The sequence below is a fragment of the Mauremys mutica genome, chromosome 2 (assembly GCF_020497125.1).
Source record: "Mauremys mutica isolate MM-2020 ecotype Southern chromosome 2, ASM2049712v1, whole genome shotgun sequence".
NCBI lineage: Eukaryota > Metazoa > Chordata > Testudines > Geoemydidae > Mauremys > Mauremys mutica.
In genome coordinates this window covers 58,729,901-58,856,023 of record NC_059073.1, presented here as the reverse complement: position 1 = coordinate 58,856,023, position 126,123 = coordinate 58,729,901, and the positions used below count along the sequence as shown (strand labels likewise).

The window sequence follows — 126,123 nt, the reverse complement described above, 5'->3', positions numbered from 1 at the left end:
GGCATCTGCCAGGGCAATCCAGGGAAAAAAGGCACGAAATGCTTGTCTGCCGTTGCTTTTCCAGAGGAAGGAGTGACTGACGACATTTACCCAGAACCACCCGCGACAATGATTTTTGCCCCATCAGGCACTGGGATCTCAACCCGGAAGTTCCAAGGGGCGGGGGAGGCTGCGGGAACTATGGGATAGCTAGGGAATAGCTACCCACAGTGCAACGCTCCAGAATCCGACGCTAGCCTCGGACCGCGGACGCACACCACCGATTTAATGTGTTTAGTGTGGCCGCGCGCACTCGATTTTATACAATCTGTTTTGCTAAACCGGTTTATGTAAATTCGGAATAATCCCATAGTGTAGACGTACCCTCACACATGTATCTTTGTAATGTAGACAATCCAAATTACCTTAGATAAGTGAAATTTTAAAAAAACTATTTACTTTTCACTATTTGTAATGTTAGCTTACCTTAAACATAACACATTTTCTAGACAATTTTCCTTTTTTGGTTTTTGAGCACCAGCACACAGCTGCTATGTTTAGAATCAACAGTTCTGGGAAATATTTAAACACTTTCCAATTATATTTTTAAAAGTTCATAAAAACATTTATGTTTTGTAAATTCCTTTTTCAAACATCCTAAATGTTGGGACCAAACTTTCTCCCTTTTATATTTTTCTGATGCTGTTATACCGTTTTAGAATGTTCGAAACAAAACACAGTACAAGAACTTTCCATTCACTGCATTCTGCAAAGACAGACTCTGAAAAAGAAACTCTTGACCCAGGTGATTGTCAGCTTGTGAAATCTCTGTTCTGTACTGAATTAGGAAATAGTTTTGGCTATGCTATGTCTAACACAATACTTTACTTAAAGTCCCTCAACTATTGCCACTACACAACGGTATGATGAAAGAGCTAACAGACACTGCAAGTGTTGTGGTGGTCTCTCTTTTTAATGTAAACTATGTCTTCATTTAGAAAGTTGTAATAGGTTTACAATCTTGGCTATATAAATCAAGACAATACAATAATCATTAGAAAAAAACGATACAATCATTGGATCTTTCTACTTAACAGGGTGTTACCATGTTACAAAATGAGCATCTTTATAGTACCCCTCATATGTTGTTCCTAGTGTTATTAAATTGAGTGAATTCTCTGATTACACATACTTAAACCAGGCATCTCTATCAAATGTTAATATTAAAAAAATTGGATAGGTTTGCTTGGGTGTGGTCAAGGGCGGCTCCAGGCCCCAGCACGCGAAGCGCATGCTTGGGGCGGCAAGCCGCGGGGGGTGCTCTGACGGCGCCGCGAGGGCGGCAGGCAGGCTGCCTCCCGCAGGCGTACCTGCAGAGGGTCCGCTTGTCCGCGGCTTCAGAGGACCAGCGGACCCTCCACAGGCAAACCGCCGGAGGCAGCCTGCCTGCCGTGCTTGGGGCGGCAAAATCCCTAGAGCCGCCCCTGGGGTTGTGTGGGTGGGGGAGAAGGGTGGAGGGCTTACAGATTAATGTACTTTGAGTAATTAATAAATGGTAACCAAATATCTAAGTGTCTGTTTGTCCTCTGTTTTGCTGGGTATGTAACGGATGTGTTAGTTTCCCATAACAACCACCTCCATATTTTTTTTTAGCTATTCCTCTACATTGGACTATTTTGTCTTTTTCCAATAGGAGGCTATCACTAGCTTTTAATCACTCTATTCACTAGGCCAATTCTCAGCAAGGTTAGACGACACTAGGTAAAATCACCAGCCACAGCACAGGGGGTTGGACTTGGTGACTTCTTGAGGTCCCTTCCAGACCTACATTTTTATTATTCAGAAGCCAGATTACACTGGTGCTCCCACTGTGTAGCTGCACAGGCAATATCCACAGTGGGAAATTTCAAGGGTTAAAAACAAAAACAAAAAACCTTAGGGCTGTCAAGCAATTTAAAAAAATTGTGATTAATCGCACTGTTAAACAATAGAATACCATTTATTTTAAATATTTTTGGATGTTTACTACATTTTCAAATATATTAATTTCAATTACAACAATACAAAGTGTACAGTGCTCACATTTATTTTTACTACAAATATTTGCACTGTAAAAACAAAATTTTCAATTCACCTCATACAAGTACTGTAGCGCAATCTCTTTATCATGAAAGTTGAACTTACAAATGTAGAATTATGTAAAAAACAAAACTGCATTCAAAAATAAAACAATGTAAAACTTTAGAGTCTACAAGTCCACTCAGTCCTACTTCTTGGTCAGCCAATCTCTCAAACAAGGTTGGTTACAATTTGCAGGAGATAATGCTGCCTGCTTCTTGTTTACAATGTCACCTGAAAGTGAGAATAGGCATTCACATGGCACTGTTGTAGCTGGCATTGCAAGATATTTACATGCCAGATGTGCTAAAGATTCATATCTCCCTTCATGCTTCAACCACCATTCCAGAGGACATGCTTCCATGCTGATGATGGGTTCTGCTTGATAACAATCCAAAGCAGTGCGGACTGATGCATGTTCATTTTCATCATCTGAGTCAGATGCCACCAGCAGAAGGTTGATTTTCTTTTTTGTAGTTTCTGCATCAGTGTGTTGCTCTTTTAAGACTTTTAAAAGCATGCTCCATACCTAATCCCTCTCAGATTTTGGACGGCACTTCAAATTCTTAAACCTTGGGTTGGGTGCTGTAGCTATTTTTAGAAATTTCACATCGGTACCTTCTTTACATTTTGTCGTATCTGCTGTGAAAGTGTTCTTAAAACAAACGTGCTAGGTCATCATCCAAGACTGCTATAACATGAATGTAGAATGCGGGTAAAACAGAACAGGAGACGTACAGTTCTCTCCCCGCCCCGCCCAAGGAGTACAGTCACTAATTTAATTGATGCATTTTTTTTTTAAATGAGCATCATCAGCATGGAAGCACGTCCTCCGGAATGGTGGCCGAAGCTTGAAGAGGCATACGAATGTTTAGCATATCTGGCATGTAAATACTTTGCAACGCCAGCTACAAACGTGCCATGTGAACGCCTGTTCTCACTTTAAGGTGACATTGTAAATAAGAAGCAGGCAGCAGTATCTCCCATCAATGTAAACAAACTTGTTTGTCTTAGCAATTGTCTGAACAAGAAGTAGGACTGAGTGGACTTGTAGGCTCTAAAGTTTTACAGTGTTTTGTTTTGGAGTGCAGTTATGTAACCAAAAAAAAATCTGCATTTGTAAGTTACACTTTCACGGTAAAGAGATTGCACTACAGTACTTGTAGGAGGTGAATTGAAAAATACTATTTCTTTTATCATTTTTACAGTGCATATATTTGTAATAAAAAATAATAATATAAAGTGAGCACTGTGCACTTTGTATTCTATGTTGTAATTGAAATCAATATTGAAAATGTAGAGAAACATCTAAAAATATTTTTAAATTTTCAATTGGTATTCTATTGGTTATAAGTGCAATTAATTTTTTGAGTTAATTGCGTGAGTTAACTGCGATTAATTGACAGCCCTAAAAAAACCCCAAACTATTGTTGACACAACCAAACTATAGATCTTGTTTGCACTTTTCAGATTCTTGCACATCATCTATGAAGAGCAACGGTAAAAGGAAAAAAAAACCTGATCAGCAAGACAACCACATATGTGATTTGGCATGGCCTAGAATCTGTTTTTGGTTGCTGAAAGTGACTATTCAGCTCCTACGAAACATGAAGTCTTCGCTTTTCAGAACTGGGTGACTTCAAATCTCAGTCTTCTACTGGAAAGAAAAATTGCAATAGAGAAAGCAAATCACTGTGGGAACTGAGGGTCAGAACTGGGAAATGATTAGATGGGGATGCCATTAGGCCATGTCTGGAATGGCTGGGAGAAACCTGTTAGATCATTTTTACCACAAAATCCCAAATCAAATTTAAAAGCACAGGAAGGCCAACAGGTTTTCCTTGGGCAGAGTAGATAGGGCTGAGAGACCCAAGGCAAATTGCTGGAGAAAGATCCAAGGTTGTAATAACCTTGCTCTTGATGAGGAGTATACCTAAGGAGAAATTAAATGAGGCTGAACACTTCCTGGGCAACTTTTGTAGTGCGACACAAGAGATTATATGTATATATCGAGAGAGAGAGCGCGCGCACACTGATCACTTTGAATTAAAGAATTAACTTTTTATATCATTCAATAGAACAAGTCATTTCACTTGTTCATAGTGATAAATAGCATTAAATTTTGCAAAATCCCCAAATGTATTAACCATTAGTCCAGACTTGCAAATACCTGTTCTCCCATTTGTAATAACTTCTGAGAGAAGTAAAATATCATTGATTCTTTACTTATCAATGATCATGATAAAGCATGGATAGTAGATTGTGTGCCTGAGCTAGTACATTTTCATGACAGCTTTGCAAGGCGGCAGTAGCCCAATTGCCTAGCATTTAAAAATAAATAAATAAAAATACACAAATAAATAAAATTGAAAAGTGTCTAACTTCATATAGAATCACTTGCTACTTAATCATTTTATTTGGAATTTTTTAGCTGAATACATCCATTCTTTGAATTAAAACGTAAGATCTAGAGGGCTGTGGTTTAAAAGCAATTTAAATACTATTTACCTGAGACCAGAATGAGTCCACAGACTCCACTATTCTTTGAGAACAGGTATTTTACAACTCCTTGAGAATTTTTTAAATCATCACTTGAAAACAAGTAGTAGATTGCTATAACTGCCAACAGCAAGAAAGTACAAAATGCCATCTCTATCAGGCTTTCCAAGTACTGATGACATAACAGCATACCACTTTGATAGTATCTGGAGGAGGACACTATCAAAAGTTTCCTAGGTGTTCTGTATATTACAGGGAATAATTTAACACCCACCACACAATAGAATCTTATGCAGGCATCTTAGTGAGAGCAAAGTTTTGTTCATATTGACAGAACACCAAGATAATTTTTGTAAGTGGTTTAAATACACTCTGGGAACATGCATTTAATACAATTGCATGGTTACGTACCCACTAACCCTTAAATCTTGGTGAGATGTCAACTTACACTCCTTATCTCCAACCCCTTCACACTTGTCATTATCCCTCCATTGCTTAGTTTGAAAAAAATTGTTCACAAAAGTACATAGAAAATACATTGAAAATTGTAGTATCACTTGAAATTAGCATGTTTGATGATGCAAATACTCATTTTTATAAGCCTATTACAAGTATTCATATATTATAAATAGGGTTCATTCAGTTGCTGAATCACCCTTTTATTAATACTGTTAGAGGATTTACAGTTAATCCAATATTGTAGAAACATGTGCTACCCATTTCCTGAATTATAATGTCAGATTACAAGGAAATAACATTCTACAACATCCTGTAATATAGGATGACAAAGTTCCAGTGTCACTAAGATTGTCAGTCTGTGTGAACTTTAATATTTTTATACATTTTTGTATTTAATTATACTGTTTTAATAGTACTGTTTTTATAAATATTTGCACATCTTTAAGATTGGTAAAATGTAAAACAAAAAATGTGCTCTTGTTCTGATTACAAATCTGCCTCCAGTAACCAAAAGACAATTTCCATGTGATAGTTGGCTATATAAAGTTGTATTTTAATAATCTGATTTTTTCTTTATTAAATATTAAGGAAACCTAGAGTTTGTGTATATAGCACAGTGACATTATGAGCTTCATCATGGCTGACCAAAGAAAATGTTAAGAACATGTGCTTTATTAATTTTAAATACCATTGTCACACTGGTTCTTGACTGAGTGCCCACCCCACGGCAGACTGGCAAAAACAGGGCAGACACCACAAACTGGTAGTGTGTTCTATAATTGCATTTTACCAAGCCACTAACAAATGTGAACTCCTGGATCACTGTAACAATTTTACAATGGAGTCACAGACAGTCCCCTTAGATTCTCCAGTCTACTTTGCCATCCAGTCAAAATGGACTTAGTGATTGTGATAAATGAAAGGGGGGGAGGGGAAGATCCCTTTTATGAACACCCAGCCAGCTATAAAGTCCCTCTTAGTGGCTGCTTGCTTTACCTGTAAAGGGTTAAAGAGTCCCCAGGTAAAGAAAAGGGAGTGGGCACCTGACCAAAAGAGCCAATGGGAAGGCTAGAACTTTTTAAAATGGGAAAAAAGCTTTCCCTTGGTCTCTCCGGGCTGCAGGGACAGAGCAGCAATTCTATAAGCAGCTTTAAGCCAGGTATGATCATAAATCATCAGATCATACCTAGAACTCCTTATCTGAAACTCCAAATTTGTAAGTAAATCAGAATGTTTAGCTAGACGCGATCAGATTTATCTGCACTCAGAGTGACAAAGTGAGGATTCAGCCTTGACATGGTGGCAGAGCGGTGGGATAGTTTTGAACCAGAAGCACGAAGCTCAGGATTTTAAAAGGACATATTTTTCCTTTTGGCTGCTTGAAAACCAAGGAGGTTTTTTTTCCTATTTCTTTTCAGTGCTGCCTGGGGCGGGGAGAACAGGCCTGCAAAGGGACTGGCCTGCAAAGCCAGGGAATCCAACAAGCCGTTTCTTTTCTTTTCTATATTCATGGCAATGAAATAGTTAGGCTAGAGTAGGGCAGCCCTGTGCATGAGGTTGAGGTCAGGCCTGAAACCTTAGAAAAACCAGTCTTCCCAAAGCGGCACGCCACGGAGAAGGCAGACCCAGATCAAGCCCAGACATCCAGCTCCATGATGGAAATAAAGGGAGGGGATGGGGGAACAGGGTCTTCCCAAGAGGGAAGGGTCAGCTCTCCCCCTGTCAAGGCTGAATCCCCACTCTGTCACTCCAAGTGCAGAAGGTGGGGGCCCGCAAGGATTCTAAATTAATACTGGCTACTCCAGACTTGTATTACACTCCCAAGATTACAGTTTTTCTCTGACCGTGGCTTGGTAAACGCTGCCACCTCCCAAATGCAAAAAAACCCTGTGAACCCAGGAAGGAGCACTTGGAATTCCTCCCTGTGAAAGTTGGACATTTCCGTTTGCTGCGGGAGGCAAACAGGTCGCCTTGGGAAAACCGGCACCTTCGGAAGATGGGGTGGATGACATCTGGTCGGAGTGACCATTCATGGGAATGGAAGGACCTGCTCAGATGGTGTTCTGGACCCCAGGTAGAAAGGACACCACCAGGTGAATGGAGTGGGTCATGCAGAATTCCCACAGTCGAATGGCCTCCTGATGGGGGGGGGGGGAGAAGAGGAACGGGCCCCCCCTCGTTTGCTGATGTAGAACATGGCCATGGTGTTGTCTATCAGGACCACCACACAACGATGCTTCCATCTGCTCCTGGAAGGCTTGACAGGCAAGGTGCACCGCCATCAGCTCCCAGACGTTGATATGAAGGGAGAGCGCAGATGAGGGTCATAGGCCCTGTGTCTGAATGTCCCTGAGATGAGCATCCTATCCCAGGGCTGACGCATCCGTGACAAGGAGGGCTGCCAGATTGTTCTGGCGGTGGTTTGGATGGTCCAAATAAGGGGTAGGGACACCTTTGATGGAGCTTCTGCAGACAGAATATCCACCACTAGGTCCTCCACCTCTACCATCTCCTCCGCTTATAGGTTCATGTTTCACGTCACCCTGCGCAGGAGGTCCTGGTGGGCACGGAGGTCTACCCAAGATTGCAGTGCCTGCCACCACCTCGTTGGGGGAAGAGGAGGCCGCAGGGGGAAGATGGTCATCCAGGGCCTCTTGCGGGGTTGGGCCAGGGTGTCCTGTGCCATCTATCTCAGGGCCTGGACCAGGAACTGGTATTGGGAGAGGGAAGCTGCCACGGTCTCCAAGTCTCCCGACCGACTGGTGTGTGACTGCAATGGAACTGATACCATTCGGGAGGAACGGGTACAGTCACTACTGGACCTTGTCTTTGAAAAAGACTATGTATGGTGGTTCCGAAGTGAGAGCTCGGATCTCTGAAATTAGTCTGGCTGTGATGGTCACCAGGAAGGCTACTTTCCAAGAGAGGTGGAAGTAGCAAGCAGGTTGGTTCAAACAGGTTTGAACAGGGGTCCCATAAGCTTTGACTGGACCAGGTTTAGGTCCCATGGAGGGGTGGGATTCCTGACCCTTTGTAGGTCCTTGAGAAACCTGACTACCACGTCTGTGAATAGACAGAACAGTTATCGATCTTGGGCTGGTACCACATGACAGAACAAGGAGTAATAGTCTCAAGTTGCAGTGGGGGAAGTTTAGGTTGGATATTAGAAAAAACTCTCTCACTAGGAGGGTGGTGAAGCACTGGAATGGGTTACCTAGGGAGGTGGTGGAATCTCCTTCCTTAGAGGTTTTTAAGGTCAGGCTTGAAAAAGCCCTGTTTGGGATGATTTAGTTGGGGATTGGTCCTGCTTTGAGCAGGGGGTTGGACTAGATGACCTCCTGAGGTCCCTTCCAACCCGGATATTCTATGATCATCCGCATCCAATCATTGAGCCCAGAGTCTGCTGTCCCTTGCAGTGCAGCACTTCCACATTGATTACACAATCTCTGCAATGAATTTACAATAGCCTTCTTAAACAAGACCGGTGGACTGCACTCAGCTTCCTTTTGTGTACTTTCACCCTCTGCCACATTTGAGGTGTATAATAGTGCTGGAAGGACAACAGGGCTGTACAATCTCATTTTTAGCATGTAGATACTCATTCTTCCAGATGTTTAACAAAAAGGAAAATGATCCACTCTTCCAGATTTAATAGGAAAATGATCCACTAGCTTTAACAATTTTTGCCTTCACTAACAAAGGGAGCAACTTTCACAATGTTTATTTTCAAAATACAATGTTTTAAAAAATGATCTTGCACTACAAGTTTATTTTAAAAAAGGAATACAACATAAAAAGCTCCAAAGATGTTTAATCTACCATGGAAAATTAAACTAAGAATGCCCAATAATCTGATGAATATCCTTTAGAATACAGAATAGAGGAGCATAACGGTAAGAAAAATAAAATGAAGAAAAATATGTAAGAGCACAGAATATACAGTACTGCTATTAAAAAAATCAAAATTAAAATATAGCAGTAGCCAAACATTTTTAAATTAGTGACAATGAATTATTTATTTTGAGAGTTTAAAGCACATAATACCTTCAATCTCTTCCAATTTTATAAAGATATCCAAAATTCCGTTCCCTTAAAATTCCCATTGTAGGAACTGTGGAAACATTGGGCTGCCAAATGATTACACATCAACAACTAAGTGTACATACATACAAACCAAAGTCAATCTCTCTTCTCCTCCCATTGCTCAGTTTAATTAACTTTTGATCCTTACAAAAATGAGTTGTAGGAAAAGGGAGTTCAGCTGCCATTTGGTTTCTATTTTAGAACTGACCGTAAAGGTCACTTTAATGTGCACTCATCTCAAATTTTAACTATGTTGTGCTAGATTTTAAGAAAAGAAAGTTGGTAAACACCAAAAATATCTAAAATAATATTTGTTGTCACCAATCACAAATATTTAAAAGACCTTACTTTTCACAGAATTAGTTTTTGGATACCAAGAGTTTTCCCTTTTCCTCTGAAGTGGAAGATGAGTTTTTATGCCTTTATGAAGTAGGAACCACACAAAATTATGAACAAATTTACTGATGTAATGAAATAGGTCTCCAGAACAATCCAAAAATGTACTCTGAAGTAAAATCTCTCCTCACAAAGTAAACAAAAATGAGTCTATAATATTCCTTCTCCCCATTCAGTATTTAAAGTGCTTGCCAAAAGGAACCAAAACCATGACATAAGTGTATATAAATATCTACGCAAACTAAAAAATAGCCCCAAAGCAGCAGCATAATCTAGTGGATATTCTCCCCTTCCATGTTAAAGTACTCAAATGTAAAGAAAGTATTTCCTTAGGCCTTTGCAATATATACTTGAGGAGGAAAAAGTTAAGCACATCAGTGTTACAGAAACATCTCGATTTCCATTGCATCATTTTGCAATCACTCTGACAGCTCTGTGTCAGACATCTAAAGAAAGTACGGGAAATGCTTCTGTACTTCATCATGTAGGGGTCACATTTATTTCCATTCAAGGGCACTGATCTATTTTAAAAATAAGTATTTATTGTGTTATGGTATAAACACACTAAACACAAAACAAATGTATAACAATCTGAATATTGATGTAAAAGCAAAGCAAGGTAGTTTGGAGCAAATTCTGTTGCCACTTCATATGAGGAACTCCCACTGACAGAGTTCAACGCACAGGGTAAAATTCACCCCTGGGGAAGGCCAACACCACTTACATCCACTGTAAACCCGATTTTGAGACAGGCCAGCACTATCAGAGTAACTTCACTATTTTCAGGACTTATGTGGCACACAGGCTTTGTGCTGGTCCTCTCCACTGGGTGAATTTCATCTACCAAATAGCAACAGAACGTAGAATCCAAGACAGTTAACTTGTTATGCTTCCTCTTCTAATATACCTTGCTTTTTTGGTTTTAAATAAGAATATCCATGTTACTTTAACACGGTTTTCATGTTTTCTTTTGTTTTAAAAACAGCAGCATAAATGAGGCCAGCTATTTGATTATTTACTTATTCATCTCTATGTTAATCCATACAATGGTGCTGAGAGGTGAATCAAGGTATAATGCTAAACACTACAGCATGTATCTTTGATAAGATACAGTACATTATAAAGCTTCTTCAAACCATTATATTGTATTATCACAATCCACAGTATGAAAACAATTACATCAATCTTTGACATGATGCACTATAACAATTCTTTCAGAGGCATTAAGCTGTGTCATAGTACTGTTTCTTTACTGTGGATTAGCAAGTGAATATTTGACATGATTTATGTGAACCAGCTGTATGAAGAGAAATACATGGAATTCTGAAAGATATATCAATCAAGTCAATCAGTAATACAGAGCAGGTATGCTAATAAGAACTAGATTAAATATTCATAAAAAGTTACTGCTCATGCATAGTAACAGTTTGCAGATATTAACTGGATTGTTATGATTAACTTACATCTGCAAATTCATGCTAAATACAAGTTAGTTATAATTAGGAGCACAGCTGTTTCAATTCTCAAAGTGATTTTTGGCTCAACAAAAACTGACAGATTTCCCCCCCCCCCTTTTAAAAAAAAAGTTCATTGTGAAAGGATATATACACCAAGTTTATATTCACAACTACTTTTTACTGTTGAGTTTTAAAGGCCAAAAAGGGTTTCTAATATAACAGAAAAGATAGTATAATAGCCCTACTTTACTGATAATATCCATAATTCAATGGCTGTACAAAGCTGATCTATTTGAGTTCTACCCACCCTGAGTTCAGCATTTACACTTTTTTAAATTTATGTTTTAAACATTAGATAACATCAGAAGTATGTACAAGGCTATACAATTTGTCAATTATACAGCAGTAAAAAAATATTTCAATATTTTCAGCCAATTTTTGTTCTTTTAAGTTTAGCTGTTTCTAGTTCTTATTTTAAAAATAAAGTAAATAGTTATTTGATTTAGACATTTGTTTATTGACTACTTTTTTTTTTTAAAAGGAGTCAACAATAAGGCAACAGTAAAAACAGCATTGTTATAGAAATGTTGCATATGTGTAAAGGTAGTAAGTATATAAAAGACATCAGTGCTTCCTAAAAAGACAGCCTACTTGTAGTATCATAAAATTACACAGTGGTGAGAACAATTACCTATTTTTCAACAATTATTTCTCTGTAGAAAAAAGTTAATCTAGCTGTAATTAAATTTTTGTGAAGAAAAGCTGGAAAAAAATTATGCCTGTAGGACAAGCAAGTTAAGAAAATATACTTTTGTCTAAACTTAAATAAAAAGGTCCACACTTTTGTGTCAAAACATTAAGCCTCTGTCAAAAATGTATTTCTTTCTTTATAGTACAGGATTAAAAGACAAGATGATGCTTACAAGGTAAAGAAATAATTTACAAGAAAATATCTTCTGACAAAGCTTTTCAATCAAAATATTGTTTTGTAACATTCAAACATGACATACAACACAACAAAAATAGCAAACAAACGTTATATGGATTGTTTTCAAACACATAAATAAATGAAATTGTGTAGGCAGTAGGGCTCATGCTGATGGCTAGCAGGAATTAACAGTGTGCAATCTACATGGAAAAAAGTTCTAATGTACAAATTACAGGCCCAATTGTGGACTGCAGCAAATTTAATTATATCGCTGCCATCTTCTTATATCTCCAAAATAAGTCTTGATTAAGCCACTCATACCCAATTATTACTCATATCTTTGTATTAGAGATAAGAGTAACTACCATACAAAAAAGGTATTTTTATTTCACCATAGGGATAATGTACCTATCTCCCAATGTCACTTGAAAACCTTCCATGTCAAAACAATTTGACAGCAGATAAACAATTTAATAAATATGTAATGATCTTATTACAGTCCTTTAGCTAAGCATGTTAATTATGCTGCTAGTTTTGTGATCACAGTGCACAGAATCCAAATATAAAAGAATGGGATGGTTTCAAAGTAATGTTGGATCCCTTGCTTATAATCCCAATATATCTGAAACATTCCATAAACCCTGCCAGCCAATCAATTTTTTTTGCAGCAGGATCAAAACTTCCTGGTATAACATCCATTGCCGGCAGTGGATGCCATAAAACCGCCAACGAGTTCAACTGTTATTGCACAATACATGAAGACCTGGAATTCTGCCAAAAGCTTAAAAATAAAAATAAATGGAATTTTTCTGACATTTCCAGACACCTGCATTAATACTGTATGACTAAAGCATGTCAGTTGCATGGACTGAACCAGCGATCAACATGCGCCCAGAATGCACACTAGTAAAAATGCAGTCAAAGGAAGTAGTCTTCATTGTCTATAGGTCACTTCCAGTCAAAGGTTAAAGTTCAAAGACTGAATGATCAAAGTGCTCATTTTCTCAGTAGGACAATCTTCTGCTAGGAGGATCACAAAATGGTGGCATCAACAGGTGTCATCTTTAAAACAAAAAAAGATTTATGGAAAACAAATATACATTCAAATCCCAATTTTCTGAGAGGTACAGATGCAGAAGCAACTCCTAGCATATACGTTACCACGTAGGTGAAAGTACAACAAATGTCTGAACACTGCTGTTTTAAGGAAATTGAATACAGATTACAAAGCAAGATAAAAAACTATGAAACTTTGCCCAGTGCTGCACAGTAAATTTAGGAAAAACGTGTTTATCAAAATTATGATTTATTAATGTGGTATATACTAATCTCATTACTAAAGAGTTATTTTTCATATTAAATATTTTGTATTCAGTATTTAAAGATCCACTGTAAACCTGAAATTAAAAATCTGTTTTCTCTCAGCATTTTGCCCCTTCACTTTACACACTATGCATCTTAGTTTTCATGCTTTGAGCTTTTGATGACTAATAAATACAGACTTTTCAAACAGAAGAAAAAATACCAGGGAGGCCACATTTTGTGCAAACCACACTGTCACCTACAACTGAGTTCAAACTACACAAGATTTTTCACCATTTATTTGAAAGAGGTTATTTGACAAGCTGGATTACTCAAGAAGTGGCTTCCTGACCAATATTGGCAAGATATATTACAAAATTACATGCAGTAGTGTGAGAAGGTGGTAAGCATCAACTTCAATAGAAGGGGAGAAGATTGCTATTCTCTGCCACAGATAAGAGTGTCTCAGGAACAACCACAAAAACTGTAGTCGGTATAATAGAAGGCAAACTGTAATAAGTTGACATTGTAAACCTAAAGTATTTCATAGAATTTTTTTTCGTCAATTCAATGTATGTAATTGCTCCCACACAGTTCCCTAGTAAAACACAATATTAATGGAAATACACTAACTTTCAGATTTGTTTTGTTTCCCAATATTCCAAGTCATTTGAAGATTTTCAATATGTCCACAAAAATGGTCTCAGTTATAGACAGTTGAATAAATTAAGCTTAAGGATGGATCTGTCTCTCAGAGGATGTGTCCACATGTCAATAAAACAGTTGTGGCTGGCCCATGTCACCTGACTTGGGCTCACAGGGCTCAGCAAGATGGGATGGTCCCAGAGCCCAAACTCCAGCTTGAGCCCACATGCCTACATTGCAGTTTTATAGTCCTGCAAGCCCAAGTGAACTGACATGGACCAGTCATAGATGTTTTACTGCAGTGTAGACATACCCTAAAGGACACTGGGGGAAAAACCTCATTCATACTCCAAAGCAAATTTGTCAGGCTCCCCCCCACCTCCAGTCCCAATGCTACAGCAGATACTTACACCTGAAAAACTTCTGCCTTTTAAAATCTCTTCCAAATCTCATTTTACAGTGGAGTTATTCACGTTTTTTAGATAACTGTGTAATGAATTGTTTTACTCAAGTATACATGTCAATTAATGTTAGAGAAATTAATGTTATAAATGTAGTATTATAATAAGAATATATAAAGGAATTTTGGCTTTTTGAATGTGTTTCTATTGATGCAGCATTTCAGAACTCAGCTGAAACTGCTTCAAGGTTGTGTAAACCATGACACTTGGTTTTTGTGTCTTATTTGTGAAACCTTTGGTCTATGCAAATAGCAAGATGAAGCAGAGTGACAAGAGGGCTACAGGTGTGGTCCCTGCAACAAGACAAGCTAACAAGTAAAATCTCAAGGCCATAAAAAAAAGATCAGTAAGAAGAATAACCACTATTGTAAGGTAAGAACTGGATAGAGCCAGAGGGGGTGAGAGCAGAGATTAGATAGAAGTAGACAGATAAAAGTAAGTTTTAGCAGGATAAGCAAAAATGTATTAGTTCAGGTTAGTTATTGTGATTTATGCATGAGAATATTTTAATTATATAGGTACACAGATGTGGTAACTTGGTAAACTGAGTCTGCACAATGTTATCAAACAAGGGATACAAGATACGTGATTAACAACAAAAGAGTGGAGAAAACAGGAGGAAAACATACCAGAGACCTGAAAAGAGTCTTACTGTCCTCAGGAGAGATAATTTGGCCATTTACTTTTCTTGCATGTACATCTAGTTCAGAGGTGAGAACAGTATTGTCTTAAAATGTACATAATAAAGGCTACATGAAACTGTTTAAGGCTAAATTAAAAAAATGAGTGTTGACCTTATCAATATTTCTGTACTCTAAATTTTAAAAAAAGTGTATATTTTAAATTAAATATACTCTCCCACTCCATCCTGACTGCAAGATACTCTGTCTTTGATAACAGTACATGAAAAAGACGACTTCATGGCAACAGAAGGAGGGTGAAGAACTAAAACTCTTCATTTACAAATCGAATAAGGTGCATTAGAGGTAAAGAGCGAGTATCTGAACCATCTACAGATAGTCCTGGAGGGGTGTCAGGAAAAGCAGCAGCAATCAGCAACACTGGTTGGGGACAAACACCATACTGCTTCCACAGGAATCTATCTCCTGCCTAGGTAGGGGAGGCTCAGGAACACACATCAAACACCTTAAGTGACACTGTTTATTTGGAATCTGAGACAAAATCCCCAAAGAGTCACAATCAGATGGGGTGAGGGCAGATCTGAGAACAACCATATGCCTATGTCACTATAAAGGCTCCTACTTGCGTGGCTATGATTGGAATATCAACTACACCTCTACCTCGATATAACGCTGTCCTTGGGAGACAAAAAAATCTTACCGCATTACAGGTGAAACTGTGTTATATTGAATTTGCTTTGATCCACCAGGGTGCGCAGCCCCCCCCCCCCCGGAGCACTGCTTTACCGCGTTATATCCAAATTCGTGATATATGGGGTCGCGTTATATCGAGGTAGCCATGTACTTCTTGGAGAAGGGGAAAATGCTTGTTCCTCTGCAACAGGGAGATGGGAAAATGGGACTGACTGCTTCCTCTTGCTTTGAAAAGGGCAGATCACAACAACTTCCTAAGCGCATATAAGGCTGAGGACAGCTCTTCTGCAGAAGCAGGAAGATCAGCTCTCAAGCTAAGCTTCCCAACTTCCCACAATCCAGCACATCTTCAATCAAAGGAATTAGATTTTAAACAATCTCTTTCTAACTCCCCCTGCTGGTGCCATTGTCATATAGCAGCAGCAGCGGATTTTAACTACAGTACATTTAATTAAGAGAGGATAGTAAGGGCAATATAGGATACTCCTGAGGGAATTCTGGACCAAAACATTAAACAGTCTGTGCCCCCTCCCCCCCCAAAAAATCTGTACATGATATTCTAAAATTCTGCAAAAATCTGCATATTTTATTCATCAATAAATAAATGTGCAGGCTCCAGCATAGCAGTGGGGAGCAAAGGCCACTGGCTGCACAGAGATGGGAGATCATCCTGCAGCCCCTCACCTCCCACCGAGGGACACAGACTCAGCGGTGAGGCTGTACCTGAACAGAAACATCCCAGGGCCCTGCCCCTCCATGCCTGGTGCACCAAGATAGTAAATGAGGTACAGAGTCTCACACTTGCCCAGGTGTGGGGCAAGCAGGCTCAGCCTGGCAGGATCCAAGTGTGGAGGGACTTAGTGTAGGGCAACCTGAGTCTGGGCAACTCAGTCGGGGGGCGGAGGGGGGATCTGGATGTACAGGGGTGGGTTCTGAGTGCAGGGGGAATGGGAGTCTGCAGGGGGTCCAAATGAAGGTCGTTGGGACTCAGCAGGGTGTGGGGGTTGGGGCTCGGCAAGAGGGTCTGTGTGTGAGGAGGCTCAGCAGGGATGTCTGGGTGCCGGGGGAGTGGATATCCGTCCAGGTGCAGCTGGTTGGGGCTCAGGGGGGAGGGGATGCAGGGGTCTCAACATGGTGGTGGGGCTTGTTGGGGTGACAGTTCAAGTGGGGGGGGCTCAGTAGGGGTGGTCTGGGTGCAGGGGAGGGGCTTGGCAGAGGTCTGGATGCAAGGGGTGGTGGAGATTGGTGGGGGTTGAGTCTAGTGTGGGGGGCTCTGAGTGCAGGGGGGGCTTGGCAGGGGGGTTTGGGTGTGAGGGGGGTCCAGACACACAGGGATTTGGTGGACAAGGGAGCAGCTCCCTGTACAGTGACCCTTCCTCCTGTGGCTGAAAATGAGGGCAGAAAGCGGGGGAGGAGGGTAACTTCCTGCAACCAGGGAAGTTTCAGAGGGTAGGTCTGACCCAGCCCCAGCCGCTCCTTGCAGGGGGAAGAGGAAGTCCCATCTTCCCCTGCCCCCAGCCCAGCCAGGACTAGCAGCTGAGCCTGGCGCAGGGTAGGAGCCACCAGCCGGGACATCCCCACTCCCCTCCTGTGGTGATTTAACTCTCTGATAGCTGCTCTGGGTGCCTGAAATGACGCACCCACACTGCTGGTGAGGGGTGCGTGACCGCTCTTGTGGCTTCCCTTTGCTTCCCCATCTTTTTCTGCAAAGAAATCTGCAGGGGACATGAATTCTGCACATGCCCAGTGGCACAGACTTCCCCCAGGAGTAATACCTTCTCTTGAAACGTGAATACCTCAAAGCACACTACAGTACATTTAGTAGTCAGTAACAGGTTTCACATTGCCAGATAGTTCGCAGCAAGTTAGTGTGATGTAGATTCACACCCTGGCTTGCTATGCATTAACTCACCAGATAGACAAGCTCTGAGACAAATTTAAAATTTAATAGTCCAGTATTGCTCCAGAACTGACACTTATTTTTAAAGAAGTGAGCAAAGGGGAGAACATCACATCTTTGATAATTAGCAACTAGGAAAGGAAGTGAAAATTGATTTAGGTGTTATATATATGAAAACTTTCCAATTTCAGCAGCATGAGTCATTTTTTAAACAGACTTGTCCTTTCCTGACTGTAACCTTCCCAAGTTTGAGTTGATCTCACTCTAGTTTTATCTGTTACCCAGTTTTGTTCTGCAATTAGTCTATTTTTCTGCCTTTCAATCAGAAAAGAATGGCTGGAGAATTTTCCGCTGTGTAAAGAGCCATTTGATAACTAGTTGAATGGAAATAGAAGTTCAGCCACTATATAAATGCTAGTCATCAACTTTCAGAATCATATAACCATGTTTATTTTTATATCTAGATTTTCACTCTCAGTTCCAGTTTTTCACTCATAGCAAAACTGGAGTAGCACCTAGAGATTGCTACCATGCAGAGACTTCAGCCCTAAATCCTAAAGAAGTCTCATCTTCTCTGACATAGATTAAGATTAAAATTAGATCAGATCTCATCACAAAATGAAAGCTATTAAAGGAAAACTCTTAGCTAGTCTTCTTGGAAGATGACTACCAAGAGGAAATAAGATAATAATTGTTAAGAAAAAAATATTGTGTCAATCCCATCAAATCATCTTGCTCTGTTAAATGCTATATTTTCTTTCATATCGTATCCTAACATCTTTCTTTACTTTCATCCCTCCATTACTTCTTGGGTTGGCCTCTTATCTTTTTAATTCAGTCTTCATCTGTTCCTTACCCATATAGTTATCAGAACGGCTCTTTACATGACCAAGCCATATGAGCCTGCACTCCATTTTTTGTTTATGGGCATTACCCTTGAGCATGTCTCTTAACACACACATTCCTCACATGCTCTTTCTTGGCTACACCACTCATCACTCTCAACCTTGACATTTCCGTGGAACAAAAAATGTACTCATGTTTCTTTGTTGCCCAACACTCAGGGCCATACATTAAAACTGAAAGTTTTATAAACTTTCCCTTTCAATCTTACTGGTTTCATCCTGTAACATATTATATCACTTATCGCTTTCCATTTGAGCCAGGCATTTATTATCTTAGCTCTAATTTTGTCCTTCATTTCCCCAGATTCTGGAACCCACACACTTGAAACTTTGCATTTTTGGTATTGTCTGCCCGCCTAGTTTCAGGGATAATTCTTCAGTGCTCACATCCTTCAGAAAAAAAGTATTATATATTTCTCCAGAATTAATCAGAGGGAAAAAACTGACTATAATTAAGGAACTGAGGACCAGGAAAAAAAAAATCAACACAACACATGTTACAAGAGAAGAAAGGGGACGTGATTATTGAAATGTTCCTGAAACATCACATTAGTCTTGTGGATGACAGGATTTGCTATCCTTTAACTCTTGGCTCAAATTTTGAAATTGAAAATAAGGTAATATACATGCAAATGATAAACAGATTAAAGTTACCTAAATATATATCGACAGTTGATACTGTTAAGTTCTCATTGAAACAGAGTAATACCCTACATCAAATTCTATTAGAAAAGAGTATTTAACCTGAAGAATCTTGGGAACTCTTTAAGAGCTGCTTAGCTCACATTAATTCTGAAAGTCAGGGGAAAAACAGCTCCGGGATGCCTTTTTTTTTTTTTTTTTTTTTGAGTTGTAGCAAGTAATGACAATCATCCAAGATATTTATTCTTCAATTAAAATATCCTATATATACACTTATTTCAGAGAACATAGTATTAAATGTACTTTACCAACACGACCTATTGTATTTAATAGATCAGTGTTTTCATATTAAAATAATTACAGCATTCTGGACAGACTTATGTGTAGTGCTGGGGAGGAGCCGGTGGTCGTGGTACACGTAGGTACCAATGACATAGGGAAGGGTAGGAGAGACGTCCTGGAGGCCAAATTTAGGCTGCTAGGGAAGAGACTGAAATCCAGGACCTCTACGGTGGCATTCTCAGAAATGCTCCCAGTTCCACGCGCAGGGCCAGGTAGGCAGGCAGAGCTTCAGAGTCTCAATGCGTGGATGAGGTGATGGTGTAGAGAGGAGGAGTTTAGATTCACTAGGAACTGGGGAAACTTTTGGGATGGGGGAGCCTATACAGGAGAGATGGGCTCCACCTAAACCAAAGTGGAACCAGACTGCTGGCACTAAACATTAAAAAGGTTGTAGAGCAGTTTTTAAACTAGGAGATGGGGGAAAGCCAACTGCTGCAGAGGAGCATGTGGATTGGACAGACTTCTCTTAGAGGAGAGTCTATTGATAGAGATTCTCTAGGTTATAGTCAGGAACAGACGATGGAACAGGATAATGTAAGGGCCAGATCAGATAAACATTCACATAAAAAAGAATCTGACACATCAGAAAAGGGCAGACAAATAAACAGTGACAAGTTTTTAAAAAGTGCTTATACACAAATGCTAGAAGTCTAAATAATAAGATGGGTGAACTAGAGAGCCTTGTGATAAAGGAAGATATTGATATAATAGGCATCACAGAAACCTGGTGGACAGAGGACAATCAATGGGACACAATCATTCTGGGGTACCAAATATATCGGAAGGACAGAACAGGTTGTGCAAGGGGGGAGTGCCACTATATGTGAAAGAAAATGTAGAATCAAATGAAGTAAAAATCTTAAGTGAATCCACATGTTCCACAGAATATCTATGGATAGAAATTTCATGCTCTAATAAGAATATAATATTAGAGATCTATTATTGACCACTTGACCAGGACAGTGATAGTGATGATGAAATGCTAAGGGAAATTAGAGAGGCTATCAAAATTAAGAACTCAATAATAGTGGGGGATTTCAATAATCCCCATATTGACTGGGAACATGTCACCTCAGGACGAAATGCAGACACAATTTCTTGATACTTTAAATGACTGCTTCTTGGAGCAGCTGGTATGGGAACCCACAAGGGGAGCGGCAACTCTAGATTTAGTCCTGAGTGGAGCGCAGGAGCTGGTCCAAGAGGTAATAATAATGATCACTTGGAAATAGTGACCATAATATAACATTTAACATCCCTGTGGTGGGAAGAACATCTCAACAGCCCAACACTGTGGCATTTAATTTCAAAAAGGGGAATTATGGAAAAATGAGGGGGTTAGTTAAACAGAAATTAAAAGGTACAGTGACTAAAGTGAAATCCCTGCAAGCTGCATGGGTGCTTTTTAAAGACACCATAATAGAGGCCCAACTTAAATGTATACCCCAAATTAAGAAACAAGTTAAAAAACTAAACAAGAGCCACCGTGGCTTAACAGCCATGTAAAAGCAGCAGTAAGAGATAAAAAGACTTCCTTTAAAAAGTGGAAGACAAATCCTAGTGAGGTAAATAGAAAGGAGCATAAACATTGCCAAATTAAATGTAAAAATGTAATAAGAAAAGCCAAAGAGGCGTTTGAAGAACGGCTAGCCAAAAACTCAAAAGGTAGTAACAAAATGTTTTTTTAAGTACATCAGAAGCCTGCTAAACAACCAGTGGGGCCCCTTGATGATGGAGATAGAAAAGGAGCGCTTAAAGACAATAACATCATTGCGGAGAAACTAAACAAATTCTTTGCTTCAGTCTTCACGGCTGAGGATGTTAGGGAGATTCCCAAATCTGAGCCGGCTTTTGTAGGTGACAAATCTGAGCAACTGTCACAGACTGAAGTGTCACTAGAGGAGGTTTTGGAATTAATTAATAAACTTAACAGTAACAAGTCACCGGGACCAGATGGCATTCACTCAAGAGTTCTGAAAGAACTCAAATGTGAAGTTGTGGAACTATTAACTAGGGTTTGTAACCTGTCCTTTAAATCGGCTTCTGTACCCAACGACTGGAAGACAGCTAATGTAATGCCAATATTTAAAAAGGGCTCTAGGGGTGATCCCAGCAATTACAGACCGGTAAGTCTAACATCGGTACTGGGCAAATTAGACGAAACAATAGTAATGAATACAATTGTCAGACACATAGAAGAACATAAATTGTTGGGCAAAAGTCAACATGGTTTCTCTAAAGGGAAATTGTGTCTTACTAAACTATTAGAGTTCTTTGAAGGGGTCAAAAAACATGTGGACAAGGGGGATCCAGTGAATATAATGTACTTAGATTTCCAGAAAGCCTTTGACAAGGTCCCTCACCAAAGGCTCTTACATAAATTAAGTTGTCATGGGATAAAAGGGAAGGTCCTTTCATGGATTGAGAACTGGTTAAAAGACAGGGAACAAAGGGTAGGAATTAATGGTAAATTCTCAGAATGGAGAGGGGTAACTAGTGGTGTTCCCCAAGGATCAGTCCTAGGACCAATCCTATTCAACTTATTCATAAATGATCTGGAGAAAGGGGTAAACAATGAGGTGGCAAAGTTTGCAGATGACACTAAACTGCTCAAGATAGTTAAGACCAAAGCAGACTGTGAAGAACTTCAAAAAGATCTCATAAAACTAAGTGATTAGGCAACAAAATGGCAAATGAAATTTAATGTGGATAAATGTAAAGTAATGCACATTGGAAAAAATAACCCCAACTATACATACAATATGATGGGGGCTAATTTAGCTACAACTATTCAGGAAAAAGATCTTGGAGTCATAGTGGATAGTTCTTTGAAGATGTCCACGCAGCGTGCAGAGGTGGTCAAAAAAGCAAACAGGATGTTAGGAATCATTAAAAAGGGGATAGAGAATAAGACAGAGAATATATTATTGCCCTTATATAAATCCATGGTATGCCCACATCTTGAATACTGCGTACAAATGTGGTCTCCTCATCTCAAAAAAAGATATACTGGCAATAGAAAAGGTTCAGAGAAGGGCAACTAAAATGATTAGGGGTTTGGAGAGGTCCCATAAGAGGAGAGATTAAAGAGGCTAGGACTTTTCATCTTGGAAAAGAGGAGACTAAGGGGGAATATGATAGAGGTACATAAAATCATGAGTGATGTGGAGAAAGTAGATAAGGAAAAGTTATTTACTTATTTCCATAATACAAGAACTAGGGGTCACCAAATGAAATTAATAGGCAGCAGGTTTAAAACAAATAAAAGGAAGTTCTTCTTCACACAGCACACAGTCAACCTGTGGAACTCCTTACCTAAGGAGGTTGTGAAGGCTAGGACTATAACAGCGTTTAAAAGAGAAATGGATAAATTCATGGAGGTTAAGTCCATTAATGGCTATTAGCCAGGATGGGTAAGGAATGGTGTCCCTAGCCTCTGTTTGTCAGAGGGTGGAGATGGATGGCAGAAGAGAGATCACTTGATCATTACCTGTTAGGTTCACTCCCTCTGGGGCACCTGGAATTGTCCACTGTCAGTAGACAAGATACTGGACTAGATGGACCTTTGGTTTGACCCAGTACGGCCATTCTTATGTTCTGGTTTTGCTAATCTCTTTACCTTTTAAGTACTCATCTAGAATTGCTATAGCTAAGATTTGTTCCCGAGCAATATTAGAAGCACTAATAATCATACATCTTTTCTTTTTCACGTCTCTTACTTTCAGCTTCTTTTAATTTGTATTAGCAATTTCCAAAATCTGTTGCTCATAAAAATTCACAATGTAAGATCTTACAATCAACCAATTATTCTGACTGATTTTTTCCACTCTTAAATTTCTGTTTTACATCCTGATCTGGTCTACAAATATCCATTTAAGTTTGCATATTTAAAACCCTAATCAGTTTTCCTACTAAAATTAATTTATTCCTTTACAAAAATATTTTATTTGGTGTCCTGGGAAAAGTTTTTATGTTCCAAATTCGCTAAGCTTAAGTGTTTAAAATTACTTAAAATCCTACTTTGTATTGTTACATTTTTGCACTCAGCCTAGCAGTCTTCTGAAATTCCTACTCCAAATTAAATACTTACCATGATACCACCATTTTGTTTTCTTTGGATTTTTGTTACATGTTCTTACATAAAATGAATTATCTGGAGGTCGCCTCTGCAATAGAAAAAAAACCTAAAAATAATCAAATAATCAATATATCACTTACAGTATATTATCTATTTAAATAAGCTTTTACATTCAAAGAATAAATACCATACATTTATAAAATGTGTTAAAAGCAGGACTAGGCCCTGTCTACACTGATCAGGAGAGTCACTTTAGCACCTTTCTAGCAAGAACTTTAAGCAGGGATACCCAGATAGAGCAAAAAAGTTTGCAAATTTTTCAGCAAGCTTGGATGAAGAAAACTAATTAACCACTCTTATTTGTAAAGGCAAATGGAACTAAAACCACTGACAAACTAAAATACTTTTGAAGTTTGGCTTCAATATATCACAAGTATAGTTTCGAATCGCAGTTTATATGAAGTCTCTCATAGCTTGGTGAGATTGACCGGATGGACTTGGTCAGGCTGCAGATCTTCATGAGTGAAGGCCTATTAATAGCCTAATGAGTAGAGCAGTTTTCTGAAAAAGTCACAAGGTGGTCACAGTGAAAAGGGAAAGAGTCACAGAAATAATAAAAAATAGTTATAAGCATGATTTTGTACCCCAATAATATATATTTTCCTGCAAATAATTAGAACTGAAATTGTGATGTGGTGAGAATAGTCATCTGGCAAAACAGCATCATACAATGACTGCTGTAAAACAAATCTAACTCCAATTTCAAGAGTGATCTTACTCTGAAAAATGTTTATGTAAAAAAACTGAGCCTCAATGGATCGGCTCCAAGTGCCATATCTTCTTACTTGAGAGACAAAAATGTACTGTCAGCTGTGTGGCTCTCCTGTGCTAAGAGAACAAACTGGAAAAATGAAGGATGAGAAAAAAAAACCTATTAATGTATCTTACTGGAATTAATTTGGTTCTTTACAAATAGAAAATTGTTTCCTCCTACAAAATCTTTATAGCAAGTCGACATCTGCACTACTCAAAATGTTTCAGTGTTTTAATTTATGGTATATTTGTTTGCATATTAGAAAAAAAGTAACATTATTCAAGTGAAAGCAGCAAAGAGTCCTGTGGCACCTTATAGACTAACAGACACATCGGAGCATGAGCTTTCGTGGATGAACACCCAGTTCGTTGGATGCATGTATTCACCCACGAAAGCTCATGCTCCAATACGTCTGTTAGTCTATAAGGTGCCACAGGACTCTTGCTGCTTTTACAGATCCAGACTAACACGGCTACCCCTCTGATATTTTCAAGTGTGAAATATAGACTTCGGAAAAAGTTATAAAACTTGCAGCTTTCATTTATTTTACTCTGAGTGATTATTAAAAAAAACAAACATACCTTTTCTTTGCAGCTGGAAAGCATGCTAATAATGCTAAGACAAACCGATTGCACTGAGAGAGCTGGGGACCAGTCTTCTGTTAGAATGGATAAACAGATATGGCCATTGCTATAAACATGAGGATGAACAGGAATATTGTCACCAGTAAACATGACCTAAAAAAGAATAAAATACAGTTAGCATATGTTGTTAACATTTAAATGAGAAACAGACGTGCTTGTGTCTTCTGGAAACAGAAATGCCTTATAGTCAAAAGCCAGATTGTGCCATCTTTTCTTACACTGAGTAGTATCTTACACTGATTTCAGCAGGACTTTTTGCTAAGTAAGGTACTAATTAACATAAGGATGGCGGAATCTGGTCCAAAACTTGTACATATGACAGAAAGAACCAGTGTGAAGAAGTGAAAGGTTAAATGTAATCACTACTTATAAACAGCAGTGCAGCACAGAAACGTGCAAAGACAGCTTCTCTAATTTATAGCAATATTAAGACATCACAAAGCTTTCATGAAAGTTTTTTCAGTCTTAAAGCCTCATCTTATTCTTCTGTAGAGAAAGGACTATGGACTAGCTACCCACCACACTGTGTTTCAATGGTTCCATAACCTACAACATTATTCAACTGGAAACACCATGAGATTCACAAATGAGTAAGTCTCCTTACATTTCTATTGTATTTGTTGTTGTAAATTAGGGGAAACTGATTCAGGTCCCAGCAGAAAAAAAGCTTGGTAATTAATGCTATAGACCAGGGGTTGGCAACCTTTGAGAAGTGGTGTGCCAAGTCTTCATTAATTTAAGGGTTCACATGCCAGACCGGCAGTGTGGGCAGAAGATGGAACCTCAGACCGGCAGCAGGCTGAGCTGCTCAGCCCGCTGCCAGTCTGGGGTTCCGTCCGCTGGCCCCTGCCAGCCAGGGTCCCAGCCACCGGCCCCACTCAGCCTGCTGCTGGCTGGGTTCCATCCATCCAGGCTGGCAGCAGGCTGAGCAGAGCCGGCAGCCAGGACCCCGGCTGCTAAGGGGCCAGCAGCCAGGACCCCAGACTGGCAGAGGGCTGAGTGGCTCATCCCGCTGCCAATCTCAGGTCCTGGCCGCTGGCCCCGCTCAGCCTGCTGCCGGCCCAGGTTCCATCCATCCAGGTCGGCAGCGGGCTGAGAGGGGCCAGCGGGCTGAGAGGGACCCCAGCTGGCAAGGAGCCAGCAGCTGGGAACCCAAACCAGCAGTGGGCTGAGCCACTCAGCCCGCTGCCGGTCTGGGGTCCCGTCCGCCGGCCCCGCACAGCCCGGGTCCCGTCCGCCGGCCCCGCACAGCCCACTGCTGGTCTGGGGTTCGATCCGCCAGCCCCACTCAGCCTGGGTCCTGGCTGCCAGTCTCACTCAGCCCGCTGCTGGTCTGGGGTTCCGTACTCCAGGCTGGCAGCGGGCTGAGCGGGGCTGGCAGCCGGAACCCCAGCTGGCAGCAGCATGCCACTAGAAATCAGCCTGCGTGCCGCCTTTGGCACGTGTGCTGCAGGTTGCCGACCCCTGCTACACACTAACAAAAAGTTGTGATTTATAAAACCACAGCATGCTGCCACATATGAAATATATAATTTTAGATTATACTATATCTGAAGGATGATTTTGAGATGGACAAAATAACACAAGAAAAAAAAAAGGTGTTCAGAAATAGACAGGAATCAAATTAGAGTCGCATTGCCATGGTCAAAACAAGGAAAGAAGAGCTATCCTGGCAATTACTGCCCATAAGTGAAACTTCTATCACTAATCAAATATATAATTGACCCAGAATTCAAAAGAAGGGACAAGGGAAGTGGAGAGAAAGAAGCTCCCTCAGCAGCCAGCATTACCCAATCAACTCTTCATCCAATCCCCTCACCCAACCATCAGCATCTTCTCACAGTATTCACCCATCACTAGATGATGTTATAACTCCCTTTTATTTATATATTTTTATGGCCTACCATCTGAGAGCTTCCCAAATATTTTATGGATACATTCTCACAACATCCCATGAGATAGGGATGCATCCTAATCACCAGTTTATAGATGGGGAACTGATGCAGAAAAATTAAACAACCTGCGCAATGTCACCTAGGACCTCCTTGTGGTAGAGACAGGAAATGAACTCAGATCTTCTGAGTTCCAGCCCAATGCCTTAATCACAAGACCACCCTCCTCACTTCATTTTGAACTTCTATACTGCTATTCCTAAAATACTGAAGGTCTTATTTTTTCAGACATCCTGCAATATATTTCTTTTTCAAACTAATGTCTCTCCTTTCAAAAAATAACATCTATGCACAACTCAGTAAGCAAATGCATGCACACTATGAGACAACATATATCTGAGACAGAAAACAACTGAGTGCTCAAGTGATAGACGTTTAAACTGTTATTTTACACTATATATGCACTTTTGTTAGAATCAAGGTGTTAAATTATACAAGATGAACTTATATACAGAATTTTTATTAAGGAAGTTCTGGCTATCTTCAACAGTCAAGCATCCATTACTTAAATATTTAATTGTTTTCTGTACTAACCGGTGTACATGTATTGGTCTGTTTACTGTTTTACAATAAGTTGCACACAGCCACACACACACACTTCGGGTAATGAGTACAAAGAGTACCTACTTGGAACCAAATGAAAGTGGCTACCCTCTTGTGGATCACCTATGAGTACTTCACTGCAAACCTGATGGATGCAGATGTGCAGGTGCCAGTTTGTTCCTTAAAACCTAAGACTGAAAAGTCAGCATTCTAGTTTTTACCACAGTACCTAAACATATCTTTGTGGTTAAGCTTTTTGTATGGATTTTTGAATGAGTTGCAATAAATATGTCTCCACAGAAATCACCACAATTAGTACTAATTCACGAACTCAGAACTTTCAGCTGAGAGGACATGAAGTCTAAAGTTCTCTCACTCTAGGTTTTTCCTCTTTTTTCAGGGGGTAGAGGGACGGTCTTCTGCCTACCCACCTTCCCCTTGAAAGCCACACTTTGTAACCTTCCCTCTGGTTGTGTAGGGTGAATGTAGCTCAACACTGATATTGCTCCTTTAGTTGGTTTAATGTCACTAGAGATCAACATAGCAACCTTTCCAACAGGACAGTGCACTTCCTCTGCAGCTCCTGCTGCTGATTTAAGAAAAAATGAACCAAGTTTGTTCCTTAACTCACGTAGCATCACTAGATTATCAAGCCTCTCCTACCATGCCACAACATCTATATTTATGCTCCCCTGCCACAATCACAGATGTGGTCCTACCTACAGTACTTCCCCAGCAGTACTAACAGGAGAAGCAGAGAAACTGCAAAGAAAGTGACGTTAAGGAGCAGCACTGGGGTTTGGAGGCAAGAATAGAGGAAAAAAAAGAAGTTTGTCATCCACTCTATTTCTACATTCCAAAAGCAAAGAATCACTGCCCGTGTTGTTCTTTCACTGGTCATAAAAAAATCCCCAAGATGATTCAAGTAACACTAAAAAATTTCAGATTTACTCTGTTCTTCCTATGAGAACAAATGGACATATATCTCTGTTGCAGAAACATTTTTAAAAGAGGTGGCAACTGCACAATTGAGTGTACAACTGAAATCCATGTAACTAAGACAGAACCTTAAAATTACAAGAAGTGTGGACAATGTTACTATTTAGCATATGCCATGCAGCTATAATCTAAAAATGGGAGGTAAGCAGGAGGGAGAGAGAAACTAATTACCTGAGGAGAATCAAAGGGATAGCGACTACTGAACTTAAATAGAAGCTGAAATTTCTCCCCTTCATATAATGTACCTGGAGCACCTTCCATATCTACAATCCACCTAAAAAAAAGAGATACAAATCTTTAGTAATATAATCAAGCAATTTAAAATAAAATACAAAAGAATAACTGAATGAACTACCTATTATGGTACTACTAGCTGAACTATGCTTCAGTATCACAATGACCATGAAAGCAAAGTAAATATAACATGGAAATTAACACCAAACCTCTGTATGTGAGAAACAAGTTTGGTATTTTATATACTTAATCTTTGCATAGTGTTGTAGATTATACAAGCAGCAATGCCTCAGGAAATAAATACAAATGTGTCTCTCTATAAAATGCCTATTGTACTCACAAGAGACAGTAAAGCTCAAGTTGAAAGACTGGTAATATGTCCACCCCCAGCCTCATTACCAAGTCTACAACTTGTGTGATGATTATGTCTTTCCCCTTCCTCAGGTGAAAGACTCCCTTTCCATTTTATTTTACTTTTCTGCCAAGGAGATTTAAGAATAATAGAAATGTCACAAATACAATGCAGTTTACTAACATTAAATCAAAATGAAAAGGGGCATGCTCCTTTCCCTGACTCACATCTGCAGAAATGTCACTTGTGGTTCTATTTAGAACTTAACAACTAATAGAACGTGAAGGTTAGCAAGACAATAGCACACTACAAAAATAGTAGCTGATTTTCAAACTAATCTACTTTAATCACTGAGCTCCTCTTTAAAGGTTGTGCAACAATAAAGGAAACTGATAGGCCAAAAAGGTACCTGTAAATATATAAATATATATAATCAGTAACAAAGGGAAAAACTTATTGGTCAAAAAGGCAACTATTTTGAAAAGTAACTAAAAATGATGTCAGAGGGTTGCATGTCTATATTGTCTCAATGATACATGTCAGATGTGCTCCGAGTTTTATCAACATTCCCTTAGGATGACCTACATCTCTCGCTTATGGCTTTGCTGCTTAAAGTAATGGACACCTCACATTGATGCCAATAAAACCTTTCTAGTGTACACTTTTTTTTTCAGACATAGATATAATGGCAAATAAAAGCATAAACCCGCTTATACTTTATTTTTGAAAAACACAAAAATATTCAAATCAAACCACCATTCTCCAAAATAATTAGTTTCCTGAAAGAGTCTGAAAATTTGCTCTTGGTTCCCATCATCTTACCCTCAAGCTATTTTAATATTCATGTAGCCCATTCACCAACATTTGCTGTAGTTCAATATCTTACTCTCCTCTATTCTTTTAACCCATTGCCACATGCTACAAGGGCCATATAGAACATGGACCTTTCTCTGGATCATACAATAACCATGTAACATTTTATTAAAGTCACAGTATTTATTTTCTTCTGCTTCAGTTTCCCCCGCATCATGATTTAATGTCAAATCTACCTTGATGACAGTGACTGGTGTATTTAGGAGTGAAAGGTATAGTTTCCTTATAGTCTTTTCCCCATTCCTGTTGATGTCAAAGCATGGAGTGATCTCACATCACCTTCTCTGCAGTTTTAGATAAAACTGAATGCTTAGCATCCCTTCAGATTTTGCTCTCCTGAGTTCAGAATTGTTTGGGCACACCGAACAGAGAAAGGAAATCCAAATGAGAGATTGCTGAGTAAGAGGGATACCCTCTTGATTTAATGCAAAATGTAGATAATGTCAAACTACTTTAGACTAATAGTTTTGACCTAGAATGGTTTGCCAGAATTTAATTCTGCTCTGTCAGATAACGTGTAGGCACATTTAGGCTGATTTTTAAAAAATTCCAGACAAAAAAGTTTTTTATTCTATAAAAAAAGTGCAAGCATCATTGACCCAGACTTTATACAAGGCAGTGAAATGTATCATACTGCAGATTATAACCCAGTTTATCAGTTACTAGTGAACATATTAAACAGTGTACATGTGAATCACCACTTTTTTTATATTCATGGATCAACAGGAGAAAATATTATTCTAGAAAAAAAACACTTGACTTATCTATAATTTGAGCTAATGTAGAAAACATGAAAAGTATTTACACACTCACTGCGTAATTGAATTTTGAACACTCTTTTCATTTAAAGTCATTCCTGGAGGTGGGTCATTCTGCAAAGCCAACAGTTCTTTCTGTAGTCTCTTCTAAAAAGAATATAAACAGGATTTGAAATATTGCATAAACTATATATTACAATAAAGCTCATTAATTTACAGTACATTTTGCTGTTTAATAAAAGCAAAACATCTGAAACTCATTTTTTGCCAACTATCTACTCAAAACTTGAAGTACAGAAAATGTGCCTGAGGACAAGGAAAAGGAGCTTTCTACCACAAAAATTAAACAATCTATTATAATTTGTTAGATTAAGAGAAAAGTCATAAGGTCCAAACTCAGTCATGTTCTCATTTATATAATTCCAAATATATTTACAATATATTATTGGCAACTGTCGATCCAAACTGGATCATGTTATACACGTAAAAGGCCTAATCAGGTGCCAGATGAATCCACTTATGGCCAACAAGCCCAATTTGAGAGTGAAACAGCTTGTTATAAATATATTTACAATATATCAGAACAGTTCTTAAATTAAAGCAAGAGAAGCAGATAACATAACGGTACTTAGCAACGACTTTGGCACCTCCATAGTAGGAACAATCATGGCTCCTTACTTAAGGTGGAATACCATTCTGCACTTAAAGCAGGGATTCAGACTAGTGTATAAAAATATAGTATGTCCTCCCAAGTTTAAAGCACTGAGCAGAGAATGAATTCTGCAAATTTAGAAGAACATCTATTAGTTTGAGTTAAAAGTGAAAAATGGAGTCTTTAAGAAGTTTGGCGTCTGCATCAGGCTCATTAGGGTAAAGAAAAGACTAACAGAATAACGCTCTTCAAACATTCCATAGAATTAAAATAAATTGAAAACTTGTGCATAGGTCAAATGTAAAGCAATTAGGTCGTAATTAAGCTGTTATTAACTATTTTTGTATCTAACTATTATGATTACTTAAAGTACAATTGGAGTTAAGACAACAGATCTTAAATAGAGCCACTGTGACAGAAGTAACAATTACTACCATTTCTCACAGCTATGAAATATTCTGATATGGGTGTCTCAGTTCCTCAGGGAAGCTGTTCCACTGGTTATAAACAGTCATTGGAACAGGGATTTGAATTTGGGTCTCCCAGACTGCAGAAGAGTGCACTAATCCCTTGGTTATTGGGTAGCCTGGGGAGCATCTTTCTCAGTCTTTCCTGCTCAAGTTATTCCACTTTGTATAAATAATTAGTCACTGGGCCAGAGAGAGAAAGAGAATGAGAATGACAGCCCGGTGATTTGGGCACTTACCCGGAAAGTGGGAGACCGAAGTCCACATCCATGCTCCAATGACTAACTATTTATACCCAGAAGAACAGCTTCAACAGGAGAGACACAGACATCACAATATCCCCTAACCTACTGTTTAGAGCACTCTCCTGCAACATGAGAATATTTGAACTTGCATCTTTCCCCATGTCAGTCAGAATGGGGAATTGAACCTGGCTCTCTCACATCCCAGCTGAATGCACTAACTAATGGGTATGGAGTACCACCCCCACTTCTTCCTGGCTTTTTGTGAATGGTGCCCTAGTCCCAACAGAAAGTATTGCCCTAAATTATTTGGCACGTTTGTATTAAATTCACAAATTGTTACAGGGGTACTGAAACATGCATTTTTCAGTTAATTCACCATTTGCCCAGCTCTAATTCGTAGACTACTTACCCTGACTGTGTTTGTTCTCTAACTGTGCACATCAGTACTTAAAAGTCTGAGTTAAATAAATGCACCCTGAATTATCCCAAAATCAAGTATTACAAACTAAGGAAGTCAGATGTAAGGTTACACTTACAAAAAATAAAGGCATGTTAAGATATGGAAACACACAGAAGAGAGATAAATTAAGATTGCACAGGCAACCTAATTTATTACTGTTTGATTCTGCAGCCTTAAAATTATTGTAATGTAGTTTAATATGTTATTTAACAGAAGAGAACATCTTGTATATTCTTCTGAAGGTAATAAAAACAGCTTGAAATTTAGAACTGCCACAATTCTATACTGAATTACTATAAATAAGAATATAAAACTTCTTAAGTGTAACAAAAATAAGTATCTTTGCACAGTAAGCGAAGTTTGAGATAATACTGTAAGTAATGCTTAATTACTCAACATATACCTAGGAACAAGTTAACTGACCTGTTTCCTATTTTGCTAGTATTAACTGAAATCCTGCATAAATACTTTCAAGTTCTAGTGATGCGTTGCTTTTGTCAGATCAGATGAATTTCCTATTTTATAAGATTCAACTTGTACCTGAGCTAAGTGGTGCTTAGGGTGACCAGACAGCAAATGTGAAAAATCAGGATGGGGGTGGGAGGGTAATAGGAGCCAGTATAAGAAAAAGACCCAAAAATCGGGACAGTCCCTATAAAATCGGGACATCTGGTCACCCTAGTGGTGCTAATGAACTTCTGATTATAAATACTGTTTTTGCCTGAGTCAAGCCAATTGTTTCAAATAATCTGAGAACTGGCCCACAAGTTGTCAGCCTGCACAAAGATTTTATGGAAAATATTTTAAACAGTAAAGCCACTTTTTTTGGTAGCTCCAGACCAACCATTTTAAAAATCTCAGCTTTTTTTTATTATTATTTACAGCAGAACATTCAGTGATTTTTCTCTCCGTCTTAAAAGAAATCACATCAAGGTCAGTAGGCCCAAAAATCATACTTAGCTTTCAGATCACCTTCTCTGTATATAAAGACCCTGTAATATGTTTTGTTACCCCCAGAAAAATCCAATATAATCCATTAAAAATTGTACGTTACTAATTTCATAGTCTACCCTTCCAACCACCATTCCTTTATTGCATTCTGTCTATAAATTCCACCCTCACATGCTGTTTCAAATAATTTAACTTTGACCTAAAATATATTAGGTCTCAAGGTGAATAAAATCCTGGGTTTTTAAAATATTTTTTCTTAATTTAAATTTACTCTTTCATATACACATTACTTTTTTATTTTTATTTTTTTACTTGCTTCATATTTTATAGTCTTAGGCCTGGTCTATGCCAAAATATTAGATAGAACTAGCTTAGGGCTGTGAAAAATTTTGCACCCTGTGTGATGTACTTGGGTTAACCTAACCCTCACCACAGATGCATTTAAGTTGATGGACGAATTCTTTGTTGACCTAGCTACCGCCTCTCTGAGAGGTGGATTACCTACACCAGAGGGTCTCAAACTTCATTACACTGTGACTCCTTCTGACAACAAAAATTACTACACAACCCGAAGGGCAGGGGGAGGCGGTAAAGCCTGAGCCGGCTCCAGGCGCGAGGGCAGGGGGAGAGAGAGAGAGGAGGAATTTTCTCCTAACAAATTTCATACCTAATGCCCATCTATTCTGCAAAAGGCAAGTCCAGGGCCTCATTAATATCTCTACTGTAAGAATGCCACAAACTCTGACATAAGTGTAAGGGAATATGTTATATTCGTGAATACCACTTTCTGCTATTTTGAACTTCCACAGCTGAAGAAACCTAAAACCAGACTCAACCAGGCTCTCTTTCTCTACCAGAGTTTGCAGTTTAAAGTCAATAAGACTTGTGCTCCTAAGTAACTTCGGTACATAAATATGCACTTTAGGTACCTATTTTAGAAAATTTTGGTCTATGTGTATACAAGAAGTTACAATAACTTTGTTAATGTATTGAAAGTCAAAATAACTTTTCATTAACACCAAAGCAATTTTGTTTTGAAGAGACAAAGAGTACCATAAACGGGGGGAAAAAAATATATATATATACACACACACACACCCCGACTTACGCAAGCATTCCGTTGTGGAATGCCTTGCATAAGTCGAATTTTGCGTAAGTCAGGGACGTATACCTGACAATTACATGAAAAAAAAAAGCGTTCACAGAACTTTTTCTGTAAGTGTAGGTTTGCGTAAGTTGGGTTTGCGTAACTTGGAGAGCGTCTGTATATATAATTTTAGCCACAGATGCTGCACTTAGGTAGAGGTTTAAATTTAAGCACTCTCAGTCCCATTCAAGTCAACATGACTACTCATGGGAGTAAAGTTATGTACCTGCTTAAGTGTTGTAGGATCAGGGGTTGTTACGCAGAGTTTTCAGAACCCACAGCAGTGGTAACTTAACTTTCCTGCCAGGCCGTGTCAGGAATAAAGCAATGGGAACACAGCGCTCCGGCTAATGAAAAATTAATACAAGCAAGCATGCTCTTATCTAAAACTACAATTTATTAGATTTAAGCACACAAAGATACAAGCAATAGGTTTAGAACAACCCAAATATTTACCTAAAATCTGGAACAGTATTGCGTAAATAGCGGCAGTTCCCTGCCAGAGAGTAAGGTGTCAGGAAAAACATCTCTCAGGATAGCTTCAGAGGACTGCTACAAAATACACTATCTAGTCCTTTTTATAACTAACTTTTATAAAACACATAAATCACAATGACCCCCACTGGGTCATCACTTTTCGTATCATCAATAAACTACTTAATATTCTTAACAATCTTCGTCATAATAAGCTTCTATATCAGGGGTCAACAACAGATGGCACACGAGCTGATTTTTAGTGGCACTCTGCTGCCAGCCGGGGTCTTGGCTGCTGGCCCCGCTCAGCCTGCTGCCTGCCTGGATGAATGGAACCCCAGGCTGGCAGCGGGCTGAGCGGGGCCAGCAGCTAGTACCCACAGCCCACCTGTGCCACAACAATTGTTTTTCTTCATATAAAAGGCAGAGCCAGCGTAAGGGCCCCACGCTAAAGGGGGCCCTCTGAAGCTAAAGGCTAGTCTACACTGGCAACATGTAGTCGCGGCAGAGCACTGGGAGAGAGCTCTCTCAGTGCTCTAAAAAAACCCACCTCCACAAGGGGTGTAGCTACCAGCACTGGAAGCACAGTGCTATAAAGTGCTAGTATAGACAAGCCCTAAGTTGCTCAGGCATCAGCTTCAGCCTTGGGTGGCAGGGCTTGGAACCCCAGGCTTCAGCCCCATATGTTGGGGCTTCGGCTTTCTGCCCTGGGCCACAGCAAGTCTAATGCCAGCCCTGATTAGCAGACCCCCTGAAACCTGCTCGGGGCCCTCCAATGGGCCCCAGATCCCTGGTTGAGAACTACTGATCTAGATCATACTTAGTGCTGTCATGAGCGCAGGTGACTGAACTAAATGACCTCTCCTCCAGTCCTATGATTCTACGATAATATTTACACCTTTTTTCAAAGATGATAGCAGCACAGCAGCCACGGCACTAGTCCTCCAACCTTAAATAATTCCCTATTACCACATTCCAGGTGCTTGAACTACAAAATGCACATATATAATCAACCTCACGCAGATCCCACTAGGTGCTTTCAAAAATATATGAAATCAAATGGAAAAATCCAGAAAAAAAATGCATAATACCAAGCAACCCATGGAAATAACGGGAGGAGCTTCCAACCCAATATTGAGAGTATTGCTCTCTGGCACTAAAACCACTGTGTAGACCCTCCTCTCACATCTCTTCCTGAGCTTCAGGGTCCAAGCTGCAATGTCTACACAGCTGTTTTTAGCCCTGTAGCATGAGCCAGTATATCGATGCAGGCTCTGAGACTCACTGCCACGGGTTGTAAAATATAGGCTATACATACCCTTAGTTGACACTACTGGAAAGAAAACACTATGGGTTTTCAAAGACAATAAGCAAACTTTTTTCAGATGTGCTGGTCCAAACCAATAGATCATGTACGGTCGTTGATTTACACATCCAGCTGCCACTAACTGCCAAGTGAAAAATCCCCACTTACTTCTATATATGAATAGCTAAAGGTATATCCAATAGAATATTGATTTGGATATTCTGATTTTAAAAAAGCAAATAGAGCAAACAGTGCAAGCCCAGGAAATGAGCAACCCTACGATAAAGCTAGAATGAATATGAAATGAAGGTAATGTTTTAGGAAAGAATTATTTTGGTTTGAATTTTCCAAAAGTTTATATTAAAAGTGACAATGGAGACGAGAACGATTTTAAAAATAAGAGGTATCTAGCTTTGTGGTCCAGTTAATTCTAACAGTGTTCTATGCTGCCAGGTGGCAGACCTATGTTATTTATTATTTGTATTACAATAGTACCTAGGAGCTCCAGAGAGGAACCCGGACCCAGTCATACTGGCATCCAACCATCCTCTGGAAATATACCTGCTATGATGTGGGACAAAAAAGGTCAAAACCAATGTGAAATACAGATTTTTAGAGTGACGTGCTTAATACAATTTATTTAACACAGCTCTCTTATCCCAGTCCATTAAAGAACTATCTTTTGTGTTTTGTCTTCTTGCAACTCTATCTCGTTCACTGTCCATCCTGTGGTACTTAATGAGGCAAGGGTCTGTAGAATAAAAATAATATGGCATCATGTAATATGTGCACTATTTTAATGCACAACGGGGCAGCATTAAGGTTATACGGGCAACCTTAATTCTGCCATTTCCTTAACTGAGAGTAAACTTTGCAACCTTAACATTCTTCTAATGTAGTTTTTCTGTATGTCATTTCCTAGGTATTTCTAAAAAAGCAAACTGAAAAAACAGAAATTCCATCATAAAGAACCATATGAACCACCACAGGGGCAATCAAGAGGATTGGAAGTCATGACCTTTAGATTCACAGCATATACCATTACCACTAAAGGAGAAGGCTGTAGCAGAGGTAGATTGCCATTATCCTCCATGAGAACCAGACACCAGAACAGACAGCATACATTTTGTGGTCAGAAAATAATTGAATAAGCACTAGCAAAGGAATGTTGGGAATCAGGATTGTTGGATTCTATTTCTCGCTCTGGATGGAAGTGTGATTTAATGGTTAAAGAGAGCACACCTAAGCACACTAATCTGGCACATTTGTTCCAAAAGTGAGTGTGGCTAAGAGGTGAGACATGGATCTCCCACATTAGAGGTCTGGGTTCTATTCCTAACACAAGTCATTTCTGGCAGAGCTATCTCTCAGTTACCCTGCCTATAAAGGAGGGAAATGATCCTTTCCTTACCTGCCAACGGCATTTGGCCTCTCTCAAACAATACAGTTGGGAAATGCACAGAATTAACAAGAAGTCAGTGGAAGTGCTGGGACTAGAAAACTCCTGATGGCTCTGCACAGGGGCCAAGAGCCTGCTCACAGATTTTAGCTGCAGGTCTGCAAAGAGCTCTACTGAGCACATAAAACAACTTAATTTGCAGTGATTATAACCAAAACTGGATGGATTTAGAAATGCAACCTTCCAATTGCAGGACTATCCCACTTCCAAATTTTGAGTTCTTCCTCCAAACCTGCTGCTAGGGCTCTTCAAAGTAGCAGCTGGATTATTTTTTCCTCCTTTATCTGGTAAAACTGCCTATTTTGCCCTAATAGTCTCCAAAAAGGCTCAATCATTCCTCCTAAAACCTAAAAATATTCAGTCTTAAGCAGAAAATAAGCATGGAAAATTTCAGCCACAATGGTCCAAGTTTAGTAAAGTTACAAGCAACTGAATTCATGCTTATAATGGAAAGTGTTAGGAAACCTTAAATGTGCATAAATATCAATCTCAAAGAAAGGAAAATTAAGAACCTGCATATATCAGGCATCTGAGCCTGCATTTCTTGCACACCCTAACCTTTCACTGATTTCAAGAGATCTTTGAGGTGCATAATGAAGGCAGAATCAAGTCCTAAGCAGGTAATGATATTGTCTCTATATAAATTCATGGTATGCCCACATCTTGTATACTGTGATCAGATGTGGTTGCCCCATCTCAAAAAAGTTCTCTGATTGGAAAAGGTACAGAAAAGGACAACAAAAATAGTTAGGGGTATGAAACAGCTTCCATATGAGGAGAGATTAATAAGACTGGGACTCTTCAGCTTGGAAGTGAGACAACTAAGGGGGGATATGATAGAGGTCTATAAAATCAGGACTTGTGTAGTGAAAGTAAATAAGGAAGTGGTATTTACTCCTTCTCATAATACAAGAACTAGGGGTCACCAAATGAAATTAATAGTCAGCAGGTTTAAAACAAACAAAAGGAAGTATTTCTTCATTCAACATATAGTCAACCTGTGGAACTCTTTGTCAAAGGATGTTGTGAAGTATAACAGGGTTAAAAAAGAAGTAAAGTTCATGGAGGATAGGTCCACCAATGGCTATGATCCAGGATGGGCAGGAATGGTGTCCCTACCCTCTGTTTTCCAGAAGCTGGGAATAGGCGATAGGGGATAGATTACTTGACGATTACCTGTTCTGTTCATTCCCTCTGAAGCACATGGCATTGGCCATTGTTGGAAGACAGGATACTGGGCTAGATGGACCTTTGGTCTGACCCAGTACGGCTGTTCTTATGTTCTTAACTATTGCAAACTTGGATGCTAGAGACAATCAGGTTTGATTAGTTCACATGATTATTAAATTTGCATATGTCTAAAAGATTAGTAAATCACAAGTTAGGCAGTTTTTAAATTATAATCATATGGAGAAACAGGAAAGGCATTTTAACTTCCCACTCAAAGCTGTTTTAATAGGGAAATTGCATCACTCAGTCTTATTGCATTAGAAACTAACAGTTACCACTTAGACTGTAGAACCATAAAATGTGTTAACTTTCTGTTGGTACACACCAAAACACTGTATTATTAGCAGTCTCAGATTAAGGGAAGGGGAGAAATAGGGCATTTCCTGATTTTCAGTGCGTCTTCAACAGTCTCTCTGAAGGAAACATTAAATAAATGTTTATCATATTAAGTTATGATAGGGGTGGGGTTTTTTTGTAGTAACTGCACCTTGGGACTAGCTGTGAAGATCTGTATTTCTTTTTTAGGAACTTAGGTTAAAAAAAGGTTTTCTTTAAAATATTTTGAAAACAGGCCTCATACAAAGCTCCAAAATCCAAGAATGAGCTTCCAATGCGCACAGAATGTATCTGGGGTCCACTATCCCCCTACACAATTTTAAATACCATAGAAAGTTGTAATTTTTGGTGTACATTCTATAAAAACCTAGCCTCTTGTTTTCGTAGAGTTTTATTGGTATTAATGCTAAAATAAAAATATTATCAAGCTGTAAAAATTTAATGAGCTATATTTTAAGATGACTCCCTTTCCAAAACTAGTCATTTTAATTTTGATATTTGTATCAAAAATGTATTTCCAAATCACAAAAATAAAATGATGCAAAGATTATGCTAATGAAACTGAAGGATTATCAAGCAATAATCTAGCAGTTCTACTGAGAAAAGATCTGACCCTAAATCTTTCCCTGACCAAACAAAAAATAGTTAAATTGGATTTAAGTATATATCATTCCAATATATTGTAAGATATGTTATAATGAGATCAAAACCCTTTTCTAAATTTATAAACATTGGCTGTGGACATCTTAAATTTGGAACAGTCATTGCACTGATCCACTGATTATACCATTGCCATCATCCCAGCTTCCCTTTATCATCTCTTTTCACACAAACTTGAATTCTGATAAGACATTTTAACTGTGTGCACACAGGTATATATGGAACCAAGTCTGAGGTATATGCTTTAATACCATACTAGACTTTGTTTTTTTCATGTGAATAATACACTTTCATGAGTTAGGTACAGGTCATTTGTATATGTCAATATTCAAATCTCAGCAAATACAAAGCTAATGTAATTCACAACACACGGAGCTTTACTGATTGGACTGTAGGCCTTCAGTATGGTATTTGTATAATGAGGATTTTATTTTTGCCTTGAAAGCTGCCTCTCCCATGAGCCCGTGTAAAAGTACATCTATATTCCAAATCTTTTAATGTAATGTTATGTGATTTTGTTTGTGCAATGAAGTTTAAGGCATTTTGCTAAAATTTAGAAGAGACTACATTTTCAAGTATTAATCTAACTTAACAAAGTACTTAATTGTTTCAAAATATTTAGAATAAGTGTTGGCTGACATGGCAAATTAATGCTAAAAATTTCAGTGTATAAGGACTGTCTGAGTTACAAGTCTTTAACAAGGGAAAGGCTACCACCAATTTTATCCAGGGATTTTATAAAGTGTGCATGATTTGTATGCATCACCAAGTCCTCAAGACAAAATTATATTATAGTTCATAAATGTAGGTGTATTTTTACATTATTTACATCTGCCTCTTACATGAGGGAGATATCAACATCTGCTCAATGAGCAGCAGCAGTCCAAAAAAGCAAACAGAACATTAGGAACCATCAGGAAAAGGATAGATAATAAGACAGAAAATATCATAATATAAATCCACGGTATGCCCACACCTTGCAGATTTCTCATTAGAAAACTGAAGAGAATCTCTCAACTTCAAGAAAACATTACAAAAATGTGCTATAAAAATGTGTTTTAAAAGGCTACATGATTAGTAATATGAAAACAAAAACAATGCTTCACTAGCTCCCTGATCAAAAGGCCTAGGGAAATAGGGGTCCCTTAGACACTATCAGTGAGTTTAACAGATACACTCGAGATTAACATCTATAATGTAAAAACAAGCACTAAATTAGACTTTCCCACTGCCATATTTTCCAAGAAACAGACATTAACTAAAACATTATTATTAATATTAGACAGCATTTTGCATCTGTGGATCTCAAAGTGCTTTACAAAGGTGGCAGTCATCTTCCTTTTACAGATAGGCAAACTGAAAAACAGGTGTGCTCTTGTACAGCTTATTTCACAACACAGACTAGTGACAAACACAGGAACAGCCCAGATTGTATCTTCTTAAAGCTTCACAACAGTCTCTTCCACATAGTTTTTATACATATCTACAGAAGTTCCCCCCCCCCATAGAAACTTTTGGGGACATAATTTATAATTAGTCAAAACAAAGCTGCATAAAGAATTCTGAATGTTAAATAAAGACCCAACTGCAAAAATAATCTGGCATACAGATTCTTACAGAAAATGGAGACAAAAGATCTATTAGCCCATCCTCTTGCTAAATCGGGATTGTATGGTACTGTATGTTCTCACATGCTTTATTCAGTCTTGTTTTAAATGACTCAAACCTGGACTTCCATTACTTTCTTGGGAGACCATTCCAGAGTCTAATACATTTCACTCACAGAATTTTCTAGTCTATTATAATTATTATTTTTGCACTTATTCATATTGTTAGAGATCTTATTCCTTCACCCTCTCACTTCCCTGGTCCTTCTCGCTTGAACAGAGAGCAACAATACCCAAAGTCCTAAGGTGCAAACAATTTGATGTGTATTGGGGTGAACTTCCAGAAAGCAATGATTCCAATTTCCTTCCTTGGTGTCCCCCTTCCCAGCTCTGATGCCACAGAGCCTGGCCTGTGCCCCTGTTCCCATTCCCCCCACCTTACTTTCTGATTGACTGCAGACTATATAGTAAAACTTGAGTTCTGCTTAGCTATACCTTAACCAATTATTTTACTGAAATTTAACTAACCAATCCTAACATATTAACATGATTTAACCAATTATATCCCACCACCTTAATTGGTTTACACTCAACAAAATTAATTATACAGCAGACAGAAACAATCACAGAACCAAACAGAGATTATACAGACAAACAATAGGGAAATGGAGACTACAGTGATAGAACAACAAAGAAATGAAGATTTTACACCCCAGCTATTGAGAAGCGAGTTCTTGCCAGACAGGATGCTATCAAACTAAGTTTTCTTTAACCATCTTTATCTGGAGGTGATAGGCATTATCAGGACAGTATTGTATTCCTAACAGCCCAATAGCACATTATTTCAATGTGACTAGTTTAGAAAGTAAAGATGTGACCATACGCTTCCCAGCTTATGGCTGCCTCTTCTGCTTAGCCAAAAGTCTTAGCCTAAGAACAAGGCCTTAGACTATTATAGCAAGAGAAGGTCTATAAACAGGCAGACTGATTTTGATTCTTGTTTTGTACCTCTGTAACTAGCTCAGTGATAAGAATACACCTAAATTCTTAAAGTATAGGCCTTTGCAGGCAGGCCTGAATATCTATATCCTAACACTCCTCTCCTGTTTTTTTTGTTTTTTTTTTAATTTTGGGATCCTCCTGCCCAGGTATCCCTGGAAAAGCATAGGACATATGGCAACATACATTTTGATAGGGCCAGGCATCAAGGTGAAATGTGTCATTGCTCCATTTGTCCCACTGCCCCTTGTGTAGTACTGTGCCCTGCACCTTCTCTCATACAGGCATACCACACCTATTTCAATTAGTGTTCCAGACTTCCCATTATAGTGGGCCCGGGTTGTCTAGTACACTGGCAGGGGGTGGGTGTGTGACTAGATTACTTATAGGCTATAATTAGTGGCTGTTTTGTAGGGGGTTGTGCTCCCCTTGATCATTTTCATATGCAACGTAACACAAATACAATTAACAATATACCAGCTGCTCATATTACTCCTAGTCATAAACCCCGAAGCTGGGTATCAGCATAGCCATGTGTGTTTTGTTCCAATTGGTACATCTTCTCTATGGGCTGTCTGAGCAGTATACAAGCACCACTATAGTTAAGGCTACCTTATGACATCTGTATAAAAGTCAATGTTTCTAGGTCCTCTAAAAACAACATGCTTAGTTTGAACTTTTGAAATTTTGTCTCCCTCTGGAGGATGAAGGGTCAGTGACCCAAATTTGGAGTCATGTGATCCAGGAGAACCAGAGATATCAGTCCCCCCAAAAATAGAAACTTTTTTTTCTAAAATACCTATGTTGTTGGTTTTTTGCCCAGCACTGGAGATCAAACTATTACTGAGCTATGGGTCAACCTGTCAAATTTTACCCAAGGTAGTGCATGGCACTCACTAAATTTTGGGGGGACCCAATTTGAGAACAGTATTTAAAGTATCTATTTTTAAACTGTGCATACGCCAAATACAGAAGAACAGCTAGAGGGTTTCCACTCCTGCCATTTTATATGCTATAAAATTCTAATTCTTGTAAGTACTGTACTCTACATTCCAAATGGTTAATGAGAATGTCTTGAAATTTGGTGTGTCTTATAGGGTGCAGGGTAACATTAATGATCCAAACTTGGAATAATCTGACCAAGGGATTCCCAAGTGGCAGCTTCCCCCCCCCCCCAAAAAAAACCCCGAACCAAAAAACGGTTTCCTTCTAGTGCCCTGTACTGTTAAACTGAACGATACACATGACTGGTTGAATCACAGACCTCTTGACTGCTGGGAGCTCACCCTTCAATTAACATAATTAAGGATAAATTAATCACAAGCCCCACTCTAAAATAAAAGGACTTTGAGGCTATATGGCTAAGAGATTACCATCTATAAATCTCAAATTGTAGCAATTTGGGGAGGGGCCTGAATGTAATCAAAGCCTTTGGGAGAAAAGTATTAGACATGAATGCTTTTGGAAAGGAAGGGGGCAAAAGAGTGAAGGAATAGGGAGAGAAGAGTTTGGGGCTGCAGTGAGAGGAAGGGGGTTATGGCAGGGGCAGCAAGAGAGTAGGGGCTCACAGTACCCTGCCATCTCCACCAAAGTACCCTAATGCTATTCCATTGTAACACAGTTGTACTTTGCTCCAGGCACTGGATGAGTCAGGTTATAAGAGGGTGAAGAAGTAACAGAAATAGAAATGTCTGTACACCAGGGAGCGCAGTTTTCAGAGAGATGCATTCCTTGCTTGCAGTGGTGAGGCCCTGGAACAATAGTGAGGAAGGTGCCAGGTTGCATGGGCAGCCCTAACTACATTTCCTGGTTTTCAGATGTCTGAGTTTGACATATCACCAAGCAATCTTAATTCATGGTAACCAGGTTTTTTATTTTGGCCACTGAATTAGTTTGTTTCACTTTGAAATCCACTGGCTCAGAAGGTAAAAGCGAAAAACAAAAGGGAAAAGATAAGAAATTGGGCAGAGAACACTGCTCCAGAAAGGAAAGAGAAAAGGCAAAAGTAGCATTAATTTTTAGAGATAAATGAGATGTGAAAATGTGTTAAGAAAAAAGGCACCACTTTGTTATGAGTGAGATAACAAACATGAACACTCTTGGAACTGAATTATCACTTGTCTCCCTTCTCAGAACATTTCATAACCCTGTCTTAATACTGTGGACACTTCTGCCTTCAAATTTAGTTTGTTGCACAGAGAAAGTAATCTAAACCTCCACAGCTGTTTTGACTGCCACCATCTAAATACTTCTCCACAAAAGGTAGAGAGAAAAAAAATTCTGGTAGAAACCTGTCACAGCAGCAGGACGTTTCATGTTGTTATTACACCCACTGCAGCCCAGCCCAAGCAGGCATCCTCCTGTTCCCTCTAATGGGGAAGACTTCCCTTCTCACCCGCCACCGATTCCTGGTGTCAAGGCTGTCTTTTCGTGAGACCCACCCCAACCTCAGGCTGCCATGCCCTCTCCTCTCTTCATAAACCCCCCTAGGAAGGCTTTGGAAGTCTCTCTGCAGTACCCTGTATGATCCTTACATGCACCCAGCGGACAGGAAGGGGGTTGTCTCGATCACATCCTCCATTCCTGACACGCTCGGGGGGCGGGGAGAATCTCTTCCCCATCTTCACACACTCCCCAGGGGAGCTGGAGATCTTCTCCACCACACCTCTTCTTCCTCACACAGACTATGGAGGAGGGTGTCTCTCCACCAGAACTCCCCCCACCCCAACACACACACACACACACACACTCCCCCGCGGGCGGGGTGTCTGCCACGTCCCTCACAGACACACGCTGGGTGTGGGGGGGGGAGGGTTATAGTGCCCCCCATGCCCCGGGGAGAGATACCTTCCCATACCCCCCCTTCCTGTGAAGCTTCTCCCCCCACCCCATCCACGGACACCCCGGAGCCTCCCCACCAACCGCCGCAGCTCCCCCTGCCCAGCTGCCTCGAACTTCCCCTCCCGCCAGGAGCTGCTCCGGTCACCCGGAAACGCCGCTCTCCCCACTCCAGCGTCCTGCCCGGCGACCCTCCTCCCCGGCTCCGCCGCAAGCGCCTCACCTGCATGGACGCCATGATGGATCCGCCCCCTCCCCTCTGCGCCGCCAGCGGCGGGGACCCGAAGAGAGAGTCACGCAGCGGCGCCCCGCCCCCTCCCGCCAGGTCACGTGGGGCCACAAGCCGAAAGCAGGAGGCCGCATGCGCCAAGCGGCCAGAGGTCGGGGCTGCGCGAGGTACCGGCCACGCCCCGACAGGGTGTCACATCGCGGCGAGGCGGCCCGTGCGCGGCGCAGGGCCTGGGCCACCCCGTGCCCAGCGGCACCGCCCGGGAAGCGCTCGGCCGCCGGACTGGAGCCAGCGGAGCTGCAGCGCGCCCCGAGCGGGCGGGCGGGCGATGGGGCGTCGGGCACCGCGCCTCTGGGGGGGGGCCTGGGCGGGGTGCTCGGCCGCAGGGGAGCCCCTGGGCCCGCCTGGGTGCGGGGCCTCTGGGGAGCGGGGGCTCGCCACCGCCCTCCCGTTCTGTTCGCCCCCGCGGCTGCTCCATGCGGGGAGTTGAGCAATATTTCGGGTTGCCAGTTTTGGTTGGACCTCTTCCTGGAGGTGTTTTCACGTGATGTAATCTTGAATTAAAGAGTAATCTTGAATTCCTGGAGACTCCAGGACAATCCTGGAGGGTTGGCATTGGATACACACAGACTGCCACCGCAGCTGCCTGCAGGGAAAGCTGCAGCGAGGTCACATGAGCATTTAGTCACTGTCCATTTCTCTAAAACTCTAGCTGCTCTCTACTAAGCATGTGCAAATTGTTATGTTTTAAATGCTTAAATTATAACTTTGTTAAAGGTGGATAGATTTTCCTGGAGGCAGCACACACCACGACCCTGACATGAAGGTCATGTCCTCACTGAATATTCATACCCCTGCTCCAAAGCACAGGGGTGCTAGAGCTTCTCAAATAACAGGACATCTGCATTTTTGTTTAAAATGGTAGAACAATGTGTTTTTTCTTTCACGTTCTCAGAAATATTCCAGAAGACTTCAGGCGGAGGGGAAACTTCAGCCCAAAGGGTTATATTTTGGTAAAGTTATATGCAACTGAAAACAGAGTGACGTGTGGGGCAACCTTCATAATAGATAGGGCTACCAGTCCTGCCTCTAATACTAGTTATTCCCCTAATGTTCCCTCCCAGACTGCAGGTCAGGTCTAGTATGTGTCTGGGTGAGTGCATGAATGTGACTGGCAGATCACCCATGAGATCCCATGATTTCCAGGGGCTTGTGGCACCACAAACAAATAACCTGGAAAGTTTCTAGTATGCTGCTGGGCAGCTCATCCCATTAGCTACTCTAGAAAATCTGCTGCGTCATCATCTAGTGGTCTGTAGACCACTAAGTCCTGGGTTCCTTTTATCCTATGTAGATCATAGATCACAGATCATGTAGATGCATTCAAATATTTTTGAGTGCATATGGCCAGACATTTTTTGAATGGTGTACTTTAAATACAAATCTTTTACATGTGTGTACATGCACAAACACCCCCCTTTTAACTGTGCAAGTATTTTATTTTTTAAAAACACCTGTGGTTTGTTGGATTGTCCACTCAGTGATTGGAACTGGTCCTGTTACCAGAATTTGCCATCTTAATAAATCACTCGAGATAGTTGAATCCAAAGCTGACTGCAAGGACTTACAAAGGGATCCCACTAAACTGGGTGACTGGGCAGTACCTGGAATATGGTGCGTAGTTCTGGTCGCCCCCTCTAAAAAAGATATATTAGAATTTGGAAAAGTACAGAGAAGGGCAATGAGAATAATTAGGGGCATGGAATAGCTTCCATACAAGGAGAGAGTAAAAAGATTGGCGCTGTTCATCTTAAAAGAGACAACTAAGAGGAGGATATGATTGAGGTCTATAAAGTCACGAAGATATGGGGAAAGTAAATAGGGAAGTGTTATTTACCCCTTCACATAGCACAAGAACTAGGAGTCACTCAAATTAATAAGCAGCAGGTTTAAAACAAACATAAGGAAGTACTTCTTCACACAATGCATAGTCAACCCGTGGAACTTGTTGCTGTGGGATGTTGTGAAGGACAAAGGTATAACTGGGTCCAAAAAATAATTAGATAAGTTAATGGAGAATGGGTCCATCAATGGCTATTTGCCACAATGGTCAGGAATGCAACCCCTTGCTCTGGGTGTTCCTAAACTTCCAAATGCCAGAAGATGCAACTGGCTGACAGGACGGATCACTCAATAATTGCCTGCTCTGTTCATTCCCTCTGAAGCATCTGGCCACTGGTAGAGACAGGATACTGGGCGTGGGCTAAATGGACTAGTAAGGCTGTTCTTATAATCAAAGTAGGAATGAATTGTCTTCCATATTAGAAAGCATTGGATTTCAGAAAGTTTCAAAGGTTTGTTTTGTGGGGAAGTGGGCAGTTTTAGATGTTTTTATTGGATTGGAATAACACAAAGGTCATAAACCCTTTCTAACACACAAATAAAGCATATGAAAATAGGATATAGTGAAATACAAATGAACATGACTGAGTACACTCTTCTTGTGTAGAGAAGAGATATTTGTAAAACTCTATAACCTGTCTTTCTTTTTCTCCACAGATTATCTCAGTTGGGTTCTTCCTACACCTCCATGCAAAACATAACATGGAACTCTGATAGCAAAAGCTAAAGAATTGATTGTGCAGAAAAGAGAAATGCACAGTCCAATCCTGCAAAAAGTGTGTGACTGAAGTTTGAGAAAGTGGGAATGGTTAAAAAAAAACCAACCTCATTTCTGCGTCACCAAAACAAAAGGAAGTGTTCCCACTTAAATATTTGATGTATCTATCGAAAAAGAATACCTACTTATATCTATAACCTGTATCCTCCTTCACCTTTCTGCTGCATGTTAGATTAATGTCAAGTCCAGCATTTGGACTGTAAACTTTTTGGGGGTAGAAAGCTGTCTTCTGTGTGTTTTCCCACTTAACCCATCTGTGGACACTATGAAATATCATCTCCACAGCTGTAGGGAGAAGAAAGAGGTGAGAATGGGGAAGGCTGAAGTTTAATGGGTTGATGAAGAGGATAGATTTTTGATATATCGCAAAAGGGTAGCATTCACTGAAAACATTTGGTATATACTTCTACAGATTATTTAATTTCAAAAGAGGATTTTGCAACAAAAAAAGAACAAAGCTAATAGCTGTTGGAACTCCCTTCTCGTCACTGAAAGCATTTATGTTTTGAAAGCAAAGGTATGCCAGTGCCTGATCAGCACATGTAAATTCTAGTAGAAGGGGAAGGAGACAGTAGCCTGCCAAAAGACTGAGAAAGAGGCTTTGAGATGCAATCTAGAAGCATTTTCATGCTAAAATAAATGACAAGATCACATTTCCAAGTGAAATCCTGGTCACAGTGCTGTTAGTGGGTGTAAACAACTTGAGGTGGGATTGATGTAGGGTTAACTTTGCTACTGCCCTTTTGACACAGTTAAAATATTAAATGGAACACCATAGTTAGTGTTACTAAGTCGTGTTGTTTTACATGAACCAAAACGTTTATCCTAAAATACGTTTTTAATGCCATATGTTATACACATAGCAAGCATATCAAGTTTAGGCAATGAGCATGTGTTCAGCTGTAAATGTGCATATTGATTAGTCAACAGGTTCATAATTACAGTGGAATAAAACTGATTTGAAACCATTGTAATGAAATTCTTAATCCTGTTCCAGAAAACCCAGTTCAAGGTTGAAAGGGAGGGTGGGGTGGGGGTGTGTGTGTGTTCCAGCACACACCCTATAGTGCAAACTAGATTTTATTTTGTATGTTCTACTATATATAGTACATATTAAGGCCAGCTCTATAGGACTTTTGAGTTAGCTGTTATAAATATTAATATAACCCTCCATTCTGTAATAAAAAATGACTAATTTCTCTTTCATGTCTTTTGCCACTGCAGGTGCTCAGCTGCAAAAATACACAGCCCTGACATGCCCCTGAATTTATGAAAAATCTCTCCTGTATTTAGTTACACTTATGAAGGTTTTTAATCCAATCCAAAACTGTTTTGTTGTGTTATTTACTAAGATATACTCATGCAATATCCAGTGCTAATCTAATTCTGTCCTCATTCCTACACAACCCCCTCAATATCAAAAGTAAGCAAAAGGTACAATTTGGCCCTTTGTGTATAAGATAAGGCCTAAAAGGATCATAATTTATCTTGTTTAGGGGAAACTATTAATCTGATTCTGGGCCTGCTGAAGTCAATGGCAAAGCTTCCACTGACTTCAGCGGGAGCAGGATCAGCTGCTTTATGGCTACTAAAGGTATTATTTATGCAAATTTGGCCTACTTTTTCAGCAGTGGCACTGGATAATCCTCTAGTTTTTATGTGAAGAAAGCTTTAGCACCTGTTGTTATTGGATTCTACTGAAATATGGGCAATTTGAGTGTTACACACATGTTTTACTGTGGCTGTATCCTCTACTTCCCATCCCCCAATTTGTTTAATCTGTGTGAGATGTAACCTAGATTGCAAACATTTTCAGGATAGTGTCTTTCAAAGAAGGGTTTTTAAAGTGCCTAACACAATGGGGCCCCCACTCTCAGATTAAGGCCTAAAGCACAACAGTAAAACAAACAACAATAGAACACATTGGAAAGAAAACTCTGCTGGTCACAATAGAACTGAGTAAATATAAGACAATGAATAGTTTATTCAGGAAATAATTTCAGTTTTCTCAGTTTGTTCATGAACAGGTCATGGAACTCTTTGTTCTAAAGTATTCACTAATTTAGACAGTGAAAAATTTTCTTTTGGAATATAATTCACAAATGATTGCACAAATTCTCAGTTTGCATTTCACCCCAATGCTGAGGACTGGCACAAGGCCCTACTTATGGGCTGTGCAGGGGAAGGGGGGCTGCCTACATGCCATGAGAAGGGACTTCACACCAGCCCTCCATAAGATCTCAGCAGGGAGTAGGGCAAGGGAGGGACATTTATGCTTGTATAGTGATGCCAGTACTCTGTAAATAGTGCAGAAGGGCAGCTGGAAGACCAGCCATTATGGGAAGGTGGGGGGTCTAAGTGGCTGCTGAAAATAACCAACACAATGGATGAAATTCATTCTACTTATATAAAGCTTCAGTATTGGGCCTCCAAGGTCTGACACTGCACCAGCAAAATTAACAGTTTTGCCATGGACTTCAATGGTGCACAATCACACTCTTAGAATCCAACTCCAAATTTTATACAGGGAGAATGAATTTCATGTACTGTGCTGGTTAGTTTCATAAATCATTTGGCATTGTTTCTGATCTCTGATTTTGGCATTGTTTCTGATCTCTGATTAGTTACATAAGATATCCAGCCATTCCAGGGAAAGTCGTGAATGTTTTACTTGAATATACAATTAAAAACTTTTTCAGTAAAGATTCAAGCATTCAGTGTTAATTCACTTTTCTTGATCATTTCTGTTAAAGCATGAGAGGTTGAATGTTTAGAGAAAGCAAACCCAAAAGGGTTACAACTATAGTCAAATCAAAATTTGCCTTTGGAATTCAAATGGCTATTTGTATACAATTTTTTCCATTATTTAACATGGTTATTTTCTCTCATGATGAGCATATTGTTTGTTTTGATGTGAATAAGCGGTAAATAAAGATTGAAAATAAAATATAAAAAGTTTACTGAGTATTAATTTTTTATTTTAGTGAATATTAGAAGTATTTATATTAGAATTTGACAGGAAATGCACAGAATCACAAGCACCTTTGTTGGGTTAGGTCCAGACCAGTTTTATTCCATCACTTTCCATCCCCCATTATCATCTATAAAGTTTTTGCAAAAGTTATAAAATTAACCTTTTACTTAAGTATTTCTAGTGTCTTGAATATTTCAGATACTAAACTACATATTACTGCAATTCCTTGCAAATTCTACCACTCCGGTCATGTTGCACCTTGTTTTCTTTTGTCCTGCCTCCACCGTCACCTCTTATCTACTTATCCCACAGAAGTTACTTGTACAGTCACATTAATCTCCCTTTGTTAGTCCAGTGACCTAGCAACCATAATCTGCAGTGCTAGGAGGCCACATCTCACAAGTGAGGAGGACTTCAGAAAGAAATTGTGTTGTTTCCCGTTTGACCAGTTTGGTAATTTAAAGAAGGATATTGACCTGTGCAGTGCATTAGGAATTTCTCAGGAACAGAGGATCTTTTGAAGAATACAAACTGACTTCACCTACATAAAACCACCCACTGTACCTGCATTGCTCCAGCAAATGAGGAAGAGAAGTGGAATCAAACCAGAAAATAGGAAAGAAAAATAAAATGAAAATATATGAGAAATGAAAGATGGCTAGAAGTAAGAAATACTCCTGAGTTTATGCTGTGGCTAGTGTGTCTTTAAAAGGCGTATCATTTTACTGCCTGTTGAAATCATTGACCTAGTGTTACTGTAACCTCAAGCTGTACAAAGATAGGTAGGTAATCCCTTGTGCAATTTATGCCAAGCTTCTAGGCTGGGATCTTAAAAGAGAAGGGAATTAGGCAGCCAGGATAATAGTACTTCCTTACCTCACAGGAGTGTTGTAAGGATAAATGCAATTAAGGATTGTGAGAAGCTCAGATATTTTAGGAGCTATATAAATACCATAGATAGCTAGTGAATGATGGAATAAATGAAATAGTCATCTCCTTGAGTATTCTGGGATGTGAGGAGATAAGACATTAGCGATTATCTTCAAAAACTCATGGAAGACAGTAGAGATTCCATAGGACTGGAAGAGGACAAAAAGTGCCAATATATAAAAAGGGTAATAAGGACAACCCAGGCAACTATAGACCAGTCATCTTAACTTCAGTACCCAGAAAAATAATGGAGCAAATAATTAAGCAATTTGCAAACAACTAGAAGATAATAAGGTGATAAGTAATAGTCAACATGGATTTGTCAAGAACAAATCACCTCAAACCAACCTAATAGCTTTCTTTGACAGGGTAAGCAGCTGTGTGGGTGGGGGGGGGAAAGTGGGGGAGAGTGCCATATCTTGACTTTAGTAAGGCTTTTGATACTGTCTCACATGACCATCTCATAAACAAACTAGGGAAGTACAGCCTAGATGGAGATACTATAAGGTGGGTGCATAAATGGTTGGAAAACCATTCCCCATGCTTCACAGTCAAGCTGGAAGGGCATATCAAATGGGGTCCTGTAGGAAGTGGCCCTGGCTCCAGTGCTGTTCAATATCTTCATAAATGATATAAATAATGGCATAGAGACCACTTATAAAGTTTGTGGATGATACTGAGCTGGGCGGGGTGACAAGAGCTTTAGAGGATAGGATTAAAATTCAAAATGATCTGGATAAACTGGAGAAATGGTCTGAAGTAAACAGGATGAAATTGAATAAGGACAAATCCAAAGTACTCCACTTGGAAAGGATCAATTGCACACATACAAAATGGGAAAGAACTGCCCAGGAAGGAGTACTGTGGAAAGGAATCTGGGGATTATAGTGTAGAGAAAGCTAAATACGAGTCAACAGTGTAACGCTGTTGCAAAAAAAAGCAAATACTAGGGTGTATTAGTAGGAGCGTTGTAAGCAAGATATGAGATGTAATTCTTCCACGCTACACCACACTGATAAGGTCTTAACTGGAGTACTGTCTCCCGTTCTGGGTGGCACATTTCAGGAAAAATATGGACAAATTGGTGAAAATCCAGAGAAGAGCAACAAAATGACTCAAGGTCTAAAAAACATGACCTATGAGGAAAGATTGAAAAAATTGGGTTTGTTCAGCCTGGAGAAGACTGAGGGGAGACAAGTTTTCAAGTACATAAAAGTTTGTTACAAGGAGGAGGGAGAAAAAAATTGTTCTCTTTAACGGCTGAGGATAGGACAAGAAGCAACGGTCTTAAATTGCTGCAAAGGAGTGTAACAGGGTGCTCACTGCACCCCGCTGGGTTCAGCCTCCTGGACCCAATCTAGTGTGAGTCAAGACCACTCCAAGCTGGTGCATCACCCATACTCTTTATTCCTGTGTCCGGTCCCCACCACCGTAGCACAGCACAGGCCTCAATGGCAACAGGGTAGCTGGCACGCCTGGCTCCCTCTGAGCCTACTCCCCCTTCCTGGTCTCTGCCCTCATCTTGGACTCACTGCCTCCAAGCTTTTAGCCCTTGTTAAGGAGGCTGGCAGATATGGCCAGTTTCTAGGCCAGTCCTAGCTAGTTGCCCAGCCCCAACCCATTTCCCCTGATTGGGGCTGGAGTAGCAGGAGCTGATTAGGGCTTCCTCTGCCACAGGGAGGTTTAGGTTGGACATTGGGAAAAACTTCCTGTTAGGGTAGTTAAGCACTTGAACAAAATTGCCTAGGGAGGCTGTGAAATTTCCATCATTGGAGATTTTTAAGAACAGGTTAGACAAACATCTGCTAGGGATAGTCTAGTTATTACTTAGTTCTGCCTTGAGGGCAGGAGCCTAGACTAGAGGACAGATGTCCCTTCCAGTCCTACACTTCTATGATGGATACATCTCACTGAAAATGAATGTGAGTTGGGTATCTAACTCCTTTTCACCTTTGAAAACTTCTCCCTAGTGACTTATTTGGGGGGGGGGGGAAGAGGGGGAAAGATCAGTATGTTTAAAAAACACTTCTGTACGTAGTTCTTCCAAAATCAGTTTTCATATTTGACAGTCAGTTGAAGAAAACCTTTTTCAGAACCAGCATAGTCAATTGTTAATTATGGCATACGTTGAACACAAGGGCTCAGAAGTTACTCATTGTTAATAGCTTTACGATACCCTATAGAAAGTACAGCCAATACTTAAATACATTTTTTACTTTTATTTTGAAAGTTTATGAATTAAAAGCCTTCAACATAAATCCAAAGTGTATTTAAATGGCTTGTTAACTGCTTAATTGTAAGCGATTCCAACCTTGTAACTGATAATTTATCTCAGTTCCTCATTTTCTAACGATATATAAAACAGCTTATAAAGCTAGTACATAATTAAGATAAGACTGAAGGAGAAAAGATGACAAGTTCATTATACAGCAGTATAATGGACTACAAGTTTATGAAACTTCAAGAGATGGTAGAGACCTCATATAAATACCAGAAAAGATTAAAAAGAACTTTGCAAAGAGGAGAGCTACATATTATCAGAATGAACACAGAATTGTGCAGTATTAGCCAACAAGGTTACACCATCCTAAACAGAAGTACCCCCAATTAAATATTGGCAGATACAACAGAACAGCGTATGGCAAAACAAGAGACCCTAGAAAAGGATGTTCTGAGCAAGTGTTTATTGGCAGCATAAAATGCTGAAATTCCAAAAGCAGCAGGATGCCCCATGACATTTGCATGTAGAGATAAATGGAGTTTAGGTTTTGAGAGCAAACCCCACAATAAATGTGCAGTTACAAATATGAAACCAGAAAACAGATGCCTTCTTCTCTCATTGACTATGAAAAGGAAATGCATATAGTAAACTAGTATTTTAAATGGACTCCAATTTATATGAAGTAAGATTTGGGTTCTGAATTAAACACATCAGCTTTTCAAAAGTGAAGCAGTCAGATAGCCCATACGAATAAATCAGTCCTAATGCTTTCAACAAATAGCTTCTCACAAACCAAACCATCATCTGGACAAGAAACAAGACAAGACAATTTTTTTTTAAAGTAGAAGAGCTGCACGTGTTTGAAGTTAGAAATTTTAAAATTTCTATTTTTTAATTCAACTGGTTCCAGCCCCTAATGTACATGCACTTATACCAGTTTAGCCTTTGCTTAAATCAGTTTAGGTTAATTCTATAATTTACTAATGTAAATCAGCATAATTTGCATCAGTAAATTATAGAATTAATCTAAACTGACTTAAGCAAAGGCTAAACTGGTATAAGTGCATGTACATTAGGGGCTGGAACCAGTTTAGCTACATCTATTTAAAATAGCTCTAAACTGATGCAATTTTTCCTACTGCAGACTAGGCCACATAGCCTGCTGCTGAATTATTAGTAAGAGCTAAGATTGATCACAGATAAACATCTTGCTAACTTTCTGTTGATTTCCTTAGGAAGGACCACAGAAATACTAGAACATGACTACAGTAAAAATACTGCCGTGAACTGAGGTTTCTACATCTATTGAGAATCATCAGATCTACAGTGCATCTTATCTACACATCAGCTTCACTTGATAAGTAACTTTTAGACACATACATTCTTTTGCCTAAATCATAATTTTTTTATTCTAAATTAAATACTTCTCAGAGGGTACTTACTTAGATTATGAAAAACTTGAAAGTGACTTAGATGTTAGTGAGACATTCACCTGCAATCTACAACTTTCACGTAGCTCTCCAGAAATAATTCTGACGCAAATGATGGAGTGCAATGGACTGGAAAATCTGTTAGTTCAGCAAAACACTACTTCTACGGAAATAGTGTTTACATGCATTGAGAAGATAGCTGAAAGGAAGCATGCACGCTAAAAGCAGATCAATCTTAGGCATTTTTCAGATAAAACATGTTTTGTGATTTGATACCAAACAGAGCTTTTCAGAGCTCAGACAAGAGATCGTGAACTTGAGTTTTTAAGCTAAAGAATTCACTCATGTTTTAACATTTGGTTAGAGTGACAGAAGAGTTTATGGCAAACTAAGATTAGAATTACATATTACCTATGGTTACACATCATGGTGATTTTCAAGAAAAGACAGTTACAGTGTTCAACTGTTAAATGAATATGAGAAGTTGGTGATATTTCTAATGGGAAAGGAAAAGGCCCAACTGGCAAATGAATGCCTAACTGGCAAATAAATCAAAATCTCACTACAGAGATAGTTATTCTAATTCAATACTATTCTGGAAATTGATTTTTGGAGCCAATATGGAACTGTAGATGCTTAATTCAGGTTTTTATTCGTTAACAGGATATCCAAATCATTCATTTCAACTTGGTAAACTATCATTTAGTGTAATTACCAAAAACACATGATGTTGAACTAATGCAACTGTGTCAAACTTCCCAATTTACATTTCTGGATGGGAAGTACTCAAAAACTTTAGGTTCAGGGCACACAATTAGACTGGTTAAACTAGTATGGTTTAAAAGGCATTTATTGATTAGATAAAAAGTAACCTTTGTATTGTATTTTCCATGTGGCTGCTCTACTTAGGTTACTAACACAAGCTTCTCTCAAGAGTGAGTTGTCAGAAAAACTACTTTTTAATCTTCTTGGATGTATACCTTTAAACCATGTGCAACAGAGTTCACAGCGTTACTATTTTCTTATAACATTGCCACCATTTAAGCGGCTTTTAAAAATAAATCCAATTCTAATAGAGTTGATATGTTGTTTTTCACAAAAGCATTCTTCAAAGCCAAACTATGTTTTCCATGGGGGAAAAAAACTAACCAAATGACATTTTACTGTTTGCTAACTGCAAAGCTTTGGTCCTTCTGTCTTAAAAGAACATAGTCAAGTAATTTAAACCCAAACCTGATTCACTTTAAGATAAAAATTTAGCATATTTCTCCCATTCAATTGTCAAGATTAAAATTACACCCTCCCATTACCCTCCAACTAGAAGAAACCACTATTTTTGTAAGACCCATACGAGGACATTGTGCTTTTGCTGACTCTGCAGTTGAACTGTTCTAAGAGCTGTTGACACCAGATACACAAAAACATAACATCCATATGTTGGGACATAAAAGTGAAAATTAGAAGCAAGTTTGCCTCTGTTTCATTAGATGAAAGGTGTGGAGAATATTTACCATGTAAGCAGATCTATTCAGGTGGTGGGAAGGAAACCATTTTTTCCAAGCTTAATGGATATTACAAACAATCAAGAAAAAGAGCAGGCAGTACCCATTGGCTGGATAAGAAGATGTGTACTATACAAACACCAGCTAAACTGAAGTGCTCATATTTCACATATTCTGAGACCATTTGGCAAGAAAACGCACTTTGAACTTTGGCTATATTTGCATAAACATTAATGCAGCTCAAAATGGTAGCCTAGTTAAACCTTGTGGCATATGTCCCTTGAACCTGGAGATTTAAAACAACAACAAAAAATTATATAGCCAGTTGAATGGAATTCTGATGGTTCAAGTGCAAAGCTCCTTTTGTGGCAGGCCATTGTATGTGGAAGATGATCAACCATGAACAAATTACTCCATCGTAACTTACATAGAATTCTATTGTGTCCTACAATCAAACTGGAAATATACACAACCAAAGAAGATTTATTTCCCAGCTATATCTAGCTGATGTCTAGACTTGGGTAAATATTTATCATATGCTTTCAATTATGGAAAAATTACAGATGAGCATACCTTAAAAAGTTCATTTTGGCACCTAGCAGTCTAGATTCTTGTTAGTATATGGGGGGGAAAAAGTGAGCTGAATTTAAGAATAGGCTCTTCTTAAATTTTTTCAATACTTTCCACTTCCAGATAAATTAGAAATGTTACATGGTTTAGCAGCAGTTTGCTTCTGTTATAACAAGCAGCACTTAAACATGGGAAAGTTCTGAACATCCTAAAGTCCATATATGATTTTGTTGAAAGGTTTTGGGTGGGTTATTTTATCCACACTGGTTTGCCCATCTGTAACCCAAATATCAATTTTATAAATTTTACAATTTATTCACTGCATAATTGTGAATATGTGATTCTGCATATAAAAATCTGCTTAAAGATAAGCAGTCACAAACCAACAAAAATTAAATTAAGTTTTAAAAATTTTCCATTATGAAATTTATTTAGAACTCAGGGAGTAAGTGTTGCAGGTTTCCATTTGTCTATCATCATACCCATGTCACTATCAAGTAAATTGCACTAGCTTCCCCGCCGCCCCCTTTTATTTGTAGGTTAATTTTCTTAAGAGCAAGAACATTCTGCGCAGTGCATTCTCGAACACTACTGCATTTCCTGGGTGCTCAAAGCCATTTTAGCTTCTGCTTAATGTCTCATACCAACACCCAAAGCACAAAATATTTACACAAGAATACAATAGCTATTGCATCTTACTGCTGAAGTTAGATTTATCATCCTCTTCTAAGAATTATTTTTGGTAGTAAAATTCTCCAGCCTTCCTCTTAAGTTGCTTTCTTTTATTGTCACACTGTTCACCATGTTTGTTTTATGGAATCTATTTTTGTGACATGAGAGAAGGAGTATGGCAGGCAATTACCAGCGGGAACTGAACAAAGGACAATTACATGTTCCATTAAAAAAATGAGTTAATATCGTTGGCTTGCCAATCCTTTCCCCTTAAAATCTTAGTGTAAACATTGGACATATTTAAGAAATCTATGAAAGATTCTCAAACATCTGTTTAATACCCCTTTACTTCAATGAAGAACGAAAGAGCCACCAATATTCAGCTTTTCTTGTATAAACAATGGGGAGGCGGGGGGGAAGAGGGAAAAGAACTACCTCTTAGGTAGCCGTATTTAGGAAGTTTAAAATGCTTTGATCTAAGAGTAAATACAGAGTTTACATAACTGATCACAAACAGTGGAAAAGAGCCATTATAGGCTATTATAAATCTTGTATATTAGGTCAAGTGACAGTACATTATGAATAAACTTACATTTTATATAGAACAGAGGAGAGTATACATACACTAGTTAGCATTAGTTACTAACATGGCTCTTTAATTCTTTCTAATTCCATTATCAGAAGGGCTGCATTTTTATTAGACAAGTGACCTGAACATTTTAAATTGTTCAGAGGGGTGAGTTAAGGTATGACTAAAAAATAAATCGGGTATACTTTTCCATTTCCAAAAAGCATAGCTAAATTTTAATAAAAACCATAAAAAGTTATCCTAGATACTGTTTTCAGCCCAACGTGAATGTTTATGCCAGTTTACAAATCCTTGAAAAGGGGATTTATAATGCAAGTGCTGATATAACTAAAGTTATAACTATGCTAAAGGGACAATTACCTTGTAAGGTGATAAAGTTCAGAGATTTAGAAATTGCAACAATAAGAGAAAGTTAGAAATGCTAAACACCTACACATTTAGCTAATATTAGCTTTTAAGTAGCACTAGCTTAAACTCCAGTATTTTAAAGGATCATTGCATTAAAAGAAAGTTCTGCCACACCTAAAGGATAAGGCATAGCCATCTACTAATTGGCATATTTATTTATTTGTCTGTTTGTGAAAAGGGCCTTATTTGTGTAAGCAGCAAAACAAATATAAAACTGAATGCTTGCTATGCAACAGATCTGAAGATAATTGCCTCTGCAGTGAACTTTACAGTTCTCAACCGCACATACGCAGCATGCTATATGAAAAAAGTTACTAACTGAACTACAGGTATTAAATACTGAAAAAAGTTTTACATTTTTATTATAATTTATTTTATTTAACAATCTAAGAAGTTTGCAGCCATCAGCAGTTCCAGTGCAATTTCAGGTGCAATTGGGAATTCAGGAATCTCCGTGGAGCTGTTAGTGTAGCGAACCTTGTAGGTGAAATACATGCATACTTTGGATAGGACATGGGATGGAATCTCTCTAAAATTCACCTCATTTGTTTCATTTTCAGCAAACTGACCTGTTTAAAAAAAGGAAGAAAGAATCAGTATCAAAATTCCCTTGATAATGAACACATTTGTATTGCATGTGTCCAAACTCATCTAGACTATTTCATGTTAGTGTAGTCCCTTGTTAGGAATTAGACATTTTCCATGTACAAGCTGTACAGTGTATTAAGACATGCCACAGTTACTGGAGCCAGGGACAATTTCCATCACCTTTTGTTTAAAAATATTCTGTTTGTTTGGGTTAATGACTTCCTACAAGCAATACGTGGAACAAAGGTTTGATCCTGATCTCAGTCTATGCTAGGAGTGCTCTCTGAGAGTAGCATATTCAGCCCTGTAAGACCCACACTGATGTAAACACCTACAAGAAATAAGGTCAATCAATCATGACCATGTGGCCTGGATACTAGGGAGAGATGTTTAATTTTGTTTAAATAAACCTTTCAGGTGATTTGGAAACATCCAGTTGTACAACAGGGGCACCACATGACCCTACTTTTGTTACCATTGCACTTCCTTCCTTTGTACAGTTTGTCACTTGCTTGTTGTGTCTTGTCTTTAATTATATCGTACGCTCGTTAAGGCAAGAACCATATCTACCCTTTGGGTGTTTGCCCAGCACCTAGCACAATAGGGCTCCTATTATCCCTGCAGAGCCAATACAGCTATTGAGAGTAAAACAGCTTCTATTTCCAGCTTGAGAATGTTCAGCAGATTTGATTACTAATTTCCAGTAAATTACATCTGAGCAGGACTACTGAAGACAATCCAGCCCAAATTTCATGGGAAGAAGTAGGAAGGCAATGCAGATTTTAACGTACTTTTTAAAGCCATGCAACTTAAATAGGGAACACCCACATCAAATAAATATTCAAGTATCATTGAAACCAAGATCCATTAAATGTTTTCACTTTTCATAATCTTTTTACATCTGAAGAGGTTTTTTTATGTGGATGGAGGAGCAGTTATTTACCTTGCTGTAATTGTGCATCTTAGAGATGTTCTGTACACGTGGACCCCACTCATAGGTGCACATGCACTTGAGATCAGAATCTTTTAAAACACTAGTGTCTGTAGGTGTTGCACATGCACCTTGTATGCTCCCATGTCATTCCTCCCAAAGGCATAAAAGGCAGAGCATCCCCAAATGCTATTCCCTTCTCCTTTGTCAAGATTCTGGGCTGTAAGACTCGAGCTGCAGGCAAAGAGGGTCCACATAGGATCCACATGTACAGAACATCTCAAAGAACCAGTTATTATAAAGGCAGAGGTCCCCAAACTGTGGGGCATGCCCTTCTAGGGGGGCACTGAGGAACATTTTGGGGGCATAGGGAGGGAGCGCCACCTAGTTGTTTCTGGCCCCAGCCCCAGCCTGGTGCTCCAACGCTGGGTGTCCCAGTTGCCAGCCCCCTGCCTGTCAACCTCATCCCCCAGGCCCACCCCCAGCGGTGGCCCCAGCCTCCTTACCCCTGTCCGCATCCCCCCCACCCCCATCACAGCCACAGCCCCACTCCCAGCCATGGCTCTGGGGGCGGGGGAAGGATGCAGATAGAGGAAAAGGGGGCATGAGGTAAAAAGTTTGGTGACCAGTGGAGGAATATCCTAGATCTACCATAGCTGAAATTTGCAGAGAAACCACATGAAACTCCATTCATACATTCACCAACCACTATTCAGTGGTGTCAGCCTCCAGATCTGATGCTTAGTTTGGTTGGGCAGTACTACAGTCCTTATTTAGATAAGCTCCTAGATCCCCTCCTCCTAAAGAAGTGGACTCCTTACTGATCACCAAGATCCACATGTACAAATTCTCAAAGAAGAGAGAATACTTGATTGATAAACAGACCTCAGTCACCACTGAAATACTTTCCTGACTGGAAGGAAAAGGAGAAGATGAATAGAATTCATCAATAGTAGGTGCTGTTCCCCTTGCGGTGGGGGGGGGGTGTCACTGAAAATGAGGAGGGCTCACAGATTTTCTGTGTGACCCAGGTGGATGAAAAGAATTCTTCATAAATCAGTACTCAGGCAGGTTTTGAAACTATGGATAGTGAAGAGATATCTAAAAGTGGTGACACTAGTTCTGGGATAAATCTGAGCTCTGCTGGATTAGCGAAGAAAGCCCTGTAAGGTTGATGGTATTGGGAGCAAAGGTTGGTGCCACAGATCTTTCCATAGTTGGAACAAAGTGAATGTCAGAGATGATACTGTTGAATACAGTACCAAGAGCTGTGCAGCAGAAGTTCATTTTGACTGGTACAGGATTGGTTCTGGTTGCTGAACACTGTACTGGCTTCACAGCTGCAGATTTAGCCAAATCTCTGGAATGAAGATTCCCTGGGTTTTTCTTACATGGTACTGGAAATTACGAGCAGTGCCAGAACCAGACTTGGAGCTGTGCTCTCTTCTCCCATGGACAGGGAGGATAAGGCCATCTGAAATTCAATGTCAAAGAACTCAAAGACCGAATGAGTACTCTTTGTTCCCTGAGAACTTGGAGTGACATCTTTTATGGATGGAGTACTCACTGAATGAGGTTCTGAAGGAGATCCAGGAACAACTTTTGAGTCAGATGCTCTTCTTATGGATTTCTCCATTAGGAACCACTTTAAGTGTAGCTCTTTGGCTTATTAGATGCATTTTGAAAAAGATTTGCAAACTGCACACATTGAGGAGGATATGGGCTTTTCCTAAGCAAAAAAGTCATTTGATGTCTCTCTCATTCAGAGAAATCAGCATGTTGCATGATAGGCAGGATTTAAAAAAAACTGGAGATTTTGACTCAGTGCTGGTAGCCACAATGCCATGGCAGCTAGCTAACAAACAAACAAAAAAACCTAATTTGGGGAAATTTTTTTGCCAACAGGCTGGTAACAACCAAGCAAACCACAAAAAACAACCACAACAAAGTTGTAGAGGAAAAAAAATGAAAGTTGGGTACAGTAACAATGTAACAAGATAGGACTACTGTAGGTCAGAGGACAAGTAAGCTGTTATTACTCATGAGCACAGGCAGCAAGAAGGAACTGAGTGGCAGCTGGGGCGGCTCTGCCCTTTATTGTCTTGGGAGGAGCAGTGCAAAGGCATGCAAGGTGCATGCATGGTCCCAAGGAAAACTGCTGGTTAAAAGATTCTCATATCCTGTTTGTTAGGTGCAAATGCACCCAGGAGTGAGATCCACATACACAGATATTCAAAAGTATAGTTAACAAAAGCTGGGTTTTGATTTAATGGCTCTGGAGACAAGTGTTTTTGTGACACTTTTGGCCAAAAACTCATGCAATCAGCCAAATGAAAGTTGGTGGAGTGTTTTGTATTGTTTTTTGTCATCTTGTGATGTAGTCTTTACCACATCTGGACCAGACTCTTGCTCAGGATATTCCAGCATAAGCTGTTCAGCTGGTGTTCCTGCCTATTTTGATGGTATTCAGAATGACTATTTTGGTGGGTTTTTGTTAAAGATTTGATAGACTGGTGAATTAAAAAATGTGAATCTAATCACTAATTAGAGAAGAGCCAAAGTGGTGTAATTAGCCAACATAAACCCCCTTGCAGTTTGGATGAGGCCCAGAATCAGTCTTGAGGTGACTTCATATACCCAAATTTAAGTCTGAATGCCCTTTTGTCCCTGAAATTTAAGAGGATTCGGATGCAGTTTGGTTTAGTTTTAATATAGGTCCATATCCCCAGATATAATTTGTCTATCTGGCAGCTAGAATCTTTTCATATGTAAACTGTTTTACCTTGATGATTTTTATACATAATGTGCTCAACCATGGAACCTGATTATACCTCTTTTACAGAGCACCCAGCTCAGGTGACTGGACTCTTCGTCCTTCATGCTGCTGTAGCTGTTTTTGATTTTTAATTGGCAAGCCCCACCCACAGAGTCACAGCCATGTACTACTATTTGCAGATCTGGGACAGACATGTATAGGCCCACCTAAAACTAAAGGATCACCCTCTCAGCTAAGGGGAGGAACCACTAAGCTTAGGCTACAAGTGAGTGCGTGGGACAACAAAGGGGGGAGGAAGGGGAAAAAAGAAAAATAAAAAAAGCTACAGGAGTGAGGTCAAAGGTTGAAAAATCAGAGAACCAGAAGGGAACACCGAGCATAGAACCCCAGACAGCATCTGCTGCTCCTCAAAGGCATCTACAGAGTCAGTGGACACTCCCCAGAGGAACTCTGCCCAGAGATCTGATTGAATGAGGGACCGGAAATAGACCCCACAGTCACAGAGTGCCCCCTACATCCAGCTTCCTTCTCCTGGAGAGACAGGTATGCATAGATCAGGAGGTGTGGGGAAAACTGCAGCCAGAACCCTCAGTAAGAGGGGCTGCAAGATGATGCACTCTACACAGATGTGCGCCAGGGTCTCCCTCTCATCACAAAAGGGACAGGCATCAGGGGAGTTCATGAATCACACTAAGTACACGTTCATACTCATAACTCCCCAAAGGAGCCACCAACTAATGTATCCAGTGGGTCGTGGAACCAGAGTGGAGTACAGATTGGCTCAGAGTTCCTTGCCCTTCTCAGGTGGCAGCAGGTCTCACAATGTGGTGCTGGGGTAGGACACAAGTGTACATAGATGTTTTCTGGGCACAGTTTGGAAGTGGACCAGCTGGATGTCGTGCAGCCAGCTCAGGTGGTTGTCAAGGGCAGCTGGGGAGAGACACACCGCAGGGGCCCAGAGAGGAGTTCGGAGAGCCAGGAATGAGCAGGCAGCACCCTCCTGCAGGGCCAGCTTGAAGAAAGGGAGAGAAGCAGGAGGCAAGGCTGCCCTGAACTCCCCTGCTATAGCCCATGACAACAAAGTAAGATAAAGGCTGTGTAACTACACCAATATTGACCACAAAAAAAAAACAACAACAAAAAAAACAAAAACAAGAAATCATGAGCAAGCCCCCAAAATCATGAGATTAAAAAACAAAAAAACTCCTCTCTTCTGTGCCAAAATGATTGTATTGTGGTTTTTGGTTTTTAATTTTTGAACTTCCCCTGCCCAGCCCCAGTGTGCAACAATTAATGTTGCCCCCTGTCCCAAGTTTATTGGGAAAGGTGATTTTTTTGCCCTTGCTACAGGAGCTCTCACCTCATCATTTGCTCACCCCCTGCCCAGCAATTAGTTCTCCCAAGTCAATCCTGTCCTCAGCTCCCTCATTAGTTCTGCCCATCCCCACCATCAGCACATTACTCCAGCCTCACCTCTGCTCTCCTCCTGGGGGTTCTTTACCCTTCTTTCCCAGGGCTAGGGGCTGCAGTGCTGTCCCCTTTCCACCTTCCAGGATTGTGGGGGGAAGCTCCAAGGGCTCTTCACCACCCCACACCCCATCCCAGGCTGAGTGCTGCAAGAAGGGAGAGGGGAGGTGGGGGAAAAGCAGAGGTGCTATCCTGTCCCCATTACTCATATGAGAGGAGAGGGAAGGAGGGAGCAGAGCTGCCCTGAGTTGCTGGGTTCTTTAGCTCCTATGTCCAATCCCATGAGAATAGCTTTGAGTTACTGAGGGATGGAGGCAGGGAGGAGAATTCTGCCTGCAACAGCTCTACTGATTGTTTAGTCCCAGGAGGTGGGGAACTGGAGCATATGACCAATCAAAAGACTCATCTGTTAAAGCTTGGGCATCCTCACAGGATTAGGCTCCAGCCGTGTCCATCACTCACAAAAGAATCATAAATGTTGGCAACAGTGCAGAGCCCAGACTTCTCCAGAGCCCAGAGGCTGAGTAGGGATGGAGCAGAAGCAGCACATCTGGGGCACACTCCAAGTTTCAGAATGTACCCACCCCAGTGATATCCAAGGGAATTTCAAGATGGGGATTGCAGCAATTAGTTTTGGCTAGCAGTAACTGACAGATTTTAAAATGTAGCCTTCTCCTAATCTTAATGAATCCTCTCCCCCACATACATGCCATTTGAAGGAATGGGAGGGGGAAAATCACTACTGTTTTTGTCTGTGGAAGTAAATGTAATTGCATGTCTTACAGTAGCACCCAAAGTCTTCATATACAGTTAGCACCTGATTACATATAACTGATAATACAAGACTTGATAAAGCTGAATTGTCTAAGTAGGAACAGAAACCAATCTGGACTGGGACAAATCATTATCCATAATAGAAATTCAACTTTTATATAACAGATTATACAAATCCAAACACTCCACAGAAGTGAAATAAATGAATTACAAGATGCTACTAAACTCATTGCACCTACCTGGACCACTCAACATAGCTTTTATTGTTCCTGATGTTAACGCATGCTCTCTTTTTACAATAAACTCATGACCATCAGAGGATATCAACTTCACATACATAGCATCAGGGCCTTCACACCCACCGTATGTTTTCTCTTCTCCATCTATAATAGAAAACAGATTCACTGATACTTTCAGAATATCTGGTTAGTACTTTCGTAGTATGAAGAAAGCTACTACAGCTTATGCCTTTATTACAAGCATGAAGTCTCAGTGCACTTACCTTTGAAAGACCAAAGAAATGCAAGGTAGCAAAGGAGAGGGTGGAGGATAAGACAAGGAAGCTGTTTGTTTCTTTTAAAGTGAAAAATTCAGCAGACAGCAAAACGTAAAGCGTTGTGCCTCAGAGAGCTAATTTAGTTTTAATATACTGTTACTGATCTCTCCCCTCATTCCCTTGTCCCTGACCATTGAGTCAAAACATAATTTCAGTCATTTCTAGAAAAAGAAAAAGTCCATTCAGGGTTATTTTTTTCCTTTATAAAATAAAATAAACCCTGCTACTCAAATCTGAGACTATACTTTCTGCTTGCTCTGAAGTGGCTGTTAAACATTCCTCATGAAGTCGTATTACCAGGGAAAGGTCATATTTCTAATGTTAATACATTAGAAGACAGTAATTAAGAATTTGCCAAATGAAGAAGAAACAGCTCTTCCTACAGGCATTGTCTGTTGTCATGCTTTTAAGAGGGCAATTCACAGAATAAAAGTCTTTGCCTGGTATTAACACATTCATTTAAAAAGGAACTCCAGTAACTTTAAAAAGTCAATTTAAGGAAAGTTTACTTTCTACTGCAAGTAACGAAAGTTTACTGCAACAAAGAGTAAACAAAATGTTCTCTTTATTTTCAGTTTCTTTTCTACTTTGGACAGCACTCTGAACAGTTTCCTCTGTTTATGTGACTCTTTCACACAGCAGCAGGAAAATGAATTATTTAAACAATAGTAAATGTCACTGTAAAACTACAAAATTAAGCAGAGAGCTTAGCGGCAGGCATAATAGCTGAAACTCCTCTCCCTCTCTTACCCCTCCCCCAACCCATTAATTAGATTTCAACTTGTGTCTCTGGCTGATCCAGGGGTAAGACTGCAGAAAGATTCAAACAAGTTTCAAAACCTGAAGGGATGATAAAAGGGAAAAAGGCAAAATACCACTTTAATCCAATTTAAAATTAGAAGTTGTAGTCACGGTCTCTTTTCAGGTAGCATGTTGTTTTTCCACAAAAATAATATACATTTACATAAGTTACTATAGTAAATAGGATTAAAGTAACTTTAATGAGAAGTTAATGAACTGTACATTCTACATAAGATTTCACTTTCAGGGTTGTATTAATCTGCTTATTTATTTTAATTTTTACATAACCAGTAGGATGCTAGAAACCCTCAATATCTGGGGTCAGTACAATAAGAAAAAGTCCAAGTATGATTATAAGGAGGCTTAGTGATAAATTTACTTCCTTCCAGCAGAATCCAGAAGTGGTAAGAGAATAGAGACGTACTTTTGAAGACTGGAATTTAATCAGTAAATATTAGTAAGTGTCATTTCTTCCTCCACCCAAAAACAAATAAATGATTTCTATTGTTAAGGAAACATTAGAGATTAAGTGTACCAAATATATACTGCACTTGTACAGATTCTTGTTAACAATTATGTCTTGCAGTCAGTTAGGAAAAAGTGGTTTACTTTCAGGACTATCAGGGTTAATCAAAATAAAATTACTGTATAATTATTAGATGAGGATTTTCCATGAGTGCAAAAGCTCAAGTTGCTAAAATTATTTTCTCACTATGCAGTCATTTGAATGGAAACAGATAGGGCAGCTCCAAGCACATAAAATCAAGTTAATTATGATGAGACAGTAAGCAAAATTAATCATTATGTAAAGCTTAAAAATGCAACCTCCAAAATTCACAGCCCTTTCCTACTCAATTCCATTATCTAAAAGCCCAAGATGTTTCATGTTTTAAAAAAGTGAAAAGATGTTTGTTAAAAAATTAACTTACCCATTCTCTCCTTATTAAATGTTTATTGCTTTGCGACAGCAGCTTTCACAGTAAGATGGTCTGAAAACAAAAAGTATTGATACAAGTGTCAATTATTTTTTAGTAGTAATTTCATAAGTCAGAGTTTAAGTGACCTACTATAAAGATTGATGTTCCGGTCATAAAGAAAACCTTTAATGATGATATACAAGTCTGACTGAAGTATTCAGTCGATTCAAGTTTCAGGATATGTTCCCTATCAGATTCTCACATGCTTTATGAAAGCTGAGTATGTGCAAGATTTCCAGATTTTACTTTACATGTTGTAAAAATAAAGTTTTAAACCTTTAGTAGTCAAGGGTGTTAGAAATGTTAGTTATAGTTCTAGAACAGCGGTCTCAAACATGCGGCCCGTGGGCCGCATGCGGCCCTCGGAGCTCTTCCCTGCGGCCGGCGGAGCTCCCCCAGTTACTTCCTGTCGCCACCAAACTCCCCTCACCCCCGCCCCCCTCCCCGAGTTATTTTCTGTGCCTAAGCTCCCCGCGCGCTGCTCCCCAATGTTTGGGGCCGGGTCTCTCCCCTGGCCCCACCTGCCGCCCCCACGCGCCTCCCCCCAGTGTCTCCCGGCCCCCACTTGCTGCCCCCTCACCGCTGGGGAGCTCACGCTGACTCCACTCCTCTGCTATGCCGGCTTCTGGCATCACCTGCTGCCGCAGGGTCCTAGCGCTTCCCCTGCCCTTCTGCCCTAGTCCTGAGACTCTCCAATGCCCCGAGCCTCTCCAATGCCTCAAACCCCTCACCCTCAGCCCCACAGCCCTCACCCCTGCACCCCCTCCTATCCCCAAACTCCGTCCCAAAGCCTGCACCCCCACCCCCTGCCGCAGCCTGGAGCCTGCACCGAGCACAGAGCCTGCACTCCAGACCCCCTCCCCCACCCAAACTCCCTCCCAGAGCCTTAGGCAGTAAATCTAAGTGCGTGTTTTGTCCTTTGAGTGAGGTGCATTACTGAGTGTATATATTTATTAAAACTGCTTGGAAATGACTTCGTCAAAAAAAAACACTCATGGAAGAAAAGAGTTTTCCAAGACAAATGGGAGAATTTATATTTTTTCACAGAGGTAAAAGATAAAATTCAATGCCTTATTTGTCAGCAAACGATTGCTGTTCCCAAGGAGTATAACGTGCGTCGGCACTATGACACGATGCACCGTGAAAAATATGATGCATTCACCGGAAAAATCCGAGAGGAAAAAGTTCAGCAACTTAAAGCAGCATTTGCCAAGCAAAGAAATTTATTTTCAGGGATTAACAAGTCTAGCGAAGATTCAGTAAGAGCAAGTTTTGTGATAAGCGAAATGATAGCTAAATCATCGCGACCTTTTACAGAAGGCTTATTCATAAAAGAATGTCTTATGAAGGCCAGTGAAATTTTATGTCCTGATAGGAAGAAAGTTTTTGAAGGCATAAGCTTGTCTGCAAATACAGTTGCCTGCAGGATAACGGATTTAGCTGATAATGTGCAAAAACAATTGATTCAAATGGCAAAAGACTGAAGTATTTTCAATTGCTCTTGATGAGAGTACAGATGTATCAGATACCGCACAGTGTGCAGTGTTCATTAGAGGTGTGGACTGCAATTTGAATATAACTGAAGAATTGCTAGACTTAATGCCACTGAAGGGTACCACAATGGGACGTGACATATTTCAAGGATTGGAAGAGTGCATTGAAAAAGCTGCGCTGCCATGGAACAAACTCGTATCTTTGGCTACGGACGGTGCGCCATCAATGTGCTCTGAAAACATTGGTGTGGTTGGATTATTGAAGACCAAACTGAACAGCCTCAATATACCAGGAATTAGCTTCACCAGTATACATTGTATTTTGCACCAAGAAGCCCTGTGTAGTAAAAGTCTACAAATGAAAGAAGTTATGGATGTAGTTGTTAAAACTGTTAATTTTATACGTGCACGAGGGCTGAATCACAGACAGTTCACTTCTTTTCTAGCAAGTATGGACAGTGAATATGGGGAACTTCTGTATCACACTCAAATTAGATGGCTGAGTCGTGGAAATGTTTTGAAGCGTTTTTTTTGCACTTAAAGAGGAGATTGATTCCTTCATGAAAATGAAAAACAAGGAGGTTCCACAGCTTGCTGATTCCACTTTTATCTGCAACCTTGCTTTTCTAACAGATGTAACTGATCACCTGAATGCACTGAACTTGAAACTTCAGGGTAGAAAACAGGTGATAACACAGATGTATGACAGTATTAAGTCATTCAAAGTCAAGCTTACTTTATGGGGGAAACAGCTGACTGCTGGCAATTTGGTCCATTTCTCAACTCTGAATTCCTTAGGAAAAGTTGAACCCAAATCCTTGAAAGAATATGCAGAGATCATTTCTAACTTACACAAACAGTTTGATGTGCGGTTTAAAGATTTCAAGGCACTTGAACCACATTTTCAACTTTTTCCCACACCATTTGCTGTTGAAATTGACAATGTTGCAGAGGAAATGCAGATGGAGTTAGTGGAGCTTCAGTGTGACACGATTTTGAAGCAGAGTATACAGATGTTGGAATTCCAGAATTCTACAGGTTTCTTTCACAAGAAAGATTTCCCATGTTATTCTCTGCTTCTGCAAGGATAATGGCAATGTTTGGAAGTACATATATATGTGAACAGTTTCTCTTCCATGAAGATTAACAAATCTGTGTTAAGGTCAAGGCTCACTGATGAACATTTGCAAGCAACACTGAGATTGGTTTCGTCTCAGGATATCAAACCTAATATTGATGCTCTGGTTGATGCAAAACGCTGCCAGCTAAGTGGCCAAAAATGAAATGACTGTCAAAATTAGCACTGACGTTTCACATTACAGTTAAAGAAGTTAATAAAAAAGTTAATAAATTGACTTTTAATAGCATACTATATTTTAATACTATACTACTATATTACTCTTCATTTTTTTTTTCTGCCTACCTCCAGGCGCTTCCCGCCGCCAAGCCGCCAAACAGCTGTTGGTGGCGCTTAGCACTTTCCAGGAGGGAGGGGGGAGGAGCGGGGAGCCGCGCGCTTAGGGGAGGAGGTGGAGAAGAGACAGGGCAGGGGCGGGGCCTCATGGAAGGGGTGGATTGGGGGTGGGGCCAGGGGCAGCAAGGGGGCGTGTCAGTGATGCGGCCCTCGGGCCAATGCACTAGTCCTCATGCGGCCCTCGGGGTCATTTGAGTTTGAGACCCCTGTTCTAGAACTTTAAGGGAGAAATCTGTGTACATAGAATTTGTTACTACAATGGCAAAATTCCTGTAAGATAAAACAGAAGAAAAATAAGCACTGTGTGTCACAGTGCAGTTAGTACTGGTGAAAGGTTCAAGGCTAACAAGTGTAGAAACTGAAGCCTTTATCTGCAAAATAATTCCAGTATGGACAACAGCAATTCAAGTTTCTTTATATTACACTGCAGTTATGCTCTGGAACAGGGGTGGACAAACTTTTTGGCTCGAGGGCCACATCTGGGTGGGGAAATTGCATATAGGGCCATGAATGTAGGGCTGGGGGAGGGGGTTGGGGTGCAGTGTGCAGGAAGGGGCTCAGGGCAGGGGGTTGGGGCACAGGAGGGGGTGTGGAGTGCAGCAGAGGCTCCGGGCAGGAGTGCAGGAGGCATGTGGCAGGGGGCTCAGGGCAGGGGGTTGGGGTGCAGGAGGGGGTCAGGGTGCAGGCTCTGGCCTGGCACCACTTACCTAGAGCGTCTCTGGGGTGGCAGCGGGGCTAAGACAGGCTCCCTGCCTGTCCTGGCCCCGCACTGCTCCCAGAAGTGGCTGGCACCACATCTCTTCGGCCTCTGGGGGAAGAGGGGCACAGGGTTCCGCGCACTGCCCTCTCCTGCAGGTACCTCCCCCAAAGCTCCCATTAGCCGCGGTTCCCCATTCCCGGCCAATGGGAGCTGCGGGGGGCGGTGCCTGGAGGCGAGGGCAGCGCACAGAGCCCTTTGTTCCCTCTCCCACAGGAGCCGCAGGGACGTGGTGCCAGCCACTTCCAGCAGTGGCACAGGGCCCGCAGCACCACAGGGGTGGCAATCAAGCAGGCCAGATCCAGAGCCCCGATGGGCTGAATCCAGCCCACAGGCCGTACTTTGCCCACCCCTGCTCTGGAAAAAGACAAACTCTAGGACAGCTTGAAAGATAAATTACACTCACCTACTTACCAACCCCTTACATTTATTTGGGGGTAACCCTGGAAACACGAAAATGAACGCATATTAATAGAATGTTGTGGGCTTCCTAGAGACTCAGGAAAACAGCACCAAGTGAAGTTAACAATATTCTGTTTAGTTTCACAGACGCTATTCAGAACATTGTGGACAGTAATGAAACTGCCAAGAATTCTTAACAATTCACTCTGCTCCTTAGGAAAGCTATAAGTAACAGCAGAGGCAGGCCCTGGAATTATTCACTACGGAGAAGGACCATAAAATAGAGGCTAGGGAAAGGATAGAGTACCAGAGACCTCTTCCCCCTTCCCACCATCTCCCACACCTCTAATGGAGGGATAGAGAAATGGAGACAAGAAACTTTGTGGGAAAGCTGGAGATGCAAAGAGAAAGCCCCTTTTCCTCTCCACCAGTTTGGGAGGTGGTCACTGAAGCTTGACATTTATAATATACCTATTAGCCAGAGGCTGATAAAGAGAGCTCTAGAATCATAGAATACCAGGGTTGGAAGGGACCTCAGGAGGTCATCTAGTCCAACCCCCTGCTCAAAGCAGGACCAATCCCCAACTAAATCATCCCAACCAGGGCTTTGTCAAGCCTGACGGTAAAAACCTCTAAGGAAGGAGATTCCACCACCTCCCTAGGTAACCCATTCCAGTGCTTCACCACCCTCCTAGTGAAAATGTTTTTCCTAATATCCAACCTAAACCTCCTCCACTGCAACTTGAGACCATTACTCCTTGTTCTGTCATCTGGTACAACAGAGAACAGTCTAGATCCATCCTCTTTGGAACCCCCTTTCAGGTAGTTGAAAGAAGCTATCAAATCCCCCCTCATTCTTCTCTTCTGCAGGCTAAACAATCCCAGTTCCCTCAGCCTCTCCTCATGAGTCATGTGCTCCAGCCCCCTAATCATTTTTGTTGCTCTCCGCTGGATTCTTTCCAATTTTTCCACATCCTTCTTGTAGTGTGGGACCTGTGACGAAGTGAGACTGTTCTTAATGTTTCCTCTAAATACTGTGTGAGTGCCTCAGTTTCCTCTATGCATTTCTTAAGTCTCCAGTGTGCATAAATTGCTGACACTTTGTATCCTAGCAACAAATGGCTGGGGCCCTTCCCCCCTCCCCGCAAGAGAAGGGCTAAAGGGGAACAAAGAGAGCAGGTGACCTCTTGGCCCGGGAAAGAGACAAAGGCCAGAAAGGAAGGGCTGGAGGGGGATTCAGTTTGGAGCTGGCTGGGGACTGGAAGTGAGGGCAGACGGGGTGATCTGACTCGCTGGGCCCCAGAATGGACCCAGCTGAGGGGTCCCATTCTCTGTACCTACAAGCTCTGTTTTAGACCGTGTTCCTGTCATCTAATAAACTTCTGTTTTACTGGCTGGCTAAGAGTCACATCTGACTGCAAAGCAAAAGTGGGGGTGCGGGACCCTCTGGCTTCCCCAGGACCCTGCTTGGGCGGACTCGCTGTGGGAAGCGCACGGAGGGGCAGAGGATGCTGAATGCTCCAAGGAGAGACCCAGGAGGTGAAGCCGTGTAAGCTTCTTGTCCTGAAGACAGTCTGCTCCAAGGGAGGAGGCGGCTCCCCAAAAGGCCTGACTGGCTTTGTGGGGAGCAGTTCCAGAGCATCACCTGGGGACTCCGTGACAGGGCCCAAAACCAGACACAGTACTCCAGATGAGGCCTCACCAATACAGAATAGAGGGGAATGATCACGTCTCTCGAGCTGCTGGCAATGCCCCTACTTATACAGCCCAAAATGCTGTTAGCCTTCTTGGCAAAAAGGGCATACTGTTGACTCATATCCAGCTTCTTGTCCACTCTAACCTCTAGGTCCTTTTCTGCAGAACTGATGCCTAGCCATTCGATCCTTAGTCTGTAGCAGTGCATGGGATTCTTCCATCCTAAGTGCAGGACTCTGCACTTGTCCTTGTTGAACCTCATCAGATTTCTTTTGGCCCAATCCTCTAATTTGTCTAGGTCCCTCCGTATCGTATCTACCACTCCTCCCAGTTTAGTGTCCTCTGCAAACTTGTTGAGGGTGCAGTCCACGCCATCCTCCAGATCATTAATGAAGATATTGAACAAAACCAGCCCCAGGACCGACCCTTGGGGCACTCGGCTGCTAACTAGACATGGAGCCACTGATCACTACCCATTGAGCCCAACGATCTAGCCAGCTTTCTATCCACCTTATAGTTCATTCATCCAGCCCATACTTCTTTAACTTGCTGGCAAGAATACTGTGGGAGATCGCATCAAAAGCTTTGCTAAAGTCAAGGATAACACGTCCACTCCTTTCCCCTCATCCACAGAGCCAGTTATCTCCTCATAGAAGGCAATTAGGTTAGTCAGGCATGACTTGCCCTTGATGAATCCATGCTGACTGTTCCTGATCACTTTCCTCTCCTCTAAGTGCTTCAGAATTGATTCCTTGAGGACCTGCTCCATGATTTTTCCAGGGACTGAGGTGAGGCTGACTGGCCTGTAGTTCCCCAGATCCTCCTCTTTCCTTTTTTTTTTTTTTTTTTTTTTTTTTTTTTTTAAAAAGAGAGGGGCACTACATTAGCCTAGCTTTTCTAAATAGTCCTGAACCACATCTTTCTCCACAGAAGGCTGGTCACCTCCTCCCCATACTGTGCTGCCCAGTGCAGTAGTCTGGAAGCTGACCTTGTTCGTGAAGACAGAGGCAAAAAAAGCATTGAGTACATTAGCTTTTTCCACATCCTCTGTCACTAAGCAGAGTGGAGACAAAATCCAGTAGAAAACACAGCTCTTTCCAGTGGCTAGTGGCAGAGACAATTAACTTCTCACCAGGGACCAGCTCCTGAACGTTACTGGGGAACCTTCCACCTTTCAAATTTCTCAGCAAATAGATATAACAAGGCCTGAAATTTGTCAGTCTCTGCATGAGAGGGTAGTTCAGTCTGCATACCTATTCATGCCATTTGTGTTTAGTGAGACTAAATGGTGCCTGGAGGTGTGATGAAAAGAATGGAAGCCACCATTCAACTCAACTTACAAAGGCCACCAAACAACATATTATTCCCACTTTACCGAGGAAAAACTGAAGGAAAATTTGTCTTATAGACCAAAGCCAAATTTGAACCAGTAATCTTACAGGTGAGAAGCTCCTGAATATCACATACTTCTGAGTCTAACATTTTCTGAGGGTTAAATTGTGCACATGGTCATAAAAATTCCCTATTTTCCCTGTACTCACCTTGTTTCGATATTTCCATGGGAACTCCCCCAGAGAAGCCATAAATGTTGCTATTCCTGCATATAGCATTTCCTCAGCAGCAGTGTAATACTGAAACAATCCTAATTTCACTTTGTAGGCTGGAAGCACGTGTAATGGTAGAAAGGTTAATGTAGAAAGGTAAGAGAGGTGTCAATTTATAAAAATCTATAGAATCATAATTTCAATGTTGTCACTCGCTACAGCAGGGGTCAGCAACCTCTGGCATGCGGCTCGCCGGGGTAAGCAACCTGGCGGGCCGGGCCAGTTTGTTTACCTGCCGCATCGGCAGGTTCAGCCGATCACAGCTCCCACTGGCCGCGGTTTGCCGTCCCAGGCCAATGGGGGTGGCGGGAAGCCACAGCCAGCGCATCCCTTACCACTTCCCGCAGCCCCCATTGGCCTGGGACTGGTATTGATCAATCAGCTTTGTTTATTATGCAAAGAATAATAATAAGGCACTTGTTAAGATTTTAGCATCTAACCAGAAGTTAGTTGAATCCATCCACAAATGGTTTGCATATAGTTACATAACATACGTGTGTTTGAAATAATTTACCGAAGTGTACAGGACTTGCGAGACCAGTTCCACACATCCAGTCTCTCAATAACCTACTGCATACAATGGAGAACTGCAATATCGCAGAAGAGATCAAGCAACTTGATCAGGTTGAATCGACAGCAAAGCCAACTTTTGGGATGGTACGGTGATACATGAAGATGGTCGAGTCTTTGCTGCTGTTTATTCGATCTGTGGGACTGCTAATCGTAATTTGTACCTTGCAGCACTGGAAGACTATGTGAAATACTTTTTTGTTATAGATTTAATCAACTATTCTGCAATGCTTGCCTGGTACCTTGCTAAAATAAGAAGTGTAGAAGAGTCTGACACTGACATATGAGAAGAAGAATTTTGAAAAAGAAATTGGGCTGTTAAAAGGACGTCAGTTTCCTTCTGTGCACTTGGTTCAGATGAAGTCCTAGAACAGGGATAGGCAACCTATGGCACGCGTGCCGAACGCAGCACACAAGCTGATTTTCAGTGGCACTGACGCTGCCTGGGTCCTGGCCACCGGTCTGAGGGGTCTGCATTTTAATTTAATTTTAAGTGAAGTTTCTTAAACATTTTAAAAACCTTAGTTACTTTACAGACAATAGTTTAGTTATATATTATAGACTTATAGAAAGAGACCTTCTAAAAAGGTTAAAAATGTAATACTGGCACGCAAAACCTTAAATTAGAGTGAATAAATGAAGACTCGACAGCACTTCTGAAAGGTTACCAACCCCTGTCCTAGAACAAGAAAACAGAGCAACCAAAGTTGTTGGGGGTAGGTGGCCATAACAGCATCCAAATGCTCTTTCCTGACAACCCAAGAACTCCATCAAATTTCGAACAAAACATTAAGCATGGAAAATAACCCAGAAGTAACCAAGCACCATCTAGACTCATTAGGTACTTTATATGCCAAGAAAGGGCAATTTAAAGCTACAGGATGAGCTTACTCGAATCGCATTAGCATATGACATACCAGAGCTCATTAATATCACGATGAAAGCAGTATTCAGTGATAAGATAGCTAAAATGTCAGTCGAATGGATACTTTAGGTTTTGAAGGCTTCACATGAGTCATGACCCAAAGAATTATCCAAGGCTCTGTCAATCTATGGGGCCCAATCAAGAACAGACTAAAGTTGTGTTTGTATGCAAAGAACGTCAGAGCGAAGGTGGCATGGACTATTACAAAGTTAACTATAAGTCATTGTTTGCTTGCCTCCTGGTTATGTCCAGATCTCATCATGATGTTGATCTACAAGACTGGGAAAGTGCTAGTTCTCATTGGTACCACAATCAACGTTTGAATGCGACAGAACAATGCATATATGCCAGGCGAAAAGCTAATTAATGCTCCTCTTGCATGGTCTTCCTAAGCCAGCACCTACAGACAACATGACCAGTATGTTATGCTAGCAAAGGCCTTTCAATGTAGCAATCATACAGGATATTGCTGATTAATAAGCTCTCGACAAAACAGAAACTGTAAATACCTGCCCAAGATTTGGCTGAATATTTCATTATGAGGTTACAAAGAAAATACTGGACCTATGACAAAAGTCCACCTCATGTTTAACACCTGTGGAGAAGAATCAATTAAAAATATGACTAGAAAGAAGACATTCTGTGGTATTGCATCTGCCCAATAAAAAATCTTTTGATTCAACAAATATCTTCAATGTGAAGAAGCTGTCTCATATTTGCATGAAGGAAGAGTTAACCACATACTCTGCAGAAAATCGCTCCACTATGCCTTTACATTGCTCAAGCTCTTCAGTGGTGTTTCTTTGTATTTCCCATGAGGAGGCTGACACTAAAATTATCTTTCATGCCATCAAATGTCACAAAGGGAGATGCTACTGTTCTAGTGCTGAGAGAAATTACTCAAGACTTCAGCAAGATTCTGTTTCTGTTCCTCAGCAGGAGGTACAAAATTGCTGTATATCCCTCAGAGATGTGTTCCTATCATTTGGATCTGCTGCCACACTGCCAGGTTTCCATGCCCTTACAGGATGCGGCACTACTGGAAGGTTGGCTGGAAAGACCTAATTATTTTACTGGAAGGCATTTGATTCAGCCTCCAAAGACTCTCTCCTCACTCTAAAGGTGCTCAGAATGGCTGAGACAGTCATTGATGAGGTCAAATGGACTGTAGGCATTCCTATTCCAAGTTTACCATTTGAAGACCAACATTACAACACTTGCAGAGCTATGTTGATGGATGTTTTCCAAGAAACGGACAAATGGAGAAAAACTGCCACCAAAAAGGGGTGTATTTATACTTGCTATCAAGAGGGCAAATCATTAAGCAATGGCATGGCTCTAGGATGATCGAGTACATCCAAAACTACCCTCCCCTAGCAGATGTGGATATGTCTTTGGTGTGATCAGTCCATCCTTTGTTATGTCTGAAGTTACACAAGCTCCCAAAAATCAATCCTTCAGCTAATCAAATGTTTGTGTACAAAGACCAGATGATCACCACTCTGCAAATGTTCGGCCAGCAGCCTACCTTGTACATAGCAAGGATCAGTGTGACAACATGTCTAGCAGCAGTGCTGTACACAGAGTCGACACTGACAATGACAGATGAAAAAAAAATGTTTTCAGTCCTACATGCCAAGGCTAGCTTCCCTAGGATTAGCCAAGATGCATGTCTTTTATGTAAGCAATGCATCCCTGTGTGAAAGTATAATTAAAAAAAAAAAGTTGATTTTTAAACATTTGCTCAACTGTTTATCTACATAATTGTTCTAGGTTTGTCTATTCTGTACCATTGTGTTTGTGGGAGATGGCCTTTTGAAAGAAAGAAATGGGTTGAGTTGTTATCAGAGGACATTATCAAAATTTCCACCAACCAGAAGACCTGCAGCTGGGGGAAGAGACTCCCAACTGCCACACCGCAAAGGGCGACATCATAGAAATTATGATTCATAAAAATCTACAGAATCAATTGACACCTTCCTTTCCCTTCTACCACTAACCATGGAATGCGATTTTACCACATTATGCTCCCAGACTATTACAACTCCTGTTGCAGTATGAGGAAAGTGTTCTGTGCAAGAGCCAAGTAGGTGTGATTCCCCACAGCTGGAGATTGGAGAGTAATATTTATCTTTCTTCCTCTAACTCTCTAGCAGAGGATCCCTTGTGCTTCCTCCCCGACCCACAGAACCCTTCCCTATACTTCAAAATGAGTAGCAGTGAAACTGACTAAGACAGCATCAATTCCCCTTTATAGCTAGGAAAGTACTTTGAACAGCAACAGCAGTACAGGTGTAATCCTGAGTAGGAAAAAAGCAGGGGGGTGGGGGGAAATAGGAAATGGCAGTGCAAAGGCAAGGGAGGAAATGGACGGAAAACAAAAGGGAAACTGGGTGAGTTGAACCCAGAAGGGACAGAAAATAGGCAACCTAGAGACAGCCTATTAGAATCCCTTTCTCCCTGTCAGAAGAGGCTGGGAGTGCTACACAGGTAGCACATACTGTACTTATGGGAGATTATCTTGTGAGAGAACAAGAGAAGTACTGTTTTCCAGCAACTAGCCTCAGGTTAACTGGAGCAGATTCAATATGATCCAGAGCAAGCTGCCACCAAACTTCCCCCAGACAGTGGTAAGACTGTTGCGATAGGTGGTAGGGGGCTCAATGGAGCTTTCAAAAGGGAAACTGAGAGCCACAGAAAACTGAAAAATAAGCTGAATGAAGGCAACTGTATTTGATGTTGATACCTATCCAATTTGTAATTTTAATACCCCAATAACACAAGAAATTCAGAAGTAAAAAAATAAAATTTGAAAGTGGTTAAAAGGGTGAAGAGTGAAGAATTTCACAAGTTATAATTCAGATTTTACTGCTTTCAGACACCTTTCCCCATATACAGTTTTTGCACACAAAAAAAATCTCACACAGAAGACTCTACCCACAAGTCAATGCTTTATCCAGAAAGGATTACTTTGAAGTTGTCAGCTATACCCAGTCTTTCCCAATTGAGCTTTGAGTGGTCATAGGCATTACTTAATTAGTAATAAGTTAGAAATAGGCAAGTCAAGTAATTTAGTACATCCCCCTATAAGAGCAGATTTCTCAGAGTATATTTTCTAATTGCAGTTTACATTTGAGTCCCAGGGGCCTCTTGATGCCAACTAGCAGAGTGCACTGAGGATACAAAGAGTTCTACAGGGATCCCTGGTCACATATATGTATAATAATTCACAAATTACACCAAAAAGGTGGCATATGAGATCTCTAAGAGCCAGTAGCCTACTGGCCATCAAAAATGTATGTACAGATCATATTAAAAAAAAGAGTTATGTATCTATACTGGAAGTTAACTCAAAAGGTTGAGAGAATGTAAGGCAGGTAATAAGTAGTTGGGTTCCAGGCTGGGGGTAATAGAAGCTTTTTATTGTGTATTGTCTGCTTCCCAATACAGGCCTATTTGCATATGGAGCCAAAATGCTAATCAAGAGAAAATTTAAGGGAATAAAACAAAATAGCAGGAGGGGATCCCGTTTGAGTAAAGAAAATGGATTGCTGAAGTATATCTGAGGGACAAAGATCCCCCCGGATCTTTTACCACCGAGGAGGCAAGCTGATAGTGTGACTTATCTTGTGAATGGAAGATCACAGCCAAGCCCGGCTGTAATACACTGGAAGGATTTTGAGTGAGCTTTGCTCTATGAGACATGAAAGTAACTAGGTATACACGTCTAGCTTCTAGAATTCGAGTTATGATTTTATTTTATATGTAACTATTTGTTTCCAATATTTCTACTTGCTATCATTTGAATCTCTACTCATTGTTAGATTTTTTTTTTATAATGAAAACAAGCAAAAGTTTAAGTGCTGTCTGTTAAGCAGAGCTGCAATTTAAGGTGCACTGGTAAGCTGGGAGGTACCGTTACACAGAATTCACAGGTTAGCTGCTCCCAAAGAGCATCCTATGGATCAAGGGCTGGACATTCCAGGGGATGCTCATAGCATGTCTACTGCTAACCTGCAGAGGGACCACGGAACCTGTGTTGGCTAGGAGAAAAGTGTTTGTGTTCCCTATGACCTGTGGAGTCAGGGAGCCGACGGACAGCAGACACAGATGAAGCTTCTTCACACTAAGGGCAGGTGGTAGTGAGGTGTCTCAGAACCCTGACTACCCCAGGAAGTGTCAGAACTTAAATACCATGTTTCTGCTGAAAATCTGGGAGCACCTTACTTAAGGTATTAACCTCACTTTAGGTATTAACCTCACTTTACAGAGGGAAAAACTGAAATCAAGGTTAAGGGCCAATTGTAGGGACCTAAATATGCAGAACAGGTACTTTTGAAAATTCCATTAGGCACCTATCTACATATTTACAGGCCTGAATACTTGTGGAAAACTTGCCCTAAGTGACTTAATCAAGATCACATTAAGTCAGTGCCAGTCAGGAAGAGGATCCAAATCTCCTAACTGCCAGTCACCTGCTCTAGTCACTAGTCCATGCTGCCTCCCTTTATTATATGGTCTTTCCCTGCACATTCCACCTAAATAACAAAGATGAATACTAGAAATTCTGTTGGTTTCCGCCTCTGGAGCATCACTTTAGGGTAGAGGCTTATGAGATATTACCAAACAGGCAGCTAAGCAACCTTGCTTAACTCCCAAAGTGCATGTTTGTTTGGTTAGCAACAATTCCTACAGTTTCCTTTACATAAGCACAGAAAACACGAAGCAAAACATTTAGCAGCAAAACAGGAAAAAACCCTACAACAGAACTGTAAAGTGTTTACAAAGTTGCTAAACGATTCACCCCACCCAAAATGATATTTATATCTATTTATGATTTTCACAAAATTAATTATTTGAAAGACATGGAAAAAAGGTCACTAGTTTCTCTAAACCGAATAAAATTAATCAGTAATTAAAAATTAATCTTATACCAGTGCCTTAAATATGCTCTGTGGATGTTAAAATTCACATATTTTGTAAGCATAAGGATTTTTATTCATTTATTGTACATAATTTCCCTGCTTCAAACTGTTTTACAGCATAATGTATGCCAGGTGCCTGATACCTTCTCCATAAACAGTTGTTGTTGTAGCAGTTTAGCACTGTATACAAATGTGTACAGTTGTTTCAGAAACAAAATTAAGAAAGGTGCAATGTAAATCAGAAACCCACTTAACTCATCTCTCAGTGTCAACATCTGACATGTGGGTTCTGGGCCTCCCCCTTCCTCTCAAAAACTATTTTAACCATTTACTATCCACAACCGTTTGGATCTTAGATCTGGTATATCTTTGCAGGTTATGTATTCTCTACTGCACAAACCCAGGGGGACATGCTTTAAGTTGTCAACAGTTTTGACCAGGAATTGATATGATTGTAAAGAATCCAAAGTCAATACGACATCCAGGATGGTTGTTTTATATACCCTCTTTTACATAGAGATATACAGGATTATTGAGATACAAGGATAAAGTTAAGGTACCCCAAACCATTAACCCTGCATTTTCTATATAGTAACCACATTTTTCCCCCTTAACTTGAGTTTCCTAGCCTTCAGATGTTCATTTTTAAAAGCAAAGACACTCTTAAGCTTCTAAATACATATCAATAACTTAACTCTAATTCAACAGTGTTTGGGACTCTTGCAATAAGCCAACAGCTATAAACATTTCCTATTTTATTCAGAATTAACCGGTTTTTAATTAATAACGTATTGCTGCAAACCTCCCCAGCAGAAAATCTCTTAAATAAATTTGATCTGAATACTAGAGACTTTTCCCACATGCCTCCAGTCAGATACTTCAAAGGAGGAATACAATTGTTACCAAATAGCGAACAGGCTTTTAGAAGATGCTAAGTGATCTGCTTGTAGCAAGCTCTCAGATTTCAGTAACAGTTTCTCCCTGTAATAAGGATTATTGGAGGGGAGAGGGTGTGCAGGGATTAGCTACAACAGTTACATTGAAAAAAACTCCATGAACATCAATGAAAATTGTTTACTGTTAATTCCAAATCAGAAGCAGAATGTCAAACTAATCTCACAGGAGGAAGTGTGCCATGAATTACAGAAATTTAATGCTTGCATAAGTGCTGAAAACAGATTCAGGATTGGTCCTGCATGATCTCTCCTTCTAACAAATGACAACTGAGGCATTCAAGACTGTGAAGGGTGAAATTAGTGAAGACAGAATAGCATCTTGTTTTTATCTTTCTTGTAACAAAACAAGAAAGACGATGAAATTAAAAGAATAATATATTCAGAATAATGAATAGAAAATTTTTAAAAGGCAGTCTCATGACAAATCTACTGCTGAGGAAGGCCATGGGTAAACTGTAGCTTGATAATAAAGAGGACTGAATGATGTTATAAATCACTTGAACATTTGCAACTACAAAAGTAATCAAATAATATGCTTCAGGATATTAGCCTGCAGGGGTCAAGACTTTTTTTTCCTCCAAGCTGTGGTACAAATATTACAATAGAGTAGGTGCTTTATATCTGTTCTTTGCCTCTCTGAAGCATTCAGATAGGATACTGCTGATGGTAAGATACCATATTAGATTTTAAAAAAAGAATTTACATTGATTGGTCAAACGTGTAGGGTTACAATATAACCGACACACACCTGAGAGGGTATTTTAAAAAGCCCCCTCAATTACAGCCCTACATAGACTACCCTGACCCTGAGTCCAGACACACAAAAGTAGGAGCACAGCACACACTCTAACCCCTTCAACACACACGCCTGCTAAGCTGTCAGGCAGGGAGTGGAGGAAAATGGATAGCATCTTGGCACTATCATACAACCCTCTAGCCATTACCATGGGTGTCAATGTGCTTGTGGTATAGGTCAGCAGCAAGTTATTACCACACCCTTCCCCCACAGTAAGAAGAAATGGGGGGAGTTGTGCCTTGGAGGTGTGTTTGAAGCACAATATCACCCAGGCTATTCAGGAGATGTGCAATTTACAGACCACCTTTTGCTCAAGGTGGTACCTAGAAGCACCATTTAGCCCTATTTTCCCCATAGATGCTTAAAAAAATTCATACTGGCATACGACTACTGGCAAAAGAATGGAACACAGTCTTCAGTCTGCAAACTAAAATAATTTGGCGAGGTTTAGACAATATAATTGTTTAAAACTGCTCTCTTCAAATGTCATCTAAAGAAATCCAGCATCAGCTGCTAAGCATATGCAAGACAGACACATACTTAAAGTACTAGTACAGGGATTGGCAATCTTTGGCATGCGGCTCACCAGGCTAAGCACCCTGGCAGGCTGGGCCAGTTTGTTTGCCTGCTGTGTCCACAGGTTCGTCCAATCACGGCTCCCACTGGCCACGGTTTGCCACTCCAGGCCAACGGGGGCTGCAGGAAGCGGCGGCCGCAGGAAGCGGCGGCCAGCAAATCCCTTGGCCCGCACCACTTCCTACAGCCTCCATTGGCCTGGAGTGGCGAACCCGTGGTCAGTGGGAGCTGCGATCGGCCAAACCTGCGGACGCAGCAAGTAAACAAACCAGCCCGGCCCGCCAGGGTGCTTAGCCTGGCAGGCCGAGTGCCAAAGGTTGCCGATCCCTGTACCAGTACATCAATACTCAATGTTTTACCCAGTTAGTGTTATGCATGTGAGAATGAAGACAGTTAAGCCATCTGGTAAATATCAGTGTGCAAGCAATGGGCCACTTAGCTGGTTCAATAAACCAGCGGTTCTCAACCCTGGCAGTATGCAGATGTCTTTCTGGGGTTACATCAATTCATCTAGATATTTGCCTAGTTTTACAACAGGCTACAGAAAAAAGCACTAGCAAAGTCAGTACAAACTAAAATTTCATACAATAAAATGTTTATATTGCTCTACACACTATACATTATACATTGAAATGTAAGTACAATATTTAATTATAAAATAAATCAGCTGGAATATATAGGGTAAAAAGGAGCAAGTAAACAATTTTTCAGTAACAGTGTGCTGACACTTGTAATTTTATGCCTGATACACAAGTAGTTTTAAGTGAGGTGAAACTTGGGGGTATGCAAGACAAATCAGACTCCTGAAAGGGGTGCAGTAGTCTGGAAAGGTTGAGAGCCACTGAAATAAACAGTGAAATATAGATATGCAAAGGCATGTTTACCTGTTCCAGTAAAATAATGGCTACTGTGTCCACTGGATAACAAATTCATAATGACAGCCTACGTAACTAATTTATAGTAATTAAAGACAACTGAGCAGATTTTGGCCACAGTAGTTTTAGAATATTAACATCTAGCTATGTGTGCTCCAACAACATATCACATCTTACTTTTAATGTACTCTATTATATCAATTTTTTCAAGATACCAAGCAAGTAATATGAATGCCTTCACCATCAGTAAATTAGCATACAAGTCAAATATGACTCAGAGAGTTCACAGCCCTAAATAAGAAGAGTTTTGTAAATAAATTAGGCACAGTAGAAAGTTCACAGAAAGTGTAGGCCCACTACTTAATGGGGAAAGAGAGTTAACAGCACATGACATTTAATGAGGCATTTAATGCCCATTTTACTTCAGTCTTCACTATAGAGGTTAACTGAGATCAGTTGCCTAGCACAATTAATATTAACAATGAGGGGGAAGGAACAAAATCCAGAATACAGAAAAAACAGACTAAAGACTATTTAGATAAGTTATATGTATCCAAGTCAATAGGACCTGATGAAATTCGCCCTAGGGTATTTAAGGAACTAGCTGAAGCAATCTTGGAACCATTAGTAATTATCTTTGAGAACTCATGGAGCACACATGAAGTCCCAGAAGACTGGAGAAGGACAAACATACTACCTATTTTTAGAGAGGAAACAAAGAGAACCTGGGAATTATGGACCAGCCAGCCTAACTTTGAAACCTGGGAAGATATAATCATTAAAAAATTTGTAAGCACATCCAGGATAACAGGGTAATAAGTAAAATCCAACATGGATTTGTTAAGAACAAATCATGCTAAACCAACCTAATTTCTGTCACTGACCAGGCTAGTGAATGGGAGGGTGGGGGGGGGGGGGGGAAAGCAGTAGACATGATTTATCTTTATTTGAGTAAGACTTTTGATGCAGCCCCACATGACAGTCTCATAAGTGGATCACATTTCCGTAGTTTAGATTAAAATTACTAGAAGGTGGTTGCATAACTAGTTGGAAAAACAAACAAAAAAAAACCACATACTCAAAGTTTATCAATGGTTCATTGTCAAAGAGAGAGGATGACACCCAGCTCGGAGAGGCTGCAAGCACCTTGGAGGACAAGATTAAAACTCAAAGTGACCTCAACAAATTGGAGAGCTGGTCTGAAATCATCAAAATGAAATTCAAAAAAGTGCAAAGTACGGCACTTAGGAAGGAAAAAATCTAAGGCACAAATACAAAATGGCCAGGCAATTGCACTGCTGAAAAGAATCTGGGGAAGTATAGTGGTACGAGCAGGGTCCTAGAGCTCGGGCCCCAGCCCAAGCCCAGAAGTCTACACAGCAATGAAACAGCCCAAGTTGGCTGGCACAGGTTTTTCTTTGTTGTGTAGACGTACCCTACAAGGATAGCTAAGTATTGGATAGGCTTCCCTGTGGAATCCCAGTCACTGGAGCCTTTTAAGAACAGGTTAGACAAACACCTATCAGGGATGGTCTAGGTATACTTGATCCTGCATCTGTGCAGGGGGATGGACTATATGACCTCAAGGTCCCTTCTAGCCCTATGTTTCTACAAAATATTGATCAATAAACAAATAGGCTAGGTGGAGCAGTAGCTTTTCACCTACAAAAGTATAGTTTTAAGTTCTGTTTACATTCTAGGTAATTAAGTTTTAATCTTATTCTAGGTCCCACTGTCATTGGTTTACTTCACATAGTTACCACACAATTTCTTGTAAGTGCATTTACTGCTCAGGAGAAACAGAACTGAAAGATTCACAAAAATATTTAGGTTCCTAACTTCCACTGATTTCAATGGAAGTTGGAGTCTAGATACCTTTGTGTTCTGGGCTTTAGTGCAGATCAGGACTAAAGTATATTAGTAGGGCAGTGCGAAAGAAAATTTGTACATCTATTTGCAATTCAGCTGGCTCAAGGTTGGGGGTGTGGGGTCCAAATGCAGCTGGTTGGGGCTCAATGGGGTGAGGGTCTGGGTAATCCAGGTGCATAGGCCTTGGGGCTTATTGCAATGGGGTTTCTTGTGTGTCAGGCTCAGCTGTCAGTGGTCTGAGTGCAGGGGTGGGGGTCTGGATGCGGGAGGAGGGCTGGAGATGGGGGGGGTCTTGGCAGGGAAGGCCAGATGGTGGGGGCATCCGGAGGCACAGGGTTGGGCAGCTGAGGGAGCAGCTCCCCATAGTGACTCGTCCCCCACATGGCTGAGGAGAGATGGGGACAGGAAGCAGGGGGGAGGAGGGGTGCAGGGGCAGTGGAGGATTCTAGGGGTGGGTCTGACCTGGACCCAGCCTCTCCATGCAGGGAAAGTGTGCTCCTTCCCCACCCCCAGCCCAGCCAAGACTAGCCACTGCAGGATAGGAGCCACCACCTGTGGCATCCCAAGTCCTGGGTGGGGCTGGGGAGGGCCAGGTGCAGGGAGTAAGTCTTGACAGGGGTGCCCAGAACTTGGGGGGAGGGTCTGACCCGGCACCAGCCAGGACACCTTCAGCCCTCCCCTCACAGTGATTTAACTCTCTGTTAGCCTCTCCAGGTGCCTGAAACCATATGCCGCGTTGCTGGGGAAGGATACATGAACACTCTTGCAGCTTCCCTTTGCTTCTCCATCAGAAAGTATCAGAGGGGTAGCTGTGTTAGTCTGGATCTGTAAAAGCAGCAAAGAATCCTGTGGCACCTTATAGACTAACAGACGTTTTGCAACATGAGCTTTCGTGGGTGAATACCTACTTCATAGGATCCAAGTCTTGCATCCGATGAAGTGGGTATTCACCCACGAAAGCTCATGCTGCAAAACGTCTGTTAGTCTATAAGGTGCCACAGGATTCTTTGCTGCTTTCTCCATCAGAAAGTCATTTTTCTTCAGGGATGCAAAGAAATCTGCAAATTCTACTTGCACACAGTTGTGTAGAATTCCCCCTGGAGTATTATTTGTAGCATTCTAATTACAAAATGAACACTCAAGTCCAATCTGCCTTCATACAACAGGAGAAACATGAACAATGATACAGAAATATTGTATTAAGAAAGTCTTCAAAACCAGTTACCGTTTACACAGAAAGTTATATGCATATAGGTGATTTTTGGGAATGTGTGGAAGAATGAAGGGAATGGTCAAAGAAAATGATTGTGCATAAGGAGAAAACTTTTAGTACACTGTTCTATAAATACTCTGCCTTCAATCCTGGTATAAGTTATTTTCTGCCTCCTCATTCAACACAAAATTCTCTCGTTTTAAAATAGCACCTGGCCACCCTTTTATTTCATTATACCAATGCCAAACTCAAGTCTTCCACACTCCTATTTCTAAGGCACTGTCTATGCAGGGATCTTTATGAAGCTTTTCCCACCTGTACCATTCCCAACTCACCTGATCAGTGGCAGCACTAGTATAGAGAAGGTTCAGATGTTTTCCAGCATTTTTACTACTGTATCAGCTAAAGCCATTCCTCATTGGTAAAAATGCTGAAGTCCTCCAGAGCCTTGTCTATGGTAGGGCTCCCATTGATTCTAACACTGGCTCAGCAAAACTGACATGATTTTTTTTTGTTTTTATTCCTGATATAAATAAAACAGAATGCTTACCAGAGGACTGGCACCTAACAGAAGACCTGCTTCAAGATAAAAATCATTACATAATGTATATGTAGTTACATAGTGTGAAGGCTAGAAGAATGTACAGTGTATTGCTCAAAGAACATTATGGTATTTGAATATCAAGGCAAGAAGAGCCTTGGGCTATATATGATTTTCTCCCTTCCCTCAAGCATGAACCCTGTAGTCTAAATGCTTTTAATAATCTGTAAGTGATCAGAAGTGCATGAAATAAAATAAGAAGGAAAAGTGCGTGGATATTTGTAGTTTCCCTTTAGTGCCAGTCTTCACTCACAAGCTGTAAGACAGATGCTGGATATTGCAACTTGTGAAACAAGACTATCATTAATGAGAAACTTTAGTTTAGTTTCTCACACATTACTTTACTCCCTATAGATACTTATGAGCATTTAGACTAGCCGATTCAGGTTTAAAAGGAGGGAGACAATCCCATCTATCCGAAGACAAATCTTACTTTGGTATCTAAGCACCGTAACCTATTTTAAAAAGGTTCCTAAATTCCTCCATCTTTGGGATTTTTATAACGGGATTATTTCCTTCCCTTCAGGGATGGGAGGGGAAGAAGGAGGCTCCCTCATTGGTGGAGGAAGCAGTCAAAGCAGAGCAATAGTTACAGCACTGCTTTAAAGAGGGTTTTTGTTGGCGGTGTGTGGAATCCAACGAGAGTGTTACAGACACATGGGAAGGGAGCGAAATCCCCCTGCCCCACCCCTGAGCCTCCCTCAGGCCGCCCCGAGCCCTAAACACGCCCCCAGCCTCCCCCCTCCCAGGGATGAGTAATAAGATTTCCGCCCAGGGGGTGGCGGCGTCTCGGAGCGGGGCCCGGGCCCTGGCCCGCTAGCAGAGGGCGAAGCCCGCTCCTCACTCGGGGGAAAGGCGGCGGCGGCGGCGGCGGCGACCCGCCTCCCCCCGGAGACGAAACGAGAGGGCGGGGGCAGCCTCTCAGCTCGCGCCCCCTCCCGTCCAGCCGGCCGCGGCGGGGACTCACTTGTGTCAGCTTCGCTGCCTCCGCTCCCTGCTCGCAGGGCCCCCTGTTCCGGGCCAGCTGCCTCGCAATCACTTCCGATAGGTCAAAGGTTAGCGCCGCCTGCTGCCGCCACCGTAGGGACAGGCAGCGTTCCAGCCTCCTGCCCTTGGGCGGTTTACCAAGCCCAGGTCCCAGCATGCCATGGGCCACGGCAGCCCGTGTCAGCAGGAAGTATTGCATGCTGGGAGATGTAGTTCAAACTAAGCACTCTGGAGTCTGCTAGAAAGGGCTGCTCCACCACAGTGGAAATAAGGGTAGGTAATGGAGGGCTGTGTTGTGTCCCCAGTTGGTGGATGGCTGTATTGCCAGCCCCAGCTAGCCAAAGCTTATGAGTCCAGCATTCAGCCCAAAAAATAAACACTGGCTTAAAAAAATTCCCAAAGATTTTAAGAATAATACATTTGGGTTCTTTTTATTTCCCACCTGGTTTATCAACCTTTAGGGCTCACATCTAAGATTAGCCTCTTAAAGTTAGCAGGACAACTCCCACCTTTTCATATTCTCTGTATGTATATATATCTCCTCGGTATATGTTCCATTCTATGCATCCGATGAAGTGGGCTGTAGCCCACGAAAGCTTTTGCTCAAATTTGTTAGTCTGTAAGGTGCCACAAGTACTCCTGTTCTTTTTGCGGATACAGACTAACACGGCTGCTATTCTGAAACCATGAATTGTTCAGTTTAGAAAAGAGACTACTACGGTGGGATATGATAGAGGTCTATAAAATCATGAATGGTATGGAGAAAGTGAATCAGGAAGTTATTTACATAACATAAGAACCACGGTGTTGGTGTCACTAGGCCTAAGTAAACCAAAGTTGTGACTGCAGGCCTGAGTGAACCAGAAGTCTTCCATGCTGTGAACTTTAACCAGCCTAAAATGCTAACAGACAGCAAGCAAAATGTGTAACTGTCAGCAATCTCAGCTTGCAAATGTAGGAGTTTAAAACAGCAAAAGCGGCGGGGAGGAGGGGGAGAGGGGGGAGGAAAATCTGTATGCGTTTGTGTTGTGAAGGCCAGAGATAAGAATGCGAATGAGAACTTTTCTAACACGCTGAAATGTAATGTTCAAAGTAACTGCTGTTGGGAAGGGAGGGGTGAGGGGGAAAACCAAACAAAAGGCTTACACAAACAAGGGGGGTATAAATGCTGGGACCCCGCCTGCGCGCGGGTGTGCAGGATTTGAGAATGCTCTTCTCCCTGGCACCATATTTGGGCTCAAATAAACCTGGTTTTTGCTTCTCCACCCTGGTGTGATAATTAGTGCGACGCACACCGGGCAACGAACCTGCTGTTGCTCCGCCTCGGGCTCTTTGAGCCGGCAACAGTTTTGGCGTCCCTGGGTGGGCTCGAGGCAAAATTGTGCCTTGCCCGGATTCCTCCGATGGCTGGTGGACGATGGTCACAGCCGACGCCCAGCGCGCACCGGTGCCTTTACCGGGGGCCTCGGCAGAGACGCGTCAGGCTGACCTTGGAGGACACAACGGTGCAACGCACTCAGATAGTGGAGAAGCAGTTGCGGGCGACGGTGAGGAACCGGTCCTGTGGATAAGGTAGGAACAGTCCAGTGGTGTGGACTTTTGCCCGAGGCTCGGGACGCCCAGCCGTTGTAATTCCCACTAGACGAGAGAGCGTTCTATAGTGGGTCAAGGGCAAGCCCATGGTATGGGGCAAGGACAGGGTAAGGTTAGTAGGGCAAGGTGTACGCCCCTAGAATGCATTCTAGCAAATTGGAAGGTATTTGGTTTGGATCCAATGACTAAGAGTAAACTGAAAAGATTTTATACAGTAGACTGGCCTCAGTATCAGTTAGAGAGCCAGGAAAGGTGGCCACCAGAAGGATCACTTAATTACAACAAGATCCTTCAATTACTTCTGTTTTGTCAGCGAATGGGTAGCTTCTGAAGCTGTTTGTATGTAGAGCTCTTGTAAAAAATCCCTCATCATATGCCCCAGAGCTGCACTGGGAGGAGAACTGTCCGTGGGAATGTCTGTCTCTGTTGGGCTCATGCCATCTGAACTTATTGACTGTGCAGCAAGATAAGATGCATCGTGGTAATAGGAAACAATGGCCTTGGTGTGTGTGTGTCTGTGTGTTTTGTTTTTTTACCGGAAGATGCCCAGACTACCCTGTGAAGCGATTGCTAATGATCAGGAGTATTCTAACGCAAGCCTGGTAACTAGTGGATCTTTAGGAGATCCGACCCACGGTGGGCTGACTCGGCCTGGCATCGTCCGGCGAGGAAGCTGCCTGGGTCTAGGAATGTGTGAACCCATCTTCCCTCCCCGCCCTTCCTTTCCGTGTGGGCTACTGACAGTCTGATCATCTCACTGGATGCAATCAGAGTACGCGGCGCCGTGTCTCCCAGAGACTAGCCGACGCTCTTTGCTGAAGGGAGGTGTAGGAGAGTCAGTCATCCTCGTTAATCTCTCCTGTGTGAGTGTCCTGTAGGGAGAGATCCTTAGTTTATGAGCCGCTAGCGCGGACAGGGCACCCTCTCTGTGTGTGTAAGTGGAAAATGGGTAAGGGACAGTCTAAAAATTCTACCTCACCCCCTAAGGGTACCCCAGCATAGTACATGTACGTACATTATGGTCCTAAAACCTGCAGGTATTGAGAATTGGAATCTTCACATGTGTGAAAATCCATCTAAACAGTGCCCATTAGAAGGTATCTTCAATCTAGATAAGATCATATATCTCAGAGGAGCTTTTAATCACAAAGAAAAGCCTCTGACACAGTGTGAGCAATTTGTCTAGGAACGGGTTAATTTGAAACTCGGCTAACCCCAGAGATAAAGAGAGAGCTGCTCTGCGTACAAGGTCAAGAATCAGCACAGACTATGTTAAGTACAAAGAAAAAAACTGCTTTCAGCCCCAGCTGGTTGTGGAAAAATAGAGACAGAGGCAAACCAAAGGCAATACAAGTTACAGAACTGAGATTGCATTTGCAAAGCTTAATTCTCCAGTGAGATCCAACAGTGTGCTTCTGCAACCCTGTAGCTGGTATGGCTCGGTGACACTGGAAAAGCCACAGGCAGCTGACCTGAACTGGAATCTCTGAAAGAGACGCCGCAGGAGAGTCCAGGGTGTAAAAGAACAGCCATCCCAAGAGCGGAAGCATGTTGGAAATTCTGGACGAGCTGTATACAGGATAATCTCCCGTCCACCTATTTCCCTTCTCTGAACATTATACACAGACGTGGCCAGTCTGGATATGTGTAAGTATTAAAGTGGCTTAAGGCTTGGGGCATTCATATTTTTCCTGAGTGATGTGGGAGTGTTCCCAACACTCTCCATTGTTGTTTTATTATTTTTAATGAAGCTTTAAAATTTGGTTATATGGTGTGCTTTCTCTATCCACCCCCCCACACCGTCCTGCAGTGTCAGTTTGATCACCTGACATGAGGGATAATTAGTAACAGAAATTTGTCACAGTTTGGTGAGCAATAGAAAATGGGGGAGCCCTGCAGAATTTACACCATCTATCTGTTTTACCCTTGTCATTTTATGTTTGCTTTGTTTGGTATGGTTGGTGTTATATGATAAGGATTGTATGGTTAAAGGTGAGCCCTAATAGAATAAGGAAACACTATCTAGTTTTGGCTCTGTTCTGTTTAACCGGTTGTCATAAACAGATAGTTAAGGGTTAAGGTCTCTTTTACCGGTAAAGGGTTAACATGCAGTACCTGATGACCACCTGACCAGAGGACCAATCAGAGATAAGATTTTTTCAAATCTCTGTGGAGGGAAGCTTTTGTCTGCGTTTTCTTTGTTTGTCTCAGGAACTCTTTTTGGATCTAAGAGAGGACAGTCATGTCTCCAAGTTCTCCTGGAGTAGTTTCTACTAATTAATAGTGAGTATTAATTAGAAAGGCAAATTAGTCTTATGATTTGATTTCTATATTTGCAATTGTGTGTTTGCTAAAAGAAATTCTTTATTCCTGTTTGCTGTTACTTTGCTTTCACTGAGAAGGAAAGGGGGAGGGGGAATTCTCTCCAGAGATTGATAAGGTTATCCCCTATGAGTATCCAGCTTGGGCTCATAGAGATTCTGTATTTTCTTTTTGTTCTCTTAATAAATTCTTTTTCTTTGGACTTGGTTAATTCCTTCTCTTGTGGAAATTCAGGGGAAGGGGAGGGGGGAAGAGACAGTCCTCCTGGGTTTGATTCAAGCAGTTTGAATCAGGTATCTCTTTCCAGGACTAGGGAAGGGGAGGGGGGAAGTGAGTCCCTCTTTGTGTTGAGTCAAGGATTTGACTCGGTGTATATCTCTCCAGAGCAGGCTGGAGAGAAGGAAGAGGGGGAGGAGGGGAACTGGCTGTTTCTCTCTCTGGTGAGATTCAAGGAGTTTGAATCAAGGTATCTCTCTCTCCGGAGCAGGCTGGAGAGAGGGAAGAGAGGGGAGGGGGAAGGTTCCTCCTCTGTGAGTTGATCTGTGTTCCCAGGGAGTGTCTTTGAAGGGAGACAGGGGGGAAACAGGGGTGTCCCGGCCCACGTATTGACCGTGGTGGTGGCAGCAAAGGGGGCCTACCCTAGGATTTTGGGGTGGAGGAAGACATGCGGGTCCTCACTTTGAAACCCCCCAGTTTCAAGTGAGGGTGCAGACTCTGACACCGGTTACTGTTGTTTTTCTGCTCTGTTCATTTGGGCGTTAGGTGTGTGGGCGGAACTGAACTTCTCGTTCGTAATTCCTCAGGGTGGAAGCCATGTGTGCGATGAAGCTCTGAGGTTGTATTGAGATCCTACTGTCCCGCCCCCCTGTAACAGACAATGTAATAAAAGTAGGAAAAATCTGGCTAAGATTGTAATTTTCTCTGCTCTGTGTAATTTTCTTTTCAGTTTAAGTGTCAGCAGACAAATGGGTAGGTCTCTGGGTAGACCCCCAAAGGAGTTTGGATTGTGTGTTAAGTAAATGGCCTTTACCCAATGGCCATGTATTTTTGCCCAGGTGGCAAGCCTTACTAGGGAGGACTCGAGGAGTTTTGTAAGTAAAAATGTTTTAGGGAAAAGACCAGAAGGGTGGGGGCTAGTTGTGAAGCCCACCCTCCTAGCTAAACTGGTAGTGGAATAAGTTTGTGTCCAGGATAGGGACGATTCAGCGAGAAAAGCAGGATCGGGCCCAGGCGGGCAGGCAACAGAGAGATGGGAAAACAGGTTGGAAACTTTTGAGGGTGTAGTGAAAAGAAGGAGTAAGTGAGTATAAGCATGGAAATTTCAAATACTCAGGAGGATATTTGGAATGGTGATTTGAATTGGTAAAGTGGCTGTTGAAGGGGAGAGCAAGTGATTTTTAAGGGAAAGTGAAAAGTTAACTCTTTAGTTGCTGGAGGGAACAGCAGTTGAACTTTGTAAAAATGCTAAAGAGAAAAGTTTTTGGTGTCTTTGAAATGTTTGTAAATAAATTCAGGCAAAGAAAATATGGGGTAATTCTCCTGTTTTGCCTAAAATTAACAAGAGTATTTGTATATTTTAAGTAATAATTGACTGCCCAGAAGGGGTAGACTTTTGTTTTGTCTTTCAGATGATCAAAGAAAACTAATGCCAGCTGAACAGCATTCAACATATCATGCATTTACTGACAGAGTAACAATTATGTTTTGTGTTCTATGTTCTGTCTTGTGGTGTTTGTCTCGTGGCCAGAATTGTTGTTTAATATTTTTATGGGATGGTCTGATTTAAAATCAAGTGGCAGTGTTAAATTGAAATGCAGATACTTGTTTTGTTCAACTTAGAATATAAAGTGTTTGGATATATCAGAAAAATGTGATATACTAAAGTCTTATACATTTTCTTAAGTAAGAGAAAGAAATTTCATTGGCCAAATCTTTTAATTTAGAATGGTTATTAAAATTTGCATACTAACAGTCTTTAAAAGCAAGGACATGGAAAGTTAACCCACTCCCCATATTGTACATGGGATCCTTCTGGCTACCTCAGACTTCTAGCCAGAGGGCTGGGGATGGTGGAAAGCTATTGGACTAGAGGTTATATTAAGTGAACTTCTCAAAGTGGGTGTGCTTGTCCTGGCTTGTTGTTCTAAAGCTCTGTAATAAGGTTATTTTAGTGAAAGGGTATATGTGGCATACATTAAATAATAAGACTAATGTACTGTGTATGTGTTCATTGTTAACAAAAGGTGTACAAGTAAAAGTTTCTTTTATAGGTTAAAGAAAAAAATGGGAAAAGAAAAAAGAATGAGTCAACTAAGGAAAAAAGAATAGCTAACATGCTAAAAATAAACTGGCCAAGATTTGTGCTGAGACAAACTTAAAGTGGCCAGATGCCCTTCCTTTGGCACTGATAAGTATAAGAGCCATTACTTGGCTAAAAACCAGAAAAAAGGGGGGACTTAAATTTGCCCATGCAGCTATAAAATTTGTAAAATCTGCAAAGACACTAATGCAATGTGTTAGGTTTCTTTTCTCACAGGTAAAGAAGAAACAACCCAAAGATCCTAGCAGCCCTGCCACTCCTTGGAACCAGGAGACTGGGTCTACATAAAGATCCATCAACGAAAGACTGCCTTGGCTCCACGCTGGAAAGGCCCTTTCCAAGTCCTGCTGTCTACCAACACTGCTGTGAAGTGCCAAAGACTGACTGCTTGGACCCAGGATTCTCACTGCAAAAAGACCCCTCCACATCGGAAGAATTTTCCTACTGATGATTAGCCTATTTCTTCTTCTAGCTCTACTGTGCTTCTGGACAGCAGGGAAAAAGGACAAGGTGACGTACTGGCAACCTCTCCCTTGTCCACTGACAGACCAACTGTGCCTTTAGACTTTTCTAGAAAAAGCAAAGCCATTACAGGGTGATATGTGCTGGAAACCTCTCCCCTGTAGGATGCTAAACCACAATTGTTTTGGGAAAGAAGAAGGAACACTCACTCCACTGACATTGCCAAAGTCCAGGAATTCCTGACTAAAAGGACATTGAGAACTGACCCTGGTGAAGAAACAAAGAATTGTACACTGGCAAGAAGAAATTTGTGGGACCCATGCGTGGGAATGTGGTATTAATTGGATTTTGGGGTTTAATCTACAGGCTGTGCCCTGTGTTTTGGATAAATCCTTCAGTATGTATTGCCCTCCCTAATTGGATTTTAAATGACATTGCCCTTATCCAGTTTTCAAATCACTTCTACATACCCAGATTGCTCACAAGGGGCTGCCATTAAATTAGCACAACAGAGGGTCTGGGTTATTTCCTCTGGAAAGAAAGAGAATTAAGCAAATCCCTGTGGGCTAGGGCCAATATCTTAAAAGCCAAGAACATGATAAGAAATTGGGCCAACTAGAAAAGGCTACTAGCCTTATTCTTGAAACTCAGCTATCTTAAGTACAGGCTGGAGTTGGTGAGTTACATGTCATTTCAGCCCTTAGTTCTATGACCCAGAAGTTACTGACAGAGATGGTATTGCATATCACTGAGGCTGGGAAGGTATTGCAGTGGGATCTAGACCAGACTTGGCCCACTGCCCTTACAGATGCATCAGGAGTACCATCTGATCTGTGGTCATGAAGACATACTTGGACACTTTCTGGATGGAAGTGGGGACATTCAGAGTGCTCCTTCCAAGCATATGGACCGGTTAGGGTGGGTGTGGCTTCCACATACCGAATCCTGCTGGGTCCATGGGGAGGATGCATGTGGGACTAAATTATTCACCAAGACATCTGGGAAATTAAACCACTTGGTATACCTACCTAATTTATAGTCAGTGTCCCAATCCCTTAGTTGTTAAATGAACATTCCACTCTTTTGTCCATGCATTCATTCCTGGGTTGGGGGTGACTAAGCTCAAAAGAGCAGTTGTACATATATCTGCAAAGCTTCATTGCTTTTTCGTTTTTAAAGTTTGAGAAAACTCACCAAAAGTTTGTTGAGTATTCTCAAAGGGGGGAATTGTTGGTGTCACTAGGCCTAAGTAAACCGAAGTTGTGACTGCAGGCCTGAGTGAACCAGAAGTCTTCCATGCTGTGAACTTTAACCAGCCTAAGATGCTAACAGACAGCAAGCAAAATGTGTAACTGTCAGCAATCTCAGCTTGCAAATGTAGGAGTTTAAAACAGCAAAAGCGGCGGGGAGGAGGGGGAGAGGGGGGAGGAAAATCTGTATGCATTTGTGTTGTGAAGGCCAGAGATAAGAATGCAAATGAGAACTTTTCTAACACGCTGAAATGTAATGTTCAAAGTAACTGCTGTTGGGAAGGGAGGGGTGAGGGGGAAAACCAAACAAAAGGCTTACACAAACAAGGGGGGTATAAATGCTGGGACCCCGCCTGCGCGCGGGTGTGCAGGATTTGAGAATGCTTTTCTCCCTGGCACCATATTTGGGCTCAAATAAACCTGGTTTTTGCTTCTCCACCCTGGTGTGATAATTAGTGCGACGCACACCGGGCAATGAACCTGCTGTTGCTCCGCCTCGGGCTCTTTGAGCCGGCAACAACGGGTCACCTAATGACATCAATAGGCAGCAGGTTTAAAACAAACGTAAGAAAGTACTTCTTCACACAACACATAGAACTCATTGCCAGGAGATGATGTGAAGGCCAAAAGTATAACTGGGTTCAAAATAGAATTAGATAAGCGTCAGAGCCCATAATGTAGGCTGTATGACCTTGTGGTTGGAGCCACGAATAGAGTAAGGATCAGGAATGGGAACAAAGCATAATAGCAGGAACAGGAACCAGTTAAGGAAGTAGGGACTTGGTCTCAGAGGTCTGAGCAGCAACAGATCTAGCAACTAGATGCATATGATGAGCCAGCTCCCAAGAGCTTTATTTGGGCCCACAACCCTCCAATTGATCAGATGTGCAGAGTCCCTCTGCACATTTGAGAGTCCAGGATATCATGAACGAGATACTCCTCATGGTCTTGAAGTTGGGGTAGAGGTGGCGTACGCCACTCGAGGAATAGATTGACAAGGAAAGGCATCAGCAGGGAGACATGGAAGACTGGATGGATCTTGCAAGATGGAGGGAGTTGTAATTCAAATACCACTGGATTGATCTGCCAAGTAATAGTGAAAGGGCCTGCAAACTGATGATCTAATTTGTGTGCAGTTCTGCTCTCTGTAGGTGTTTTGTGAACAGTCACACTTTCTGGCCTACCTTTAAAGGCAGACTTCTTGGTGGTGTTTGTCAGCATTGGGTTTGTAGGCAGTCTTGACCATTTCCCAGTGCTCCGTTAGTTTGGCTTGCATTTCATATATAATCTGTACTAGATCGAAGGCAGTGGGAACCATAGTTGACAACGGAATGGAAAGGTGGAAACAAGGATGAAAACCATAGTTGGAGTAGAAGTAGATCGGTAGCTGGATCAAGTAGGGGTTCTCAACCTTTTCTTTCTAAGGCCCCCCCAACATGTTATAAAAACTCCAGAGCCCACCTGTGCCACAAAAACTGTTTTTCTGCTTATAAAAGCCAGGTCTGGCATTACAGTGTAGCAAGCAGGGCAATTGCCCAGGGCCCCATGCCACAGGGGATCCCACAAAGCTAAATTGCTCAGGCTTTGGCTTCAGCCTGTGGTGGCGGGGCTCAGAGCCCGGGGCTTCCCTTTCTGTCCTGGGCCCCAGTGAGTCTAATGCCGGCCCTGCTTGGCGGACCCCTAACCTGTTCATGGCCCCCCAGGGGCCTCGGATCCCTGGTTGAGAACTGCTGAGGTAGAGAATGTTCTGTGTTGTTATATGTGAATTCAGAAAGCAGGAGTAATGCAACCCTCAGTTTTGACAGTGGTTCAAGAAGCAGTGCAGGTATTATTTGAGCATCTGATTGATCCCTTCCGATTGCCCATCCGTATGTGGTAAATGCCTGGGGCTGGACATCTAGGTTAAACATCTCCTTCCAGAACCTGGATATGAACTGGGAGCCACAGTCTGTGGTAAGATGGGTGCAGAGGCCATAGAAGGTAGAGTGGTAGAAGATCTGTGTAACTAGAAGCAATAGTTTCAGTGGTTTCCATAGTTGTGAGGTGTGAATGGTACAAAATGGGCCGTTTTGGTGAGTTAGTTTACAAGAGTCAGTATGGTGTTGTGGCCTTAGATTCAGGCAGTTCCACTATAAAAATCAAGGGTTATGTGTGACCAGGGCCAGGAAAAGGACACAAATGGCATCAGGAGGCTAAAAGTCCTGCTTGGAGGGAGGAGTTGTTCAAGCACAGGTGTCGCAAGACCTGATGTAGGACCAAATGTCATCCTGCATTTGTGGCCACCAGAATGTGTGAGCGGGCTACAATGTGTAAAGTCTTGGATTGCCCAAAATGACCTGCCTGGGGGTATCATGATATATGCGCAGCACTTCTAGTCTTGGGGAACAGCTGGGGACATATAGGTGGCCATTGACATAGATGAGGTTGTTGATCCAGGAATAGTGGCGTAAGGTGATACTAGAGAGACCCTCTGTGGAGGAGGTTATGAATTTAGAAAAAGGATCATTAGGGAGGGCTTCTGAAAAAATGGTAAGAAAGTCTGAGGATACAGACCCACAAATGAAATGGCATGGTTTTAATATGCCAGATGATGGTTCTTTGGCATTAGATGGTTCTGTATAGTATTCCTCTTTTCGTGAGAGGGCATCAGCTTTGCCATTTTTGTTGCCTGGATTATATGTGATTGTGAAATTGAATTTTGGGAAGAGTAGGACCCAGTGCAACTTCTGGTGATTCAGCGCCTTAGCAGATCTCAGGTATTCTTGATTTTTGTGGTTGGTTAAGACTAGGATGGGTTGTTTGACCCACTCATGGTAGTGTTGCCAAGTCTCCAATCCAGGCTTGCTGGTGACTAACTCCTTGTCTGCTGTTTCATAATTGTGTTTGCTCAGGGTGAGTTTTTGTGAAAAATATGCATGTGGATGCATCTCATGCTGGGGCCCCATTTCTTGGGATAGTACCACTCCAATGGCTACCTCAGAGGCATCAGCCTCAAGGATAAAGGGTTGGTTAGGAACAAGGTGGACCAGCACTGGGGCAGATGAAAGCTATCTTCAGGTCTTTGAAGGTCTGGTGGTCCTTTAGGGGCCAGTAAAACCTTGCAGGTTTGCAGAGGATGTCAGCGAGAAGTTTGGAATAAATTTGTAAAAGTTGGCAAACTCCATAAACCTCTGGATGTCTTGGATGCTCTGGTATTCAGCTGAAACCTGCATTGCAGATGCCTTCTGAGGGACTATCCATAGTTCATCTTCTGACAGAATGAACCCCAAAATTCGACAGATGATTGGTCAAACACACACTTTTCCAGTTTTGCATACACCCTGTTCTGATACAATGATGTGAGAACTTCACGGACATGGTGGCCATGCTTTGCTCAACTACTGGAATAGATTAAGATATGATCTAGATATGCCACCACATACTGGTATAAGATATCTCAAAATATGTCATTGATCAGATGCTTGAAAGTTGCAGGAGCATTAGTGAGTCCAAAGGGCATTACCAAATACTGAAAGTGGCCATATTTTGTTCTAAAGGCTGTCTTCCACTTGTGCCTGGCCCGGATTCAAACTAGATAATACGTTCCTTTAAGGTTCAGTTTAGTAAACACCCTCACTGACTGTACTCAGTCCAGGAGATTGGGAATTAATGGTAAGGGGTACTGCATATAGTTATTTGGTTAAGTGCCCTGTAATCTACATAGAGTGTTAGAGAGCCAACTTCCTTCTTCACAAAATGTACCAGGATGCCGGCATGGGAAGTGGAGGAGCCGATAAAACCTTGAGCTTGGTTTTCCTGGAGGTACTCCCTTCACACTTCTAGCTCTGGTGTAGATATAGTTTATATATGCCCAAATGGAACTAGGCTGAAGGTTCCAGAGTGGAACCCTTTGGCTTAGTTTCTTCAGCAGAGGTCCACAAACTGGGGCACACCTCACTAGGGGGGGCATGGAGAATGTTTGGGGGGGGTGCAGTGGGGCCCGGCCCAGCCCCTACGGGCAGTGGGGAGGGAGCGCCACCCAACCCCTCTCCGGCCCTGCCCCCAGCCCCGGCCCTGGCCCCCAACCGCGCCTTTCTCTTCCGCTCCCGGCCCCACCCCCAGGCCACAGCTCCATTCCCGGCCCCTGCTGTGGCCGCAGCCTCGGCCCCCTTGCCTCTGTCCATGCCCTGCCCCCGAGCTGTAGCCCACTCCCGGGGGGAAGGGGCCAGACAGGGGTGGGAGTGGGGGCATGGCCGTGAAAAGTTTGGTGAGCACTGTTCTAGGGTCTCAAGTTCTTGAACAAGAATATAATGCTCCCTACACAAACTCAATAGGAAGGCAATGACACACTGGGCCCGTAGAATATGGGGATCATGATAAATGATCTGTGGTGCCCCTCAAATCAGGGTGAAATGCGAGGAGCACCTAGTATCCCTAGTTATGGATCAGGACTCCACTGTGCTAGACCAGATACAAACACAGAAAAAAAAGGTGGTCCTTGCCTCAAGGAGCTTACAAGAATAAGATGAGACAACAGGTGGATGCAGATAGGCAGGAGAGTACAAGAAAACAGTGATCAGTATGAACAGTATTTTTTTGTAGGCATAATAGCAAAGGAGAGTTTTAAAGAGGGATTTGCAGGAGAATAATGAGGTAGGTTTGCAGCTGTTTATAGGGTACTCCTCCCAAGTGTGAGGGAAGGACTTTGGTTGAAAAGGGATTTTGGCAACTTTGGTCAGCACTGCTGACTGGGCCATTAAAAGTCCAGTCAGTGGTGCAGCGGGGCAAAGACAGACTCCCTACCTGCCGTGGCTCTGTGTGGCTCCTGGAAGCAGTGGCATGTCCCGCCTCCAGCTGCTATGCCTAGGGGCAGCCAGGGGACTCCACATGCTGCCCCCCCACCCCAAGTGCCAGCTCCACAGCTCCTATTGGCTGGGAACCACAGGGGTGGTGCCTGTGGACAGGGCAGTGCACAGAGCTGCCTGGCCACGCCTCTGCATAGGAGCCAAAGGCATGGGGGGAGGAGGAGATATGCCCCTGCTTCCAGGAGCTGCTTGAAGAAGTAAGCACTGCCTGGAGCCTGCACCCCTGACCCCTTCCCATGCCCCAGCCCTAATCCCCCTCTGAACCCCTTGATCCCAGGCCAGAGCACACTCCTACACCCCCAAACACACCTCATCCCCAGCCCCATCCCAGAGTCTGCACCTGCAGCTGGAGCCCTCACCCCCCCAGCTCTACCCCCAGAGCCCCTTCCTGAACTCTGAACCCCTCAGCCCCAGCCTGGAGCCTCCTCCTGCACCCCAAATCTCTCATCCCCAGCCCCAGAACAGAGCTTGCACCCCCAGCTGTAGGTCTCACCCCCTCACACACACCCCAACCCCTTGTCCCAGTTTGGAGCCCCCTCCTGCACCCTGAACCCCTCATTTCTGGCCCCACCCCAGAGCCCTCAGCTCCATAATATATAATTGGAGATATACCAATCTTCTAGAACTGGAAGGGACCTTGAGGTCATTGAGTCCACTGCCTTCACTAGCAGGACCAAGTACTGATTTTTGCCCAGATTCCTAAGTGGCCTCCTCAAGGATTGAACTCATAACCCTGGGTTTAGCAGGCTAATGCTCAAACCACTAAGCTATCCCTCCCCTTCAATCACATGCTATTTTTTCCACAGTGTAGAGGCATTTTGGTGTTTCCTAACTTTTGAGTACTTGATGGTGCAACCTTAATGATGTTCTTTTAATGTAGGGGTTTTTTTTTGTCTGTAATAAAGAAAACAGCATATAGCAAAACAATAAAACCTGCAACCTGGGTGGGAGCCTATGCTTGAATTAGCTAATTCAGTTTAAAAATACACTTTTATTTGTCATTTAGACAGACCCAAAGAGAGAACTTTAAAGTAGCAACATGGCTCCCAGAACAATTTTGTTCAACCTCTAGTTGAAGGTCATCTCTATTGGGAACTGCTTTTTGCTGGTCCTTTGATGGTTGCTTCTGCTATAAATTTCACAATAGTTAATTTTACTGATATAAAGAAGTTTAATGACCCAATTCAGCTTCCTTTCAAGAAGTATCAACATCACAAAAGGAAACACAACTGGCATTAAGTGGCACTTTTCCCCCTGTAAAAGCAGAAACTAGGACTGAATGAGCAGAGACTAAATTACCCTCTCATCAATTGTCAGAGGTGTAGTTGATGGGGCAGGCAGTACAGGGAAGCTTTCACTGTCAAATCCTGTGTGATGCCCGTTCTGTGGATAGAGGACTTAATTCAATGTCTTTCACAAGAATAAATCCAGCATCTTTCAAAACCACTAAATCCAGATAAAATTAACAGAAACAGAAGTTTCTTTTCTTCCAGTTGTTGGGATAGTTGAACTATACATTATATGTTAACAGTCCTGTTCACACTACAGTTAAAGCAACCATAGTAGGGGCTCTGAGTTGTGTCCCACAGTGTTTTAATTTTCTTGTGCAGAGGAACATAATTATACTACCACCCTGAACAGTCTTGGCACCACAAATGAAGATTTATCTATATTAGGCAACTAGGTCAACTCTTTAGATATGGAGTTAGCTAACCCTGACCTAACCATGAGGCCTTTTCCCTCATGTAGACTCAGGGTAACACATTTTCCCTTGATTCAGCTGACCAAGGTCAGCTCTAGGCTCCCCATTAACCTCAACATCTCTTTCCTAATGTATATACAAATCCTGAATTGTAATCAGGGCCGGATTAACCATTAGGCTAATAAGGCTATAGCCTTAGGCCAGGGGTGGGCAAACTACGGCCCGTGGGCCACATCCAGCCTACCAGCCAATTTAATCTGGCTCTCGAGCTCCTGCTGGGGAGCGGGATTTGGGGCTTGCCCCGCTCCTGTGCTCCAGCTGGGGAGCAGGGTTGGGGGCCACTGTGCACCCCATGGCTCTGCGTGGCTCCCAGGGGCAGCAGCATGTCCCCCGTCTGGCTCCTACATTTAGGGGCAGCCAGGGGGCTCCACACGCTGACCGTGCCCCAAGTACCGCCCCCGCAGCTCCCATTGATCAGGAACTGTGGCCAATGGGAGCTGCAGGGGTGGCACCTGCGGACCGGGCAGCGTGCAGAGCTGCCTGGCCTCACCTCCATGTAGGAGCCGGAGGGTGGACATGGTGCTGCTTCCGGGAGCTGCTTGAGGTAAGCGCTGCCTGGAGCCTGCATCTCTGAGCCCCTCCCGTGCCCCAATCCCCTTCCCTAGCCCTGATCTCCCTCCCACCCTCAAAACCTCCCGATCCCAGCCTGGAGCACCCTCCTGCATCCCAAACCCCTCATCCCCAGCCCCAGCCCAGAGCCTGCACCCCTAGCCGGAGCCCTCACTCCCCCCCCCCCCACACCGCAACCCCCTGCCCCAGCCAGGAGCCCCCTCCCACACCCATAACTCCTCATTTCTAGACCTACCTCAGAGCCCGCATCCCCAGCCAGAGCCCTCACCCCTCCCATGCCCCAACCCCCTGCCCCAGCCCTGATCCTCCTCACCTTCCAAACCCCTTGGTCCCAGCTTGGAGCACCCTCCTACACCCCAAATCCCTCATTCCCAGCCCCACCCAAGAGCCCGCACCTCCAGCTGGAGCCCTCAACCCCCCTCAGTGCCCCAACCCCCTGCCCCAACCTGGAACCCTCTTCCGCACCCTGAACTCCTCATTTCTGGGCCCACCCCAGAGCCCACACCCCCAGCCAGAGCCCTCACCCCTTCCTGCACCCCAACACCAATTTCATGAGCATTCATGGCCCACCATACAATTTCCGTACCTAGGGCTGGGTGAGGGGAGGGAGCGACCTTGCTCATGTAGTTCTGCTGGAGCGCTCCTGCCAGCAGGAAAGGCAAAGCAGCCCCATGTGGCTTGGAAGGAGCTCAGCCAGAAGCCTGCTGCTTCTGCTCCCTCCAGTGTGCATCTCCCCAAGCTGCAGGAACACACTGCCAGGTATCCAGTTAACACTGGTGACCGGACACTAAAAATCCGGTTACCACAGGAACCCATGCTAGCTGTGGGTGTAGTTTAAGCAGGCACTGTCCTCCAACTCCTCCCACCCCGGATTTCTCCAGGGCTCTGCTTAGCTGTCAGGGAGGGAAGAAGCACTCTCTCCAAAGCTGAGGCTGGCAGGCAGCTCCAGGACACTGCCTCCTGGGTCCTAGTGCCCATCACTGTTATCTTCTATGTGTGCTGGGTCCCATTTCTGGACAACTGGTGAGTTCCTGTGGCAGGGGGAAGAGGCAGTACCAGAGCGATAGGTACCAGAGCTTGCACAGAACCTGCACACACTCTGTCCAGCTCCAGCCAGAACTATTGCCCCTCCAATGTATAAGGAACGAATTCCCACACATTTGTAGGAAAAACAAAACAAAACAAAACATCCCATTCTGGATACCAGTACTTTAACTTTTACAGTACCTTCCATCGAGGGGCTTCAGATTTGTGATGCACTGTGTTGAACTGTACTAAAAATCAAATAAATCCAATTCTTTTCTTTGATGTATTTTTCTGTACTGGGATGCACAGGCAACCAAGTTCTTTCTTTATGCTCAGCCTAGTTCCACGGGCCAACACATCTTTGTACTTTTAAGGGATTGCAAAAGCACTGGAGGAAGGTCAACACACAATGTTGTAGGTTTCTCCCTTCCCTCGCTCTCAAGGATTTTAAATCCACTTCTTAGCAGGCTATGATAGAAAGACTGGCTGAATAGGCTAAAGGCAGGTTCTGTCCATTTGCTGGTTCTCTAGCAGTTCAATCCATCATAAAAGTACCTCACATTTAATTTCTTTTGAGTTTCATTCCAAAAACTTAAAGCTAAATAAGCCTGAAGTTAGTCCTCATTTTTCTGCCCCAATTCAGACTAATGTCAGAGAAAAACTTAGCTTTTTGTTTGGGTGCAGCAGAGTTAGATACTTTATTTTGTTTAGCAACTATAACAGGGAGAGAGTGCACTAGGACATAGGGTCTTTTTTTTTAGACAGGTTTCTTAGCAGGTAAACAATTACAGCAAGCATTTATACTTTTGTTAAAGACAATAATAAGCAACAGCTGCATTTTGTTTATACATAGGTCATTCTGATATTTTGTTTTTCTTACTTAAGTCTGCATATTGTATTATTTACACAAGGTCGAAAAACAACTTCTCACACAGTTCTTTTCCACTCGCCTCACACAACCCTCACTTCTACAAATCTCACGTTATTAGGGTTACAGCTAGCCTAACTCTGGCTAACAGAGACTGTCATGCATTAAGATCCCCTACAAATCCCTGTCAGTTCTTTCTGTACTTCCACACTAACTTCTTTCCCAAGTGGAAAATGTTGGATAAGCATGGAATGTGTGTGATTCAAAAAGGGAATGAGAACCCAGGCCAATTCCTGCTGACAATTACACCTGTGTAGCCTTATTGACTTCAGAGAGAAGAGATTTTTGCACAAGAATAGATTTTGGTCCCTTCTGCTTTTTCACACCTCATATAAGCATCTCATTCACTTTCCTCCCCTAAACTCTGAGCACTTTAAGGGAAAAAAAAATAAGCAAGGACTGCTTGATTTACACATGCAAATGAAACAGGATTCCCTTAATTCTACGCTAGTCTTAAACAAACACCTGACATGATGTAAAGGGGCGGCTCTATGTTTTTTGCTGCCCCAAGTACAGCAGTCAGGCAGCCTTTGGTGGCGTTTCTGTGGGAGGTCTGCTGGTCCTGCGCCTTCATCGTACTCACCGCTGAATTGCCGCCAAAACCGCAGGACCGGCAGACCTCCCGCGGACATGCCTGACTGCCTGACTGCCGCCTCACAGCAACCGGCAGCCCGCCCCCTGCGGCTTGCTGCCCCAGGCACAAGCTTGCTGCGCTGGTGCCTGGAGCTGCCCCTGTTGATGTAAGAAGGGTGTCACTACAGCAACCTTGGTTGGATTGTTCTTTTGAAAGCTCCTTAATGGTTCTTTTAAGATGGTGATTTTCAGTTAAGTCTTTTTGTTGGGGAGAGGGGAGGGGGCAGAGAACACAACAGGGAATAGCTCTGTTTTGTCAACTCCTAGTCTTTCAAAAGCTGAAAGGCTTTAAGTTAAGTTTGTTTAATGTTTGTACAGTGATTTTGAAGAGCTAACGTAGTACAGAAGTGCTAAATATTATGACTGGACTGTAGTAGGAGGAGGCCCTGAGATATAAACCTTGGTATCAAGGCCTGGTATAAGGCCTGAGGCCTGAACTGAAGTAATGGTCAAGACTTTGCTAACATAAAGCAAAGTTAAGCTGTGAGCCAGAGGTAGGCCCTGCTCACAGAAGCTAGCAAGGAAAGGGCTGATGCTGCAAGAAGATACGTACCTAAAAGGTACTGAACATTCACATACTTGCACATTCCACACAGATAATAAAGAACAGGCTGGCCCATCCCAATGACAGGGGCAAAAGGGTAATATGATGGATAGAGTTGTTTTGATCGAACCAACATGTACAAGGTAGAAGGCGGCACCTAAATACGTAGAAAGGTTGGACCTTGCTGTGTAGGGGGGTGGCCCCTCAATACGTCAGGTGTGATGTGTAACTTGTTTGTATCTGTGTATAAGAATGCATTCCTGGGGCAGTGTCTTTGTTCGGCCTAGGGGGCAGTAGAAAGTCCCGCCACTGACTGAGCCGGGTCCATTGCCAAGAGGCACCTATTAGTAGTATGCCCGGTAGACTGAGGGCTTGGCTACACTTGCAAGTTGCAGCGCTGGTAGAGGCTTTCCAGCGCTGCAATTAGTAACCGTCCACACCTGCAAGGCACATCCAGCGCTGCAACTCCCTGGCTGCAGCGCTGGCTGTACACCTGGCCAGGTTGGGGTGTAGCGATTGCAGCGCTGGTGATCCAGCGCTGCTCATCAAGTGTGGACACACACCAGCGCTTTTATTGGCCTCCAGGGAATAAGGAGATATCCCAGAATGCTTTTAACTAAATTACTTTCTTTGTTTTGTTATGCAGCCTCTCTTTGTTTTGTTGTGAACTCCGATCAGAGCTCCGTTGAACTGCTTATCTAAAAAACAAACACTGATCACAGCAAACAGGAGCTATCTGTACCTGGCTGTGAACGATCAAATGAGAGGCAAGCAGTTTGCTTGACAGAGAAACAGCCTTGGATGCAGGCTGTTTGCAATTAAGACTAAGGGTTCGCGAACATTTTGTGATTTTTCAATCCAGGGAAGCTAACACACAGTGTTGGCTCCAAAAATCCACTCTCTCTATCTTCCCCGCTCCCTGTCACAGTACACCACAGGGAGTGAGTGAAACAGCGGGGAGTCCGTGTTGGAGGCAGGCTGTTTGCAATTAAGAGTTAAGACTAAGGACTCGTGAACATTTTGTGATTTTTAAATCCAGGGAAGCTAACACACAGTGTTGGCTCCAAAAATCCACTCTCTCTATCTTCCCCGCTCCCTGTCACAGTACACCACCCTCCACCCCCCTCTTTTGAAAAGCACGTTGTTGCCACTTGAATGCTGGGATAGCTGCCCATAATGCAGCACTCCCAACAGCGCTGTAAATGCTGCAAATGTGGCCACACACCAGCGCTGGCCCTGCACAGCTGCACGACCAGCGCTGTAACTCCCAGTGCTGCAACTTTCAAGTGTAGCCAAGCCCTAAGTAATCTACGGGGAACTGCAATCTGTGTCCGAGGTTGCAATAAACCTAGTCGACGTGACTTTGCATCTTACTAGACTCTGTGGTTATTGGGGGTTCTCGTCGGGTCTGCTGTGTCAGCTATCTGCGCAGAGCTGGGGCAGCACACAGAGGGAACACACGCACGCAGCCGAGTGATATCAACATTGGAGAGAGCAGAGCACCACACCGGTACCACTCTGACAACATGGACAACCATCTAAAGATCTGTGTCACTTCTAGCTGTTACCTTTTTCTTACAGAAAGCTTAAAACAAACAAATGCAAACTGTAGGGGGCTAGTGCACACAATTCATGCTTAAAAAACCTTATGTCAGAGCTGCTGATCACACATTCTAGAATAGATAATACTTAGTCCTGCCATGAGTGCAGGGGGACCAGACTAGATGATTTCTCGAGGTCCCTTCCAGTCCTATGATTCTAATTGTGGAAGAGCTTGGTGACAGAATGGCCTGATGTGGTCAATCACTGGAGATTAACTACACAATCTGTGTATCATCCCACAAATAATATTTGGGTTCAATGTGAAAACAGTAATTTATTGTCCTCAGCTAGTGCAACACTGGGAGGCAGCTTTCAGAGCAAGACAGCCTAAAATACAATGCTGCCTAATGTAATTTCCCCACTACTACTTCCTCTACTCCAGTGGATTTTACACCTGAGTGTTTTCTTTTACACAATAAAAGCTGGTTGCTTCCCAGACTGCAGTCAGAGTGAGATAGGGTATGTGGTGTAAAATCCATAGCTTGGGGAAAACACCTGCAGGGCTTGGCTTTGCACCATGCCCTGTGGAGAGATGAGCGTAGAAGCACAAGGTTGGAAGAAGTGAGCAGGATGGGGAATGTTGCAGTGTTCATCCTCATACAGATGAGCACTCCACTACTTAGGAGGAAGGAGGCCTAAGAGAAGGACAGTGTAGCATCCCTCGTGCTACCTCTTACTCAGAAGTATCTGTTTGAAGAATTGAGTGTAGTGACAGTAGAATAAATTTGTTAATTTTACATAAATAAATATGTATGTACAGAAATGTTTAATGACTTCATAATTTTTTTTGCAATGTGTAATTCATACTTAGGCCCTTCCCTCCCATTAGCCTTAGGCCCCTCATAACCTTAATCCGCCCCTGGCTGTAATGGGTCTCCCCAAGATGACTGTAATTGAAATGTAGCTAGCACATTATTAAAGTTCTCTTCTTAATGTTCATAGCACTCGGCTTTCAGACTGTTGGCAAACAGTTGTTACAAAAATGCACTAGGTCACTGGTTTGATACAAGTGTGAAAAAAGTGAGCCCGATCCTGTGCATCACAGAAGTTAGTGGGAGTTGAAGTCACATAGCACTTGGTAGGTTTAGCAAAGCTCTTCCCAAATAACACTGCAGACACTAGGGCTGAGCCTGTACAATTGAGCGAAGAAGCCAACGGGACTGGGTTTCCAATGGCTTGAATGGGATTAGGATGGGGTGGGCAAACTACGCCCCGCAGGATTGCTCCCCATGGTGCCGCAGGCCCTGCGCTGCTCTCAGAAGCAGCTGGCGGCAGAGGGCTTCGTGCATTGCCATTGCCTCCAGGCACCACCCCCCGAAACTCCCATTGGCCAGGAACGGGGAACTGCGGCCAATGGGAGCTTTGGGGGAGGTACCTGGAGGTGTGGAAAGGGCAGCGCACAGAGCCCTGTGCCACCCCTCCCCCAGGGGCTGCGCAGGGATGTGGTTCCAGCCGCTTCCCAGAGTGGTGTGGTGTGGGGCCAGGGAAGGCATGCAGGGGGCCTGCCCTGCTCCGGTGCGCACCGTTGCCACCCCGGAACTGCTTTAGGTAGTGGCGCCAGGCTGAAGCCCAAACCCCTCCTGCACCCCGCCCCCCAACTCCCTGCCCTAAGCCCCCTTCCTGCACCTTGCACCCCTCCTGCACCCCAACTGCCTGCCCTGAGCCCTCTTCTGCACCCCAACCCCCTGCCCTGAGCCCCTGCTGCACCCCGCACCCTTCCTGCACCCCAACCTGTGGCTGGATAACCGTACTCAGAGAGTAATTAATGGTTCCCAATCCTGCTGGAAAGGTATAACAAGTGGGGTTCCGCAGGGGGTCTGTTTTGGGACTGGCTCTGTTCAATATCTTCATCAGCGACTTAGATATTGGCATAGAAAGTACACTTATTAAGTTTGCAGATGATACCAAACTGGGAGGGATTGCAACTGCTTTGGAGTATGGGGTCATAATTAAAAATGATCTGGACAAATTGGAGAAATGGTCTGAGGTAAACAGGATGAAGTTTAATAAAGACAAATGCAAAGTGCTCCACTTACGATGGAACAATCGGTTTCACACATACAGAATAGGAAGAGACTGTCTAGGAAGGAGTACGGCTGAAAGGGATCTAGGGGTTATAGTGGACCACAAGCTAAATATGAGTCAACAGTGTGATGCTGTTGCAAAAAAAGCAAACATGATTCTGTGATGCATTAACAGGTGTGTTGTGAGCAAGACACAAGAAGTCATTCTTTAGCTCTACTCTGCACTGGTTAGGCCTCAACTGGAGTATTGTGTCCAGTTCTGGGCACCACATTTCAAGAAAGATGTGGAGAAATTGGAGAGGAAAGAGAGAGAGAAATTGGAGAGAAAAGCAACAAGAATGATAAAAGGTCTAGAGAACATGACCTATGAAGGAAGGCTGAAAGAATTGGGTTTGTTTAGTTTGGAAAAGAGAAGACTGAGAGGGGACATGATAGCAGTTTTCAGGTATCTAAAAGGGTATCATAAGGAGGAGGGAGAAAACTTGTTCATCTTAGCCTCTAAGGATAGAACAAGAAGCAATGGGCTTAAACTGCAGCAAGGGAGGTTTAGGTTGCACATTAGGAAAAAGTTCCTAACTGTCAGGGTGGTTAAACACTGGAATAAATTGCCTAGGGAGGTTGTGGAATCTCCATCTCTGGAGATATTTAAGAGTAGGTTAATACATGGCTATCAGGGATGGTCTAGACAGTATTTGGTCCTGCCATGAGGGCACGGAACTGGACTCGACAGGGGTGGCTTTATTAACTGCAGGGCCCGATTCGAATACCTAGCGGCAGTCCGGGGCTTCGGTGGCACTTCCAGGTCTTCCATGGCATCAGAGGATCCCCTGCCACCAAAATGCTGCCGAAGACCCCAGAGCGGAACGCCGCTGGGTGAGTAAAAAAAAAATAATTAAAAAGGCACCTAAGGTGCAGGGCCCGCCTAGATGCAGGTCCCGATTCCAGGGAATTGGCCGAATCGGCCTAAAGCCGGCCCTGGGACTCAATGACCTCTCGAGAGCCCTTCCAGTCCTAGAATCTATGAATCCCAACCCCCTTCCCTGAGCCCCCTCAAACACCCTGCACCCTTCCTCTGCCCCAATCCCTTGCCCTGAGCCCGGTCCTGCACAGCGCACCCCCTCCTGCACCCCAACACCCTGCCCTGCCCCTGCATACAATTTCCCCATCCAGATGCGACCCACAGCCCCAAAAGATTCCCCACTCCTGGATTAGGATGTCTGCGAGGCGTCGCTCCCTCATTAGATGGGGAACCAAAGCTACAGGGCTGCGGGAGGTCTGGGTTTCTCAGCCTGGAAGCGCTCGGCTCCGGAGGAGAGTTACTATTGGAGGGGGAGAGGCAGCTGGCCCAATCCCCTGCAGCGAGGGAGGCAGCTGCGCCTTGGCTCCTCCCCTTCCTGGCCTGCCTGCCGCGGTGCGGGGGATCCGCTGAGCAAGGCCGGGAGCGGGTGTGAGCGATGCCGCCGCTCCTGGCTGCGGGCGGCTCCCGAGCCCGGGCGCTGGCGTTCTGGCTGCGGAGCGCTAGGCAGTGTGCAGCTGCCGCGCTGCCTCCTCCTCCTCCTCCTCCGGGGATCCGCGCACCAGCGGCGCGCGGCCCCCGATGGGCGGCTCTGAACGACCCTCCGAGCGCGTCTAGTTGCGAGGTCCCGACGCTGCCGCGGGCCCGAGGTCCAGGATCAGTTGGGAGACTAGCACAGGTGCAGGAGCGTGGGACGCTTTCCTTGTGGCTGGGCTGCGGGCAGGGGTGGACACCTCCGCTCAAATAGCAGAGAGAACAGCAGGGGTCTTGGTTGAGGAGGCTGACCCAGCGACATTCCCACCCCCAATTCGCTGGATCAATTTCCTTGTTCCTGATCAGCAAAAGTAAATGCAAAATCTCCCCAATTTGAATGCATTTTAAACCCTTACTGTCAATGGTGCGTTTAACAAAGTGTTTGCTGGGGGATAAGGTTAAAGAGGCAGAGCAGAGAATTGAAAAAGTGTGCAAGGTAAGGTGTGTCCAGTTACTGCTGTCTATCTACCTAGGTGCTTGTCAATACAAGCACCTTGGTAGATAGACAGCAGTATAGCCAACCCTAAGTTTTGGAACACAGGAATCAGGCCCCTAAATCATACAAGATTAGCTTAAAAATAATGAGTTTTTAAAAAAAATATATATTTTACTCTCTGAGTTCACATTCTTTTTCTTTGCAACTATGAGGGCTAGAAATTTTATTTTAAATGAAAGATGAGGTTCTTGTGTAATGGCAGGACTCTAGGAGCTGGGGATTCAAGTAAACCATGAAATTATATCACAACTCTCACAGTATTTGAAGAGCTGGCAGTGCTGAGGATCGATAGATAGGTGGCCAGAGACTTGCAATGAGCTTGGAATGTGTGGCCTTCTGCCTGTATACAGAGCACTGCTGAAGTGTCTGCGGCTGAAGGGTTTTGTGGCTGCATATCCCATTTCTAATCCCCTGAATCATTAAATCCTCTGTTTCCTAACATTTATAAATTAATTACAGTTACTGATATCTATTAAACTGCTTATTGAGTTTAGTTGTAATATAATTTAATTTTTAGTCTCTATCCTGGGTATAAATTCAACATCTACATCAGAAGAAATCTGAAATGTATGTAGATGATGCAAATGCTTTATTTGCCATGTGCTGCTTTCATCCTGTAGATCATATTTTCTCGTGTGGCACCTGTTCGCTGCTTCAGTACCTCCTCCTTTCATGGACAACTAGAAGATGGAAGACTAATTTACACTGGGAATCTGGCAAAGACTGTGTTGGGTATGTGACTGGAATTGAAATTTGATTTATTTATCCTTAAACATTTCTTTAAAACATAGTGTGCTGTTGGGAATGGAGCCCTCTGATTTCTTCAGATATGCACTAAAGACCACCTTGTGGTCCCCTATACAGTCGTATTACCAACCCCAAAGGTTCAAATAAAATGAGTCTGATTCTAAAAAATCACAAGATATGTTAAAAAAAATGAGCCACACTCTAAAATACCATGAGATTGGCCCCCAAATCACGAGATCTTTTTGAAAAAAGATTATAGATGGACACAATATCTTCAGATTTTCTAACCCCCCTGCTCGTCTCCATTGTGTGTATTTGACAGTTAGTGCAGCCAAATTTATTGAGATTGATTTTTATTGATTTTTTTTGCCCCCCCTGAAGGAGCTCTGACCCCCATATCTGCCTATCCATCAGCCCCTCCACCATCAATTCTTCTCCCAGTACCCACCTCAGTTCTGCACACACCATACTTCAACTCTGCTCTCTTGCAGCTCCTTGGGTTCTTCACTGCCCCCTTCCAGGGCTGGGGCTGGGGCTGCAGTGGGGACCCCTGTCCTTCTCAAGGCTGTTGTTGCAGGAATGGAGAGGATGGGAGGAACAGGAGCAGAGAGTAGACAGACTCATTGTTCACAGGAGGGGAGGAGGGAGCAGGGCTGCCCTGAGCTATTATGCTTTCTGCTTCCCTGACCCATCCTGTGCGAGTGGTGTCAGCTCCTGAGAGGAGAGGTGAGAGCTGTGTCTGCTTTCTGCAGCAGTCCTGCTTGGCTGCTCTTTCCCAAGAGATGGGCAAGTAGGGAAGGCAGGCAGCCAATCAGAAGGGCTGGAGCTTCTCACAGCATGGTGAGTCTGGATCTAGCCCCGGCAAAACCCATGTGACTTGTGAAGAAATCTTGAGAGTTGGCAACACCGACACAGTGTCATTTAATCAGGATTTTTTACATGGAGCCAGGGGTGGTTTAAAATTTATTGGGGCCCTGGGCACAAAGACTATTTGAGCCCCCCACACCTTGGGGGCCCAGGGGCACAAGAACTGGGGAGTCTATCCCCGCTCGGTTTTTAACATGGGCATAGTCAGGTGACACATAGCTGTGGCTAGTGAGGTGGGGCACAAATGAAAGGTTCTGGGGGGTCATGTGCCCCTCCATTTCCCAGGACCCCTTTGGCATGGACACCCAGCAGTGAAGAGGCAGTTCTCCCCATGGCAGCAGCAGTCTCAGTGTGTCCATGCAGCCCTGGCAGGAAGCAGCATTGTGGCTGGCTCACCTTGGTGGATAGTCTGCAAAGCAGGCAGCAGCACTGATACTCCAGCAGCAGGGAAAGCAAAGCAGCCCCATGTGGTGGGGGAGGAGCTCAGCTGGCAGCCAGGCACCCTGCTGCTTCCTCCCTCCCCCGGGAGAGCGCCACTGCCAGGCGGAGTGCTGCCTCCTCGCTGCTAGGCATCCCAGCCAGAGGTGTCCTGAAAAATCCAGGGGGGCACGTGATGCCCTCATGCCCCGCCTTCCATGCGTCACCTCTGTAGATTCAGAATGGCGGCAGCAGGGGCTGTGCTTTGTGGCGGGGTAGTTGATAAGTGCAGCCCCTTCTAGCGGCACTAGCCTCTTCCCAGTGGGCCTTAGCCCCCCCTCACCATGGGGCCCTGCCCTGTGCTCCTCCTCTCCCCCCCCCGAGGTCTCTAAGACCTGCCTGGGGAGCCCTGGACCCTCCACCTGCTCTGGGCAGTGTGTCCCAGGGAGTAAGGACATGGTCCGGGAGCTGTTCTGGATTCCAGCCTGGCCACGGGGCAGGGCCCTGGGGGAAAGAGGAGGAGCAGGGGCAGGGCCACAGTTCTGGTGCTAGTAGCCCTTCCCCCTTCTATCCAGGGTTCCAGCACTTCTGGGCCCCCCAAATTGGCTGGGAGTGCTGGGCATGGGCCCTGTGGGCTCACGCATTAATCAACCACTGCTTGAAGCACAGCAAAGTTCACCAGTACAGTCCTGCAGCCAATGGACTGGAGTAGGTCCTACTTCATCTATGTTCCTCCATACCAACCCATCCACTCCAGATTTGCGGCATGCTGCTATGGAGCATTGCAACAGCACCAGGGGTGTGGAGTTATTCTGTGGACCACAACTTGAGCTCTACCACTCTTTGGGACCTGGGCAAGGCAAGGGACAGGATTTGGCCCTGAATTAATTGGCTAACACAAACCATTATGCTAACTGGCTGTCATGACAGGTATATTGGTGCTGTGAATTGAATGCAATATTTTTAGATATACTATGCAGTGATTTTTAAAATCACCTTCTCAGTTATGTTATGAGCAACTGTGCAGCCAAACAAGCATGCACTGAGCTGGTAGCTGAAGTCCCATTAGAGATCTGCAATGGAATGGGGACTCTGCCAATAAATCAACACAGGATGGGTAAGTCAGTTGTGGTATATTTTTGTCTATTGTGCTTTTGATTTATGTATTGGGCCATTTTATATATTTTGCTTCTAAATTTTGTTAAGAAGCATAGAGGCTTTTGGGCATGTGGCAACTCCCCCACTCCCCGTTATTACTGTATTGTTACTTTTAAGGATGAAACGATAACAGTCAGAAAATCTTGGAAAATCGCAGAGCCCACATGTATCTGCAGCCCTCCATATATGCCTCTAACACCATATGGGTAACTGCACAAAGGCTGATTTACCTTTACTCGAGAGGTAGAGTCTCCATTCCATCTCTGACTGTTGGTGCTGACATCACTAGCTCGGTACACGCTGAGTATGTGAGTAGAGTGGGATGTCCATCATGAACATGAAGCGGCTACTGTGCCCACTTGCAAAAGTCTGGGGAGGAGCTTAGAAGATAAGATAATATCAGTAATGAGACTCCTGCTATTAACCTCTCTTTGGCCAGTCACCTTCCATAGGGCTTATTTTAAGATTTCATGCAAGGGGAAACTACCAGATGGCCTTGCCATGTGTCCCAAAGATTGGGAGGTGGTGGGATAATGATTGTCTTGATGATGATGATTTCAATAACAAATGTGATCAGTTTGCATTTTTTTTAATTGTCAGCCGGGCAGAGTTAAGTTATAATCTGAAAATGCTCCTTTTCTACTCATATGTCCTTACCAGTAATAAAGATTCTGCAGACCATGGGCTGAACCAGCTCCCATTGAAAGAATCCCTTGAAGTGAATGGGAGTTGGACCAGGTCCCAGAGGATGCCTTAGTTAGCTCATGCAACTGCTTTGCATTCACAAGGTTTTAACTGGTGTGAGTGATTGGAACTTGTAAAGAGTGCTTTTGAGGAAGTGTAGGTGAGAATGTTCCTCTCTCATTTGTATTGGCTTTGAAGGGTTAACAGGAGTAAGAGGTAGTACAATTTTATCACTAAATTATGATTCTAAATATACACACAATGGTGAGAAGGTGCTGTTTTTACTTTTCAGAGTAGAACTGCACTTTAAAGCATTTAATTTTGGATAAAGACTAAGGGCTTGTCTACACTACCGCTTAAGTCGGTGTAACTTACGCTGCTCAGGGGTATAAAAAAGCCATCCCCGTGAGTGACGTAAGTTACATCAATTTAGCACGGTGTAGACACCACTTAATTTTGGCAGGAGCCGCTCTCTTGTTGACATAGCGCATCTTCACCAGGTGCAGTACATCAGCGCAGCTGCACCGATGTAGCACTAGGGTGCCTGGGTGTCCAGTTTTTGACCGGAACACCTGGTCAAAAAGGGATCCTGACGGCTCGGGTCAGCACTGCTGACTGGGCTGTTGACTGTCTGGTTAGCGGCACTGCACAGCGGGGCTGGCAGGCTCCCTGCTAGCCTCCACGCCACGTGGCTCCTGGGAAGCAACCACCATGTCCTCCCTCCGGCTCGTACACGTAGGGGCAGCCAGGGGGTTCCACATGCTGCTTCCGCTCCAAGTGCTGTCCCCGCAGCTCCCATTGGCCGGGAACATTTGCCAATGGTAGCTGGGGGGCGGGGGAGGTGGCGCCTGCGGACGGGGCAGCACACAGAGCTGCCTGGCTGCACCTCTGCGTAGGAGCCGGAGTGGGGACATGCTGATGCTTCCGAGAGCTGCTTGAGGGAAGCGCCACCTGGAGCCTGCACCCCTGAGCCCTCCCCCCTGTGCCCCAACCCTGATCCCCTTCCCACCCTCTGAACTCAGTCCAGCCCGGAGCACCCTCCTGCACCCCAAGCCCCTCATCCTCAGCCCAACCCCAGAGCCTACACCCCCAGTCAGAGCCCTCACCCCTTCACCCCCCGGTGCCCTAATCCCCTATCCCAGCCCTGATCCCCCACCAAACCCCTTGGTCCCAGCCCAGAGCATCCTCTTATACCCTAAAGCCCTTATCCCAAGACCCATCCCAGAACCCGTACCCCCAGCCAGAGCCCTCACACTCCCTTGTTACCCTAACCCCCTGCCCCAGCCCAGAGCCCCCTCCCGCACTCCGAACCCCTCATCCTGGAGCCCCATCCTGCATCCTAAATCCCTCATTCCTGGCCCCACATCAGAGCCCCCAGCCCGGAGCCCCCATCCTGCACCCATAACCTCTAATTTCTGGCCCCACCCCAGAACCCACACCCCCATCCCAGAGCCCATATCTCCTCCCACACCCTTGCCTTAGCCTGGAGCCCCTTTCCATACTCCAAACCCCTCGGCTCCACCTCCCCAGCCCAGAGCCCCCTCCTGCACCCCAAACCCCTCATCCTTTGTGAAACATTTTGATAATTAAAATATTAAAGGTGTTTCATAAGGCCTAACTTTTAGTTTATTAACCAAGGAGAAGGACTGAGGGCTTTGATTTCCACATGATGACTTCAGAAGTTCCACGATAAGAAAGGATTAACTGGATCATCATTGAATTTCTCAATTAAAGTAAAGCAGTGGGTATATAAGATCAGTGTGTATAAAGGACTGTAGGGATAACTTTGATCATAAACATTAACTTATGATTTTCATCTCTTATACAGGTGTGAAGTTTTTCTCTTACTCTACGAGCATGTTTAGCTTTTGCATGATGCCCTACATCATCTTGAAAACTGGCATTGGAGTTGAAAGTGTGTTTTTACAAACTGCATTTTACGGCATTGTAGGATTCTTTACATTTATAACACCAGTTACCCTGCATCTGCTTACAAAGGGCTATGTGGTTCGACTGTATCATAAGGCTGAGACGGACACATACACGGCCATTACATATAATGTTATGTTGGCAGAAAAAAGAACTGTGTTCCATCAGAGGGATGTCAAGGTTCCAGACATCAGCAAGATGTTTACAACATTTTATGCCAAAACTAAATCAATGCTTGTTAATCCAATGCTTTTCACATATCCACAGGATTATAACCATCTCATGGGCTATGACAAACCTTTTTATTTTGACTTGGAGGAACAAAAAGAATCCAGTGAAAGCAAATAGAATTAGACGATAGAGTGAAGGTGACTGTCTTTTTTTGTATTTGTCCAGTGCATCATTTCTAAAACCATACAGAATTCTGTAACACATTCGTAAGTGTCAGTAATTTAGAGTTTCTTTATCATATTTCAGAATGTATAGAAAACTGAAGCTTTTTTAATTTCAGACTATCTGAAGTGTCTTAGAATTAAAATGAAAATAGATGCTTATTTGTTCTCAGTTTGATTTCTGTCGTTACAGTCATGAAGAGAAGGAAAATGGATTTGATCTTAATTTTATGCTGCAAGCTCCCTAATATAGTATCTTAAAGGAACCATTCCTTAAAAAAAGCAACATTGACTAATCAAGTACACGAACAAGAATGTTGAAGCCCAAAAAAGGATCAGTGTCTAAAAAGTGAAAGGGACAGATATTTTGGCTTGTCTTGTTCAGGAGGTATAAAGCAGGGGTAGGCAAACTGTGGCTTGCAGGCCACATCCAAACCGCCAGCTGATTTAATCTGGCCCTCAAGCTCCCACTAGGGAGCAGGGTCGGGGGCCGCTGCGCGTGCTGTGGCTCTATATGGCTCCCAGAAGCAGTGGCATGTCCCTCCTCTGGCTCTTATGCATAGGGGCAGCCACGGGCCTCCATGCACTGCCCCTGTCTCAAGTGTCGCCCCCGAAGCTCCCATTGGTCAGGAACTGCGGCCAATGGGAGCTGGAGGGCAGCTCCTGCGGATGGGGCAGCACACAGAACTGCCTGGCCACGCCTCCACATAGGATCCAGAGGGGGGACATGCCACTGCCCCTCTCACACTCTGAACTCATTTCTGGCCCCACCCCAAAGCCCACATCCCCAGCCAGAGCCCTCACCCCCTCCTGCACCCCAATTTTGTGAGCATTCATGGCCCGCCATACAATTTCCATACCCAGATGTGGCCCTTGCGCCAAAAATGTTTGCCTATCCATGGTATAAAGGGAGTAGAGACTGTCCATAATTCCCCAGGTAGGAATATTCCCAGCATGAAGGAGTCCCCAGGAAACAGATAGCTACTGTTGCTGGCACTACAGCTCCTTCCCTGCTGCCCTCTCTGGAAGGAACAGAAGAAGTATCTGGAGCATAATGCACTCTGGCCGTCCCTAGCTGCTGGATGGTCCCTTGGAGATTGTGCAAGTTAGCTGGAGGAACTCCCAACTTACTCTAACCTGTAACAAGGCTGGGGTGGAGAAACTGAGCTCGTAGCAATGCCTCAATAGCCCCTCTGCTGCGCTCAATAAAAACAGCTCAGCAGAGAATCTGGTCCACTGAGATAATGCAGTATGTATATATGACAACAGAACATAGTTAAATGTGGTCCCATGCTAATGAAAGCTCTGAAGCAAAAGAAATCTCCTGTGGAGTACTGCATGGTCTTTTGGGCCCTATTTTCTTTGGAATTCATAGCACTGCAAAGAAAACAGCTTGTTTACGAAGGGGGTTAGGCCTCTGAATCTCTCTGTCAAAATGGATTGCTTAGATCCGTTTTACTTGGTACAGAAATTGGATTTCAGTGTTTCTTTTTTAGAAAAAAGGAATGTTTGGTGATGTAAGGTGATAGGCTTTTTTTGGTGGATAAATATTCAATTCCACCTAAAAAATTAAGATGTAATGAAAGACTTAAAATACTTTGAGGTTTAAAAAATTGATTGAATTGACAAATAAAGTAAAAGAAATTCAGATGAATCCTTTTATGCCAGCAGTACACTTTATATTAGGGCAGCGGTTCTCAAAATGTGGGTCGGGGTCCTGCTTTGAATGGGGTTGCCCGGGCTGGCTTAGATTTGCTTGGGCCCAGGGCTGAAGCCCGAGCCCCACTGCCCAGGGCTGAAGCCAAAGCCCGAGGGCTTCAGCCCCGGGCTGCAGGGCTCAGGTTGCAGATCCCCCTACCTGGGTCTGAAACCCTTGAGCTTTCAGCTTTGGCCCCTCTGCCCAGGGTGGTGGGGCTCAGGCTTTGCCCCTCCCCCCACCCCACCCAGGGCAGTGGGGCTTGGGCAGACTCAGGCTTCAGTCCCCTCTCCTGGGGTCGTGAAGTAATTTTTATTGTCAGAAGGGGGTCACGGTGCAATGAAGTGTGAGAACTGCTGTATTAGGAGAATCTCTTAGTGCTAACATACTAAATAAGTGACCGTTATGAATTAAAAATAATTAAGATTTTTTTTTCTTTTTAGATTACTCCTAAGTTCCAATTTGGCAAAAAGGCTTTTTGATTAGTCTGTTTTCTTATTTTAATGTCTCACTAAAGAGAGACACAGTATCTATATATTTTTTTATTGATCTAACTCCAGACACACTTGTTGAATCATTTAAAAGCAAACCAAGCTATAGAAGGGTTTTGTGGAACCTTTCTTGTTTCAGAATGGTCATACATCTTAAAGACCTGTTCCAACTCTCAGTGAAGAGACTCCTCAGGTAAGCAATAAAATGCAAGAGGCGGTGCATTCGTAAATGATGGTGAAAAAGATGAGACCAAAGATAAATGATTTAGACCACCTGAAATGTATAATAATTGTGCTGAAATCCACTGTTTCAAGTGTTAGTGTTGAGTGAAATAGAATTTTATACATAACTAAAAGAAATCTATACGCTCTTGCATTTGTTTGGTCTTACAAAGGAGCTCCTAGTTCCATGCGATTTAGTATCTGCTGTCATGGAAATTTACTTAAAGATATTTGCTATGTTCAGTCTCCTGCTCTCTTTTTGATACCTGTTTATACAGGTTGAAGTTGGCTCTTTTAAAGGAGGGAGAAATGGGAATTTACAAAGGAAGGAAAAGAACATAGGAATTAGATTAAAGGAAGGGACTTGTATTTAAACACTTTAAATCATAGCAAAATTGTCAATTTTCCCTCCTCACTTCTGCAACAAAATTTTCACTGCCATTTTAAAATTGTTGACAATTCAGAATTTTACTGATTAAACTTAAAATAGCCACACTGAGCTATCAAATCCCATGACCAGCTCTAATTTTTAAAATGAGGGGGAAAAGTGAAACTCTGTCTTATCTATCTGGTTGTATCATAGCTGTGACACATATAAACATAGGCTAGTTGTCATGGTCTTTACTTAGTATATATATAAACTCATGTACACTAACAAAAGTACCAATACCAGCAAGTGAAAAATGATGTCTCATGAATATGGTGTAATCAGAGGTTATGACACTAATGATTGATGGCAGTAGTAATCTTGCAGCTTTTTTGTTGAATTTAGACATTAAAACACAATTTTATTAATATCACATACAAAATGTCTTTGCCTTTCAGCATTATATAAGATCACATTTACTAGAGAAACAGTTAAAATATCTTAGATGGTTTTTATACTGAGAGTTTGCAGAATAGTTATAAACAAGTTATGGAGCAAATTGTGAATTCAGAAATATCTCAGGCAATTATAGTTGACTTTAATTTATTGGCAGGTTGTAATCCTTTTCACAATTACAGGGCTAACTACACCTTTGATCCCCCTCTCTGGTTTCAGAGTGCACCCCTTCAGGTGCTAGGCCCTGCACCTGCATTTCTATCTGGGTGGAATCCTGAGATTCTCCTACTCTTAGGCCTGGTCTACACTAGGACTTTAAATCGAATTTAGCAGCGTTAATTCGAATTAACCGCTCAACCGTCCACACCAGGAAGCCGTTTAATTCGACCTAGAGGGCTCTTTAGTTCGAATTCGGTACTCCACCCCGACGAGGGGAGTAGCGCTAAATTCGACATGGCTATCTCGAATTAGGCTATGTGTGGATGCAAATCGAACTTAGTAGCTCCGGGAGCTATCCCACAGTGCACCACTCTGTTGACGCTCTGGACAGCAGTCCAAGCTTGGATTCTCTGACCAGCCACACAGGAAACGATCCGGGAAAATTTGAATTCCTTTTCCTGTCTGGGCACTTTGAATCTGATGTCCTGGTTGGACATCGGGGCGAGCTCAGCAGCACCTGCAACGATGCAGAGCTCTCCAGCAGAGGAGTCCATGCAATCCCAGAATAGAAAGAGGTCCCCAGCATGGACAGACCGTGAAGTCCTGGATCTGATCGCTGTGTGGGGCGATGAGTCTGTGCTTTTGGAGCTGCACTCCAACAAATGGAATGCAAAGACCTACGAGAAGGTCTCTAAAGCCATGGCACTCAGAGGATACAGCCGGGATACAACGCAGTGCCGCGTGAAAATCAAGGACCTGAGACAAGGCTACCAAAAAGTCAGAGCAGCAAACGGACGCTCCGGAGCCCAGCCCCAGATAAGCCGCTTCTACGAGGCACTGCATGCCATTCTAGGTGGGTCTGCCACCACTGCCCCACCAGTGACCGTGGACTCTGAGTATGGGATAGTGTCGAGGGGCAGTTCCTCGGCGATGTTCGCCGATGGGGAAGATGAGGAAGGGTTTGTGGAGGACGACGCAGGCGACAGCGCTTACAATACCGCTTTCCCTGACAGCCAGGATCTCTTCATCACCCTCACAGAGATCCCCTACCAATCCTCTCCGGCCATTAACCCGGACTCAGAATCAGGGGAAGGATCAGTCGGTAAGTGCTATAAACATGGAAACATTTATTTTTAAAAAAACAGGAATAAAAAATATATAAAAACTATATAAAAACTTTTCCATATAAAACTATATAAAAAGAAGGTCCACACATATAGGGATGGAACAGAAATCCTCCTGGGACACTTCCACGAAGCTCTCGTACAGGAGCTCGAAAAGCCTCCGCAGGAGGTTCCTGGGGAGAGGTGCCTTATTTGGTGCTCCGCGGAAGCACACTCTTCCGCGCCAGGCCATCCTAATGTACAGCGGAATCATTGCCTCCACCAGCATGGCAGCATACGGTCCTGGTCTGTGCAGGGATTCTAGCAGCATCCTCTCTCTCTCTCCGAGTGACCCGCCTCAGGGTAATCTCGTTCGGCGACTGCTGCATCTAATTAGGGCAATTAGTGTACTGTTACTATTGTGAATGCTTGACTTTTACTTTGCATAGCAATGACCTTCGTTTAACAGCCACGTGTTGGAGGCCGCAGAGGAAAAGCATACAGTGATCTTTCCCGGGCACAGCCGCGAGGGGCTGGAACAGGGTCAGACTTTATGCTTTACAGATTGCCTTCAGCGGGAGGGCACAGCTATCCATTAACTGTTAAGCAGCCTATAGTGTAGTGCTTACCAGGCCTGGCTGCTACACGGATTCAGCTGTACCGCCCCGCTTGTCCAATCTCCTGTGCAAGACCGCAGCCAATGAAAGCGTATTCCGAAATCTCGAACTTGTCCTGAGAGCTCGTGAGACTAGGTGCCCTGTATGGTCTTGTTCACTGAAACTGAGTAGACTGTGTTCAGTGTTCGCAAACATGTATCTTTTCAAGGAAATCACTTCCTTTTTCCCATCACACAGCTGCGGCTCTTTCACGAACTGCCCCGGCATCCCCCTCACAGAGGCTGGCGCAGATTAGGCGGCGAAAGAAAAAGACTAGGGACGACATGTTCTCGGAACTGATGGCTTGCTCCAGAGCCGAGGCGGCCAAGCAGAGACAGTGGAGGGAGACCCTATGTCAGCACCAGCGCTCACACAGCGAACGGGAGGACAGGTGGCGGCAGGAAGACCAGCAGGCGACTCAAACGCTGCTTGGGCTAATGAGGGAGCAAACGGACACGCTCCGGCGCCTTGTTGATGTTCTGCAGGACCGCAGGCAGGAGCAGAGAGCCCCCCTGAACTGTATCTGCAACCGC

General features: G+C 42.6%; 3 protein-coding genes across 7 annotated transcripts; 1 reads left to right on the top strand and 2 right to left on the bottom strand.

Annotated features, from left to right (window-relative positions):
- Positions 1-8,809: 8,809 nt before the first annotated feature.
- Positions 8,810-45,825, bottom strand: UBE2W (ubiquitin conjugating enzyme E2 W). 5 transcript variants are annotated; one of them, XM_045006824.1, is made up of 6 exons: positions 45,225-45,430; positions 30,753-30,844; positions 28,652-28,754; positions 24,924-25,079; positions 23,541-23,634; positions 8,810-12,981 (listed from the first exon to the last, which is right to left on the bottom strand). In XM_045006824.1, exons 1-6 carry the CDS (start codon positions 45,309-45,311, stop codon positions 12,968-12,970), a joined length of 546 nt encoding a protein of 181 aa, XP_044862759.1. In that variant the 5' UTR covers positions 45,312-45,430; the 3' UTR covers positions 8,810-12,967. The 5 variants fall into 5 exon arrangements, with proteins under 5 accessions (XP_044862759.1, XP_044862760.1, XP_044862758.1 ...); XM_045006825.1 differs by having other exon boundaries at positions 23,541-23,616; positions 45,225-45,426; XM_045006823.1 differs by lacking the exons at positions 8,810-12,981; positions 45,225-45,430 and adding exons at positions 13,310-15,027; positions 45,752-45,825.
- A 13,444-nt stretch (positions 45,826-59,269) lies between these two features.
- ELOC (elongin C) lies at positions 59,270-90,456 on the bottom strand. The gene is made up of 4 exons (XM_045005743.1): positions 90,302-90,456; positions 68,556-68,615; positions 66,509-66,652; positions 59,270-60,302 (listed from the first exon to the last, which is right to left on the bottom strand). The coding sequence occupies exons 2-4, from the start codon at positions 68,557-68,559 to the stop codon at positions 60,112-60,114; spliced, it is 339 nt and encodes a 112-aa protein (XP_044861678.1). The 5' UTR covers positions 68,560-68,615; positions 90,302-90,456; the 3' UTR covers positions 59,270-60,111.
- A 23,135-nt stretch (positions 90,457-113,591) lies between these two features.
- TMEM70 (transmembrane protein 70) lies at positions 113,592-120,602 on the top strand. The gene is made up of 3 exons (XM_045002798.1): positions 113,592-113,895; positions 114,867-114,978; positions 119,948-120,602. The coding sequence occupies exons 1-3, from the start codon at positions 113,656-113,658 to the stop codon at positions 120,394-120,396; spliced, it is 801 nt and encodes a 266-aa protein (XP_044858733.1). The 5' UTR covers positions 113,592-113,655; the 3' UTR covers positions 120,397-120,602.
- Positions 120,603-126,123: the final 5,521 nt, after the last annotated feature.

Bases quoted from the DNA above. Each gene is read 5' to 3' on its own strand.
- UBE2W (XM_045006820.1), bottom strand. From the start codon at position 45,311: ATGGGGAAGAGATTCTCCCCGCCCCCCGAGCGTGTCAGGAATGGAGGA. The intron at 30,845-45,224 runs GTAAGGATCATA...TATTCTTTTTAG, and splicing joins TTCCTGTCCGCTGGGTGCAT to AAGAGACTACAGAAAGAACT. The intron at 15,028-23,540 runs GTAAGTATTTAA...CCTCTGAACTAG, and splicing joins AACAAAATGGTGGTATCATG to ATGTACATGCAAGAAAAGTA.
- TMEM70 (XM_045002798.1), top strand. From the start codon at position 113,656: ATGCCGCCGCTCCTGGCTGCGGGCGGCTCCCGAGCCCGGGCGCTGGCG. The intron at 113,896-114,866 runs GTGCAGGAGCGT...TTCATCCTGTAG, and splicing joins CAGTTGGGAGACTAGCACAG to ATCATATTTTCTCGTGTGGC. The intron at 114,979-119,947 runs GTATGTGACTGG...TCTCTTATACAG, and splicing joins TCTGGCAAAGACTGTGTTGG to GTGTGAAGTTTTTCTCTTAC.
- ELOC (XM_045005743.1), bottom strand. The intron at 60,303-66,508 runs GTAGGTGCAATG...TTTTTTAAACAG, and splicing joins AGCTATGTTGAGTGGTCCAG to GTCAGTTTGCTGAAAATGAA.